General features: G+C 40.5%; 1 protein-coding gene, 1 long non-coding RNA gene and 1 pseudogene across 4 annotated transcripts; all 3 read left to right on the top strand.

The window, feature by feature from the left end:
- Positions 1-22423: 22423 nt before the first annotated feature.
- Positions 22424-24419, top strand: LOC143121013 (uncharacterized; annotated as a pseudogene).
- Positions 24420-32747: 8328 nt separating this feature from the next.
- On the top strand, positions 32748-96228 carry LOC143121445 (uncharacterized). 3 transcript variants are annotated; one of them, XM_076281804.1, is made up of 5 exons: positions 32770-33116; positions 77092-77323; positions 77432-77541; positions 94499-94640; positions 95005-95135. In XM_076281804.1, exons 1-5 carry the CDS (start codon positions 32949-32951, stop codon positions 95019-95021), a joined length of 669 nt encoding a protein of 222 aa, XP_076137919.1. In that variant the 5' UTR covers positions 32770-32948; the 3' UTR covers positions 95022-95135. The 3 variants fall into 3 exon arrangements, with proteins under 3 accessions (XP_076137918.1, XP_076137917.1, XP_076137919.1); XM_076281803.1 differs by having other exon boundaries at positions 32748-32880; positions 94499-96228; XM_076281802.1 differs by having other exon boundaries at positions 32756-33116; positions 94499-96228.
- LOC143121444 (uncharacterized) lies at positions 56393-57579 on the top strand. Its single transcript, XR_012986478.1, has 2 exons — positions 56393-56731; positions 57227-57579. It is a non-coding gene; the product is annotated as an uncharacterized LOC143121444 (long non-coding RNA).
- Positions 96229-125004: the final 28776 nt, after the last annotated feature.

The following is a 125004-nucleotide window of genomic DNA, read 5'->3' as shown; positions in this document are numbered from 1 at the left end:
TCCTGATGCATGGACCGGTGCATGGTCTGCTCTTGGACCACCATATTCAGTTTATTAACTTGCTGTGAATTATTACACAAAATGTTCATTAAATGTACGAAGAAGTATTTCTAGGTTAATGATTGATATGGCTCGTACAGTATGAAGGCTACAGTAGCCTAGCTAATGTTACCAACCTCCCTGCAAAACTCACCACACAACTTCGTAGGTTTGATAGGTCTTGTCCCTCATGCTAGCCCTTACAAAACCCACAAGCTGACCCTCGACACACAACAGTCAATAATGTGACCCGATTTAAAGTGGTTTTCACCCCTTTGGACACTCTTGATTTCGTTCCTGAAACAGTGAAATATTCACGGGGGCATGGACGGTTTGCTAACCATTTTACTGCAGTGTCTAGCCGGTGGTAGCATTCAGCTTGTGCTACCAGCTAGCTAGCTAGTTCAAAGGTTTAAGTACTTAATGGGGTTATACAGGGCTTTTTATGCCTCGACTAAGTTGATGTTTCATATAAACAACAATTCATATTCATAGAAACAACAAGGTCACTAAGGCTACATTTATACATGGCCGGCTATTTTCATAAACAAACATTTCACCCTCTCCGTTTTCAAAAATAACATCATGCACACCTGTCAGTTTTCAGAGAAGTTTCCCCGTGTATATATGCCGTCAAGAGCATGCCAAACCTGTCGGTGGCAGTGTAAGGAGAAGCTCAATCCCACGTTAGCCAATCAGAATCCCGAAATTAGCAACAACAGAAACAAATCACTTCCTATTTCTCTTTTGAATGATATTTGCCAATGCAAACAGGCCTAAAGCGTTTGCACAAACGTAAAAATGTGTACCACCTTAATAGCATTCATAATCAGTAGCCAAACAAACTGTAAACATAGGGCACTCACATGACGTTAAGCATTTTCTGGCGCGTAATGTGACGTTTGAGAACTGTCGTGGAAAAACTAGTCCACTTTCGAATCCACTAGCAATTTATCACTTGACTATTACTAATTAGCACTCTGGGACAAGGCGTCCGAAGGAGACAGAATAGACAGGAGATCTCTGAAGACTGCTGAATCTTTATTCACCGTATTGCAGTGATAATCCAGTCTAAACAATGTTCAGAACAGGTGTCAAGCAATAGGGTGAGGTGAGATGTCATCAGATGGCGGCCCCCGATGAGATCTACCATCAAAATGGCTGCGGCCTATCTTTTATACTCCTTAACCTTGAAGTTGGGCCTTCTCGCCCCCTCGAAAGATACCTGTTGGCCTATCAGCATCCACCAAGGTTACGGATATTGGTGGGACCCCTTGTCATATCATGCATAAAAATTATATGCAAAACTGTCTGATTCTGTTTTTTTCCAGTTACCATTACCTCATCCTCTCGCTCTTTACCGTCTAGGCCCAGTGTCACTGTGCACTCATTCACCCCACTCTTTGACACCTGGTCTGGTCTGCTTAAGATGTGTACAGGCCTTGAAGTCTCATAATAATTGCAGTAATATCAAAGATTATAAAAAACATACATGCATCCTTTAAGTCATAGAAATCCACCACATATTCCCTCCTTTGAGGCTAAATTAGCCTCACTCTACAGCAAGCATACTTGACATGTCATGACCTAATATATTGTCAAGACCTGGTTATCCAGACATGCGTGAGCATTTACTATGGAACCTTGTATATGGTTAGCACCCTTCCTAAGTGATGAGTATACAATTTTCATTATCATATGTGTAATTGCAAAAAAATGTATATATATATAAAAATGTAATTGTAATATATCATTACCTAATCTATTAAAATGATGACTATGCACTAGTACTCTCAGATATGTGTAATATTGCTAAATGATCGACCTGGACGCCCAGACCGGGTGACAAAAAGACCAATTTTTATTATGAACAATGGCTAGGACCCGAGACGGATTTGTCCCCAAAGCCAATCCGTTTTCTCCTCACATATTCGTAAGTAAGTATATATATATATATATTTTGATTATATATTGATTTAGGTTGACTATTTTCCTTACATGTCCCACCCCCCCCTGTTCTCCCGTAGCATCGCCCCCCTTAGATATCTCCCAGATATCACACACTCATGCCCTTTCCGGGCTGGGTGGACGTCACCGGTCGCAAGTGTACGCCACACTTATGGAGCCGGGCCGTCAGCCCCCTGCCTTAGGTTGCCCCTGCTGACCAAAATGGGGTCTTACCCGTCCTTGGGCACTGCCTGAGCCACAAACTCCGCCACGCCTTTTGGCGGGCCGGGGCTAGCATACGGCAGGCTGGGGTGAGAGCATGTATTATAAATTTCAAGCAAGCAGTACTATCCAACTCTTCTGGATGGCCTTGCAGGTGAGGGCTAATCCTCCACAATTCTAAGTTTCATCTACGCATAATAAGTATTCATTAGCCATACATCACATCCATCTTACCTTTCCCTTATCCCTTTATGCTCTTTTTAGGCGACTATTCGTATCAGGTCACAGCCCATGATTTCTATCCTTTTCTCTGTCACCTGGGCGTGCAGGTACATGTCTTGTGAGTTACCTATCAGTAATTGTGTGTGTGTGTGTACAGACAAAGCATCTATGTATTCTTGTGTATAGGTGTGGGCGCCTCGCATGCCCCACCCTATTCTTGCCAAACCGGTGGATGGACGACTAAATAAGTCTGGAGCCCCTCCAACATTATTCGATTCTCCTGTCCACGTGTGTTCGGGTACATTGCTTCATATTCATTTTCCATGACCATCAATTGTTTGGCCACAGTCTTGGAGCAGATCTTCCCGCAGCATTGGGTAAAACAGCAGAACAGCCCTATCACCAAGGCAGCTCCAAGCAGTATCTTCCCAACAAACGCTACAATTTGTGCCCCTAGTGACCCAAAAGTGTCTTTCAGCCACTGAGTTACTGGTCTAAAAAATTCTGACACATCACCCAAGCCAAACGTCATTCCTTTTCCAGAAATTTCATGGGCTTCTCTGTTCAAGTCCTTAAGTCTGTTCATTGCGTTTGTGAAATCCTCCATATCTTCATCTGCTCCAGGGATGTATGTGCAACATGACTCTGTCCCTACGACAGCACACACTCCCCCTTCTTTGGCCACTAACCAGTCCAGTACCATCCTATTCTCTATTACCATCCTAGTGGTTTTATTTAGCCTACGGTCCACTGCAAGAAACGCATCCGAAGTGGCATTCATAAATCGCAGATGGTTGTAGTGGATTGCGTTAATCCACTCACCGCTGCTCCATAAAATGGGATGGCAGCTGCCTCAAATCCCGCAACCACTTCGTCCCTTACTTTGAACTCCTTTGGAATGTTCTTTGGCTGTCCAAATACGTCCAAGTATATTTCTCCAGAGGTGACTGCTCTTCGGTTCCTCTTTGGACCACCACGGCTCTCCGTTTGCTCTCGTGAGTCTAGGGTCATGTTGGTCAATGTGGAGTTACGTTGCTTCCAGGGGATGATGTGAGTTGTCTGGGCCAGCATAACTCGGGCACACTTTCCAGTCCAGTATTTTGGAAGAGTATTTCGCACTCCCCACTTCTTTCCACAGGCCCACCACGCGTCCGCCAGGGGAATGTCTTGTGGGTATCGAGAAAACATCTTTGTTGTTGCATTGTCTGGGGGCTCAACGGTCCATTTCTGTCCACTTTTGTCCATTAACCTGAACGTAAAATCTGTTGGTTGACGAACCCATCTCGAAGTACAGTTTCCTTCAAATACTCCTACCTCTTCCATCTTTATCTGTGCATCCTGATGTCGATATCTCACTGCAGTTTTTATAGCGTGTGCCATAAACTGTGCTATCATACTGGTGCCTGTGTTCACTTCCTGTGAATTGAGCTTAAAATCCTTTAGATCTGTTCTTATTTTCAGTTCCGCTGGGCTCTCAAAGCATTCAAATTGCGCATCCTCAGGCACCTTGTAGTATGGGTGGGTTATCGGTACTGTTGCGATTCCCACCCCTGGGTAAGCCTCTGTACATCTCTGTTTATTATTCTTCACTGGATTACTGTCATCTCGGTTGTATTGGGTTTCCTCATCACTCCATGTTGCTGTCTCATTCAATTTTCGTCCTCTCCGGCTCCCCATTATCATAAGGCAATGAAACGGGGAGAAATGGTCCTGTAAAAACGTTTTTCCTGACTTCATGTCGGCTGCAACTTCTTCGCATGTTCCAGCCATGGGCAATACAGTCAGTTTTGGTTTAATTGTTGAGCACACATAGCAATTTCCTTCTGGGTGTACAGTCTTTGCAGTGTACTCGGCCCACTTCATCCAAGAATTGTCTTCCCAGTCTTTTAATATTCCTGTTGACCTTTTGTTCCTTCTTTTGATCCAACTTTTATTGGTGTGGCCTCCGCTACCCTCCCCCAGTGCCTGGAGAGGTATTGTTTCATTGTTTACTGGCATGGCTGTGCTATTTACCTCTGTAATTGTGCAACCCTTCAGGTTGATTTATTGTCCCATCCATTTTTTCTATATACACGGCATCAACCAAATCTTCCATATACAGGATATCGCTTGATGTCTTTTTGTACAATGTCTTATTTGACAAGAAGGTTGGTGTCTTCACCCCATCAGTCGTCGTCTTCGCTTTCCGAACGCTGGGGGAACCAGTCCCTAGTTTCTTCTTGTTTTTTCCACTGTGCGTCAAGGAAGCTATACCTGTAGTGGGGGTCATCTGCAGAACATTTCGGGTCTGCTGGTCCCTCCAGGCTGTTGTTAGGGAACGGTGGCCTCTGGTAACTGGGTGAAAATTGAGAGGATGGCTTGTAGTTTGCGTAGTTGATGGCAGTGTCCTCTGTTGTGACTGGCCTACTTGTGGGAAGGTCGAAGGAGTACCATGTGTCCCAGTTGATTGTGTCCCCTTGCTGGTGCGTGGGCGGCGGCAATACTGCTTCCCCTTCTTCCTCTTCTGGTCCTGATACTTCTTCTTCTGTTGATTCCGCCTTCTCTTCGGCATGGTCTCTATCGTTGTAAGGGGTTGTGGGGATGACTGTAGAGCCGGCTGTATGGACGGCTGGGGGACTGTCTGCAGTTGGGGCTGGTATGGTCTCGGGTATCTGGGGTTCGGGAGTGGCCTCAGGGTTAGGTGAATGTACCCGCCTCCTCCTGTTTGGACCCGGTTCGACCCCATCATCAGCAGTACCTGCAGAAACAGGTAGGGGAGAGAAAACACCACGCACCCTAGGCATATCACGCTTAAGGCCAGTATCAGGAGTCGGCCATATCCTCCTTGCCGTATCCCCACTTGTACTTGGCTCTCCCCTGGATTCCCCACCACCATCATTCTCCCTGGGGGAGTCTGGCGGAGGTCCCCGCAGTCCTTGATCTCCTTCATCATCGCCTGGCTCCGTTGTTCTCCTCTGTGACACCGCCCTGTAACAAGAGTTAAGGTGATACCACAACTGTGATCCTTCAACTCTTACCGCTCTGGGGGTGGTCTGGGTCACTCTGTAGGGTCCCTCTGCCCTGGGGTCAAGGCATGACCTCTTGAACACCTTCAAGTACACCCAGTCTCCCACCTGAATGGGTCCTTCTTCGGTTCTCCTTTCCAGCCTCTTTTCCCTTCTCTTCTGCTCTTTGAAAATTGTCCTGTGAACTTGAGACAGTTGTTTAATATAGCTGTTCACTTCCTGCTCCAAAATTTCTAACGAGGGTCTCCGATCGTCACTGATTCGTGGAATTGGCATTGCTCTCCCTGTCACCATTTCATGTGGTGTTAGGTGCGTGGTGCGATTCTTTTCACACCTCATTTTCATCAGTGCAATCGGCAACGCATCTACCCAATTTAGATTTGGTGACCTTGGATCCACGTTCGAGCTCTGGCAGATCTTTAAAACCTTATTTTTAAGCGTAGCGTTAAATCTTTCCACTAGCCCTTGGGACTCCGGGTGGTAAACGCATCCGAATCTGGTCCTGATACGTAGGGCATTCGCAATTTTTCCCCACGTGTTAGCCGTAAATGCTTTGCCATTGTCACTGCTGATTATTTCTGGAATCCCGAACCTGGGGATCACTTCTCTTGCTAAAAAACGAATCACAGTCTTTTCATCCTGTCCCCTGCTTGGGCAGGCTTCCACCCATCTTGAGTATCGACATACTATCACTAGAACATGTTTGTATGAATTGACTGTTTTTCCCATGTCGATGTAATCCATTACCAGATGTTTGAATGGACCTTCTGGGAGTGGAATGTGTCCCAGGGGTCTTGGCCCTATGCCTGTTATTATGCATTTCCTTGAGTTGCTTATTGCACAAATGTGACAATTCCTCAACACATAAGCAATGCGATCCTGAAGCGATGGTGCCCAGAATCCTCTGTCAAGAATCTGCTGCTTCACTTCCCCCCTTGCACTGTGAGAAACACAATGTGCCTGATCTATTAGGAGATCGAGGAGCCGATTCGGGGCCACCATCCTTCCATCATGATTCCTCCAAACCCCATCAGTTCCCTTTGTAGCCCCCCTCTGTTCCCACAACACTTTCTCAGTATCAAGGGCAATATTCTGTGCCTCTTTTATGTCATCCAGTCGGAGTTGGGGGTCGATTATGACAACTCTGACTCTCCTGCCATCTGGTAGATCTGCTATAGCTGGAGCCTGTATGGCCACTGACTCTGAGTCTGTCAGGAGTTGGTCAATCAAACCTGTTGGGTACCTGGCCTCACAAGGTTTGTCCCAGCATTTAGGGCAGCCTGCCCTTTGACATAATGCACAACAGGGGGGATCCTGATTATGTATATGTTCCTCATCATACCATTTAGAGCACCATGTGCACTCATTATAATGGTATGGGCACCTTGTGGGGCATGGCATAGTACATGGCACGCCATCCGAGGTTGACCTGTTGAACAGCACTGTATGTGGTTCATTCTCCTGAGGGGGTTTTGGGATTGCATTAAGTCTTCTTGCCTCTAAGGCAGCTTCCTTTGCTACCTCATCTGCCTTAGCATTACCTACGGTAATGTGGTCCTGCCCCTTACAGTGTGCTTTGCATTTGCATATGGCTAGCTGTTTTGGTCGCATCATAGCAGCCAGCAATAGTTGGATTTGTTCCAAATGTTGGATAGGGCTTCCATCCGATTTCTTGAAACCTCTTTGTTTCCATTGCGCGCCATGCACATGGCAAACATTGTGGGCGTATGCACTGTCTGTGTGTATGGTTGCGTCCTGTCCCTCAGCTAATGAACATGCTGCTGTCAGTGCCTTAAGCTCAGCTAGTTGGGCTGAGCATGGTTGTGTGCATGGTTCACACATGATTGTGACAAAAGTGTCATGATTCACCATTTGCACTACACTGAAACCTGCGTGTGTTTTATTGTCATAGTTATGGCTAGAGCCGTCCACAAAGAACGTAATTCCCTCTTCAAGTGGTTCACTCTCTAGATCTTCCCTGAGTTTAGAGAATGACACTGAGTTTGAGACGCAATCATGCGGTTCACCCTCATAGTCAAGAGGGACAAGGTCCGCCGGGTTCCCTGCTGTGTCACATGCCTGTATGTCAACGTCGGGGCAAAGAGATAAATTGTAGTACCTGAGCTGTCTCTGGGGTGTTAAGCAGAACTTCCCTTGTTCAACTAACTGGGCTATTGCATGACTGGTGTGTATGATCACTGACCATCCCATAGTAATGCTGGAGGCCTTGACATATGCTGAATACACTGCCTCAAGTCCCTGAAAGCATGGTGGATAACCCTGAGCCACTGCATCCAGTTTAGAGCTATAGTATGCAATTGCTTGTTTGCTTCTCCCATGACACTGTGTCTGTGCTAAGATAGCTGTCATGTATGCATCCTTTCCCTCCTCTTTCTTCACTGACACATACAAGTGGAATGGTTTTCCATAGACCGGCATTGCGAGAGCAGGTGCTCGCTGCAGTTCTCCTTTGATGCGCTCAAATGCTTCATTTCCATCCATTGTCCAGGTGAGGCGGTTTCTCAGATTGCTGGTCCCTGCATTCATGATCATAGCTCGTAGTGGGGCTATCTTCTGTTCATAGCATTCTACCCAGTCACTGCTGAATCCTATTAGGCCAATGAACGACATCATCTGTTTTACCGTGTTTGGTCTTGGTGCCTTTGTGATGGCCTCAATATGTTCTGGGGCAATTCCCTTATGTCCATGCGAGATCAGGCGACCTAAATAGATCACCTTGGGCTGGGCGAATTGCAGTTTTTTTCTTGACACTTTGTACCCCCCTTCGGCCAGAACGGTTAACACGTGGACTGTGTCCTTTTCACAAGTTTCTCTGTTCGGGGCACATATCAAAACGTCATCGAAATATTGCAGGATCGTGCTCTGACACGTGGTATGTTTCAGGTCCTCCCTTAGCGCTTGGTTGAAGGCCACGGGACTCAACTTTAGCCCCTGGGGTAAACGATTGTATTGATACGTTTTTCCCAAATATTGGAATGCAAAAAGTTCCTTGCTCGCTGGCGCCACTCTAATGGAGAAGTAAGCTTGCGTTAAATCTATGACGGAAAACGTGGTAGCATCAGATGGGATGTTTGTCAGTAGCACGTTAGCATGTGGTATGTCTGCCGGATAGTCCTCAATGCACGCATTCACCGGCCTGAGATCTTGGATCATTCTCCATCTCACTCCATCTCCCTTTCGTATAGGGAAAATAGGCGTGTTGCACCTTGCACTTGGGACTTCTTCTAGGACTCCTGCTTTCAGAAGATCTTCAATCGTTCCCTTAATTCCTTCAACTGCCTCTGCTGAGAGTGGGTATTGTGGCTGGAATGGCAACGTTACTCCTGGTTTCAATTTTACTTCCACAGGGCTTGCTGACTTAACCAGTCCTATGTCTCCATCCCCTTGGGACCACACCGCAGATGGTACTTGTGCTAATATCCTGTCCATGCGCTCCTCATCTGTTTCCGTTGCCTCCTGCAGCATCATCGTTTTCCAGGCTGCTTGTTTTGGTTCCGCAAGCCTCTCTTCTGCTTCACGATCCATGCATTGTGTCACATATCTTTCCCCGTCTGGGTCAGACCTGCTGAAGGGCACATGATTATTTCTGTCCCAGCATCGGTACCCTATTCCTACCATTAGGCCATGCATGCAATAGGGATTGCCATATGGACAGTCTTCGACATACGGTATATTTAGGGCTTCTTCCAGGGCTGTTTCAGGACCTTGGCCTCTTTTCTGCTCCTCGTCAATCCTTTCTGGGTTTACGTCTGAGACGTGTGTCGTCAGCGGTGCATTAGGCTCTTTAAATCGCCATGACAGATGCTGCATGTATGTGTCCCAGTCCATATCGTTGCTGTCAAAAGGTTTGTGTCGCGTTTTGTCCCAGCATCGTTGTCCTGTTCCTGGGAACAGCTTGTATAAACAGAATGCATTTCCATAGGGGCATCCTTTGGCATAAGGTATGTCCCTCTGTTCCTGGAGTCCTGCATCCATGAGCTCGATTATTTGTGGGACGCCCCATACGGTGATTGGGTTGCTTAGCGTTATTCTGTACATTGGACCGTCTTCTGGGTCAGTGGCTATTTGGACCCAATCATTTGTTGTCCCCTTCCATTTGGCACATCGAGCCTTGAGCATCACTGGGCCCATCTCTCTTGCTCTGTGTCCTTCTGCCACTTTTAACGTGATGTGGGGCATTGTTCCAGGCATGTCAAAGTGTATTTCCATATTCCCTCTTTCCATGAACTTCACGTCAGCGGCCACTCCTTCTTTAGCCACTATTACTGCGTGTATGTCTAGCGGAATGTGTTTCCAGCCTCCCACTTCTCTGTTCCACTTTTCCTCTCTTTCTACATTTGGTGTCTGGTCAAACTTAATTGTGCAGTGAAAAGGACATCTTGGTGCTCGTAGATGGCCATGGAGGTCTTTGTATGTCTGGAACATGTGAAGAAATTGACAATAAAGCTGACTTTGACTTTGACTTTGACTTTGAAAGGTTGCTTATTTGGTCTGCAAGTTTGTTGTATAGCTCTTGTTCCAGGTCTGGTTCCAACTGACCGATCCAGTAAACTTTCTGGATGTTGCTTTGTGGAGGGCTATGTATCATCATAGCCATCTGGGTTGCTAACCCCGTTATCTGCACTCCTGACGGGGAGCATTCAATTTGGAGTTTTAGATTGCACAACGCGTCCCGCCCCAGCAGGTTGACAGGCGTGTGTTCCGCTATTAACACTGGAATTCTAATTTCCTTGTCTTCTATTTGAATCAATACTGGGGCTGTCATTGGAATAAGCTGCGTTTTTCCCGAGAAACCCACCGTCTTCATAAATTTTCCTGAAGACCTGGGGAGGTGTTGGGCATCTTTTGGGTGAAGACAAGTGTACGTTGCTCCCGTGTCCACTAAACATTTAACCTCTCTGCCCTGTATTAGAACCTGCAGCATCGGTTCTGCGTCAGCTCCCCTCGTTAGGGCGGGGAACTGACCCTCCCCTGGGTTTTCCGGGCCTCGTCAATAGAAGGCTCCCCTATAGGGGGAGACCGGGCCAGACTGAGTCTGCCCCTGTGACGGGCCTCCCCCATAATGGGTCGCCTGGTTGCCAAACTGGGCTTGGCCTTGTGGCGGGGCTCCTCCATATTGAGGTGTTTGACCTCCCTGTGGCATCTGTCCTTGTGCTTGGGGTGCTGGTCCCCCTTGGCCATTAGGCCGAGTCGGGCAGTCCCTGGAAATGTGTCCCATTCCTCCACACACCCAACATTGGAAGCCCCCTGGTCCTTGATTTTGTTGAGTACGTTGTTGTCCTCTTCCATAGCCTCCTCTTCCTGGCCCAAATCCCCCTCGGCGGGGCCCACCTCGGCCTCTGTTCTGTGGGTACCATTGTTGTCTCTGTTGTTGTATAGGCCCATACCGTCCCCTTAGAATTACAAGGTTCTATCTGCACTCTGAGTAGTTTTGAGATATTGAGGTTTAAAGTTTTTGCATTCTAAATAACAAAACTGCTATATGGTATAGGTTTATTTAATCCATTAAAGTTACATACACCCTAAATGTGTTCTAAATGTGAAATATTAAAATCTTTGAAAAATCGGAAGTGGGGCTTTTTGGAACAGGTCAAATGTAAATAGAACCTTGTAATTCTAAAAACTCACAGTCGCCTTGGAATTATAAGGTTCTATCTTACAAAACATGAAAGGAAACAATGTTTTTTTTTGTAACACTACAGCTGTTGCTTATAAAAAGCTTAACAATGTTAAGGGATGCAAGTTATAGTCTAGTGCAGATGTACATTTTAGAGACCTTTGATTTAGATAGTGCTGCAGGCCAGTAGAAAGGAAGGATAACTTAAATGAAAGTACAAAATTACTGTTTCTTCTGATGGTTTATTCAGCGATCAATTAAAATGTAGACATTAACTTATACGGCAATAGACAATACATTACAATTAAGAAGTACCTCAGGAAAGGATAATACAATATAGAAATGTAAATACAAAGACAAATTGTTACCTTTTTGATATCATAAATCAATCAAATACATCAATTTAATCAACAATACAATATATTAATATATCTCAGAGTATGAACAATAAGCTTAATTGTAACTCATGTTGGCAAACTGGTCTTATCTCATTTCATCATCAATCATCATCATCAATGACATCAATTCAATCAACAATACAATATATTAATGTACCTCGGAGTATGAACAATAATTGTACCTTGCGGGTATTTGCTTTCCATGCCGATGGATTTGAATGTTTTTTTCTTGTTTTTTTTTTCTGCACCACTGTAGCCCCCTGCATCACCACTGTAGCCCCCTGGTCCTCCACTGTAGCCCCCTGCATCACCACTGTAGCCCCCTGCTCCTCCACTGTAGCCCCCTGCATCACAACTGTAGCCCCCTGGTCCTCCACTGTAGCCCCCTGCATCACCACTGTAGCCCCCTGCTCCTCCACTGTAGCCCCCTGCATCACCACTGTAGCCCCCTGCTCCTCCACTGTAGCCCCCTGCATCACCACTGTAGCCCCCTGCTCCTCCACTGTAGCCCCCTGCATCACCACTGTAGCCCCCTGCTCCTCCACTGTAGCCCCCTGCATCACCACTGTAGCCCCCTGCTCCTCCACTGTAGTCCTCTCCTCTTTCGTTGTGACCTGTGGCCGAAGGCCCACTGCACTTCCAGCTGGCTCGACCTCATCACTGGCCTGAAGGAAAATAATGCATATTTCCCCATATTATATATTTGTGTGCAATTAAAATAAAAATATAAAATACAATCTAAAATTCAATATCTAACATATTCTTTTATCAGCTCACTATCTTTTATTATCTTGTATTGCAAAACTGTTGTTACACTAATGCTTGGCTTTCTGTCCGTGTCCATTTTTTTCTTCCTCCTCATCACTTCATTCATCATGTTATATTCTCTACTGTGCATTTCCTTCTCTGCTCCTCAGTACTAACATTACACTTGCCTCTGTGATTTTATTGGATGCCCTCTTTCTTTTTCTTCCTCTCCTCCTGGTACGTTATGTTCCTGATGTTTTCTAGTTTTAGACACACCATTTGGCACCATTAAAACAGACAACAAAGCAGTGGCCTTAATGACTGGCTAAACAGATTAGGTTATTAAAATACCATTATTAAAATAGCATTAATGTTATGCTACTCAAGTAATTGTCTACAATGATATTTATTCAAAAACAATCCTATGCTTGCCTCCGTGTCTAGATTGACATTGGAAAGCTACAATTAGCTAGCGTTAGCTAGCCAGCTTACTTGGCTACCACAATGAAAATAAACCCTTCAATGGAACTTAAAAAAATAAAGAGGGAAGATGTTTATTCAAAATCATAATTTCACCAAGTATTGCTTGCCTCGAAATGTTGACAAACTATAGGCTACTAAATTAACTTCAGCCCACTTACTATCATTAGCTAGCATGATAACTAAGTTGGCTAGAGTTAGCTAGCATTAGCTAGCAAGCTTACTTGGCTACCACAAAGAAAACAAACACTTTAATGGAACTTAAAACAATAAAAGAGGGAATAATGTTTCTTCAACAACATAATTCCACCAAGTTTTGCTTGCCTCCAAATGTTGACAAAAGATAGGCTACTAAATTAACTTCAGTCCACTTGCTTTCATTCGCTAGCATGATAACTAAGTTGGCTAGAGTTAGCTAGTGTTAGCAAGTAAGCTTACTTGGCTACCCCAACGAAAACAAACTCTTTAACTAGCTAGATATAAAACGATTTTTAGAAAGAGAACTTACCTGCCCTCTGTAAGGGGATCGTTGGTAATAGTGCCAATGAAGTCTTGCACTCGTAGATTTCGGGTAAATCTTGACTTTGACATTTTCAAGTGGGCTACCACTGACAGTTGCACAACACTCACTGCTGAATCAGGCGGGAATAGCAACAACATAACATCGCAGAACGTGATTGGTCCTCTTGTATGCATTCCAAGTGATGATTGGAGCACAGATGGAACCTTATAACACCAAGTTTGAGTTTGACTGCGCAAATAGAACCTTTTTATTTTGTAGATAAAACAACCAAAAGTGCAAAAAAAGTTTTAAAACACCTTGGATAATGTTAACAAGTTATAATAGATTAGGAATATGTAAATAACTCAATTTTGACAAAAATGTCAGATAGAACCTTGTAATTCTAAGGGGACGATACATCACTGGTTGAAATGTCATTGGTGGCATTTGTTGTGGCTGTATCATTCCCTGTTGTTGTATCACTGGTGCAGTTACAGGCTGCTGTACCATTGGTGTGGTCACAAGCTGCTGTACCACTGGTGTTGCCTGGTCTGTGGCCGGCATCATTGGGGCTTGGGTAGCGGCCTTTTTTGCGCTTTTTGTCTCTTGGAACTGCATTTGAGTGAGTTTTCGCAATACCTCCTTTTCTTGTTGTTCCTTTTTATCTTCTCCTTGCCTGTGGAGTGTTACGTAGTGTGCCACTGCTAGTCTGAACTCATCTTTAGTCATGCAACCCAGGCGCCAGTCATTTTCTAACTGTGCCTTTACTGGTCTCGGCAGGGCGTCCATAACGGCCTGTCTGAATTGTATTGTGGAGGCATATGATGCCTCTGGTCGTTGTTCCATCCTGGCTGTCCAGTCTTGGGCCGCCCTCTCCACAAAAGCTGCGGGATTGTCATCATCTTTAAGCTTCTCTACGTAGACGGCCGTGGGGCTGTACTGGTTTGGGTAGGCCGCCCTCAAGGCCTTCCATATTCGGGGTCGATAGCTATCAAAGTCCTTTGCATCCAGGCTGCTGTCTGCCATCAGATACCCTAATTTCTCCCTCTCTAACACCGCTTCCGTCTCAGATTTTCCCAGTAACAAACTGAGCACATATTTTATGTCCCCTACTGCCAAGGTTCGTCCTTGTGTCTGGTTTTCTATCGTTGAAATCCATCTACCTCCTCCCTCGTGTAACACTGGGAGCCTTGCCAAGAGACCGCTCACGTCCGAGTGAGTCCACGGCTGGTAGTATGATCTTTTCTCTTTTATTATTATTGGTGCCATGACATGTGTTTCTTCATCTGAATCTTCATGGGCCTCTTTTTGCATTCTCTCTCGTTCCTTTCTAATCCGTTCTTTTTTCTTTTTTTCTTCTTTTTCTATCTTCTCCAGCTCTCTTTTGTTTTCTTTCAAACTCTTTTTTACTTCTCCTTCAATCTCATTTAGCCCTTTTTTAATTCCTCTCCGGATTTCCTCCAGGCCTTTCTCGACGCCTTTCTTTACTCTGCTTATCCCCAAGATTCCTGTGGTGATCATACTGGGTGGGATCATTACTGAGAGCATCGTCATTCCTTTTCCACTGCATTCCTTCTTTCGGCCCTGGTGGGATCGTACTCCTTTTGTACCTTTAAACTGTTTTTTGCACCCTCCACAGATTGCCCCCCGTTCCAGTAGTTTTGGTTCTGTTTTCTGTGTTTGGTCCTGTTTCATTGTTTGCCCTTGCTCCTGATTTATTTCTGCGATGTAATGGGCTCCGTCATGCTCTATATCCAGATCGTCCTCCTCCTCACTAGGCCCTTCGCTGTCGTTTGTGTCCCACTCCGATTCGGACTCTTCTATGCGGAATTTTACTAAGCACTCCTCTTCTTGGCTTTCGCCTCTCCTCTTTTGGATGCACTTATACAGTTTTTCCATGGTTTTATCTGTTCCCCTTCTCAGCTCTTCCATTTGGGGTCTACCAGTTGTTTTTTCAAGTGGCCGGTCTTCCTCTCTTTCTTCCCTCCTTGTCCACCTCAGCTGTTCCTCCTTTTCTTGTTCCAGGAGCTCTGCCATGGCCCTTTCTGTTGCACGCTTCTCTTTGAGGCTTATCTCCTCTATGACTCCCTCTAGTTTCTCCCTTTGTTCTTGCATGAACTTCCAGAAGTTGACCTTATATTCCTGGTGCTGTTCAGATTCCCACACACTCACTCTTCCTTCTATACACCTCATAGCCTCCTCCATTGCTCCCAATGTTCTAGATATCAATTCGTCTTTTTCAGTTCCATTGTCTTCAATCTCTGTCAGGTTATCTATTAATCTTTTTGCTTCAAACGCTTTCTTCTTACTCCAGAGCTCAAGTTTTATTTCAGCTTCTCTTTGAGCAACCTGCTCTTTCTCCATCATTCTCTGATGCTCCTGGATCATCCTTCTGTTTTGTTGGTGATCTCTTATTTCTATCCCTATGTTTTTATCCTGTTCCTGTCCTTTGAGAGTACTGCTGTGGGTTAACCCTTCTCTCCAATCATGCTGCAGCCTTTCCAGAGCACACCTATGGTTTGTTGCCACCTCGTCTTCACTTTGAAGTGCTTCTTCCCACCTTTTGGCCACTTCTGTTTCGGTCCTCTGTATCCTTCCCGAACTCCTTTGGTCTATATCCGTTTCCCTCACTGCCCCTCCGGTCTCTTCACCCCTCGGGGCAAGCTCAGGGGCCCCAGGGCTGAAGAGGGGCGCTGTTGGTCTTGGTGATGCTCCTGACGGGGAGTCCTGTTGCCTCTCCATTATTTTCTTTATTTCTTCCCACACCTCCATGCGATCTCCTCCCATTGTGACTTCTCTCAACACTAGGGCCGCTTGGATTGCAGGGCCCGGTGATCCTTCTTTCTATTGGCCCATTTCCTTTGTATTTTCTTTCTGTTATGGTATCTCGGGACACAGTCTGTCCCTTTCTGCATATGGAGGTGGGCGTAGTTCCTCCAAAGGCAGGGCTCTTGGATCTGGAGCCTGGTTCGGGGATGCTTGCCTTTGTTGACTTGTCTTCATTTTTCCCTCTTCTTGCTTTTTCTTTATGGTTGTTGTTAGGGGCGACACCCTATCCCGGTCACCCTTCTCCTTCCTTTTCTGCTCGGCTATTTTCATGAAAGCTTCCAAGGTCAATAGTTCTTCTTCTCTTTTCTTTTGTCTTGCGGGCCTCTTGTCATGATTTTTATGGTTCAGGACCTTCTCCTGCATTTGGGCTATTGTGCTTAAATCAAATGTTCCATTGTATGCCCAGGGGGTGTGGTGCATCCGTGTCCTTTCTTCCCATTTCTTGCTGACCTCCTTGATTCTATCTCTGGCATTCCTGTTCTCTTTCAAGACTTCCTCCAATGGTGTCATCTTCTCCCGTTGCCATTATTCACAGCCCTTCTCACTCCTGTGGGTTTAGTCTTTTGAATAGTTGTGGTCTTTCAAGTGAATGTTCTGAACCTCCTCGTGGATATATAACAGATCCTCTTCCGAGTCGTCGTCTTCCCGGTGCACCTGGCGTTGGTTTTGGTCTTCTATATTACTAGATTGTTCCCACTCCAGGTACCAACCCAGTTCCCAGTCTCAGAGGTGTGCCTCTTGTTCGTCGAAGCTAGGTATGATGCACACTGGCTGGTTATCTTCTGGTGTATATGGGCGTAGGTCACCGACTGTGTATAGTATGGCGTCCCTCAAGTCTCCCCAAGTTTCACAGTGAGCTGGAAGCAGCACTCTTTGTCCTGGAACCAATGCCCCCTATTTGTCTGTGGTGCTTACGCCCTCCTTTTGGGTGTTCGGTGATTTTAACCACCCACTCTTCCTCTGACTTTTCACTATTATGTGCGTCTCCAGCTATTGCTCAGGTTTGTGGCCACTCCTGATTCTCCTGCAAATGCGTGCCAGGGTCTATGTCACCAAGTGTATAAATTACTACTTCAACAAGGCCCCACCACTCTCTACAGTATGTTGGGAATTGCAACCTCTTGCCTTGGAATTCCACGTGTTGTCCAGTGTCAAAGTTTATATAATACCCCTCTTCTCTATGCTGGGTAATGTTTATGGTCCAGATCACTTCATGTCCTCCTTGTGCCATATATCCCTGTAGTTTGCTTGTTGCTTGTTAGATAAGTTGTTTGGCTTTTTTCTGATTCCGTGTGTTAATATTGGAAACGGTTATAGGCCACTGCTATCTTAATTACTATGTGGTTGTTCCCTTTCTCTTCCCTGTGTTATGAATAGTCCTAACCTATCTACTTCCAATGTGATGTACCCTACTCTGACTGTTGTCTCAACCCTGTGTTAGTAGCTTGATCCTCTGTTCTCTGGTGATGTTTGTTATTTTTCTAATTTACAATTAACAGAAACAATTTTGTTCTTACTTCTTATTTCACTTAATCCAAGTTTTAGCTGTTCCTGTGTGTGTGAGAATGCTGCTCTGGCCTACCTGTGTGTGTAAGACTCCTTATCTCTTGTCTCTTCTGGGCAGTCAGCCAGGTCTGGGCAGTGAGCCAAGATCTGGGCAGCAAGCCCAGATCTGGGCGTTGAGCCAAGGTCTTCTGCTGAGTCTGGCCCCCACCTGTGGGCTTAATGTCTGTGGCAAATATTACTTCATACAATTATTTCTCTTTCTTTATTTTATTTACTTATTTCAGTTTTACACAAGTTATCAACTTCTAACAGGTTACTCTCTAGTTCTTCATTATTGTGGGTGCATTGCTCTATTGAGGTGTATACATAAATCTTCTAACAGTGTTCTTACTATTTTCTTATTGATGTGAATATATTGCTCTACTAACGTGTATACATGAATCTTCTAACAGTGTTATAACTATATTTCTTTATTGTTGTGAGTATATTGTTCTACAAAAGTGTATACATTTTGCCATGTGCATCACAACCTTCTGATTTTGTTTTATATGTGACAACATTTATTATAGCAAGGCACACTGTAAGATTTTATAGTGATGTTTCTTCTAAGTTTTAACCTAGTGTGAGCCTTCCACGTTTCCTTACAGGGGGAGAATTTCTTACAAACCTATGTCTCCCAATCACTTCCCACTGTGAGCTCCGATTCGTCTTCCAAAACCTCTGTACTCTGCTCTGCCTCCTTACCTTCTTCTCTGCCTCCTTACCTTCTTCTCTGTCCTTCTCTGGGTGTAAGGAGGACTTAGAGGGGCTGTAGGGGAAAAGGCCTTCCTCATTACTCAGAGGCTCAGGCGTCTCTGTTGAGAGGCATGTGAATACTTTTATCAAAGCATTTATGTCCAACGTATGTATCCTGTGCAAATCCTTGATCAGTATCCCAATTTCTATTTGTAATGATCCACTTTTATTCCGATCTCCTTCAACTGACCCTCTCTCTGTCCCTCGGCGATCTCCTCAATCACAAGTGTAGGTCTGTGTGCTCCCGGCACCTATTGTAGGCCCATGATTACACACACTCAGTATTTTCACATAACAAATAAACATTTTAAAACTTTGTTCTGAGGGGTGCTATCTGTCTGATTATCACTGGCTCGGATTTTGTGCCCAAGTGATATTCAGCTCATGCTATTCTATTCTAAAATGTTTCTATCTGTCTGCATATCGCTGGCTCATGTGTTTGTCCAGCGATATCAGCTCATGTCATTCTATTTCTAAATTGTTTCTATCTCTCTGACATCGTTGGCTCATCTGTTTGTCCAGCGATATCAGCTCATGTCATTCTATTTCTAAAATGTTTCTATCTCTCTGACATCGTTGGCTCATCTGTTTGTCCAGCGATATCAGCTCATTTCAGTCTATTTCTAAAATGTTTCTATCTGTCTGCATATCACTGGCTAATATTTTGTCCAGTGATAGCAGCTCATTCCAGTCTATTCTAAAGTGTTTCTATTTGTCTGATATTTTCACTATTTTTTGTATATTATGTGTTATATATTGTTCCTTTTCCCACTCTAGCCAACTTAACTACTGCCAGGTTAATTTATGGCCTAGTTGCCTCTTTTCCTCCCTCTACTCTGCAGCGCAGAGGGAGTAGTATCACACGCACAAAGCAGAAGAAAAAAAGAAAAACACACACACACCACCAAAAAAAAAAAAAAAACTTACAGTTTAGCTGTGCTATCTGCTCCCTTCAACCTTAAACGGGATTCAGAATAACCCTATTCTGACTTCTCTACCATATAGAGGAATACCATAAGGAATACCATAACATTATAAACACAAAAACCCTTACAGATCAGTCGCACTGTCTGTTCGCTTTGACCTTCAAAGATTTCAGAATAACCCTATTCTGATTTTTTTCTATCGCATAGAGGAATACCATAACATTATAAACACAAAAACCTTACAGATCAGTCGCACTGTCTGTTCTCTTTGACCTTCAAAGATTTCAGAATAACCCTATTCTGATGTTTTATTTTTTCTTCTATCGCATAGAGGAATACCATATATCATAAATCACAAAAAATACCTTACAGATCAGTCGCACTGTCTGTTCCCTTTGACCTTCAAAGGTTTCAGAATAACCCTATTCTGACTTCTCTATCGCATAGAGGAATACCATATATCATAAATCACAAAAAATACCTTACAGATCAGTCGCACTGTCTGTTCCCTTTGACCTTCAAAGGCTTCAGAATACTCTCATTATTCTGACTTCTCTATCGCATAAAGAAAAATACCATATTATCATAAAACGCATGCGCTTTTAAAGATAAGCAGTGTAACTCAATCTCCCTTCTATGTCTCCACTATTCTTTTGAGGATTCAGTAAACAACTCAGTCCCAGGCTACCCACAAGTTAACAACAGCCTGGCTCTCCCTAAAAATAATAAGCAAAAATGCTCACCTTTGTTTTTTGGGCCCTGGATAGCCGGCTGTTGAAAACTGCTTCACCCGGGGCAAAACTGCTTTCCTGATGAATCCTGTGTCAATTCTCGGTTGGAACCTCCAGATCTGTCGTGGAAAAACTAGTCCACTTTCGAATCCACTAGCAATTTATCACTTGACTATTACTAATTAGCACTCTGGGACAAGGCGTCCGAAGGAGACAGAATAGACAGGAGATCTCTGAAGACTGCTGAATCTTTATTCACCGTATTGCAGTGATAATCCAGTCTAAACAATGTTCAGAACAGGTGTCAAGCAATAGGGTGAGGTGAGATGTCATCAGATGGCGGCCCCCGATGAGATCTACCATCAAAATGGCTGCGGCCTATCTTTTATACTCCTTAACCTTGAAGTTGGGCCTTCTCGCCCCCTCGAAAGATACCTGTTGGCCTATCAGCATCCACCAAGGTTACGGATATTGGTGGGACCCCTTGTCATATCATGCATAAAAATTATATGCAAAACTGTCTGATTCTGTTTTTTTCCAGTTACCATTACCTCATCCTCTCGCTCTTTACCATCTAGGCCCAGTGTCACTGTGCACTCATTCACCCCACTCTTTGACACCTGGTCTGGTCTGCTTAAGATGTGTACAGGCCTTGAAGTCTCATAATAATTGCAGTAATATCAAAAATTATAAAAAACATACATGCATCCTTTAAGTCATAGAAATCCACCACAGAACCTAAAACCCCGTTTCTCCCAGTTGACATGACAACACATAACCGGCGTTATCATAAATCTCCACTTTGGCCGGAGTTTTTAGAAATAATCGTTTTCTGTGATAAAAACGGGGTTTTCGTGTAAATGAGAGGCCAAACCGCAGGGAAATATCTGCGTCTTCCCTTCGTGTAAACGGGGCCTAAAACATAATATATTTCATACCTGTGTTGCAGCATGTAGGCTAATGTTAGCAGCATTATAATGACATTCTAATGTCTGAAAGGCTAATGATTAGCCTCGGCTACCTGAAAAGTTAAGTGTTCAAACTAGCATTTCCAGTGTTCTATTTGATGGTGTATTGGCCCTGACTAAGTTCGTGTGATATATAAACCACAATCCTTGTTGATACAAGTACCAATGTTCGTCTAGAAAGTTTTTATTCACATTAAAAATTTTGCCATAGGCAGTAAAAGACTTTCTTTCATCTTTGTCAATAATTTTCGCTGATAAAGTTTCAAACTATGACCTTAACGGCCTTTCCACCAATCAGAGGCATCACTGTGGGATTGTTCAGGATTGTGGGTAATGAAGTACTTATCCAAGACATCGCGAATAAAATAGATTTATTTCAAAACAAGGTTAGTGCCCCGTGAACTTTTGGCGTCTATATATGCATACACAATCGCTTAGTACAGCCGTAGCTGGTTTTGAGTCTACCATGTGCAGTTTTTATGGCTTATACCCGATTTGTCATTGGAGAAATTGCATTGAATTCTTACTTCCGGAAACTCCTGTGGGCGGGACTGTGATGCTCTATTACTGACGTCAAAATAAGGAAATTTGCATAGAACCACCCTGGCGCCACCCCTCACCTCTCAACCCCCACATAGCCCCACCCACTCGATTAGTTGAAGATCCGCCATTAGTTTGCTGGTTTAACAAGCACGGACACCGAGCGCAATGGCTACAAGCAAGAGCAAGTCACACATGAAGTGTTGTGTTGTTGGCTGCACAGAACAACACAAATCCTTGCACTTTCTCCCAGCCAAAGAGAACAGAAGAACCGAGTGGCTCCATTTAATTTTCGATGGCCATGTTCCAGCAACAGTCGGCAAAAATCTTGTGTGTGCGAACCACTTCAAGGCAGACTGCTTTGAAAACCTAGGACAGTACACTGAGGGATTAGCCATCAAACTTCGTTTGACAGAGGGATCTGTACCTACTGTCCGTGGCAAGTCACAAGATGAGAGACATGTAAGTACTTTCAAATAATGACTTTTGTGTTTCTATCGCAGTTACGCATGAACTAACGTTAGGTTGTTCGTGTTTTGTCATTTAGCACAAGCTAACGCAAACATTACGGCTAACGTTAGCCCTGCATCTGCGTGAGCATTTTCTCCATTCCAAATTCCAAATGCAGCACACAGCCGATCGAGTCATATTTGACAATCTTAGTCAATAATATCTGAGTAATGATTGTTAAAATGTTGTCTAGACGCTACCAACAGCTAAAAGCCCTTAGTATAAGCTAATGTTAGCTTGTAGCCTCACTTTATAACGTTATTCAGTGTTTGCACATTTCCATTTCCCCTATTCACCTTATTCCGCGCGCCAACAAGGGGGCGCCATATAGTTCTAGATTGTCTTCGAACTTCCGGTTGAGCAAATCTGTCCAGTTCTGTCCGTTGCGTTACATTGCCACATCAGCTACTTTTTTAAGATGTCCAGCATTACGTGTTCAGTGCGGGGCTGTCACAACAATTGGGTTAAAAGACGCGCATCCCTACAACAGTACTGTGTGGTCCACGGGAAAACTAGAGCAGAATGTTGTGGGGCAGCTTTTAATCTGTACCCCCCGCCATCCAGCGACAAGGACCGGCGTATGTGGCTGAAGGCGCTAAACTTGAAGAAACCTCCGAAAAAGCTCTACGTCTGTTCTTTTCATTTTGTGGACGGCAAACCATCAGACCAACACCCATACCCCGAGAAATGGTTGGGATATGTTACTCCTCCGACGAAAAAGGCTCGTCGTATACTTGTGAGGCTCCCAGGTAAGATACAATTTTGCTAGCACTAACAGCTATCATTATCGCTAGCGTCTAATGTGTATGATCAACATAATCACATCAGTACCTTTTTTCAAAACTATGTACAGTTATGCCGTCTAACTTTTTTGTTTGGCGAGGGCTTGTTAAGACCTATGTCTCGAAACTTCCTGGTTAAACCGAGCTGAAACCATATCAGCATGTTCGCAAACAGCGATAGCAAATGCTATCGTCTGTTAGCAGTATGTTAGTGATTGCTACGAGATTTAGTGATGCAAGTTCCTAGTTACATTTCCTCCCTGTTAGTCCCGACGACACACGAAATTACGAAATTGCACAGCGCATTGATGTGGGCAGACTGACAGTTTCTCCTGTTGCTTGTTTTTAGCCTTTGGAATGCTGCAATGGGGAAAATATGCAGAATAAAACTCTCACTTATTCAGATATGTAGACCTCATAGGCTACACCCCTAACTATGCCTTGATTTGACCTCCATAAATGAACAGCATTACAACATGGGATCAGGTCAAGGATTTATAATTTGATGTCCAGGACTGGTTATATTGGAAGGCAGCACAATGATTAACCTTATCTTTGAGTACTTACTGATGCTGTGTTATTTCTACAGAAACACCCTCAACCAGTTCTGCAAGCCAGGAGACTGATGGGATAACTGAGATGACTGATAGGATGACACACTGTGATGCTTCTACACAGTGGGAATATCTACACATGGAAGATCACACTTATGCTGTCAGTGACCCACTCCATTGTCCTCACCTCCACGACCAGACAACACCGTGTCCTGAACAAAATCTGGTACACACCGAACTTCTCCAGAATGATCGGCTGTCTCTACTGTACACTGGGTTGTCACTGGATGCATTTGAGGCTTTGGCCGACGATCTGACAGCTGGATGCAGCATCTCTCAGTTACACCCCAAAGATCAACTGTTGATGACCCTGATGAAGCTCCGGCTGAACTTATTACAGGACGACATCGCAGAGAGGTTCAGAGTGTCTCAGACTATGGTCGGTAGGATAATCTCTCAGTGGCTGGACATTATGGAGGAGAAGATGAGGTGCTATGTTCCATGGCTGCCCAGGGAGACAATCCACAGTGCTTCAAGGAACATTATCCATTAACTACATGCATCATCGACTGTTCTGAGACCCCTCTTCAGAAGGCTCACAATCTGGACTCAAGAGGCGAGTCTTACAGTCATTACTATGGACAAAATACAATCAAGTTCCTCATAGCTATTGCACCATGTGGTTTGATAATATTCATCTCTCCAGCATATGGTGGGAGATCCAGTGACAAGTTCATCACAGCCAACTCAGGGTTTCTGGAGTATCTGCTTCCAGGTGATGAGGTGATGGCTGACAGGTTTTGTTATCCAAGATCTTCTGTCTGAACGTAAAGTCAAGCTGGTCCTGCCAGCTTTCACCAAAAGAGGCCTGCCTTTGTCTGAAGAAGACACTACCAACACGAGGCGCATAGCTAACGTCCGAGTGCACGTTGAGAGGGTCATACGCCGTCTGAAGAACTACAGAATAGTCTCCGAAACTGTGCCCATTAACATCACCCCGAAATTTCACAAGATTCTGAGAGTCTGTGCAGGTCTATGTAATCTTCGTGGGGACATTATACAAGAAAATGAGGAATAAGATGTTCAATGTTTGTAATGTATAGACGTTTAAGTTCAATCAGTTCTAATGGTTAAAATGTTGTTTCTGTTTTTTTCTATTGTTCATTTTTACAAATCTATACAAAACTTAAATTTAGATTTAGTGTTCAAGTACAATGGTGTTTTATTGTTCATTTTTACAAATCTATACAAAACTTGAACATATTAAGTTATAAGGTACAAAGACAATGTTGTTTCTGTTGTCCATTTTTACAACTATACAATTTTCAAACAATTGTAAGCATCCACCATAACTTTGTCTGCTCTTTCTACTAGTGTTTTTAGGAGTTTTTCCATGTTTACAACTCTATACAAAACTTGAACTGATACTTGTATATTGTAATACACAAACATGATGTCTTTGTCAGACGGGGTCAATAAACTAGACACATTTTCAGCATTTGTTATTTTATTGCATGTTTGATAGACTACATAAATATTACATTAAAACAACAGGCATTAATAATTACAAGCAGTTTTATGTAGTTGATAAGTAAGCATAAATTAATGTGACTAATTGCGTAACTGCATATAACGCTCACAGAGCAACAGGCGACCTTCACTGTACTGGTCCGAAACAAAAGGAAGCATGTCTCGGAAATAGAATTCCCTTAGTCTAGCCACATTCTTTGCACAAAAAGCCTCATCAAAGGGGATGTGAAGCATCACCTGCTTTGAATGAGACCAAATCAATAATGTGCACGCCTTTAATTTTGTACAGAACAAGCCAATTTGCATGTAGAAGCCGCGGGGGCCATTAGGCTGTAACTTAGGAACACCCTCTACAATCTTAACGTCATATTTCTGATTTTTCATTAATTCATCCAGTGTTTCGTTAGCTTTTAGGAAAGGACATTTAATTTCAAGCAGCTCCCCTGAACTCAGAACCCCACCCTGACAGCCAGGGCTCTCCAGGACACAAAACTGTGCCATGGCGTGTTACCCTATAGCCACTGTCTTCAAGCCATTTCAGGGCCAACACCTCACCTTCCACACCATGTCTGGTAGCAGCATTCCCATGAAACCGCGGGAAGACATGTAGCTGTAAGAATACTTGGGGGCTGCTTCTGACCGGCACCTTCTTGGCAGAGCTAGCTGTTATTCTCAGTCTGCGAGAGTCGTGCCAGAGGTGAGACGCACTCTGCTCCTGAGTCTGCAGCTCCAGTCTTCCCGAGTCTATTGCCACAAAAGCCTCATAGAAAGCAGAGCAGCGAGGGCAGATGTTGGCACCATCATGCTCTGTGTGGGTTGCTGCTGGAGGCTCCTGAAGGTTCATGGCAGGTGCTTCAGCATTTACACACTTGTGTAACAGACTTGACATGGGCAGCTTTAGATGTTTCAGTCCATTACAAAGAGCCTCTTGGGTGAGGAAAAGAGGGGTGGGAGGCAGAGGTAGATGGTGAGGCCCTACATCACGTGTTTGGAAAGCATCACTGGCCCTATGATGGGTAAAGGAGATGTCTGTCAGCAGCTTTGGTGTGATGTTCCTTTGGGTCCCGCTATTCCATCGCCGTTGCTCATCAGTGCTGGCAACTCCTGTCAGGCCATTGGACACTGCATTTTCCACCTAAAAACATGAATTTGTAATTACAATGCATAGTTATAAATACCTAGCTATAACTATACCCAAATTATTTTACCTTTAACTGGTTATCAATATTATTCATGACCTTACCTTGTTCCGAGCAAGACTGGACGTTTCAGGGTTGTCAACTTTCATTTTTTTCAGTATGGGATTAGAAGTAAGCATACCAACATTTCTATGATGTCCAGTTTGTTTGGTTATGCTGTTCATCCCAGATAAAAAGTGACAAATAGATAGATAGATACTTTATTGATCCCAAAGGGGAAATTCAAGACTGCTAATGCTAGAAAATATATTAATTCCATACCACATTCTATGAATATTGACAACCCATGCTGGACCCTCCATTGGGAGTGAACAGCTAACCTACCTTTTAGATGTAGTCAGAGGCTGTACTACATACACATATATTGTTCATATGCCAAGTAAAATAAATACTTACCAGAATTCAATGTAAGGTATGCTTCTCCATACCAAATAAAAGGTTACTTAAAGGAACCGTATGTAAGAAATGTATTTCAATTAATCATAAAATAGCCCTGATATGTCACTAGATATTAAGAAATCATGTTCATTTCAAATACTTATATCACTGACAACAGTAGTCCGGCCAGGATATTGTCATTTAAAAAGTGAAGTTGCAGCCCTCAACTGATGTTGATGTTGTGTTTTGTCATGTTATGTCATGTTTTGGCCTGATGCGCCACCCTCCACCTAACTAGTAATCACAAAGTCAGTAGTGTTTCGGCATCCGAGTTGGCAACCTCGAGTCAGGGGGGAGGGGATACACCGCTCTACAGTAATTTGAAAGTGATTGCAGTACCAGTCTTGGCCACAATCTTACATATGGTTCCTTTAACTGTAGTCCTTACTTACCTTAATTCTTGTAACCATGACGGGATTAGACTACTTACAAATGGTCACCAGTTCAGCAACTGTTTGTCCAAAGACAAAATATGTTAATATCATCAAATACAATCAACAAACTATGTACATTGACGGACAGAAATCCATTGGATGGGCGTACCAGCTACCATAACATGTACAAGAAAGTACTGTGATAACTCTGAGTAAAATGCGAGAAATTCGGTCTGACCAACATAGCATAGCATTATATAATATACAATACAAACAATTGTTATCCTCGTTAAGGGGAAAGAAATACCGGAGAATCGCAATGATTTAAACTTTCTGCAGCAGCAGCGCCGCGCACATCTTTGCATAACGCTAACGTTACCTTAGATTCAGATTTCATTAGCCTAGTTACAGTTCTTGCAAGTTTACAGTTTCACGTCTTCTCTACTAAGTCGTCAAAATACAACTGATAATGCAATCAAATAGATGTCGGAGACATTAAATCATGCTCGCTAAAAGATACTTACCTTCCACAAAATTGCTGTTGCGTGGCTACAAGACCTCCCCATGCCAGCTATACAGGTGCACCCGGTTGTCTTCACGGCTCCATCGGTCCTGGTTAACACCCATGCACTGTGGCTTGGTGTGCTTGCTTGACTGGGGTTGACTGCAGCTTTCAAAAATATGACATTGTGTTCCTTCATCTCGCAATGCACAACACGACCGACCTTCCCACTATACTGATAAGCCTCTGTGCTCTTGAAGTTTTTCATGGCCGCCCCATCGACGCCCATCGATACTACGACATAATCAAAAATATCTCCATATGACACTTGAGGCCACCGCCGCATGTCATCTACCCAATCTGTGGAGATAATTAGCCTCGGGTGGCGAAGTACAATCCCTCCATCCGACCTCTTGATGCTGTTTTTTGTCTCTTCCCACGTTAGCCTCTCCATCCTAATTCGGCGGGTTTTTCAACTTAGCTATTAGCAGTAGCTAGCAGACCGGAAGTTTAAAGACAATGCAGAAGAAAAGAACGTTTAAAATGGGCGGGGCTGCATAAGGTGAATAGCTCTATTTCATTTAAGCTGCAAGGGTTTGTCACAATTTGTAGTCGTTTTGTCCTTACTGATGAGGAGTTAGATATGGTCATGTTATCTACAATGAAGGTGGCCAGTAAGGTCTTAGTCTAGGCTAATGTTTGCTGTTGTAAATAAAGAGAGATATAGTACTGACAGTGCAAGAAGTTGTAGCCTCAGTTTTTAGCTCAAAGTAAACGTGCATATTATGTGCATGCCATTATTTTCATGTTTGGTTTTCTCTTTACTGCGCAAGACTCTACCTGGCTGCTCTGCATTACAATGAGGATGCTGCACGAGACCAGGCCACCTTATCCTCTGGGGACCCTCTCTACAGGATGCATTTCCCAAAGTACAGGAAGGGAGAGTGCAGGGTGAAACCCATCAAAACCGAGACAACATTCCGTAAATTACATAATTGTTTATTTATCAACAATAAAAGATCTGTTCATTTTGCATGCTATTGCACTATGGTGTCTTTTACAATGAACAAAACAATAAATAAATGTACAATGAAATACTCTACAAACTATGTAGCCTACATAGTTACGAAGTGTGAAATATTGCACAGGGTATGTGGAAGACTTGATGGGCTTCATCATGGGCGAGGTCTTTGTGGACCAAGAAGCATACAGGGAGGAACTCCTGAAAATAAGCATTCCTCCGGACCTGTCCTCAGAGTTTGAGCACCCAGAGAAGGAGGAGGTGATCGCCAACTATGTGTCTCGCTTCAATCCAGGGGAGGCAGTTTGAAGCCCACGTATTGTCCTTGGCTGTCAGGAAACTCCCGACAAACACGCAGGACCACACATGACGGGATGACGACCCTTATTCTGCATCCAAAGAATCCCCAACACCAACTGACAAAGATCCTGTAGGCAAGCTATCTGTAACGACTAAAAAAAAAAAAACATTGCAGTAGTTAGCAGGTTACACAATCTGTCAGTTCTGTCAAAAGTGCAAAGTGCAATTGTCATATTGCATATGTCATGTTTTATTTCTGTTTTGTGTAATAAATATATTGTAATGTCTTAAATGTGTCACGAGTGTATGTTTGATACCTGCTGAATTTGCAGACAATAGCCATACATAAAAAGAAAGAAAACAACATGTGTTGGTGTGTAAGGCCATTAGTGACCTATGAACATCAGTAAGACTAACATCTGCTTTTGCTGATAAAAACGGTAGCCTGTCACTTCTCATAAACACTGGGAAAAACGAATAAGTAGCTTAATAAATAACACATAGCCTACTGCTATTTCCCGTAGCCGTAAGGCCCCATGGTCAGCTCTGTACTGTATATGTTCAGTGCATTCTGAAGAGAATAAACATTCAGGCACACCGGGTATAAACCCGTCTGCTGCAGACGTCGTGTGATCTATAAGAGTTGAGTGCTATGCTAGCACAGTCCCTAGCATTATTCGTAAATGAGTGGGTAATATGGAAGCATACTCGCTAGCTAATTTGTAAATAAGTTAGTAACATGGTAACATATTTGCAGGCCTTTCTGTAGCTTAGAAAAGTTACCTGTGTAATCTCCTGGCAGCACGCCTCAGTTGGCATTGCCCAACAATTTCCACAAGCACACCTATATAATAATTAAAATAATAATAATAAAAGCTAATCGACTGCAGTGAATCTAGTAAAGTTTCAAATACAAGCAAATGTTAAATATTGTAAAAAGACTGGCTTTGTCACGAAAAAGTACATTACGTTTACTTCGTAACAGGCTGAACAGGGTAAAGGCTAATAGCCAAGACTAATTTGGCACGTAGGAGAGATAGCAAATACATTGATTTAAAAAGTTAACAAACCATTTAGAAACTGCTTGCAGCATTCGTGAAGGTGTTTCTGCAGGTGGCTCTTGATCTGGGTCCGACTCTGGGTCGAAAATGTTGGGCTAGAGTGCGCCTCTGTATTCCGTCATTTTCACCCAAGCAGTGGAGGTTTTCACGTGAAGAAAACGAACAACGTAAACATCTGATAGGTGGGGCGTGGCCAGCAGTAGCTTATTTGCATAAAAGTGACAGAGTCCTTAAACGGCTCATTCTGAAAGGGACTGAAGCTGGCAAGAATAGAGGCTGCAGAGATCATGTGAGATTGATTTTGTGCAAAAAACTTTATGAACATGTTTTGTATAGCCCATAGACCTATTCTAACTTGTTTAAAAAGAGGTATAATATGTCTCCTTTAAGATAAGTCGGACTTAAAGGAATTATCTAATGATCTAAAATGCACTTTAGATCAATTTACGGATGATTGGGAGTACATACGTTGAGTTGACATCAAAATCATGTCATTCGGATGTGTTTTGAGAAAGTTCGATTTTACCGTTTTTAGTCAAAACTCGTTAGCGTGGAAGTGAGAAGTAACACGCTCTGGAAATTCACAATTTCGTCGCCGTTTAAAAAAAAAAAAAACATAGTCCAGTCCATACAACTTTATTTCAATTTCAAAAGAAATACTTTTTTTTTTTTAAACGGCGACGAAATTGTGAATTTCCAGAGCGTGTTGGCAATCGACTCCTACGGACTTTCCCCTAAAGATGGCAGCAAAGATGGCAACATTTCCGGAAAGGTACTGGCTTGATGAAATTCATTCTGGACTCTCTATCCGACCACATAAAGACCTCGGGATACTTCGGTTTGGCTTTAGGGACCCTCTACTCACTACCACGTAAGTGTAATGTTGTTTGGAACTGTAGAAGAGGTGTTTTGATTTCATGAAATTTCTATGCTGATAAAAGATTTCAATCTATTATGCGGCTTCACCTTTTGACTTACCCATAGTAAAACTCTCCTGAACTCGGCTTACTGCCCTTTCTAGTACACAAAGCATCTTTTTCCCTAAAACCTACTCTTTGACTTTATACAATTTTTTAATGTGAAATGTTTCAAATCTATTATGCGGCTTGCCCTTTTGACCTACCCATGTCAAAACACATCTGGTGAACTCGGATCAAAGCTTTTTCCCAAAAACCCACTCTTTGATTTTATAAATATTTTTTAATGTAAAAAAATGCTTTAAATGCTTTAAATCTATTATGTGGCTTGACTTTTTGACCTACCCATGTCAAAACACATCTGCTGCACTCATCTAACTTCCCTACATAGTACACAAAGCTTCTTTTTTTCAAAAACTCACTCTGATTTTATATTATTTTTTAAAATTCAAAAATGCTATACGTTTTGCACACTTATTTGAATGGGAGTGTAGGCTACCGCAAGCTTTTGACATAGGATAGCCTACACTAGCCTACTGAAATGCTTTTAAAAAGCACCTGAAGAGGATCCTTTACCAGAGCCCGTTTACAGAGAGCCAGTTCACTCCCTATTAACTCCATTGTACCTGCAATCTGTTGCAGTCCCGCTAGGGGCGATCGCTAATAGTGATCTTTACAAAAAATATCTCTCTAATCAACGTAACATATTTAGCTGAAGTTAGCGATGCAGATGAAGTTTAGCCTAGGCTAGCTCTTGTGACGATATCATTTTACCCCCATGTTGATTGTGCACAAGACATTCATTCATTTTACTTATTCTACACACACACAACACTGTGGACATGGGGCTTGTAAGTGAGAGAGAGAGAGTGTGTGTGTGTGTGTCTTCTATAAATGGAGAGAGAATATCAATAACAAACAACGTCAAATTAATCAACAGCCTAATGACAATAAAACAGTACTATACAAACCATAACGCATAAGAAGCACTTAATGAACTAAGTGCATGTTGAACAGATATGCCTTTAGACCCCTCTTAAAAGGCCAAAAACTATCACAGGAACGGAGAGCACTGGGCAACTCATTCCACCAATATGGAACCACTGAGGAAAAGAGTCTTGAATTTGACCTAGCGTTTAAGACAGGGTTGTGCAAAATTCAAACTGCAGTTCTGCTTCCTGTTTGCTACCTCAATTGAGATGCAAGGGAAATTCAAGAATTGAATTGGAATTTGAGATCCAGTTTCAATTCAATTCTGGAATGTTGCACAACCCTGGTTTAAGAATAAAAGCAATTCTTCAGAAAAATTCAGGTGAAGTTTGTTTTAGGTCTTTGTTTAATTTCTTGGAAGGAACTGGTCTGATTAGAAGAAAATAATTTCTTTTTCTTTCTTTATTGCTCTTTCTTTATTTAATTTTTATTAGCTCACACTCCATTTCGGTAGGTGGCGGTAATGCTTCCAAAAGCTGTTTGCCAAGGAAACAAGAAGAAGAAGCAGAGAATGTCTAATAAGGGGAGAACTGCCACTCTTGGAAAACTTCCGGTTTCTGAACTGGTTGCAGTTCCTTCTGTGGTTCCACATGAGGGCGCTCGTCCTCGAGTGCAGAATGCATGGAGGTCTATGGAGCTGTACCCCTCAAAATCCACTTTTCTCGGGATATAATTTTTTTTCAAGTAATTTGAATATTGTATTCGAAAGGGGAGGCAAAGAAAATACACTTGGTGGAGTATTATATTTTTTATAGTCACTTAATTGTTCTAAAAAGCCTTTCAAACGTGTCAATGACGTCACTCATTAGCACAATGCTAGCGTGTTATGGGCAACAACGACCCAAACTGTAAGAAATCAAAAGGACATAAGTACTCGTTCATTCAACCTTTGACCTATAACCCATGTTGAAGTTATACAAACTACAATCAAATCTGAGATTTGTCAACGACAATCAGGTGAAAGAGACAAATTTAGCCGTCTAGCTCCATTGACTCCCATTCATTCTGCACTCATGGCGATCGCCCCCAGTGGAAATACGGTGGAACTGCAACCAAAATTCGGTACAATGGGACTTAATACGGAGTGGCAAGGCTCTCCGTAGACGGGCTCTGGAAGAAGGTAGCGTCGCCCATCTCTATTATGTCTATGTGCGTCGCCTATGCAACTGGAAGAAGAAGAAGAAGAAGAAGAAGAACAGAAGTAAAAGTAGGCTGTTGTTGACTATTTACGACTAACGTTACAACATCCAAATCGAGTCGATAACATTTCGGAATATGTTGCACCTGTATTCCGGTATCAAATGCATTATGGAAATCGTTGTGACGACCACGTTAAGCGAGATGGAGAAAATAATCGAGCACTCGAATGGAATCCTACAGGCGCCAGAAACTGGAACGTGTAACGTTAGTGTTAAGGCGAAATCACCGAATAACCTTATTTTGGTAAGTGACACGGGACTTTTTCACGAGGCTCATAACATCACGGTGATTCGCCTGTCGCCTCAACATAGCCCAGGAGCCAAAGGCCAGAATCTTTACGGGAATACCCATTTAAGTTTGGGGGAAACTTAAATAGCGATTTGTCCATAAAAGCCAATGTCATAGCCATTTGGAAGAACAGCATCCTTTTTCATCAACAGTTATTTCTTGCAATTGGCTAGTAACTTATGCCACATAATTGTGACCAACTTAAAAGTGTTGGATTCAACTCCTCCCTTTTACTATTCCCACGAACATTGTGAAACAACATTCATGTGAGAATACTTGACCATAGATATATACACTTATGAGTATGTTATGGCATAAGCAGGGTGCGATTTGTGAAAAAAACAGGGGGGATGATTTTGAATAAGTTTGCACCCCCCCCCCCAAAAAAAAATGAACAAACGATTCATAGCCGAGTAATTTCATGGCTAATAATAGCCTATATTCATTTTGCCACCTTTGTAACATTTATCTTTAGCTTAGTTTTAGTTTACCATTGTGTATGACTTTAAACAGAGTGTGCTCTTTTGTTATAATGATCAGCTCCTCTAATGCAGGGAATTCACCTTGTTCTTGACCCATCTGAAATGACTCCTGAAATGACTCCTTCATCCATCCTAGCTGCCTCCATCCTTTCTGTATTTGTTGTGCAAAAAAACGTTGTATATAATGGCACTGAAGTCTTGAGTTAGTGAATTGGCTAACCGTGTTTGTTGGTAACCAAATAGCCTACACATTTTGTAGGCTAATCGCTGAATAGGCTAGGTGCATTCTAGAATCTCTCCTGCAGATTTGCGTTCAGTAATATTGCAAAAGTTGAAAAAATAAATGTGTTTATTGTAGCCTACATATATAAATAAATAGCCTACTATCATGCTGTCAATAAATGTGTTTATTGTAGCCTACAGATATAAACTAGAAAATGCAATTCCAGGGAATTACCATTGCATGTAAATGCAAAAAAGCTACTGTGTATAACATTTACTTACAGTATGATTATTCAGATTACATAGACATGTCCAGTATTCTTGAAAAACACTTACTTGATTAGATGTTAGCTTAGAGTATATGACAGTCAGTAAAAATAAATTGTTAATTCAATATTGATCAACATTCTTTGTTTTAATACAGCAGAATGATACTCAGAATACACTAATGAACACTTAACAACCAATGTAAGCTTGAAGTAAAAAAAAAAATCACAGTTGTGTGTGTGTATATACAGAATTTGATAATGCCAATCATATTATCCTAAGACGGATCTATTTATCAGTGGTAATTCTGAAATGGCAGCAAGAGCTAGAGGTCTCAGTTAATTGTAATAAATAGGTCACTTTTGATGGTGATATAGACTGAAGAACAAGATTCAGCCCTTCAGTTTTAGACAGAACTTAGGTTAGAATCTTAATTTCCACACAGCACAGCTCAGGTCTAAAAACAGAGGTCTAACAGCACAGCTAAGTTTCACAGATGTCACAGCACAGGTATGATTCAAATGTATGCATGCTTCATCATATAGTTTTCGGCATAGTCCTCCTGCAACAATATAATACTCAGAATGTCTCAGTGTAGATCTCAGATCTACGTCTATAGTTCAAAGGTATGTGCAGATATGTTGAGATATGTTTTTAGGAATTAATGTTAGTGTTAATGTCAGCGATGTATGGTTGGCAGGATGTGCACACAGACAGGCACACACGTAATGTAATACACGGTCATCACCACACTGGTCTGGTCTGGTCACTAAAAGACAAAAGCAAACAAGTTAGAGTTATACCAAAAACATGGAATGTGTACAATTGTTCAATACAACTTAGATATTTAAGTGAGGTTGTTGCACCATAAATCTGTAATGGTAGTTAAATATACTAGCCTATAGTATTTCACTGCAAACAAAGCAACATTTTGTGTTTTATTAATTTCTGTTTAAGGATAGTTGATAGCCAAACAGTTTAAAGTAGCCTAAACAGCTTAGAACATTTTGTAGGCAAAGGGTGTGTTGTTGCTGTTGATTATCATAAACTGAGTCTTAAGGATGGACCATTCTGATATTAACCCTTTACCCGCCAAAGTCGCAAAATTGCGACAAACAACGTCACTGATTAAAACAGACGATAGACGCGAGTACAGTGTAAAATCTCATTTGTACTCTTGACCACTAGTTGGCAGACACCCAGAGCTTCGATTCAAGCTCAACCTTTTTTTTTCAAAGTTTTCAGGAAGCATGTGAAAAACACGCGAGAAACACACGAAGAAGACGTGCATTTCCTCCATAACGCGGAAGCGATGCGGGCCATAGTTTTGCACAAATTGAAGCAGAAATACACCAAATGTTGAAAAAAAAATTAACGTGTGATGAAGTTTCGGGTCTTTTATTCATCTATTCTGATTCTAAAGGATAAAATCTGCATTTTGGAGGATATGATGGATCGTCTATTGGCAGTGATAGTCACGGAGCGTCTGTGAATGGAGGTGTGTCATTTGCGTCTTTCCGACAGTGTTCACTAAGCATACAATGCTTATTTCGACCCTCTGCCCAACATAGCTGTAGGTGCCAGTGGTAATAGTGATGATTGTGTCCGTAATGGACATGGTATTACACGCGATTACACACGAGAAACACATAAGACGACGTGCATTTCCTCCATAACGCGGAAGCGATGCGGGCCATAGTTTTGCACAAATTGAAGCAGAAATACACCAAATGTTGAAAAAAAAATTAACGTGTGATGAAGTTTCGGGTCTTTTATTCATCTATTCTGATTCTAAAGGATAAAATCTGCATTTTGGAGGATATGATGGATCGTCTATTGGCAGTGATAGTCACGGAGCGTCTGTGAATGGAGGTGCGTCATTTGCGTCTTTCCGACAGTGTTCACTAAGCATACAATGCTTATTTCGACCCTCTGCCCAACATAGCTGTAGGTGCCAGTGGTAATAGTGATGATAGTGTCCGTAATGGACATGGTATTACACGCGATTACACACGAGAAACACATAAGACGACGTGCATTTCCTCCATAACGCGGAAGCGATGCGGGCCATAGTTTTGCACAAATTGAAGCAGAAATACACCAAATGTTGAAAAAAAAATTAACGTGTGATGAAGTTTCGGGTCTTTTATTCATCTATTCTGATTCTAAAGGATAAAATCTGCATTTTGGAGGATATGATGGATCGTCTATTGGCAGTGATAGTCACGGAGCGTCTGTGAATGGAGGTGCGTCATTTGCGTCTTTCCGACAGTGTTCACTAAGCATACAATGCTTATTTCGACCCTCTGCCCAACATAGCTGTAGGTGCCAGTGGTAATAGTGATGATAGTGTCCGTAATGGACATGGTATTACACGCGATTACACACGAGAAACACATAAGAAGACGTGCATTTCCTCCATAACACGGAAGCAATGCAGGCCATAGTTTTGCACAAATTGAAGCAGAAATACACCAAATGTTGAAGAAAAAGTTAACATGTGATGAAGTCTTGGGTCTGTTATTTACCTAGTCTGATTCTGAAGGAGAATATCTGCCTTTTGGAGAATATGAGCGATCGTCTAGTCACGCTGCGTCTGTGAATGGAGGTGCGTCATTTGCGTCTTTCCGACAGTGTTCACTAAGCATACCACGCTTATGTCGACCCTCTGCCCAACGTAGCTGAAGGTGCCAGTGGTAAAGGTGATGATAGTGTCCGTAATGGACGTAGTAAAGACAGCAGGGGTAGTAAAAATAGGGCTCTGAAGAACTACAAAGTCACCCGCGATAGGAACTGATTTGACCAGGCTACTTTATTGTATAGTAGAATAAGGTTTGTGGTAATAGTAATAGTTTACTATTGTTGGTTTACATGTGACTGCTTTCCTGTTCAGGTGTTATGTGGGTGAAATGACAAAAAAGTAAGCAAAACTGCTCAAATATATGTTCAACATCCAGTATTTACTGAAATGTGCATAATTCGAGGTGGTTGTCATTCAGTGACGTCATAATATGCAAATTAGATGTGTAAATTTACCCCCTTCATAAACTTTTGTTCATACTCAATGATTTTCACATTTACAGTAGGACTTTATCTCTGACCACTTTCAAGCCATGGCCTTTTGAAATTTTGATGTAAAAATCGAATGATGTTTTTTTTTAAACCTGGCGCCTAAAAGGTTAAGCATCTTGATAAACAACTAGGCTACACTATATCTTACAGCGTGGTCTGTCCACATTTTTTCTACAGATTACAATGTAGGCCTACTTTAGGATGTAGCCTACAACAACTGGGAAGCTTTAATTTATAGGCCAGAATAATGCAGAAATGAGTAGCCTAGGCCAAGTAAACATACTCTGCAGCTATGTTGACAGCACAAACGTTATACCTCAACTTCTGTAGTGTGTTTTAACAATACTTTGGTCATATGGTCCGTTTCCAAACAGTAAGGTTTTCATCAGGTCCCTTTCCACAGGTTATCAAGAGCCAGATAGTATAACGTTATTAAAATGTTACTGGTTAGTGAGCAAATGTAACGTTAACGTCAGTGCTTAGCTGGGAGCGACGTTAGGTTTGAATGTTGTTAGCTAACGTTATCGAAACCTAACGTGGATTAACGTGGATTAGGTGGGTTTCATAACTTTCCTTACATAATAAATATCAACGGATAGGATAAGTGCTAACGTTAACTATTCCCCTAACGTTAGAACTAACGTTACCGAGTTTGGCTACTTGTGACCTATCATTTCATACATAGCCTATGCTACATAACATAATGTTTGACGACATAAATGAGTCAAACCAAAAATCGGACCACTTACCTTGTCTGTAGTTAGAGAAATGTGCCTCTGGAAGAGAGTTTTACGAGCAAGTAAAGTATCACGGCAGGCCAAAACGTTCAGAAGATTCACAGCTCCAGTGGTAGAAAGATTGATTGCAGCGGACCAGCTGTTGATTGCTTTCAGGTGCCGGTCACGTCATAATGCTAAAAGTTGCCGCCAAGGCGGTCAATGTTAACTCAATGGGAATTTATTGCTCTTTTATCGTAAATATCTCAAAAAGTATAAAGTTCACAAATGTAAAAAGTACATTGTACAATTGTCCGTTACAAGACCTTTGTAGGAGTGTTTCAATGACGTCAAACGGTTCAGTGGTTTTAGTGTTATTAAACGTCAAATTTGGTCGGAAGAAGAATAATAAAAGACGATAATAAGAAGAACAGTGATAATAGTCCATTGCATTTACATGCAATGCAATAAATAGCCTACTATCATGCTGTCAGTTAATTGGCTACAGTGCAGTGAAGAGTTTGGAGAGTGGCATCTTGGATTTTCAAAATGGCCGCCTTCAAATACTAATTTATCAATCTCACATCTCCAGGATTACCTAGAATTTAATTTATAGCAGTCAAATTGTCATGTTGTATGACAAGAAATCATGTCAAATATATTTAGATGATCATTGACCCATATTAGGGTTTTTGTTTGATATTTTACTGCCAAATAGCTGCCTTAATGTTATGTTTTTTTTTTGTTTTTTTTTTACCCACCACCACCCCCCCTCATTGGAGGACATCTTTGTTTTATTACAGTGCATGAAAATGCACTGTACTGTTCTTCCTAAGCATTTTCTTCTTCTTCTTCTTCTTCTAACGCAGTTAATGTAGCTTCAACCGTTTAACGTAGAAACTTCATTCAAACTATGTTACGTAGGTCTTACTTAGGACATGTGGGCTATGTATTTTTCATCTTTGTAACTTTTATACTTTTTTAAACTATTAATTAAAAACTACTCAAAATTTCCCCATAGACTTAACATGGGCTGATGACATCACAATAGAGCCGTTAAGCAATTAGAATCCTGTGGCAGGTGTTCGGGCCACCTGCATCAACTGCCAGTCTCAGGCTTTAAGCATACAAACTGGCCCTATTAAGACTACACATCCTGTTCAACTGCTTGCTCTGCCAAAAACTGTTTCAAAATAAAAGTCCTCACTACAATATTTCACTGTTAAACAATTTAACCCTTTAAACTACTGAACTTTTTAACTGTTCAGCCATTGTAACTGTTACTTATCATCAACTATGACTCCTACCCACTGTAGCTAGTTAGCATGGTTAGCATAGTTAGCCTGTTAGCATTGCTAACATTGTTATCATTATTAGCATTTTTAGAAAAACTGCTAAAAATGATTAGCTAAGTTAGCTAAGTAACATGGTTAACATAGTTAGCATGCTAGCATGTTTACATGCTAGTTAGCATAGTTAGCATAACTGTTAAAAATGATTAGCTAAGTTAGCTAAGTAATATGGTTAGCATAGTTAGCATGCTAGTTAGCATAGTTAGCATAACTTCTAAAAATGATTAGCTAAGTAGCTGAAGGTTCTCTGGAATAAGTTACCGTTGCTTACCACTTCGATGTTGATCACTCAATTGCGAAAATGCCTAAACTTTGGGTGCATAAACAGACACCTTTCTGTCTTCTCCTTCCCTAAGGACGCAGACATGTACGTACCGTCATATCAGCATCGTTTTTGATGTCTGGATTGCGTTTAAATAGGCTGTATAGCAGACGGCCATACACATAAACTAGGGCAGTGGTTTCTCAACCTTTTTTCAGTGATCTACCCCCTGTGAAATATTTTTTCAGCCAAGTAGCCTTCCCCCTAACCAGCGCAAAGCATTTTTAGTTGAGAAAAAAAAGATTTAAAACAGAGCACTGTGCCATCAGTGTCTAATTTATTAAACTTTGGAACTAATAAACACATACAAAATTCAAACATTTGGAACATTTAAAATTGTAATAATCCATGACTACATTTATTGCAAATGATTGTAGGCTATATTTTGCAAATTATTTGTATATTTTAAAATCTCACGTACCCCCATTTGAGAACCACTGTACTATAGTATTGCATATTATTGTTTAACAAGTAGGTCATATCACATAATAATCTGGACAGCCAGGGGTGCGTTTCCCAAAACCATAGTTTGCATTGCAACCAACAATGTAGCTAACTTAGTTAGCAACTATGGTTATGGGAAACGCGCCCCTGGTTAACAAGTTGCTAACTAGCACACCTAACCAGACGTCCGCTTTCTCAATTAGCCTTACCTCTGATGTTTGATAAAGTAGCGCCAATCGATGTATCCCACAGCGCCGCCACACGGCCATATCTTTAGGTTTACTACACACGCAAATTACAATGTAAATACAATAGGCCTACACCACTTATTTTTTCATTGGCATAAGGCTAAAAATATGATGAACATTTCTCTTTCAGATACCATATTATTGAACTAGTAGAAGAAAGAGGTAGCTTGTTAATATAAGGAGTGCCGACTTGTCCATCCGATCCAAACAAGTAAACCTGAGGAAAGGAGGGTATGGAGTGTGTGAGGCTAACTTTGAATGGTATGGTTTTATTTGAAATTCACATTTTCAACAAATCCCACAATTTAACACCTGCATACATAGCCACATTCTGCAGTCTACCCACAGGGAAAAGAATAGCACAATGTTGATAATGTATTTTACAGCAAAAAAGAAAGCGTCTTACAGACGATGCTGTTCCCACAATAATCAACTGCCCTAAACCCCCTCCATCAACTGCCAGTAGATGTGTCCTGCATTGAGTGGTAGTTAAGCATTTACAAAACTAAATACTGTTATTGTCTTTGAATTAACTAACATCCTGAATGGAGTGTAGGAAAGCAGGATCTCTTCGTTTGGTTGGATGAAGGTTGAAGTCATATGGCCAGCATTTACAGCACCTAAAACAGAATCAACACCACGCAAAGTAAAAAAAAAAGAAAAAACATCATGAATTACAATTATGTTCTTATGTTCTTGAAATTAAGTTACTACACCTGCACATTGCTTTGCTTAATATGATCCTTCCTACTATAAATGCTGTGATAACACAATAGGACTGAAGACTATGATACAGCTGGAGAGGCTGCCAAGTTAGGCAAATACTACGACTGACTTCTTTGAGGCCATGAACAGCCTTTTTATGTCTTAAATTCACAGTATAAATGTCTATTCAAATCCCCTACTCCAGTTTTAGCATCAGTCAAATTGTGATTACAGCACTTGATTACAAACACAAACACTTACTTCTCAGGCGCATCTCTGACCCCAATCCATGGCGTCGTCCTATAGGACCACAAAGCAGACATCAGATCCACCATCTTACGGAGAGCCTTCAGTGGATTGAGTCTTGGACCTTCAGGTTGCTAGAGAACAATACATATAGTGCAGCAATCATTCTCAGTGTGTTAACTAATGTTGAATAATAGATCTTTTTTTCCATACAGAGGGAAGTTTAAATCTAGTTACACAGTTTCATAGTGACAGGCTGTTGGTCGAAACATGTTGACCAATGCACTCAAAAAGGCTTTTCCTTGGAGTGCCTTTTGTAGAATTAGTTTCAACTTTATTTTGGTTGTGTTTCATGAAGTCTTCAGGTCTGATTGTTAGTAGCCTATATGAAATTATATTTGATATGTTTAACTTTGAAAGTCTGTAACTTGTATAGGGCAATTCCACGCAAAACTGTCACATCCATAATGCCAACTAAATACCATGGCATTGTGTTGGTGTTATGGATGTTACAGTTTTGCGTGGAATTGCCCTATACATTTGAATGGCCACAAGAGCGGACAGTTACAGAACACAGTCTATGTACATAGCATTGACTTATCCTCTGAATAACACAGGTTCAAGTTCATTCCTCCCTGTCATCGCGGGTTCATCCTCACCATCCATAGTGTCCTTCTACTCATCCAACAACTGGGGAGAGAATTAGCAAACATGACGTTCATTTTAGTGCTGCTTGATAAGGGTCTGTGCAAGACCATCCGAGAAAAACTACTCAGAACTGATGTAACGTTATTCAACACAATCGTTGAGCGCCACCCTGACTACACATTTGCCATCAGAGACAAACTTAATACAAAAATATGTAATGTGCAGGATCGGGGCAGAGATCAGTAGAGAAAATCGTCGCGTCATCGAGGACAGACAGAGAATATGGCGTAAAACTAAATGTTTCACTACGCTAGGCTGATAATAAAATTCAATGCACCAACAACTGTGTACATACCGGTACTCATTTTTTACTAGCAGCTAAACACATTTCAAAACTGCTAAATCAATGTCGCTTGCAGTAGATCTGATCCACAAGCTATAGTGATGCCGATTTAGGTAGAGCAAATATCAGTTTGTAAATTATCTTTGTAGCCTAACTACCAAATTAATCTGGTAATAATAATGTTATTACCTAAACTCCGCAGACATTTTACTACATAGATAACTCGTTACACAGACACAGACTAATCACAAATACCTTGCCACATTTCAAACTGCCACTTACCTCGAAATCAGACCACATCTTGCCACGACGATGTACCAAATCCAGTCACCCAGGCCAGCTCCAGTTGGTCACAGCAAGAGAGAGGCGCGAAAATGAAAAATCTTTGACGTTTTCATCAACGAGGTAGCGTCAGCGCATTCTGACCATGCCTTTTTAGGAGGCAGGAACTGTGTACAATGCCATTCCATTGTAGAAGCCTGTGCTGCTTTATCTTTGTATATTAAGGATCTTTGGTCACATGGTTAGCATAGTTAACATGCTAGCATGTTAGCATGCTAGTTAGCATATTTAGCATAACTGCTAAAAATGATTAGCTAAGTTAGCTAAGTCACATGGTTAGCATAGTTAGCATGCTAGTTAGCATAGTTAGCATAACTGCTAAAAATTATTAGCTAGGTTAGCTAAGTCACATGGTTAGCATAGTTAGCATTTTAACATTGTTAGCATGCTAGTTAGCATAGCATAGTAACTTGGTTAACATTATTATCTTTGTTAACATAGTTAGCATAACTGCTAGCAAACATTAGAGCCATTCCAACTGTCAGTTATCGTCAACTATCTACCTAAATAATTTAACCATTTAAACTATCCACCTATTTAACTGTTCAGTCATTCCAACTATATTAAACCTCATCTACTTAGCAACCAATATAGTTTGTTTTTATTCAGTATGATATTTTACATCATATTTTTGCATTTTCATGCACTGTATTTCCTTCAGGAAATGCTTTTCTAGTTATATTTTGTGTTTTATTTTAGTGTTTTCTTTTTATTTATTTTATATATTTTTTCCTATTGTAGCCCCCCCCCCCCCTTTTATTGTTTTTCATAAAAAAGATATAGCAGACATAACTTAAAACAAGAGAAAACTAAATCTCAATCTAAATGACCACTACCCCATCCTTACTCCTATTTACTAACTTTCCCCTTCCCTTACTCCTACTCATCCAAAGCACCAACAAACAGTTTACACACCCCTATCATCCTCACTGTCATCATCACTGTCACTGAAAAGTGTTATATTCTGAGAATCGTCATCATTCTGGCAGTCTGTTCCACACTGACATAGCTCAGTGCACGGTAGTCCATGTGATTTGCATGAACACTTGTGAGAAGCACAATCTTTTTTGCACTGACATCTTACCATCTCAATGATGGCTTCAGGTGCAGGCAGAGACTTTGTTGTGATTGGTCTCAGCTGGCTATCTCCATCTTTGAAATATCCATTCAGTAATGGGTCAAGGAACTCCTGGTGCGCAATATCTGCCTGTCCCCATACTCTGGCCTGAACATGGGCTCTCAGGACATGCTCCTTCAGAGCAGCAGATGTGGGTGGAAGCTTGTCACTCTGCCATGTGCTTGCAGAAAAGATACCATCTCAATTCTGGGATATTGTCAATCTGGATCCCCTTTGGTATGCAGCACATACAAACTTAGCCAAAGTAGACAGCTGATCCTCTGTCACTTCACTTTTTTGTGAAAGCATCTGTAGATCATTGAGGACACGATCATCTGCTTTCAAGTAGATGTTGAACCAAGTGGTCTTTCCTATTCCAGAAAAACGCCCGGTGTTGTCTGTCCTGTGAGTGCATGAAATGCAGACAAGACTTTGCACAATCTGCACCTAGAGCTGTCCAAATTTGTTCCACTTGCAGAATCCCAGATGTCATTGAAATACAAGTATCTTTCAACAGACTCTTATAGTTTGCTATGACAAGTAATAGAACATCAGTGTCAGGAGAGAAGAATATCAGCTTTGCATCAGAGGGGTTGCGATGTGATGCCAAAACTGCATGATGAATCAACAAGGTGTCTGCTTCTTCATGGTTGTTTCTTTCAAAGTGTCGTTGGATGTTGCTATTTGAGTGTCCTGCAGCAGAGGATATGATGAGCTTGGGGGAGTTATTACTGTATTCAATGGTCTTTGATGCCAGATACTCTGTGAGATCTGCTTTTGTCTGGTCATGGGAGAGTAAACGGCTCATCGGAATGCTCTTGATGTTTGTATCATCTCTAATTTGGTACTGGATAGGGTCATTTCCTCGTCTTCTTTTCTGCCTTGTGGTATGCTTCAAAGAATCAGCCTTGTATGTGTCAAATACCACAATAACCTCATCATAGTCTCTGGTTAGATACATTAGTCTGTCATAGAACCACTCACTTAGCTCTTTGACTGTGCCTACAGTTGCTGGCTTTGTCAACTTTTGAACAACCACCGAGTGGGATGAGCATTTTGAATAGAACCATGACAATCCTATGTCCTCACATGCAGGTTGTTGTTGCTTCTCATTATCTTGGTATTCCTTTGCCAGATTTTCTAAAAGATGTATCAGTTTAGATTTGTCTGAGCATTGAAGTACATCCCCACTGGGGGCAAAGAGAGCTCGTGGTGTTTGCGTGAACTCATAGTTGCCCACAGCCTGCTTTTGGTCAACATGTCTGTTAGACCTGGCAAGGACCAGTAGTCTCCCATAGAGATCTTTGGTCTCTCTCAGATCCACAGTTTTGTCTCTAACTTTTACAGAGGATTTAAGGTTGCCTGACATGAACATTTTGTTGTTTTGTTTCTTGACAGGTGACCAAGGGCTGCTGTCACCATTGATTCTGTCTTTGACATAGTCTTCATACAATTTCTGTCCAGTTGCATCAACACTCAAGATTTGTGTTACAAATTCTTGTGGGACATAGGCATGTGTGATCATGTTGTACAACCTGTCACCTTCAGCAGTAACTGGATTGCCATGAGTATGGCAGCCTTTATCTTGTTTATTGCCCGATGGTTTCTATTTATCTCACTAGGTCCTAGTCCAGGATGTTCGCTTTTGCCTGCTGTCCCAAGTCCAAACTGACTCTTAAACTCTCTTGCCAAGCATGACAATTCAGGTGTTGCTAGGAAAAACCTCTGTCTAGCATTGGCATTGTTGGAGATTCCAATCAGGCCACAGTGGAACTCCATCTCCTTGTTGAGATGTTCGCATGCATGGTCTGCACCGACTGACACAAAAGGAATGCCACTCCTTGTGACTGAGAGATTACCCTCTTGAAGTTCCTTCCAGGTCTTAGGGTGCTTAGCTTTGAGGTCATGCATGTCAGCAATGTATCTTGGCCACAGTCGCTTGTATCTGATTCTGTCAAATGCAAAGAAAAGCTTACTAAGTCCTTCTGCAGCTTGAAGATGGAGTGCAAGATCAGCAGTGCGAGGAGCTGCCACAAAGAAGAGGATTGTCTCCACTCGATGCAAGTAGTTCATGATGGATCTGAACATTGAATTTTTAGCTTTCTTTGCTTCCCACTCATTTAATGATTTCACAAATTCGGCATTAGTCAAAGCCTTAAGGAATGTACTGTTAGCCTGCATTGTGCACTCAACCTTGGTGGATTTGTCCTTCTCAGAGCAGGCTAATTCAACTTGCTCTGTTGCCTGCCAGCAAACATCTCTCAGCTGTGGGTTCTCCATAAAGAATTGCTCCAGAACCAATTCGTACAGAGCCACATATGAGTAGATATGGGCACGCAAAGAACGCTTATAGTGTGTACACTTGAGGATTTGCCTCGTTGTTGCTGTGCCAAAGACATCCGATTCTATCCAGGCATCATCTATACCTGAATTTTCTAGTCCCAAGTCCCAAGAGCTCTCAGAGCAGCCATTGTGGTGTGCAATTCCCCAAGCCTTGGAACAACGGAGTTCTTCAGATCAGGTCTGGAATCCAACAGCTGAACAACCTTCTCATAGAGGGCCATGTCAAAAGAGATAACAGTTGGATGTTCTTCACCAACTACCAGGCGACGTAGTTGGTTTGCCTGCATAATCACAGTCAGGAGGGTTGACCACTCATGTTAGTGACAGGTTGACTTTCAGATATTAATGAATCTGAAACATGGGATGTTACTTGTGCTCTCTTCTGACTTCAGCCTGGATACTGCAGAGGCAACTACCCAACCTAGGTGAGGCAGCCGATGGGTTCCAGAGATACCATCTTTATTGACTGAAAACTGCTTCACTGGTTTATTTTGCTTTGGTTTGGACTTATCGCAATGCAATATTTTTACATGGTATGGCGTGACTGACATACTGTTAGTGTCACTCATTGTCAGAGGAGGGGCAACTACTTCACCAGGAGCATCAGCTCTTTGGTATACTGCCACAACTGTTCCATGAGTGGTGCCCTTGCCATCAACTGTGTCCTCAGCAAAATCAGTGTTGTCAGCAGCAAAGCAGACAAATGTTCCCTTCTTTAGGAAAGGGGGTACATACATGCCGTGAAAGTGTTTTGTGTTTTCTACTACAGCATTGGCAAGAGCCGTTTCCAAAAGTAGGGTGCGGCCATATGACACACAATAGCCCTGCTTATTCAGAAGACCCATCAGTTTTTTACTTCGTGTATCATGGTGAACAGTCAGGGCTAGTCCTAAGACTTGTGGATTTTCTCTTGCCTGTTGCTGTCTGAATACCACTGAGTCTTGGCTTGGCTTGTACCTCACCTGTCTATTGGACCTAAATTCATAGAGGATGTTTTGGCTTATTGTGAGTGCCGTTCGGTCAACAAAATTGGTCCTTGTTTTAGTTTCCAATTCATGCACAGGCCCCACGATGATCCAACGGATCATACTGTACATATTGGAATATCATTAGTGTTACTTGATACTGGAATGACATTTGATGTTTTTTCTTGTTTGAAACCACCAATTACCTTGCGTATGATCTTTGCCGCTTTAAAGATTGTATTCATGTTGTCTTCATCATTACCATCACACGTAATAGCAGAATGAACCATATCTTCCTCGCATGCATCAAGAGCATACAAGACTGCAGGCTTCCTTCTGTTCTTCTGAAGAACTGATCTTATATTTGGTAATTCATTAAGGATCTTGTCCTTTAACCACTGTCTGGTGAAGGCCGGGAAGTGGTTTTCCAAGCCCTCTGTTCCGAGCATACTCAGATATGTGGTTTCAACGTCATCCATGGAGAGGAAGGCCTTGTTTTGAGTTAGCACATCAACAAGGTTGATCAACTCGATTAAACATGCAGTCTGCAGTGGTTTTACTTTAGATGAATGCTTTGATTCACTTTCTTCTCGCATTACATTGAACACATGTTTTCTCCAACAGGATTTATGATATCGAATATCAATTGCATGAGCATCTGTTGGTGAGACATGTGTTCAGTCTTGTCATGAACACTGGGTTTTGGGATTTATCTACAGCTGACTTGAGAGTTTGTCCAGCATTTTCAGTGTAGACTTTGAACAACTCCTCATCACCAACTTCTTGACAGAAGAAACATATTATTGTCCAGCGGCACGGTACATGACCTTGTGAATGGGAGAGACTGACTTGATGAACACAAGCATTATCCAGGCCCAGTGGATAATGCTTGTTCATAACGTTATCAGGCTAGCCTAATGTGTTTTGCATTTGTGGTGTCTTGATAGCAGCTGCCAAAAAAAAAAATGCTCATCTTAGTAGTGTGTGTGTCTAAATATGTGATGTGACAGAGAGAAAGAGCGCTATCAACAATGTTGTAGTCAGTGTTAACACATTGGTATGTTAGCACGTTAGCAGTGAGAAGTGTGTGTGTGTGTGTGTGTGAGAGTGAGAGAATGTGAGAAAGAGAGTCAAAGAGATAAATACAATACAATGTTCTTATCAGTGAAATCAGGCTGCTGTGTACTTCACCATCAAAATCCAATTGGCATGTTAGCACGTTAGCTGTGAGTGTGTGTGTGTGTGTGTAAGAGAGACAAAGAGATAAATAAAATACAATGTTATTTTATCAGTGAAATCAGGCTACTGTGTACTTCACCATCAAAATCCAATTGGCATGTTAGCACGTTAGCTGTGAGTGTGTGTGCGTGTGTGTGTGTGAGAGAGACAAAAAGATAAATAAAATACAATCTCCTTTTATAAGTGAAATCAGGCTACTGTGTACTTCACCATCAAAATCCAAGTTAACAAAGCTAAACCTTTGTCTTTAACCTTCAAAATATGTTATGTGTGGTGTGACAGAGAGAGAGCGCTAACACATTGGCATCTTAGTACGTTAGCAGTAGAGCCCGACCGATTTATCGGCGGGCCGATATTAGGCATTTTCCAAACTATCGGTATCGGCATTTATAATGGCCGATAAATTAATATTTTAAAAATAAAATAAAAACGGACTAAACACCCTTCAACCATGTCATGAGTGTTGGCGTTGTATAGTTTGTCCACCAGAGGGCACTCTACACTGTCCCTGCTGGCAACACGTGTATAACGCGCCACACATCCTGCAACCTGCTGATCCAGCCAGAGTCGGGCAGAGAGAACCAGTTATCCGCGAGTGAGATCATGTTCAAGGTGATTTGGTCACGAGACATACATTGCTTGAATAACAATTAAAAGAACATCCCCATCAGTTTTCTTAACTCAAATAAGCATGACAAAATTCATGAAAACAATGTCCAGTTTTGCTGCTGTTAAATAAGTCGAGTGAAGCGGAATTAGCTAGTAATTACATTACGTTGTTACAGTGTAGTTGACTGTCTGTCCTTTTAACTTTTGACAATGTGACTGAAGATGTATTTCTTTAATAGCGTGACAGTTATAGCAGTGAAACGTATCATCTTTCTCCGGCCTGTTATTTTGAAAGCGCATGTTTTACAATTTGCAGTATGACGTTATCCATTGCTAAATTATGGCTCATCATAGACTAGCTAACCACAAAGCTAGCTAATGCCATGAATATCAGTGGAAGACCGCTAACGTTAACATTAATGAGCTTGGAAACCACAACAAACTTATTCTGCCTAAATAAAGTATTATAACTAGTATATCTGTAGTTACAGTCCCTGCATTGTAAAATGTAAGTTAGACGTGCAAGGAGTGAATATTTAGACATAGAGAAAAGGTATCAAACGTAGCTTGTGCATAAAAGTTAGCTTTTCTTTTACACGTGTTTGAAATCCAATGACGCCAAGTGTGCGTTTCAGACTGTCGTTCAGCCGCATCATTAACGAGTTACATAATGGATTTAGATCACTAAATAGTAGGTTTTAGAAGGCAGGCAGCAACTGATGATTGAAAATGGTTTGATGTAGCTTGATGGAAATAATTTTAAAAGTGCAGGTAAAGGGATAAGCAAGCTGACATTGTAATTATAAGGTAGCTTATAAGGCAATAGGGACTAATTATTACACACGCACACTCAAACATTTTGGAGTGACCTTTATCTTGTTTAATGATAATACAAATGATGATGATAGTAATAATGTCATCATTTTTTGTAATTATTAAGTCTTAGTTCAAAGTTATATTTATGAAGCTTACCAAGTCTTTTAATACTGGTAACTTTGATTTGGTTGTTGTTATTGTGTTTTTGTTCAAAACACTAAGTTTCATATCTAAGTTTCATATCTATTTTTATACATTTTATTTATCAGAACTTTAATATATTTCGATGTTCCTCTGTTCCACTGTGACAATATTATTTAAAAATAAACAAGTTTGTTTTTAAAATGCATTATCATATAATTTTTGTCAATACTCATAAATAACTACAAATAACTAATGTTAGGGAAATCTGTTAATGTTTTGTTGCGCGTTTCTGAAAAAAAAAAATATCGGCCGATATATTGGAATATCGGATTTTTAAATCAACAAATATTTGTATCGGTATCGGCCTTCAAAATCCTTTATCGGTCGGGCTCTAGTTAGCAGTGAGTATGTGTGTGAGGGTGTGAGTGAGTGATGTGTGTGATGGTGTGAGTGTGAGAAAGAGAGACAAATAGATAAATACAATGCAAGGTTTTTGTATTGTGTTTTTTGTTATCGATTTTATCAATGAAATCAATCTACTGTGTACTTCACCACCAGAGGGGGGTGAATGCGGCACGGTCAATTATATTGAACTATAAACAAAACTAGAAAACGCAATTCCAGGGAATTACTAGTGCATGAAAATGCAAAACATATGGTGTGAAATATATTGTTAAAACAGATGATGTGCTAATTGGCAACCAACATGAAGAGGTTTAATATAGTTGGAATGACTAAACTAGGTAGATGAGGTTTAATATAGTTGGAATGACTGAACTAGGTAGATGAGGTTTAATATAGTTGGAATGACTGAACAGTTAAATAGGTGGATAGTTTAAAAGGTTAAATTATTTGCTAGGTAGACAAGGTTTAATATAGTTGGAATGACTGGACAGTTAAATAGGTGGATAGTTTAAATGGTTAAATTATTTGCTAGGTAGATGAGGTTTAATATAGTTGAAATGACTGAACTAGGTAGATGAGGTTTAATAGGCTATAGTTGGAATGACTGAACTAGGTAGATGAGGTTTAATACAGTTGGAATGACTAAACAGTTAAATAGGTGGATGGTTTAAAAGGTTCAATTATTTGCAGATAGATGAGGTTTAATATAGTTGGTATGACTGAATAGTTACATAGGTGGACAGTTTAAATGGTTAAATTATTTAATGGGGAATTATTGTAGTGAGGACTTTTATTTTGAAACAGTTGTGGACAGAGGAAACAGTTTAACATGATGTGTAGTCTTATAGAATGAGACTGTATGCTTTTAAAGCCTGAGAAACTGACAGTTGGCCACCTGGCAGAAGATTCTAATTGATGTGATGTCATAAAGGCCCAATGTTAAGTCAATGGGGAAATTTTGAATAGTTTTTAATTAATAGTTTAAAATGTATAAAAGTTACAAAGCACCCATGTCCTAAGTAAGACCTACGTAACATAGTTTGAATGAAGTTTCTACGTTAAACGGTTGAAGCTGCATTAAACGCGTTAGAAGAAGATTAATAACTAGAAAAGCATTTCCTGAAGGAAATACAGTGCATGAAAATGCAAAAAATATGATGTAAAATATCATACAGAGTAAAAACAAACTATATTGGTTGCTAGGTAGATGAGGTTTAATATAGTTGGAATGACTGAACAGTTAAAGGAACACGCCACCCAATGTCAGTAGTAATATATGTTCTTACCTTAATTGCTTTAAAATGAATTGCGCTGTCTGTCTGAAAAAGACGCGCTCGTGCAGTCAAAATGAATGGGAGTCTTCAGAACAGGCTTTCAGTCACCCTGACATAACAGTGTGTAAAGTAGCCTATAATGTGAATGACTTGTTATTTTATCAAGGATTTCTTTCTTTTTGCAAAAAATAAAGTACAATAGGCATTAATTAGTAGGCCAGGAGCATGTTGAAATTATGTGGCAAATTGCGTTTTTTATTACAATGATAAAATTGTAAAAGGACGTGACCGAAGCTGAGGCAAGCCAGGCAATAGGCCTATAGGCCCGACGGTAATTGTAAAGCAATTTACAAAAGATTCACTGAACAAAAATGCTGATGTGGTACATGAAAATGTAGCTAAAAATGTGGAGAATGCAATGCAATCAAGCATTTTGGACGATATATTGTCACAGTATAGGCAACAGGCCGATGTGCGTTTTATTTGGAGACTGTTTTGCGAGACAGAGACTGAGTTTGCTGCTGATATTCTGGGGATAGGCTACAACATAGCCAATGTACGACTTTAGCCTTTTAATATATTTGCTGCATTGGATCAGTCTTCCTAGAACAGGCAAGGGCTTTCTAAGCTCACGTCAGCAGCGCTGCATCACCCCCTACATTAAAACAACCAGCGGATGGTGGGCGGGTGCCGTTTCGAAGATTGGTCAAAAAACTTTGGTGTTGATGGATGGCTGATGGATGATAAGTTTTGCTATGCAGTTATGGTTGAAATAATAGCCCATCAGCGCATCTCTAGTGTGTGTGCCTCTCTCGCTCAGAGGGGAGGGAGAGGCTGAGGGTCGATCCAGTATGGATTCTAAACTCTGTGGTGGATAGGATCTACAATTAGGTGTTAACAATACTACTACGCTAGGTCGAAGTACTCCCAAGTGCTATTGCGCCACACATTGTAGTTCTCCGGTTTATTCGCTTGGAAAATCGCCACGTTTCATGTTGCGTGGCCGTAGCATTTCTATCAACTACTCGTGCAACTGTATTTAAGTCGGTAAAACGTGGATGTTTTTGATTACTTCTACGCTTAGTTGCCGTCAAAGCCCGCTAGCATAGCAACATGCTAACACAGTCCAGCCGCGCACCAGAGCGTTTGAGTGCACGTACGGACACGGGAGAGGTATGACTCAACTCGTGAAAGTTAAGGTAAGAACATATATTACTACTGACATTGGGTGGCGTGTTCCTTTAAATAGGTGGATAGTTTATATAGTTAAATGATTTGCTTAGTAGATAAGGTTTAATATAGTTGGAGTGATTGAACGGTTAAATAGGTGGATAATACTTAACTTAGTTAACTTAGCTAATGTTTTCATTTTTAGTAGTTATGCTAACTAGCATGTTAGCAATGCTAACATGCTAACTATGTTAACCATGTGACTTAGCTAACCTAGCTAATCATTTTTAGCAGTTTTGCTAACTATGTTAACTAGCATGCTAACATGCTAGCATGCTAACATGCTAGCATGCTAACATGCTAGCATGCTAACTATGCTAACCATGTTACTTAGCTAACTTAGTTTAAAAGTTAAATGTAGATAGTGTAATGGATGTTGATAGACAGAAAGTTGAATGGATGTTGATAGGCAGATTGTTTAATGGATGTTGATGGATAGTTTAATGGGTGGATGAGTGAATGGTTTGAAGAGGATGAATGGATAGAAAGTTGGATGAAATGTGTCTTATATCCTTGTAGAATGGGGAGACAGAGAGAGTTGGTCTAGTTCAGTAGAAAGCAGTTGATACAGGTGCAATCAGTTGAACTGATTCTTTGATGGGGCCTAGATGAGCAGCTGGAAGATAATACCAGGTGCAAATCAAGTTAATTAGTCCATTGTGATGTCATCAGCCCATGTTAAGTCTATGGGGACATTTTGAGCAGTTTTTAATTAATAGTTTAAAAAGTATAAAAGTTACAAAGATGAAAAATACAAAGCCCACATGTCATAAGTAAGACCTACGCAACGCAGTTTGAATGAAGTTTCTACGTTAAACGGTTGAAGCTGCATTAACTGCGTTAGAAGAAGAAAAATAATAAGAATAAGAAGAAGAAGAAGAAGAAGAAGAAGAAGCCTAGACAGAACAGTACAGTGCATTTTCATGCACTGTAATAAGCATAAGAATAAGAAGCCTAGGAAGAACAGTACAGTGCATTTTCATGCACTGTAACTAGAAAAGCATTTCCTGAAGGAAATACAGTGCATGAAAATGCAAAAATATGATGAGTTCATATGGTTAAATTATTTGCTTGGTAGATAAGGTTTACTATAGTTGGAATGACTGAACAGTTAAATAGGTTGATAATTGAAATGGTTAAATTATTTAGGCAGATAGTTGACGATAACTAACAATCGGAATGGCTCCAATGTTTGCTAGTAGTTATGCTAACTATGTTAAAGATAATAATGCTAACCAAGTAACTACGCTAACTAGCATGCTAACAATATTAAAATGTTAACTATGCTAACCAAATGACTTAGCTAACCTAGCTAATAATTTGTATTAGTTATGATAACTATGCTAATTAGCATGCTAACATGCTAATTATGTTAACCATATGACTTAGTTAACTTCGCTAATAATTTTTAACAGTAATGCTAACTAGCATGCTAACATGCTAGCATGCTAACATGCTAGCATGCTAACTATGCTAACCATGTGACTTAGCTAACTTAGCTAATCATTTTTAGCAGTTTTGCAAAAAATGCTAACTAGCATGCTAACATGCTAGCATGCTAACTATGCTAACCATGTGACTTAGCTAACTTAGCTAATCATTTTTAGCAGTTTTATAAAAAATGCTAACTAGCATGCTAACATGTTAGCATGCTAACTATGCTAACCATGTGACTTAGCTAACTTAGCTAATCATTTTTAGTAGTTTTATAAAAAATGCTAACTAGCATGCTAACATGTTAGCATATTAACTATGCCAACCATGTGACTTAGCTAACTTAGCTAATCATTTTTAGCAGTTTTGCAAAAAATGCTAACTAGCATGCTAACATGCTAGCATGCTAACTATGCTAACCATGTGACTTAGCTAACTTAGCTAATCATTTTTAGCAGTTTTGCTAAAAATGCTAACTAGCATGCTAACTAACATGCTAGCATGCTAACTATGCTAACCAAGTTACTTAGCTAACTTAGCTAACTAGCTACAGTGGGTAGGAGTCATAGTTGATGACAAGTAACAGTTACAATGGCTGAACAGTTAAAAAGTTCAGTAGTTTAAAGGGTTAAATTGTTTAACAGTGAAATATTGTAGTGAGGACTTTTATTTTGAAACAGTTTTTGGCAGAGGAAGCAGTTGAACAGGATGTGTAGTCTTAATAGGTCCAGTTTGTATGCTTAACCCTCTATACCCCGTAACGGCCGTCGACGGCCGTTCTGTATTCTCCTGTAACGGCCGCGGCCGGCCGCAATTCTTAAAGAGACATCTGCTACAGTATAACCTTCATACATGAAATAATACAGCGTTAGTGGGTACATAAACACCAGACTTTTATTTTGACACACTTAAATGGCTAGGTCGCTATTGACATTTCTCCGGTATTTTTGAGTTTAGCCTGTTGACTGACCGGCTGAGGACCTACGGTGCCTCTGGAGTTATGGCTTCTAACAAGCGTCCGCGTTAGATGAGATAGTATTGATGTGCATCCACCATGTTTTGATGTAAGTGACGATCATATTGATGTAAGAAAATGACAAAATAAAAACATGAAAGTGTAATATATTTAACGTTAGCATCCTCCCGTTTGTCATGACTGACATAGCTGCCTCTGGCATAAAACAAATCGTATGGCTGTCACTGTGAAAGTTTGAGTTTGAGTTTAGCTAGCACCAGCAAAATATAGGCATAATTCAGTGATGGGTCATGGCCTAATTAACAATAAAGTTTATGATAAACCCATGCCAGGTTTATTTGCAGTTATATCTTAACACATAACATTAACATTACCCCTTTCTGGCATGTACAGTAAAGCTAACATTATCAAATCCCACTTACAGTTATTGCAAACTAGGCTACTATTATGTATGTCTCTCTCAATGAGTTTTTATGTTGACTAATAACCAAAGCGGGAACCACCGTTGTGTTTTCTGCTTATGGATGTTAGGAAAATGTATTTGTATACAAGTAGGCCAATGTCTCGTCATCTTTGTGATTACAAAAAAGCCTGCTAATTTGCTACCTTCACTGATGTAACGTTAGTCTGAGACTCGTAATGTTAACGTTAGCACAGGATAGGTTGAAGGTTAGTGAACGAGTGCCACAGGTTCATTATCATCAACTGATCAAGTTTAGATAAATGATATAACATGATGTGCATGTAAAACAAAACGTAAATCCATGTCAGGTTTAACAGTCCCTGTTCTTGGTGACATGCTTATCAAATGAGTCACGATTTCATGCGCTATGCTTCTGGCCTACGTTAGTTCATATCCTCATCATTTTTTAGCTGTAGCCTAAGGCTTACTGTCCAGCTAAATCCCAAATAAGTGCAAGATATGCCAGTCTATTTCAATGAAATCAGTACTCATATAGTATCTTGTTTCCCAGCTTCTAATACAGAAATATGTGAACCATATTTATAACTTTTTGTTAGTGAAAGACTTTGAGACTGTAAGTGAGTAGGCCTATGGCCGTCTATGGGAAACATGAACATATAATTCTTAATGGATCATATATCATTTGAAAGAGCAATTTCTAATCTTTAAACTGAAAGAAACTTACAATTGACACTTTTCATTAGATTTTTAGTTATTCTTGGTTATTTGAAATGTTTCTCAAATTGCCATTTTCTCTTAGAATTCCCAGGAATCTGGGGCATTGTTGTAGAATTCCACTGGGGTATTCATAAATATCAGCTGATGTCATAGACGTTCACAGACGTTCGATAAAACTCACCGACGCCATATTGAGTACCTTGGTACCCACTGACAGTCTATGTATAGAACGCATTGGTTTGGGTACCAAGTCCGACTCCGAGCTCGCTCGTCAGCCGCTATACCTAAACAAAGATGCCTTCAATCTGTTGTGCTGTGGGATGTAGCAACAAAAAAGGGGACCAAACGTGTCATTTTATAGACTTCCCAAAGACGAGGATAGACGTCAACGATGGCTTGCAGGGATTAAAAGGGCAGAATGGACACCCACCGGTAGCAGTCGACTTTGCAGTGCACATTTTGTCTCTGGTGAGTAAGGATTTCATAACATAGCGAGCTAGCTACTGTCTATGGCTAGCTATCGCGAGCTAGCTATCGCGAGCTATGCTAACCTAGATATTTGTATACATATGTTATAACATGACAAATGTTAAGCATTAAGAAGGAATTAAGACACTGTGTCTAACAGAAGCACAAGGTTAGAGTAGTAGCTCACTGTGGGCTTTACAATGTAGCTTTCTCAAACTAATGACACAAGCAACTAGTGTTAGTGTCCAGGCAGGACAATCTGTTTTCATCATGACAGCCTTATGCTTGTAGCCACTGTTCTGCATCAACTTTATGTGGTGAATACCATTCATTTCAATGACATTGGATATTTTTCTAGTAAGATATATATAATAGTGACTACTGTTGCTGCTCTGAAACAGTTGGGCTTACTATTCATAACCTAAATTCTGCCTTGTATTACCTTGTTTATTCATTCTGTAATGTCAGTTGTGCTTCCCACCTTTGTCTTGACAGGTGGGAAAAGCTCAAACCCTCTGTGCCCCGACTTTGTTCCAACCATATTGTGCAGCTTCACCCAGCTGAAATTGAGTCGTCTCGGGGACTGGCGGCTGTGCGCATTCACATAGAAAGGGTAATAGGTCTTGTAAGGAATAAGTACACCATTCTGCAGGGAACCATACCCTTATCACTGTGTTACGCATCTCCAGATGGACTCTGTCCACTGGACAAGATGGTGAGAGTGTGTTGTGCCCTATGTAATTTTTGTGCCCCTGTTGTTCCATCAGAGTGATGGCCTGTACATCTATGACTTCTGTCAATTACATAGTATATGTTTCTATCTATTAAAGAAAGTTTTGAGAACAGAGGATTAACGTGTAGTCAATTTGTCATTTTACTTAAATACCCATGTTGGGACAGAAGAAATCACATGGTAAGACAAAATCACTATTTACAGATTGCATTTCAAGTGGTAAGGTCCCAATATATCATCACAATAAAATTAGACAACTTAAAATATAAAAAAAGTGCTTCATTTTTTCTGTATTTTCCTACATTCACAACATTTCCACACCTTAGGAATTCTAGTCAGCTGCAAGCAAGAAACATGAACCCTCTTTTGCACTGTTTAGATGCACAGATAACCACATTCTCTGAATCACCATCCGGTTCACCACAGTAGCATCCTGACTGGGGCTGTTGCTCTGAGCTTGAAGAAAACACTGTGCGGGGTACTGTGTAATACTTTCCAAGAAGTTCTGGCAGAATCTTTGTTTTAACAAATCGCTCTACTCTGCTGTATGTCTCGTTAAAAAAACACTTCATCAAACTGAATTCTTTGTATGAACATCTCAGTGGGACTCCAGACAACAAAGTCACAATACTGTACCCCTGCAATGCACATTTGGACTTGGACTTGTGACATGTACTTGTGATTCGGTTTTAGGGCTATGACGTTGTCCTTCGCCAATAGACAGAAATTGGTGTCAGTGTTGCAGCTATTCATAACAGAGTCTTTATTAAGTGTAAAGGGGCACCGATCCATGGCCAAGATGTGTTGATGATCAGGCCTGATGTCTGCACTTGAAGATCTGTGTGCCCTTGCATCGCTGTGATGTACTGTGTCCTTGCTGTGGGCTCATTCTTATTTCCCCATCTAGAAAAATACAAAGAATTGTTTAGACAGGCTTCTTATACTTCACTAAAAAACTACAGTATCCCACGTCACTTCCAAACTACTGTGTTAAGTCTTCTCTATGGAGAGCATCATTTATATGATTCACCTTTTAATTGTGTTCGCTATTGCTTATCCTAGCCATTAGGGGGAGTATTGCACAGGGTGTGGCACATCACATGGGTATTAGGCTCCTTAATCAATTAGGAAGAGGTGTGAAAGGAGGGGACCAGTCGTGAAACACCCACTACACCTACAGCATGCTGTCAGCGCATTGCACAGACACTGTATTTACTTAGGCTATATCATAGCACTTTAAGAAGAAATGTAAAAAGTGTGGTACTTAAATATGAATTAGTTGATGGCAAAATTGTTTGTATTAAAGCAATATAGCACCAATGATCGTGGGGTTGGTAATGGATATTCCCAAGGAGATGGTTCGGTCGTAACCAAAACTGGAGGCCGGTGGCCCAGGTAAAACGCAGTTGTGACTCGTGGGAATATCCATTGCCAACCCTATGATCAACCGTGGTGTATTGCTTCAAATGTCTTTGACAAATGAAATGAATACCAGCACTGTGAGAGTTCCTTTAGTTATGTGGTCTTTCCTTATGCATTTAAATATTTACCTCATAGCCTCTGTGGACAACTTACAGGACCTGGGATAGCAAATCCTTTTAATCAGGGACACAGCGCTGTCTGTCCTGCTTGCCTCATGGAACACTGATGCTGTTACTCTCCCAGCTCTCTGCTCAAACCAAAGCTTACTGCCTGCCTGTTGTCTAGTTGCCTCTTCAACTGATAAGCACTGAAATATTTTGTAACGGTTAATGTTATTTCAACACGATGCAGCTATTAATGTAAACATAAGAAAAAAGTGATTGACATAACTCACACAATATCAATTACTGTACACTACCTGGCTACCGATTCAACAATACGTACCTCTTGCTCAGTTAAATGAAGGTCATTGAAGACCCTCTCACTCTGCTAGTAACGTCCTTAGATCAGTGCCTATCAGAGCACTGTTGTAGAGGTTTGAAAGTGGCTCGGGCAAATTTAGCTGCAAAGTTTTCGGCATATACCTATCTGAATGACCCTCAATTACTGACAAAATAGCAGTCCCCTTGCTATTTTTGGCCTCCATGTCACACTCATAAAGCTTGTTGAATAGCTCCATATATTCGGCTTCTGTAGGAACTATGCTGGGTGATGGTATATTGATTACAGGCCTATGTGGCACAAAAATACTTGACAGTTCATTGTACTGCACCTTGCCGGTCTTACTTGGCGGGGCCCAGGCACAGGGCATGTCCGTGCAGGACACGTTGTCTTTTTGTTCAACGGCAACTAAGCGGGCATACATGAGGGCAGCTGCATGTGAACAAGCTTCACCCAGTCCCACCTTGCAGGTGCAGTGGGCCACACGAATGGTCCCATCCTCCTGGACCACGATCCATGGCTGTGTGGATGTTGTGTTGACAGCTTGAGAGTGATTCACCTGAAGTGAGGAAGTAAGATCAATTAGTTTAGCAAGAATTTGCAATGTTAAGACATCTGATTTGTTTTAACATCCACTAAACAGAATACTGGAAATCCTGGGTAAGGACATGCCATCCACTACACAACAGATTATTGCCAAGCCTATCCTTGCACTGTTTACTTTTGCACTATTGAACTTAGGCTACTCTACCATAGCACTTTACCATGGTCAGTATCACAGGATCAGTCCCTATCAGGCCTTGTAATCACTTCAGTAATCAAATCAAATCGGTTGTTTGAATTTCCACTGGGGAGTCTAAAGTCTATCTATCTATTTCTACTCTTGAGAGAGTTGACAAGCTGCACATTGCTTGGGGTAGCAGCGACACCTGTGCTTTTCTTCCCCAAAACATGAAAACGTCAACAACAACCATCCAAAACGTCATGTTTTGCATTAGGCTAAGCATGAATTAGGCGAAGTCTTCTAGTTTATGATATCATACTGTAGCTGTAGGATTGAGCGAGGCTCTGAAAGATGATACAACTCAATAGTGGAGTGCTCGCGTTGAAGTTGAAGTTACACTATTTTTTGTAAGACTTTTTTTTTTTTTTTTTTAAAGGTCGATGTGATAAACACGTTAACGTTGACAGCACTTTCAAGTAGTTTGCAGACCATGGTACTGATGCTTTAGCTTAGCCTCATTCTAGCTAACCTACAGTGACAAGCTAGCAGCTAAGAGTATCAGCTAGCCTACAGCTGAGGTAGATATCGGTGAGCAGCTGTTTACAAAGTTGATAAAAAAGAGTAGGCCTACTTACCCTTCCTTTGACGAGAAAGTGCTTCTTCTTGAAGAGACATATTTTCGGGTCAAGGACCCAGCCCGCAACAAAATACCTGTACGCCTCCGTGCTCTTAAAAGCTTTAAGCGATGCTCCGGTGTACGATGATGGATGATGTATGAGGTAAATGTAAATATCGTGGAAGTGGATGTCAGGCAGTGTGTTGGTGGACAAAACTGATTTAAAAAACTCTCCCGGTACTGTATACGGATCACACCCAATACACGCAATTTTCTCCTCGTATCTCCGATTTTCCTCGCTGTTTAGATGTGACAGACTCATGTTTAGGCGATAGTTAACGTCTGACAGCTGAGCTGACGGGGGAGGGGCATTGGAAGCCGCAAGTAGGTACTCAAAATGGCGCAGTTCTCACTGGGTACCTAGAGCGGATGACGTAACAATTAACAACGTGACGTGAGTGATAACTATGAATAGAGGGTTAAAGCCTGAGACTGGCAGTTGATGCAGCTGGCCCGAACACCTGCCATAGGATTCTAATTGCTTAACGGCTCTATTGTGATGTCATCAGCCCATGTTAAGTCTATGGGGAAATTTTGAACAGTTTTTAATTAATAGTTTAAAAAGTATAAAAGTTACAAAGCTGAAAAATACATAGCAGGCATGTCCTAAGTAAGACCTACGTAACATAGTTTGAATGAAGTTTCTACGTTAAACGGTTGAAGCTGCATTAAGTGCGTTAGAAGAAGAATAAGAATCAGAAGAAGCCTAGGAAGAACAGTACAGTGCATTTTCATGCACTGTAATAAGAAGAAATCGGATAACAGTAGATTGCATTTTCATGCACTCTAATAAGAATAAAATGCCTAGGAAGAACAGTACAGTGCATTTTCATGCACTGTAATAAGAAGAAGCCTTGGAATAACAGTATAGTGCATTTTCATGCACTATAATAAAAAGCCTAGGAAGAACAGTACAGTGCATTTTCATGCACTGTAATAAGAATAAAAAGCCTAGGAAGAACAGTACAGTGCATTTTCATGCACTGTAAATATTGAACATCGAGCAATATCTTACTGTATAAGCAGAGGATGCAAGTTAACAAAGCAAAACTTTTGTATTTTATGACCTTCAAAATATAGTATGTGTGTGGTGTGACAGAGAGAGCTACCACATTGGTATGTTAGCACGTAAGCAGTGAGTAGTGTGTGTGTGTGTGTGTGAGGGTGTGAGTGTGAGAGAGAGACAAAGAGATAAATACAATACAATGTTTTTTTGTATTGTGTTTTTTTATCGATTTTGTCAGGCTACTGTGTACTTCACCACCAGAGGGGGGTGAATGTGGCACACAGTCAACTATATTCAACTATAAGCGAAAATATCGAACATCGAGCAATATCTTGCTGTATAAGCAGTCTGAGTGAGCTCTGCCACCATAAGAACAGTCTTTATATGGACACAGAGGACACTGTTGGTGGAATTTTGAAAGATATCTTATTTTGTCATTGGATGAGCAACCCAGACAGGGTTCTGATTTGTCAATAAAGTGACTTGTGGGCCACACCCCTTCGATTCGGATGGGGAGATCTCAACAATTCCATAGAGCATCACAGTCCCGCCCCTCCTCCGAGAGAGCTTAGTTTCCAGAAGTAAATTTCCCATTCATTTCTCCCATTGACGTTTTGGAAAAATCCGTATCTAAAGAGTTTTAGAGCATGTCTTAGACTAATCAGCTACAGCGTAACTCATAAGCATACAACATATCATTTCGAGTGAAAAAACGAAGAGAAAGTCCAAAAAAAGTCAAAGGTACAAGACTGTGTACATATTTTTATTTCCGAGCGACGGAACTACTCATCCCATAAACCACCGCGCCTCACTGAAAAATATATAAGCAGCACGAACCAGCGCGAAATCATTTCCAACCGGCGACAGCACGCAAACCCTTTTCTCCAAACAATGATTTTTATATAGTTAATAGCAGTTATTTCAGGAGTAATCGTGTAAATAATAGTGTTTTGGTATTGAATGTTATATTTACCATCGTGTGTTTTTTATATCGTGTGTGTGAAACTGGCTAACGTTAACGTTAGCAACATTGTGCAGTGCTTCATATCTGACTGCCATCCTGATGCATGGACCGGTGCATGGTCTGCTCTTGGACCACCATATTCAGTTTATTAACTTCCTGTGAATTATTATGACCGCCGCTAGCGAAGCGGTCATATAGGGATTGTCAAAGTTTTTTTTTTTTTTTTTTCCCCGTCATCTACTTCCTGAATTTTTGGTCAACGATACCCGGGACACCGAACCACCGGGGCACATGAAATTTGGTGGGTATGTAGCCCCACTAGACTTTTACGGACACTCCCTCCCCGTGCTGGGCCCCCCGAACCGCAAAAAAAGCAGTTTTTCCTAAATAACTACCTGAACCGTGGCACTGAGGATGAAGAATCTTTTATGGTATGTTGGTCTCAAGGGCCCACATCAACCTGGCCCATAATCACTCATTTGTGATTCGCACCCCCCCGGTAAAAAATGAAAATGCAGTATTATTCTGCTTTAATCGCCCTTATCTTCAGTTAAGATGTTCAGAACTGCACCAAATTTTATGTGTATAATTGACCTGGCATTCTCTGGGGGTATGCCAAGTTTCATAGAATTTCATCCATGGGGGGGGTCCTAAAAAAATTAGGTTATGTGTACATTTAGTGACTGTATACTCATTGGCCTGTAGATGGTGGTGCACACACACACAGGCACCCACATACTATCGGTATTAGAACGGCCGATACATAATTACAAATTCAGTAGGATTAAAAGAAAGCCAAAATAAATATTCATCATCATCATCATGGCTGCATTTCCAGTATTGGCGATAAGTAGTCGTTTGTCCACTAGATGGCGCATCGTTGCAGTGAGACGTAATTTTGTTGGAAGTTAAAAGTGGGTTGGAAAAACAATGGACGCTTCCTACAAGGACTGTTTACCGCAGAGAACGTCTAATAAGGATAGAACAATGTTCACATGAAATGTAATTCCCATTTCTTCTTGAAGTCGAAATAAATCTGAGGATGTTTATCGGACATGCTTGGTTTTTACTGCAGGTACGTTAATCTTATAATATCAATAAGGAGCTAGGTAATGTTACCGTTAGCGTTGGTTGAGTGATGGAGGCCAATTTGATTGATTGCATTTGTAGAAAACTATAAATGCGGTTATACCAAGCAAATTGATAGCAGCACTGTAATTGTATCTTTCGACTGTCATTTGTTGCACGTGCTACAAAAATCATTCTGTGCAATGGACGATTTACCAACGTTACACCGGTCTGATACAGTTTTGCCTATACATGCGTGAGACTGAGACGCCTGTTTATTTTGTTTTAAGTGCGTGCAGGGTGTGAGAGGGGAATCGATGTGCTTTGATTCCAGCTTGGTAGTTGTAGTCTGTGAAATTAAAAAGCATGTGTGTGTGAAGTATCCAAACAATGACACCTTCATTTCATTTCATTATGGCTGCTTTAGCAACACACCTTAAGCTACTGTGTAGTGGGTCCCATTTAGAAGTGGCTACTTCATTCGCGCTTTCCTTGACTCATGGAGCTGTGTGAATTTTATTACAACTTTTCGCCACGATATGGCAGTTTAAGTCCGCTTGATACTGTAAGGCGTAAGCCATTGGTTTCCAAAGGAGATTTTATTTGTGTCGCCAGCATAGCCCATTGACAATTTATGTTGTAAATAGGCCTACCTTATAAGCCTACCTGTAGCTTAGGGAAGCTAACAGCTTTCTATTAGGATCTAGTTTGTTAGTTACAGTTTTGTCATAACTCCCTGATGCATTTTTGCATTTAGAATAGCCAGAGCGTGGATATCTCAATCGGAAAATTAAACAATATCGGGTGCCTATGGACTAGGCTGGGTGAACCCAGCCTGATCTGCCCGCTATTTATTTTTTGATTTCTTAAAAGATTGAGCTTGGTCTGGTGAAAGCCAGACTAGCCATGGACCTCAGTTACACAATGCAAGGGAACATGAATCAGCCTATATTTGCACGAACAATAACGGACAACAGCTCTTCAACTTTGGCCCGTTAAAATGTGTATAAACAGTCTAGCGACGCATTTCATCAAGGCCCATTTGGACAGTTATTTGCACCATTGGCTAGATGTAAAACAGCATTTCGTTTCAGACTACTGTTACTTAATGTGTGCATTAACAATAACGTTTCAGACTACTGTTACTTAATTTGTGCATTGACAATAAAGTATTACATGAACTAAAGATGACTCAAATCTTATGTAGAAGAAGAAACATTCACAAAAAATCCATCCATCCAAAAATGACCGTTGTTTTTGATAGCTGTTGAAAACGGCATGGAACTGACAGAGATGTTTTTGTTTATTTATAAATAAATAAATAAATAAATAAAATTATGCTGATACCTTTTGCTTTTCCCAAATACAATGTAGCCTACAGGTGTAAGTGACCTTTCATCAATCCAGTTGCAATGGATTGAACTGCCCTACTTGTGATTGTTTAGAGATTTTAAAGGTTTTATAACAATGCTACATCTTCTTTGGCTATTCTACAATCTATTCACCTTTTCAGCACCAGTAGGCTACTTTCAGTGCAGCCGCACACACACACTCAGGCATGCCAAACAAGCATACACAAAAGTTTCAAGAGTGGGGGATGGAGTAAAATATGGAGACAAATTGAAGTGTGATTTATTTTCGGAACGGATGTACAGGACTGAGCGGCGGTCATATTTAACATCTAGTTACACAAAATGTTCATTAAATGTACGAAGAAGTATTTCTAGGTTAATGATTGATGGTATGGCTCATACAGTATGAAGGCTACAGTAGCCTAGCTAATGTTAACTAGCATTACCAACCTCCCTGCAAAACTCACCACACAACTTCGTAGGTTTGATAGGTCTTGTCCCTCATGCTGGCCCTTACAAAACCCACAAGCTGACCCTCGACACACAACAGTCAATAATGTGACCTGATTTAAAGTGGTTTTCACCCCTTTGGACACTCTTGATTTCGTCCTTGAAACAGTGAAATATTCATGGGGGCATGGACGGTTTGCTAACCATTTTACTGCAGTGTCTAGCCGGTGGTAGCATCCAGCCTGTGCTATCAGCTAGCTAGCTAGTTCAAAGGTTTAAGTACTTAATGGGGGATATACAGGGCTTTTTATGCCTCGACTAAGTTGATGTTTCATATAACCCTCTATACCCCAGTGGAATTCTACAACAATGCCCCAGATTCCTGGGAATTCTAGGAGAAAAGGGCAATTTGAGAAACATTTCAAATAACCAAGAATAACTAAAAATCTAATGAAAAGTGTCAATTGTAAGTTTCTTTCAGTTTAAAGATTAGAAATGGCTCTTTCAAATGATATATGATCCATTAAGAATTATATATTCATGTTTCCCATAGACGGCCATAGGCCTACTCACTTAGAGTCTCAAAGTCTTTCACTAACAAAAAGTTATAAATAATGGTTCACATATTTCTGTATTAGAAGCTGGGAAACAAGATACTATATGAGTACTGATTTCATTGAAATAGACTGGCATATCTTGCACTTATTTGGGATTTAGCTAGACAGTTGAGCCTTACAGCTAAAAAATGATGAGGATATGAACTAACGTAGGCCAGAAGCATAGCGCATGAAACCGTGACTCGTTTGACTAAGCATGACACCAAGAACAGGGACTGTTAAACCTTTACGTTTTGTTTTACATGCACATCATGTTATATCATTTATCTAAACTTGATCAGTTAATGATAATGAACCTGTTGCACTCGTTCACTACCCTTCAACCTATCCTGTGCTAACATTACGAGTCTCAGACTAACGTTACCTCAGTGAGGGTAGAAAAATCAGGCTATTTTTTGTAATCACAAAGATGACGAGACATTGGCCTACTTGTATACAAATACATTTTCCTGACATCCATAAGCAGAAAACACAAGGGTGGTTCCCGCTTTGGTTATTATAGTCAACATAAAAACTCATTGAGAGAGAACAGATACATAAGTAGTAGTTTGCAATAACTATCTGTAAGTGGGATAACGATAATGTTAGCTTTACTGTAGGCTACATGCCAGAAAGGAGTAATGTTAATGTTAATGTGATGTGTTAAGATATAACTGCAAATAAACCTGGCATGGGTTTATCATAAACTTTAGTGTTAATTAGGCCATGACCCATGACTGAACTATGCCTAATATTTTGCTGGTGCTAGCTAAACTCAAACTGACTTTAACAGTGACAGCCATACAAATTTTTTTATGCCAGAGAGGCAGCTAAGTCATGACAAACGGGAGGATGCTAACGTTAAATATATTACACTTTCATGATTTTACTTTGTCATTTTCTTACATCAATATGATCGTCACTGGCATCAAAACATGGTGGATGCACATCAATACTATCTCATCTAATGAGAAAAGACGCGGACGCTTGTTAGAAGCCATAACTCCAGAGGCACCATAAGTCCTCAGCCGGTCAGTCAACACGCTAAACTCAAAATTACCGGAGAAATGTCAATAGCGACCTAGCCATTTAAGTGTGTCAAAATAAAAGTCTGATGTTTATGTATCCACTAACGCTGTATTATTTCATGTACGAAGGTTATACTGTAGCAGATGTCTCTTTAAGAATTGCGGCCGGCCGCGGCCGTTACAGGAGAATATAGAACGGCCATCGACGGCCGCTACGGGGTATAGAGGGATAAACAACAATTCATATTCATAGAAACAACAAGGTCACTAAAACATAATATATTTCATACCTGTGTTGCAACATGTAGGCTAATGTTAGCAGCATTATAATGACATTCTAATGTCTGAAAGGCTATCGATAATGATTAGCCTATCGGCTACCTGAAAAGTTAAGTGTTCAAACTAGCATTTCCAGTGTTCTATTTGATGGTGTATTGGCCCTGACTAAGTTTGTGTGATATATAAACCACAATCCTTGTTGATACAAGTATTAATGTTCGTCTAGAAAGTTTTTATTCACATTGAGAATTTCGCCATAGGCAGTAAAAGACTCCGCCATCTTTGTCAATAATTTTCGCTGATAAAGTTTCAAACTATGACCTTAACGGCCTTTCCACCAATCAGAGGCATCACTGTGGGATTGTTCAGGATTGTGGGTAATGAAGTACTTATCCAAGACATCGCGAATAAAATAGATTTATCTCAAAACAAGGTTAGTGCCCCGTGAACTTTTGGCGTCTATATGAGCATACACAATCGCTTAGTACAGCCATAGCTGGTTTTGAGTCTACCATGTGGAGTTAAGTTTTTATGGCTTATACCCGAATTGTCTAGCCTGGGTGTTCCCATGCTGCCTTGCGCACAATTTGATTCACGCTGCTAAGGCAGCCTGGAGACCATGGAGCAAATTTTCGCCTGAGATAGGGGACCAATCACAGAACAAGGGGGAAAGCAAGACGATGATGAGCTATGCAGACGCATTTGATAGACATCCGTGGCACCCAATAAACGGATCTGGGCATTTTTTTCAAATACGAGAAATACGTCTCATTGAGAAGTGGTGGCGCTAGCCAGGCTACGAATTGTCAATGGAGAAATTGCATTGAATTCTTACTTCCGGAAACTCCTGTGGGCGGGACTGTGATGCTCTATAGTCAGCACCATATTAACTATTGCCATGGAAAAGGTCCTTAAATCGAGGAAAAAAATAAATAAAGGGGTTTTCTGCCTTTGTAAGATGTGCCTTTTTATCAGGAACTATTAAGTATTCTTTTTTATAATAAACTGCTAAACCTTAACCCTCCAAAAACTGGACTGAAAACCATACACGGTAAAAGGAATGGAAGAGACTGTCGATTTCAATAGGAGAGCGGTGGCACACATATTTTCAGTTGGTATTCAGCAGTACTGTGCAGACTCGAAATTAGCATGGACATGGAAGTTGTACAGACTTAACGTGACGCATGAGGTACGTAGGCCTGTAAAGCCTTGTAGTGTTTATGTTGAAAATATCTTAAAGTATTTAAGCTTTTAAGTATGAGCTTAAAGTCTCACCTTTTAATCGAGCTATTGTATGTGTTCATAGCTATAACACAGAATATGCTGTGGCTGTACAAAAATCATCAACAATGGTCTAGATTGCTGGCACTCTAGGACAAAGCTCCCGAAAACAGCTTGGCATTCAATGAGTTAAGGACCCTTTGAACTATCTAAAAATTCTGTATAACAACTTGTCCTCAAAAAATTTTACCTCAGATATTCTTTAATTTCAACTTAGCAAGATATCAGCAAATTAGCCTATGGCGATTTTAGCGTAATAGTACATTGTTTTCAGGACCCAAAATTACTGCAGTAATGACTTCTGAAAATTGTAAACCAAAGATTTTCTGATTCTTCAGTCTGTAAGGATTCCAAAAATATATAGTTTTACAAATCCCCCAAAAAATTGAACTAACGAATTGGTCTGAACGTAGTGGCCTTAACTAATAGCTCATCTCGGCTTGTCCCCTGCACTCTGAAATCTGGTGCATGGATGCATTTCCACTGAATTATTTTTGGAATCTGTGGCCGGTTGCACAAAGCACCTTAAGTTAAGTTTTTCCCTTAAAATAAAAACGGTTGCACAAACACCCTTAAGTTTTCTCCTTAAGGGTTCCTTAACATTTTCCCTTAGTATTTAAGGGTTTGTCCTTATCTTGTAAGAAATCCCTTAAACTGTTGCACAAAAGACCTTAGTAGTCTAACTAAGGGGAAAACCCTAAGGGACATCTGACTCTACCTTAACCATATTATTAACTGAATTGATGCTAATAAATTAAATTTATTAACTACTTTTAACCATTCAAAATAAAACCTCTCTGTTAATATGCTTCCTCTGTCAAATAGATAGGCCTATCAGAAACATGCCGTATTGTTATTGTTTGGTTTACGTAGGCTAACGTTAACAATTCATGTGGATGTCTTGTTAGCCTATGAGCTTCGGTTCGGTTCGCTAGGCAAAACGTTGGTGCACTGATGACAGTCAGGATCATTTCTAACTTGCCAACTAGTATTGTTCAGTTGTATATGTATATAACATGTTTTACTTGCTACCTGGATAATTTCCGCTAATATTATTAAGGTAAGATGAATGATAAGATATAAGCACTGTTTCGGTAGGTTAACTAACGGCATCGCGGCAAAGGCAGTTAGCTAGGCTACAGCTGTTGAACAATCCCCGTGGAAACTATAGAATTTTCATGCCGGAAAATCCCTTTCAGTGCAGTAAATCCCTTGGCGTTTCTCCTTAACTAAGGAAACATTTTAAGGTATTCTGTGCAACACCCTTAAGTAAATCCCTTACCTGAGGGTCATACTTAAGGGAAAAAACTTAAGGTGCTTTGTGCAACCGGCCACTGATCCCTTATCATACCTGTTCATTCGTACTCGTCGCTTGACTTATCGTAATATGACTTATCATTGCCATGGTGGAGGGTTTCTCTGTGGCTGAGCAAATGTGAAAAATATGTGGTGTGTGCCTTACGGAAATAAATAATTTTTATTTAGCCCTAGGAGCCCTACTCTATTTTTGGCCATTCTCACTACCTTTAGTAAGCATTTATTCTGGTCATTGTAAGTGCCATTTACACATGCTATATATTTTCAGCACAGTCTAGGCCAGCGGTCCCCAACCACCGGGCCGCGGGATATTCCTAACCGGGCCGTAGCCTACCACATCAGTTTAAAAAAAAATGCATGCAAACCAAATAAACTCAATTTAATTCGCAATAATGTCACATTTTTACATGGCATAGGCCTATATGCAGTTGTTTGATTGCACGCATGTTTGCATTTTGCAAGGTCTATTTTCTTACGTCTGTCTGTCCCGCCTTCAACACTTTACATATTCCCTTCAGCGCTGCGCAGCCTCAGGTCAGCTCACTTCACTTGATCAGTTCTTGGCGAACGGTAGTGTCACACGAAGTTAGCTAAACTGATAGAATCTTTAGAGCATTTCTTTGGAAGGGGTAGGGGGGGAAAAAGACCCACTGACGATGGTAGTGAGCCAGATACCTCAAAGAAAAAGAAGGGGTCATTCAATAGTAAATATGACATATTTGTCATAATATAATATGAGTCATATTTAAAATATGGTTTCGCAGAGACCGGTGACTTGCATGCACCAAGTCCTTTATGTGTGGCGATAAGTTGTCAAACGAAGCAATGAAACCATCAAAGCTAATTCGATATCTAGAGTCCAAGCATTCTACACTTAAAGACAAACCCCTTGAGTTCTTTGAGCGTAAGAAACGCGAGCAAGAAGGACAAAAACTAGTCCTTAAAGCTACCACATCGGTGAACGTGGCTGCGCTAAAAGCCTCATACTTTTATGTCGGATTGCTAAATCTAAGAAGCTCTTTACTATTGCTGCAGAACTATTCCGGGCTTTGGATGGTTATGTGTCTGGAAAATTAGACTGGTCTTTTTGTATTGGCGTATGCACTGATGGGGCTGCAGCCATGACCGGACGGCTGTCCGGTTTCACTTAGAGACGTTGCACCTGACTGCGAGCCCACACACTGTGTCATTCATAGGGAAATGCTGGCTAGCCGAAAACTGTCGCCCGAGTTGAATGGGGTATTAAATGATGTAGTTAAAAAAATCAACCACATTAAAGCACACATACTCAACTCTCGCTTATTTGAGCAGCTCTGTGAAGAAATGGATGCAGAGCACAAACGCCTTCTCTTGCACACAGAGGTCAGATGGCTGTCAAGGGGCAGGTCACTGGCCAGAGTGTTTAAGTTGCGAGAGCCGCTGCAGAGATTCCTTACAGAAAAAAAGTCACCGTTAGCTGCACATTTTAGTGATGAGGCCTGGGTGTCAAAACTCGCTTACCTGTGTGACATATTCGGGTTGCTTAATGACCTCAACCTGTCACTCCAGGGGAGAATGACGACTGTCTTTAAACTTGCAGATAAAGTCGCTGCATTTAAAGCCAAGCTTGATTTATGGGGACGACGAGTGGACCGGGGTGTATTTGATATGTTCCAAACAGTAGTGGGGGTTTGGGAGAGACTGAGGCAGGGCCCTTTCTCTCGCAGCTGGTGCGCGATCACCTTGTTGCGCTTTTAAATGAGTTTGAGCGTTACTTCCCATCCTCCAAAGATCCACGGCAAACCAATGAGTGGAACCTTCTTGTTGCAGGGAAACAAGCACAGGGCTCCCACTGATTATATTCGTAATGCACGTTTAGTTCCCATGTTTTGTTCCCATATTTTGTTAAGCATGTTCACACTTGATAGATGTAGCTTCAAGTTGTTCAATTTTCATATTTCATAGTTCATATTGTTAAATTTTCACTTCAAGTTTCCACTTCAAGTTTTTCACATTTTTGAGAGTTTGTTACCTTCACTGTTCATACATAAAGGAGCTAGTTCTTTTCAAGTAATGCATGCACAACACATATGGAACATGGAAACCCCCCCACCCCACCCCCCGCCGGTCCGTGAAAAAAAAAATGGGAATCAAACCGGTCCATGGTACATAAAAGGCTGGGGACCCCTGATCTACATAATAATCTAAATATTTAAAGGAACCGTATGTAAGAAATCTATTTCAATAGACATTAAGAAATCATGTTCATTTCAAATACTTATATCACTGACAATAGCAGAACGGCCAGGATATTGTCATTTAAAAAGTGAAGTTGCAGCCCTCAACTGATGTTGATGTTGTGTTTTGTCATGTCATGTTGTGTTTTGGCCTGATGCGCCACCCTCCACTTATGTACTAATCACGAAGTCAGTAGTGTATAACCCCTTCTTAACGGATGTGCACAGGCACTAGTTACAATACATAAAACAATGGCGCAAACAAGGAGGATCCTGAGGTCTCAGCGGTTGAATGGCGAGTTGGCTGACAATTACTGAATACCACAGTAGGCTAATAATTAAAGACAATAAAAACAGTGCGGTGCCTCCACTGTAAAAATACAACACTTACCTTATAGTTCGTGTATAATGTATTCCTACAGAACAATGAATGGGTAATTACACTAGTGGTGAATGCAGTTACAAAAAGGAATTGTCAATACACCCGAAGTATAATGAAATATAACAATACTACATTTATTTAATAATAATAGCCACGTAAAGTGGCAACCCAAAAGCTGACAAAATGTCAGCGAGCGAACAATTCACTCAAGGGGAAAAGGGTAAAACCGAACGTTAAGGTTAACAGACGTTAGCTAGTATAGTATAGTATAGTATAGTGTATATATATACTCTTTTGATCCCGTGAGGGAAATTTGGTCTCGACATTTATCCCAATCCGTGAATTAGTAAAAACACACTGCACACCAGTATTTCCCACAGAATTGAATTCTATGTGAGGTGGTAGGTGACGTAGGTGACAAATTTGCGCAATGTGGTTATGATGCTAACGGATTTAATCCTGATTTAGCCAGTCATCTTCTATGCCAACAACAATCCTTGCAGGATTTTTAATGTTTTCTTTAAACGTGCATGCAGGTTTGTTGAGGGAAAGAGACACAAGGAGAGGCTGTGCAAAGGTGCACATAGCTCTACAATGAAAGGATTTCATCCCATTTAAGTAGTACAACATAGAAAATCATTGTGTGGTGGTCAGTGTTGATATTGTGGTGGGCCGCCACAAATAAGTCAATGTATGGGAAACACTGCACACAGTGAACACACAGTGAGGTGAAGCACACACTAATCCTGGCGCAGTGAGCTGCCTGCAACAACAGCGGCGCTCGGGGAGCAGTGAGGGGTTAGGTACCTTGCTCAAGGGCACTTCAGCCCCTACTGGTCGGGGTTCGAACCAGCAAGTCCGAAGCGCTAACCAGTAGGCCACGGCTGCCCCACAATGCTAATGGTTAGCCAACACAGTTAGCTTAAACAGTTACCGGTAGGGATGTCCGATATTGGCTTTTTTGCCGATATTGTCCAACTCTCAAATTTCGATTCCGATATCAGCCGATACCGATGTCGATATGTGGGTTATTTTTCCTCAAAACTAATTTAGGTAACATCACATATCTCCTGTTGTGGAATTAACACAACATGCTTAATGTTATTGTGATGCCCCACTGGATGCATTCTTGAATGCAACAAGGCTTTCCAAATGTTAACATTGTCTGTGCAAAATAAGAAAAATACTTCAACTTAATTTAGGGAAAAAGTGCCATGTTTATTTTTTATTTTTTAATTGTCTCAAACAACAGTTTGGATTACACTCTCCCTGAGATAATCTTGACAATGCCCACAACAAATAGGGCAAATTTGACTTCTTCACAAATGATAAAACATTGTACCTGAACAACTATGTGCAACATAGCAGAATGTAAAGCCAACTAAAATAACAGGCATAGTGTATGCCAGGCTACCCTTTTTCTGTGTTAAATGAGCCTGCATTTGTAGGATGCTTCATGAACTGTTTCTTTAACTAAAACTCAATCACCTTAATTGAATGAATGCACAAATATGAGTCAATTACAATGTGGCAAGCAACTATACTGCACAATTTTGAAAACATTTGTTTGAGCTACAAAAAATACTTCAGGCTTGAGGTGAAGTACATAACGGGCCATACACACAATCAGGCTTGGAATTTCACCATTTTAGTGGCAAGGCCACTTGGCCTTCAGTTGGGCATATTTGGTGGGGGGCACAAAGGCCACATGTCAGGGCACCAAGGCCAAAGTTAACTATACAGTAGTAGGCTATAAAAATAATCAAAGTTGTATTCACTGCAGTAGACCTGCATCACTGTATACAAAAACATAAAACATGACATATTACATATAACTGTAAATCATCTGATCATCTAATATTTTCAGATATCTAGGCTATATTTAACATTTATTTTATATTTGGCCTGTTATGAAATCATGTATTGAACAATTTAAGCACATCTCAGCTTTAAGAAACTCAAATAGCCTAGATGCATGCTTAGCATTTTGTGATCATTAAGGCTACTTTCACAAACTCTTATAGTCAGCTGTCCTCTGATTTACCGATATCTAGGCGACATTTGTAATATTTGTTTTGTATTTGGCCCATTATGAAATAATGTGGAACAATTTAAACACAGTGTAAAACTTAAATCCCAAATTTGGAGACATCCATGTTGAAATTTACTGTAAATTCAAAACGGGATTAGTCTGGAACGGCTAACTGTACAGGGGACTGATTTACACCTTTCTGTTCGGTAAGGTCTGCTGTTTATTCTGATATATGGTTTGTCATATGTTAAATGAAGGGTTCTGAAGTATTCCACCGAGATGAATGGGTAGGGAGATGGACGCAAAACCTTCAGTAGAATTTATGATTGAATGATATTATTTACTTTTCTCGCGAACCGTTCACCACAGCAATTAGCGGCTAACATCGTTTAAAAGCTGAGAGAGAAAAAGCTCTTTCATGTGATACTTGTGATGTCTGTGTGATGAGTAGGCTACTTCGCGAGTAGTTCAACTTAGAAGAATGGGTTAATTTGGACGCACTTTCTTGCGCTGTCACTTTCTCCACTGCGTAATTTGGCCATAGGCTAAATATATATCGCTATTAGTAGGACGCAAAGCAGAATATTTAAAGAAGGGGGCACCAAGGCCACCGTGGCCTGTAAACCTCTGATTTTCAAAGGGGCGTCACGGCCAACTCAAGGGGCTACGACGGCCATGGCCAATTCCAAACCACAGACATAATGTTGAAACAGAGCGAGCAAGTTTGTTACTTCAGCCATCCACGCTTGTTTGTATGCTTCAAGACGCAGCTTGATGAGGTCATCATCTGTGCGCCGGTAAACGCTTCAGGAGTGCATAGGCACTATTTGGGTGTAACGCAAGCATTATTTTATCGGTTTTAAGGCAAAAAAAATCCGATAACGATATTAACAGATATTACATTTTTATGCTAATATCGGGCCGATAATATCGGTGGGCCGATATTATCGGACATCTCTAGTTACCGGTATGAAAGACAATACAATACACAACTCAAATTAATCATATATAATAAAATAACCCCCAAGCGCTTGCCGTTGGAGCAACCTCGAGTCAGGGGGGAGGGGGAGGGGATACACCGCTTTACAGTAATTTGAAAGTGATTACAGTACCAGTTTTGGCCACAATCTTACATACAAGGAAGTTTATTGTCACATACTGTACATATTATTCCTATAAATATCTACTTATAGTGTGTTCTCTCTGCCATTGGTTTATTCACTGCAAGTACATCCGTGGTTGACAGGCTGGCTGTTCTAGTGCTCTTCGTACATACAGCTTCAAAGCTTAAACCACGGTGACATCTATTGGTCATAATGTGACACTACAGATACTTTTTGCTTGGTGTCGTGAAAAAATATATATATCAGTGTTATATTGATAAGAATATGGTTAAGGGAGTGTAAGAGGTCTCTAAGATTATTTTGTTAGGAGCTAGGAGACCAAGAGGAAAATCAAACTAGGGAAGTGAAGCGCCTATTTCCTTTCATGATGGGATATTTGGGCCAAACAATAAAGTAGTTTACTGTTTTGTGTCAGCATTCAAAATCTTATAAGATGGCATCATGTAAAAGAAGACAAATATATTTTATTTGACACCACAGCTCTGGTATGCATAAAAGTCAACACTAGAACTAGCTGGACAGGGAATTTCAGAATGGTTCAGCTTTTTTTTTATGAACTGTGCCACCCCTACTAAGTGACCCCAAACTTTTGTGTAGTGTATATATGAAGTATTTCCTATGTTTTTATGATGTGGGCCCATAGGGCAATAAGGTTGTTAATATATGAAATTTCCCAAGGGATATCACCATCCTAAATCTTAAAGAGCTACCCCAACGACAAAACCTGGTTCAAACCAAGGCTCCTGGACTAACATAGGTTGAAGTTGAAGAATTGTTGAAGTTGAAGTTACATTATAGAAGTAGGCCTACTTGCTTTTTAAGTAGCTATTCTAATGTACAAGATTTTCCCGTTTAACCCTTCAGCGGGGGAGTTTTTAAAAAAAAAAAAACTACTGTTGTTGCAAGAGTTTTTTTTTTTTTTTCGCAATGAACTTCGATAATTTGTTTGTTGCGTGTGTCTCCTAAAAAAGTGCTGCAATTTTACATCTCAGGTCATGTACTGTACTGTGTAGTGTGTACTGTGTTTTTGTTCAGTGGTTAAATGCTGTCTGTTTCTCATTAATTGTCTCCTGCTATAACATTTGGATTTTGTGCCATTCATTTCATATAAAGTTCATATTATCGCTTATCTTTCCTCACAGAAATGCAGTCTAGTTTTCGTGCTAAATTTGTAATTTTGGAATATTTGTGAATATACTGTATGGTCATATTGGTTTATTTGGATTGTTTCGTTGCATTCATCCAGATCTCCCATCTTTGTCTTTTCAGACTCAGCTGACTTCTATCTTGGAAGTGCTGGCAAAGGAAGCAGTGGACAAAATTTGTAGACTTGTAAGTGAAGGCCTGTGTTGCAGTCCGGTGGAGAGTGAGACCTTGAAGGAAAATGTTGAAAAAATGGGTCAAAGGCTTTGGATTGAATTCATAAAAAGTAACAGGCATGAAGCATATCAACAGAGTTCAGAGAGCTGCAGACAAATTCACTCCACTGGCCAACAAAGAAGTAAGACACATTTATAAAGTGTATGGACATGAACATTTTGTGCTGCTGTCAATAATGGATATATTCATCAGATAATGTGTTTATCCAAATTCTGTATTGTCATCACAGAAGAGGATGCCTTTGATTTACATGATTCAGATGTAGGAGGATGTTCTGCCATGGAAGAACCAGGTGCTGGAAAAAGTGCAGAAGAAAAAGATTGGATCAGGCATGAAGAGGTTAGTTGTCTGTAGGGCTGGGTATCGTTCAAAGATTTTCGATACGGTGCAAGTTTCGATACCTCTTATGATGGTCTGTGCAGTGGACCCAGCAAACAATTTTCAGTTCGGGGAACATTCCGTGGACACCCTCTGAAGGATGTGGTAACATTCACTGCTAACGTTCCCTCACGATCATTCAGGAAAGTTTCAAACTTTCGCCAACTTAATAAAAGCTTAACTCGTGTCATACTGTTCGCCAACAGCAACATCTATTTTATATCCACAAACGAGTTACTAGGAGTGCTGCTTGGGTGTTGAGATGTGTATTCCTCTGGTGCTCTTCAGCTTGGAGATCCAAAGTGTTTCCAACATAAACAGTAATTCTGAGGCACTCAAAAGGAATATAAATTAAAAAGCCTTTATTTTAAATTTGGCTATCCATTAAAAACATGCCAACATGTTTCGGCCTCTGTGGCCTTCTTCAGGGCAAATTCAAAATGGCAGTCCGTAGGCTGCATGCTCTATGTCTGCATGTGGTCACATGACCTAGAAGCACAGGTGTTCATCTGCACAGGTGTTACCTGGCAGAGTGCAATTACAAGTTACTTTAGTAAAGACAAAAATCACATTTACAATATTCTACCAATTTCCACATCAAGATACAGTTTAAAATATCAATATAAATGAACACGTATAGTAACAGGTTACATTATATAAAACAAGTTACACATACGGGTTACATTGTGAAAATATTTAATTTAATTTCATGTTACAGATACAGGTTACATTGTGGAAAAGATTTCATTTCATATTACAGATACAGGTTACTTTGTGAGAAAGATTTCATTTCATGATCTAATAAATATGTGCAGTTTCAGATGTTAAGTGATTTTGCACTTTCAACATTTCACTACTGTCCACATTGTCCACATCAAGATACACTTTACAATTTCAATATAGATACACATAACATAGCAAAACATTGACATGTGTATAGCCAGTTACAAAAAAAAAAAAACTAAGTTTAGACCAGGGTATTGGTTAGCTTTTAAAGTATAAATCCAAAAAGATTCTCTTTGCAAAAGTTTTTTTAGTCTATCCCCCCCTCTTGGTGATATTTTAACATGTTCTATCCCAAAGATTTTTAGAGTATCACTGCTTCCATGGTTCGCCTCTTTGTAATGTAGAGCCATAGGGTACTGTTGGTTGCTTGTTCTTATAGCATATTTGTGCTCTGCTAATCTCTCTTTTAGCTTACGCTTGGTTCTTCCAATATAAAAACAGCCACAGGGACATTCAAGTCTATAGACAACAAATGAGGTATTACAGTTAATAAATGAGTGTATACTGTATTCACGATTTGCTATCACATCTGTAAAAATACTGGTTCTGATCATATTGTTACAGTGATTACAGCTTCCACACTTATAGTTACCTCTTTTTTTGCCTAGCCAGGTGTTGTTCTCTATAGAAGACATATAGCTTTTCACGAGACTTTAAAGGCGATAGTGGGTACCTCCGGCAGTGCATCTCTCAAGAAAGTATCACTTTTTATTATGTCCCAATTCTTCTTGATTATTTGCTTTATTTTATTGGCTTGACTACTATACTGTGTAACAAAATAGACTTGGTTTGGCTCTTGTTGTCGCCTCTGTTTCTGAACCAACAGCTGTTCTCTGCTAATTTCTTTAACTCTACTGTAGGCTGTATCTAAGGTCTTGTGTTTATACCCTCTTTTCTTAAACCTTTGAATCATATCCTGAGCATTTCTATCAAAAACGTATTCAGAGTCACATATGCGTTTAATCCTTTGAAATTGGCCAAAAGGGATATTCTCTATTAACCAAGGTGGGTGGTAGCTTTCTGCTCTCAGTATGGTATTACGATCAGTGGGTTTTCTAAACATGGACGTGTGCAATTCTCCTGTGTCATCTTTTGATATCTCCAGATCTAGAAAATGGATCTTTGTTAATGAGAACTCTAGACTCAGCTTCAAATTAGGATTAGTGTTGTTAAGATATGCATGAAACTGTAACAGCTCTTGCTGTGACCCAGACCATACAAGGAGAACATCGTCAATATACCTACCCCACCACACAATCTTATTGACAAATTCATTTAGATTTGAATAGACAAATGTTTCCTCCCAAAGACCCATAAACAAATTGGAATAATTTGGTGCAAAGCAAGCTCCCATTGCTGTACCTTTTATCTGTTTAAAGACTTTATTTTGGAATAGGAAAACATTGTTAGTTAGAGTCCATTCTGTTAATTAGTGGGTTTGATCCAGCAAGACCACTATTGTTCTTCTTAAGTTTACTTATTAGTGGGTTTGATCCAGCAAGACCACTATTGTTCTTCTTAAGTTTTCTTATTATTATTATTAGTGGGTTTGATCCAGCAAGACCACAGCATGGCTGAAATTTGGCGCATGGCACAATTTGATGGGGGGTGGGAGGAGGGGGTAGGTTCATGTAGGTGGGCCCTATGACCCCAAAGTATGCCTTGACTGGGCCTCAGGTCAAAGAAGTTTGAGAAAGGCTGATGTAGACGACAAAGCAGCAAGGAGGCGTCGTGTGATCATTTAAACAAGTTTTATGACAAGGTCGATGAGGGTGGGAAAAATCGTACATTTCTGTGCAAACTTTGCCCGCACTTCAGTCACATTGTCTTTTAAGAAAATGCAGTCCATTTTTCGGTTTCAGCAGTCAACAACCTCAGAACTGACCCTTCAGGCCTCTCAGGAGGCCTGGCCTTCCAACCTAGTGACCACCATAGCAACCAGCATGATTGCCCTAGCAACCAGCATAGCAACCACTATATTTATGCGTTTTAGCTTATTGGATGTTGCGTTAATGCAGATAACTTTTGATCCGTGTGCCCGATTTTCATAAATGAGGTACCGTTGGAATCCTTGGATGAGGCCCAGTTCCATGCCCCTGATCAAACCCACTCTTGCAGTTCCTCGGAACCGCAATTCTAGTTTATTTATTATTCCTGTTCACCCACTTTTTGGCCGAACTACTGCTCCTAGACCGTTTGAGCTATCGACGCGGTTCTAGCTCCAAAAATTCAGGCCCGAACCGGTGTAACTTGCTTGTTAATTTCGTGTTGCTGGCCCTTGTCGTTTTCGCGGTATTCCCGTTTTTCTGCGTTTTTTGGCCCCATTGAAATGAATGGCGGAATGTTCAGAATTCAAATTTCGATTGTGACATCACAGCTCTAATTGTTTAAGCTTGCACCTGGAAGAGTTCTAAGCCACCTGGCAATGTCTAATGGGCTGGGCTGGGCTGTCTGTGTATAATGAAGGTGTGTGCATGTAACTTTTGACCCGTATGCCCGATTTTCATAAATGAGGTACCGTTGGAATCCTTGGATGAGGCCGGGTTCCATGCCCCTGATCAAACCCACTCTTGCAGTTCCTCGGAACCGCAATTCTAGTTATTAGTGGGTTTGATCCAGCAAGCCCACTATTGTTCTTCTTAAGTTTTCTTATTATTATTATTAGTGGGTTTGATCCAGCAAGACCACTATTGTTCTTCTTAAGTTTTCTTTATTTCTTTATTTATTATTCCCGTTCACCCACTTTTTGGCCGAACTACTGCTCCTAGACCGTTTGAGCTATCGACGCGGTTCGAACTCCAAAAATTCAGGCCCGAACCGGTGTAACTTGCTTGTTGATTTCGTGTCGCTGGCACTTGTCGTTTTCGCGGTATTCCCGTTTTTCGGCGTTTTTGGGCCCCATTGAAATGAATGGCGGAATGTTCAAGGATTCTAATTCGATTGTGACATCACAGCTCTAATTGCTTAAGCTTGCACCTGGAAGAGTTCTAAGCCACCTGGCAATGTCTAATGGGCTGGGCTGGGCTGTCTGTGTATAATGAAGGTGTGTGCATGTAACTTTTGACCCGTATGCCCGATTTTCATAAATGAGGTACCGTTGGAATCCTTGGATGAGGCCGGGTTCCATGCCCCTGATCAAACCCACTCTTGCAGTTCCTCGGAACCGCAATTCTAGTTATTAGTGGGTTTGATCCAGCAAGCCCACTATTGTTCTTCTTAAGTTTTCTTATTATTATTATTAGTGGGTTTGATCCAGCAAGACCACTATTGTTCTTCTTAAGTTTTCTTTATTTCTTTATTTATTATTCCCGTTCACCCACTTTTTGGCCGAACTACTGCTCCTAGACCGTTTGAGCTATCGACGCGGTTCGAACTCCAAAAATTCAGGCCCGAACCGGTGTAACTTGCTTGTTGATTTCGTGTCGCTGGCACTTGTCGTTTTCGCGGTATTCCCGTTTTTCGGCGTTTTTGGGCCCCATTGAAATGAATGGCGGAATGTTCAAGGATTCTAATTCGATTGTGACATCACAGCTCTAATTGCTTAAGCTTGCACCTGGAAGAGTTCTAAGCCACCTGGCAGAGCTCTAATGGGCTGGGCTGGGCTGTCTGTGTATATGAAGGTGTGTGCATGTAACTTTTGACCCGTATGTCCGATTTTCATAAATGAGGTACCGTTGGAATCCTTGGATGAGGCCGAGTTCCATGCCCCTGATCAAACCCACTCTTGCAGTTCCTCGGAACCGCAATTCTAGTTTTAAGATAAACTCTGCTGGGGGCATCTGTTCTGGTGGTCTCTTCTCCAAGTAATGTGACAATGCCTTTAATCCTTCTTTGTGATCAATGTTCGTATATAGTGACTCAACATCCATTGTCACTAGAAAGGCAGTACCAATGTTTTTTATTTCTTCTTGGATAAAGGAGGGCAAGTCTATTACAAATTGCTTAATATGAAAATCAACAAACTTGGATGCCGGTTCAGTAACTGACCCATTGTCACTTATGATTGGCCTTCCTGGTGGGTTTCTCCAAGTTCTTGTGAATTTTAGGAAGCATGTAAAAAGAAGCAATTCTGGGGTATTTACACTGTAAAAAATCATGTTCTTTTTTAGAAATCCAGTCTTCGCTTTTTGCATGTTTGAGCATCTCTTCTAGTTCACTCTTAATTTGTTCTATTGGATTAGATGGTAGTGGCTGATAGTACTCACAGTTATCCAGTTGACGCATGGCCTCAGTGATGTACTGGTCTCTGCCCCACACTACCACTGCTCCTCCTTTATCTGCTCTTTTGATGATGATTTCGTTGTTAGTTGACAGACATTTTAATGCTTCTTTTTCATCCTTTGAGAGGTTGTAATTCAGTTGAGTTTTTTTATCGGATGCAAAGAGTTTATTCACTTCATATGTAACTTTTGTAGAAAAAGTGTTCAGAGTCGAAAAAAATCCACAGGAGGAAGGCTTTCACTTGCAGAATGGTCATCATCACTACTTGGCAGTTGAAATGATACAGTTCTTTTCCTTTGTATCTGTGCATTTAGATTTCGTCCTTGCCTCCACGTGTAGACTTTCTCTCCCTTATAGTCTGATTGGTCTCTCTTGAACTTTGCTAGTTTCTCTTGTTTGATGTGTCGCTGTAGTTTGTCTAGTCCTTCTTTAATCTCTTTTTCAAAAGGGAGTTCCTGATCCTTATATTTTGTAGAAATCTCTTTTTTAATTAAAGTTATTTCTTTCTCTGTTGCATATTTCTGCTTTTTTGCTTCTTCAATCAGCAATAGCATAAGGTCTAAAGAACACTTATTCAAAATAGCTTCCCATTTGTTTTTAAACTCTGTGTCCCCAAAGCCAAACGATGGAAACTTCTTAATCCTCAATCCTCTTGGGATAATTTTCTCTCTCCAGTAGTCTGATAATGTAGTCATATGCATCTGTAATTTCAAATCTTTTTCTGAAAGTTTCTTTAGATCTAGAAATATTTTCTTTGCATCTGCAGTCTCTGTATCTATCTGGTCAAACAATGTCTCTGAAACAATGATATTCTCACCCTCTTCTTTGGAGTAGGAAAAAGATCCAGTTGCCATTTTTTCAGGGTGAAACATAAAACAGGTCCCAACGTTCACTGAACGGAGCTACTCCTGTTTAGGACGATCCCTCAAAGTCCTTCTACTTAGATCCACAAACGAGTTACTAGGAGTGCTGCTTGGGTGTTGAGATGTGTATTCCTCTGGTGCTCTTCAGCTTGGAGATCCAAAGTGTTTCCAACATAAACATATGTTTTCAAATAGCAGGGAATTCAAGCCAAACCGTTGCAACTCTGCCATCAATCATTATGTTAAGCCCGCCTAACGACTCTATACACGATTTGATTGGCCTGATAGAAGTTTAATTTTTTGAGCTCACAAGCCAATGGAGAGTTGCTAGACTAGCCCTGGCAGCAAATGTAATTTGCTGCCGCTAGGGTGCGTCTAGATTTCTAGGCTATACATTTAGAGGATGTCCTCGGAACGTCTTCTAAAGGTTTATTTTGTGTGACCTTCAGCAAACCTTTAGGGAACATTCCCCGAACTTCATGTTTGACTATAATGAGACAGAAAGTGTTAATGTAATCACTATTTGAGTAGGCATTCTTTCCATTGCATAAATTGCTGATTTAGAAAATAGATTTTAATTGCAACCATGATGATCCTGGGTTGGAAGCAAAGTGAGTAAAATCACCAAAGGAGAAAAAAATTGTGGGGGCAGTCGTGGCCTACTGGTTAGGGCTTTGGGCTTGGAACCGAAGGGTTGCCGGTTCGATCCCCGGCCAGTAAGAATGGCTGAAGTGCCTTTGAGCAAGGCACCTAACCCCTTACTGCTCCCCGAGTGCCGCTGTAGCAAGGCACTGCTCTGGGTTAGTGTGTGCTGCACCTCACTGTGTGTTCACTGTGTGCTGTGTGTTCACTAATTCACGGATGGGATAAATGCAGAGACCAAATTCCTTATATACACAAGTATACTTGGCCTAGAAACCTGATTTTCATTTTACATTTATAAAGTAGCCTAGTGACTGTTTTGTAAACTAGTTTACTTTGTTCCTTTCTTTGTGCTTTGAAATTGTGTTCCTGAACATTTCTAGCATGTGAAATAAGAGTTAGCTTTGATTCAATACTGGAGACAAGCCTGCTTAAATGTGCATGTCAAAGTCAAAGTCTGCTTTATTGTCAATTTCTTCACATGCCAAGACATACAAAGAGATCGAAATTACGTTTCTCACTATCCCACGGTGGAGACAAGACATATTCTACCCATTTAAGTCCACAGACAAACATAACATTCAAGTAAACAATAAAAAAGTAAATAAGAAAGCACATACAATGAAGAAATAAGAGCAGCAAAATTGGGTTGAAATTGTGCAATTGTGCATAGACAGTCAATATAATAGTGCAAAGTCAGGCCAATAAATGGCTGAGGTATTTCTGTTTGACCTAAGTAAGCAAGTGGCATAGTGGTGCAAGTTATGTAAGAGCAGCAGAAGTGTGTTGTGTTTTCAGGACAACAGGACAACAACAACAAGTGTGTGCAAGTGTACAAGTGGAGTAGTGCAAGGCAGCCATTGTGGGTCCAAAGTCCAGGATGTTATGTAGCTGAAGGTGGAGGGGGGAGAGAGGGGAGAGAGTTCAGCATCCTAACAGCCTGGTGTATGAAGCTGTTGGTGAGTCTGGTGGTGCGGGAGCGCAGGCTTCTGTACCTCTTCCCAGAGGGCAGTAGATCAAACAAATTGTGAGCGGGGTGACTTGCATCACTCACAATTGTGGTCGCCTTGCGGGTGAGGTGGGTGGTGTAAATGTCTTTCAGGGAGGGGAGTGAAGCACCAATGATCCTTCCAGCTGTGTTCACTATGCGCTGCAGGGCTTTCCTGTTGTATTCAGTGCAGCTTCCGCCCCACACAGCGATACAGCTGGAGAGGATGCTCTCAATGGTGCCTCGGTAGAATGTGGTCATGATGGCTGGTGGAGCACTTGCTCGCCTGAGTTTCCGCAGGAAGTAGAGGCGGCGCTGAGATTTCTTCGCCAGTAATGCAGTGTTGGTGGTCCAGGAGATCTTCACTGATGTGCACCCCCAAGAATTTGGTGCTGCTCACTCTCTCCACCACAGCACCGTCGATGGTCAGTGGCAGGTGTTGGGTGTGACCTCTCCGGAAGTCAACAACAATCTCCTTGGTCTTGCTGACGTTCAGCAGGAGGTTGTTGTCCCTGCACCACGTGTCAGAAGGTCGACCTCCAACCTGTATTGAGTCTCGTCGCCCTTGGGGATGAGACCCACCAGAGTTGTGTCGTCAGCAAATTTCACTATGTGATTGTTGCTGTAGGTTGCCGTGCAGTCATGCATCAGCAGGGTGAATAGCAGCGGACTGAGCACACAGCCTTGGGGGGTCCCCGTGCTCAGTGTGATGCTGCTTGAGATATTGTTGCCAATACTTGAGGCCTCTGACAGAGGAAGTCCAGTAGCCAGTTGCAGAGGTAGGTACTGAGTCCCAGTTTGTCGAGTTTGCAGATGAGTTGTTGTGGTATTATGGTGTTGAATGCAGAACTGAAGTCTATAAACAGCAATCTCACATATGAGTCTCTTTTTTCCAGGTGGGTGAGGGCTGGGTGGAGGGCAGAGCAGATTGCATCCTCTGTGGACCGTTTGGCTCGGTATGCAAACTGGAAGGGGTCCAGGGTGGGGGGGAGAATGGATTTGATGTGTGACATGACAAGCCGCTCAAAGCACTTCATCATGATGGGTGTCAGTGCCACGGGGCGGTAGTCATTGAAGCAGGATGGAGCAGTTTTCTTCGGCACAGGTATGATGGTGGCAGCTTTGAAACATGATGGGACGATGGCTTGCTTCAGGGAAGTGTTAAAGATGTCTGTGAAGACATCCTTAAGCTCCTCAGCGCAGTCCTTCAGCGCATGACCTGGGATGTTGTCTGGGCCTGTTGCCCTACGGGTGTTGATGGCAGCAAGTGTCCTCTTCACGCTGTCGGCAGAGAGGCACAGGGGCTGCTCGTGTGGAGGGGGAGGGGTCTTCTGTGGGCAAGTGCTGTTTTGTGCTTCAAAGCGAGCAAAGAAGCGGTTCAGATTGTTGAGCAGAGGGATGTTGCTCTCACAGCTCTGTGGCGCGGGCTTGTAGTCTGTGAGGGCCTGAATGCCCTGCCATAGGCTTTGTGCGTTCCTGCTGTCTTTGAAGTGGGTGGTTATCTTGTAAGTGTAATCCTTTTTTGCTTCCTTGATGCCACGGGACAGGTTGGCTCTCGCTGTTCTCTTGCCAGCTTCATCCCCAGCTCTGTAGGCTTTGTCTCTGGCCCTCAGCAGCCTGAGGACATCCCCTGTCAGCCATGGCTTCCAGTTAGCCCGAGTGATGATGTCTTTTGTGTGGGTCACATCATCGATGCACTTGGTGATGTAAGAGGTTACAGTGTGGGTATACTCCTCAATGTCTGTCTGGTTGTTGTAAGTGACTGCCTGCTTAAACATTTCCCAGTCTGGTGTGTCAAAGCAGTCTTGAAGAGCATCGGTGGCTCCCTCAGGCCACACTTTTACCTGCTTACGAACCGGTTTGTTTGCTTTTACTCTTTGTCTGTATGCGGGCATTAGCATAACAGTGATATGGTCAGAAAGTCCAATGTGGGGGAGGGGGGTGGCTTTGTATGCTCCTTTGTGTGTAGTGTATACCAGGTCCAGGATGTTGTCTCCTCTTGTTGGAAAATCAACATGCTGGTGTAGCTTTGGAAGAACAGTTTTGAGATCTGCATGGTTAAAATCTCCAGCGAAAATGGTGAAACCGTCTGGGTGTGCCGTCTGTTGTTCACTGACAGGCTGGTACAGTTCACTAAGAGCCGCGTTCCTATCGCTGTTAATGTTGGTAGGCGGGATGTATACTGCGACTAGAAGAATCGCAGTAATTTCCCTTGGCAGGTAAAAAGGACGGCACTTTATGATCATAAACTCCGCCAGTGGTGAGCAGTGTTTGCATACTACTACAGTGTCCCGGCACCATTCGTCACGGATGTAAACACAGATTCCTCCTCCTCGTGATTTTCCTCCCTTTACAATGACCCTGTCTGCTCGATAGCATGCTAGCTGCTCCAGTTGTACAGCAGAGTCCGGAATGTTGTCATTTAACCAAGTCTCAGTGAAGACGAGCACACAGCAGTTACTCACTGTCCGGTTCGTTGATCTCAGCAGTCGTATGTAATCCATTTTGTTGTCCAGTGATCGTACATTTGCCAGGAGAATGGATGGTATGGCTGGGCGAGTTGGGCTGGCCGCTAGCCTGGCCCGGATGCCTCCGCGCTTGCCCCTCTTCTGCTTCCTCGCACACCGCTTCCGATGCTTACTTTCCGGGGGAGGAGTAGCAGGCGAGTCCGGTGTTGCAGGCCGGAGTAGTCCGAGTTCCTTTAGCGTCTCTGTTGCAAAGTCCAGACCACTGCAAAACTTGCTTTTGCAGATATCGAGTAGAAACTGCCTGCTGTACTTGTAGTACGACGTAGTAAGACGAGACGAACACGTAAAACTTTCGGACAAACACTTTTTAAACGAACAAAACAGCATTCGGTTGGGACCGAGAGAGGTCGCTGCGTGTGCATGCGCCGCCATCTTTAATATTAATATCAAGTGCTAATGTTATTTCTTTTAGAGATAACCAAAGTCTCTAGCCTACATTTTCTACCGCAGTGGTTCTCAAAAAAATATACATATATTTAAAAAGTAGAATCCATGCAAAAATACTTTAAAAACAATTATTTAATAAATATTTCAGGAAAATATAAGTTCATAAAATGAATTTTATATTTCAGTAGGCTATTCAATATCATTATCCTAAAAACCCAGAGTTCCAAGGTTTAATAAATTAGACACTGATGGCACAGTGCTCTGTTTAAAGTCTTTTTTTCTCAACTTAAGAATGCTTTGCGCTGGTTAGGGGGTACTTGGCTGAAAAAATATTTCACAGGGGGTACATCACTGAAAAAAGGTTGAGAACCACTGTTCTACCGCAAAAAAATCATACACTCTGTTCGTGCTGATACACTAAGAAATGGTTAAAACATTAATATTTATCATGCATCAAGTTAGTTGTGTCGCGATATACCGGTTTTGTGATGATTAAAACATGAGAATATGAATATCGTGGAAATAATGCACCCACTGTATTATCGTGTAGAACAACAATGGCATTTTTAAATGAACGTGCTTGTTAGGCTGCTCTCTCGTGATGTCTTTCTCCTCCTCACTTGCTCCCTTCAAAGTCACACACTCAAACATGTCATAGCAACGACAAACTTTTGGTTTTGTAGGCTAACTTGAAAAGATGCCGGACCTGATGGAGAATGCAGTGGATTGAATAACCTTTATCACTTTATCAGTGCGCAGCCATGGGGCAGAAGACGCTTGGTGGCCGTCCACAAAGTTATAAACTTAACCTAATAGTCAGCTGCTGTAAGCTACAATCAGAATTTTTTTGTATACCCCTGTTGTCTCAATGATAATAACATCTCATTTCAGACTATATTTCGGAGTTTGCCGTTCATCAGCATTGTATTTTGTCATTTATAGTCTAGGCCTATTTTAAGTGATTGATTTATTTTATAATGATTGCTATTGATATCACGATAATATCGTTATTGTGATATATTTTGTCATGATAATCGTATTCTGAAATGTTGATCTCGTGACACCCCTACATCAAGTGCTTGACTTAAACCCTGTTTATTAATAATATCTATTTTTGAATGTTTGTTAAGTCCACCTTTATGCTGATGACCCTTTTTTTGTAATGTATTCCTCACTCAATTGCAGATTTTTAATGACAAGTTGAACTTTCACTTTGTTCTTTAAGATTCCATTTTGTTCTTATTTATGCTTCTCAATGCTAAGTTCAATGCTGTTTACTGGTGCTAGGAACATTGACGATAAGAGTATGCATTTGACCACCATTGAGTCTCTGAGTATAAATGTAGTGGCATCTGGCTGGAACTGATTTTTTACGAAATAAAATACATCCTCCATTAATCATATCATAGCCTATGTGTCTTTATTGGATAATTTTATATCCAAGCTATATACACTAATGATGGCCTTACACCATACAACTTTCCAGCGATTTCAGTCGGCAACTAAATTCCCAAAGTCGGAATGAAATCATGGGAGTTTTACTGCAGTTGCGGCGAGCTTACATTGTTTTAATGTAAGGTGCCTATCTTAGTGGTTTTAAGTCAGTCTGTATAGTCTTAGAGAGAGTCAGTTTTATTTGTATAGTGCATTTAACATGCATAGAGTGCAACCCAAAGCACTCCACACACAAGACATTGACACATAAGACAAAAGATGCCGGACGGAGCGGCGTAGTCGGATTTGGCATAGCCTCGTTGTTCAAAGCGATCTGATAGCTGGGCCGCTTTTTTGCTAAACTCTGAAGAGGAACTGCAATTTCATCGCACTCGCATGAATTGGCCGATAGGAATATTGCAGATTATAGCCTACTGTATGAGTAGGATGATGCCTATCAGATTGGAGCAGTGTATTCCTACTTAAAGATTTAGGCTACAATAGATAGTGGATTGCAGACTGTAATTTTCATCTTTAGATGGAGAGATCTAAGAAATTGATCGAATGAAGGTCAAATTCCATTGTGAAAGAAAGGTAGTCGGTGGTGGAATTGGCATAGGCTATGCCAAAAAGGCATTGAGTTCCTCAACTGTAATTCTGATTGGAATTATGTATGTATTTTTCTTCCCTTAAGCCCATAACTAAACGGGCATATGAGGGGGCAAATGCGCTACCCATCGCAGTTCCTTGAAGTTGGAGATAGAAATTTCCACTATATTTGAAAAAAATATTGGACAAAATAATCTCAACCAAGTTGGTTAAGAAGGCTGAGGACGGCAGGATGTCGGTGGGGCGTTTTCCTATTCAGGTTGAAACGGACAAAAAGCATTCACATGCGGTACACAAGTGTTAAATAATTTCCCACTTCAGTGCTGCCTCCCAAAATGGACTACGTCTTTGAAACAGGTCTGTTTTTTGATTGGCTTAGCTTCCTGTATGCTGTAATTTTTGGCACACTTTGCTCTTAGCTCTATAATCTTTGCTTGGCTGTCGATTTGAGGATGTCGGGCAAGAAAAGAAAGACATCAGACATCAGATGCTATAAGAAACAAAGTGTAAGTCATAATAAGATGTGCTTGTTGAAGCATAGAAATTCCAGAAATTTTGTTTTTTGGTACAAATTTAGTTGACAGTGCTATGTGTAGGCCTATAACCCAGGGATGGAAATTAGCACCTGCCACCAGCCAAATACGGGTGAATTTTTGCACTGCATGGTGGGTGAATTTTGTCAACTTACCAGCCACTGTGGCGGGTAAGATGGAGCTAGCATAGGCTACCCCAAACATACAATCGCATACGGTTGTTTTCATTGGCCCTGATGGTTAAAAATAAGAAAGTGTCTCATACGGATTATATAATGTGCAGTAACCTATATGGGTAAATCGTGCTGATAATAACTACCAGTGAGCCGCAGTTTCCCTGCAGCATGGTGCAGCGCTTCACTTTTTGACACAAAGTGCGTCCAAATTCACTTATTCTTCTCTGTTGAACTCCTCAAGACGTAGCCTACTCATCACGCAGATGTCACATGAAAGAGCCTTTTCTCAGCTTTTAAATGGTGTTATCTAGCTGCTATTTGCTGTGATAAACGGTTCGCGAGGAAAATAACTTTGAATTTTCAAGAGATTTAATCATTATTCTCTGCGCCCATCTCCACATCCATTCGTCTCGGTGGGATATCTCACAAACTCCTCACGCAACACATGACAAACCGTAAAACATATATCAGAATAAACAGCAGACCTTACCGAACACAAAGGTGTAATACATTCCCGTGTATGATTAGCCGTTTCAGAGTAATCCAGTTTTTAAATAAATTGTTGCAAACTTTAACATGGTCTCCAACATTGGTCTTTAAACATTTCTTAAAACTGAGCTGTGCGTACATTTCCTAGATATCTGTATCAGAATCATAGTTAAGAGTTTATCAATGTAACCTTAATTATTTATTTTCACAAAATGCTAAGCATGCATGCATTTCATTTTTTTTTTTAAACTGAGCTGTGCTTAAATTGGTCAATGCATTTCATAACAGACCAAATAGAAAATAAATGTTAAATATAGCCTAGATATCTGTAAATATTAAAATCAGATTATGTAAGCTACACCATAGCCTACAGTTAGATCAAGTTGGACAGCTCACTCACGCCAAATAATTGTCTTAAAGGAGCCACACTACTTTTTTGACACTGCCTTATGAATGCTGTTCTGTTGACCTTTAGTTTTGTTGCTACTGTGCATGGAGGACAGGCCAATTTTGACCTCTGTCCAACATTGGTGGTAGAAAAATTCAGCACATTTTAATTGTATCCCAATAATGCCGATAACCGGGGCCATTTAGGTTACTATAATCGTGATATAATCGTTTTGGGGAGGGGGGGGGGGAGGAGTGGGTAGTGTCCCCACCAAAGCTCAGACTAAACCTACGCATACATTGGGTCTGGAGAATTTTTTTTTAAGGTGAAAGTGTTTGGGGGGAAAAAGTTTAAAGCCAAGTTTCCCTTTAACTCATTGAGTGCCAAAAACTTAATATTACGTTTTTCCTTCCCATGCGTTGAGTGCCAAAAACGTAATATTACGTTTTTAGCTTTTTTTTAATTACGAAACTAGACACTCTAACACACCTTATATGTGATTTTGGGAACTCTGTAATGAATGGAAATGAAATATATGACGATCGAAACTTTTATCATAACTCGGTTGCCGCTTTGGGTCGAATCAGTGACACATGCACGTCAGCTCAAAACCAGGCCATTTTCGTGGGTCTATCACTAGGTGGCAGTCTCGCCAGGTCTCGCTAGGTCACTTCCCGGAAACTTTACAGGCAACACTTCATATTTCATGAAAGACATTATATCTTCATTTCTAGAAAAAAAACAGCGCTTTGATGTAAACTAGCCACTGTTTAGCTTGCGATTTCTCAGGAACAGAAGCGTGTAGAAATACACGGTTTGCACCCACTGAGAGCTTAACCCTTAGAACCCGATTGACGCAAAGTGCGTCAAAAAACACACCCTTTCTTCTCTGTTACATTGCTCCGGAACGGTTCATCGCAGCGATATGAAACCTTTATTGCACGACAGAGCAGAAGTGGGGCTTTCCAACGAGACTACACACTTGTCTGTACGTATGAAAATTAAAAAAAATCATGAAATTAAATCAAATTGCATCATATTTACAGTCTATACTTCTCTGCATTCACCTGCACACACATTACTCTAGTTTGAATTACTCGCGAACCCGTGATCGCATCGATATGGCAAGCATATCAGATGAAAGAGGGAGCACAGGGCTATCCATTGGTACCATGTTTATCGATCCTTCTGGCTTATAAAACCAGACGAAGTGACTGCAAAATAATAACGTCATGTACACAAACCAACGCTGCACACTCATTACTCTCATTTGAATTACTCGTGGACCCGTGATCGCATAGATATGCCACACATGTCAGATGAAAGAGGAGACTCAGAGCTATCATTTGATACCAAGTACATCCTTCTGGGTTATAAAACAGACGAAGTGACAGCAAAATAATAACTTCATATAGCTGGACTTACCCCACGTTTTTGTCTGTTCTTGTGGCAAAGCATGTTTATAATCCAATGCTATCATGTGTTTCTCTATGGCAAAGCATGTTCATATTCCGGTTTTGAGATCCTAGCAAATTCCTGCATGGCATCCAATTCAAGGCTCACATTGCATCCCAATTCAACAAATAAACACCTTTTTTGCCTTTACTTTGTTCATGGCAATGCAGTAAAGAGTTGAGAATTATTATGACTGCATACACACAGGCACGCAGGCTAACACGCAACCTCGGGTCGAGTCAGGTCAGATCAGTTCGTGTCACAGATATGGAGCGCAGAAAGGTCATTTTTCATCACTAAATAAAAAATGGCATTTATTTCCGTAAATCACACAGCAAATATTTCTGTAAATTGCTCAGCCCCAGAGTATCCCTCCAACATGGCAATTATATTGCCCGATTCAGGACAGTCTGCCCTACACACACATGAAATGCATGTAGAGCTGTGAGCTTGCTGTGGTGAGATACATGTCGAAATATAAGAATTTTTATAATACACTTTTTATATTTTAATTCTTTAAAAATAAAAATAAAATCAATGCTAGTATTAATACATGAAATGATGTTGAATGATCTGAAATGATCTGAATAGCCTAAACTCTCCTGAAAAAAACAATATATAATATATGTGTGTGGCACTTACAATGACCAGAATAAATCCTTATGAATAAAGGTAGTGAAAATGCCCTAAAAACAGCTTAGGGTTCTAAGGGTTAAAGTCTCACCTTTCAAACAAGCCATTGTATGTGTTCATAGCTATAACACAGAATATGCTGTGGCTGTACAAAAATCATCAACAATGGTCTAGATTGCTGGCACTCTAGGACAAAGATTCCGAAAACAGCTTGGCATTCAATGAGTTAAGGTGAAAATGTTTAAGGTGATTCCACGTGACTATACAACTCTATTTTGGTTATAGATGACACATGAAACAATCGCAGTCTTGTAAATATTGACCCTGCAAGATTCCTAGTCGTTGCAAAATCATAGTCTGTGACTATAACATCTGTGACTTGTGATGTGAGAGGGTCTGAGACTGTAATCTTTCAAAAATATTTTCCAAATCTTTTCAAAGTCTCATATGAGAAAAAAAGAGAAAAACAAATGATCGCTCCGACCAAGGCACTCCGTAAGATAAAAATGTCTTTAATACAAATTGGACATGTCCAAAATGCCATGTGTAGGCCATCTTTTCAAAGTCTTCTGGTGTAAGGGTACCATAATAATAAAACAGAGTTGCAACTAACTACAGCTTGGGTCTGGTTTCTTCAAATGTGGCACAGGATGGTATTTGCGATTATGAAAGAGTGAAATTTTAGTGGATGCATTGAAGATGAGTTGTATGCATTACAGTTTCAGACTAAATAAAACATTCACTAAAATGTACTGACCTCTACATTTTTCTTACATCTTTTACTAGGTAGAGCAACTGACTGAGGTTGTGATAAAGGAAGAAGGGTTTAAGGACAATCCAGAAGAGGCTGATACTGATAAAGCACATGAAAAACTGCTCTCCATCTTGTCACCAATCATATCCTCAGAGAGACCAAATGTAGTCACTGGTGAGCAAGCAAAGAAGACATCAAAGCAGCTGAAACCCTCAAAGAGCACAGGCACCACAATATCTTGTAAAGCAGGGAAACAGTGCTGCAAACACTGTGGGCAGAGTTTCACTAACTTGGTGTATCTTAGAGCACATGAAGCAGTGCATAAGATTGATCTGCCATTTTCATGCACGTGTTGTGGAAAAGGCTTCATGCAGAAGTGCAGTTTGAAAAAGCATCAGCTCATTCACACTGCAGACCAATTACAGTCTTGCAGTGTGTATAGCACAACATTTACAGAGAAATTATGTCTTAAAAAGCGTATGAAATCTCATTGTAATCAAAAAAGCTTATGCTGTAGTTTGTGCTCCAAATCCTTCAGCAGTTTGTACACCCTGAAGAAACACCAGGTGGTTCATACAGGAGAGAAGGCGTACTGCTGTGGCACCTGTGGCAAGGCCTTCAACAACGCTGGAAACCTGTCGCGTCACCTTCGCATACATACTGGCGAGAAGCCATTCTGCTGCCACACCTGTGGAAAGAGCTTCAATCAGTTGGACACTCTGAAGACCCATCAGCGTATACACACAGGAGAGAGACCACATAGCTGTAAGACATGTGGGAAAAAATTTGTCAAGAGGAGTGGGCTCAAAAGTCATATGCACATTCATTTGGGTAGTGAAGAGAGCTGTGTAGAGTCCTTAAAAGGGCATGTAAAAATGCATGCTGGGAGTATGCCCTGTGAATGCTCCATCTGTGGACAACAACTGAGTTCTGTTAGCGCTCTGTGGACACACCAGCAGCTTCATGACGGTGACAAACTGCACAACTGTGATGTCTGTGGAAAGAATTTTAAATCATCCCGCAAACTGAAAACCCACAAGAGGATCCACACAGGAGAGAAGCCTTTCAGCTGTGAGATATGTAGAAAGACATTCACTCAACAAAGCAGTCTGAAGACACACCAGAGTGTTCACACTGGGGAAAAACCTTTCAGCTGTGATGTGTGTGGGAAGAGCTTTGGTACTATGGGCAACCTTAACCGACACAAGCGCATTCATACAGGAGAGAAGCCATTCAGCTGCAGTATATGTGGGAAAAATTTTAATCAGGCAAACAGCCTAAAGGCTCACCTCCAGGTGCACACAATGGAGAAGCCATATATGTGTGATAAATGTGGAAAGAACTTTTCTTACCTGAGGAATCTTAAAGAACACAAATGTATCTATGAATGAGATATATATGTAATGTAGTCTCAGTACGTTGACCATTTTTATTTATTTATTTATGTGAAGTGGAAGTCTCCTATACTTTAAATGTGTATATTATACTAATGCATCAGTACTAAATATAAAGAAGGTTAAATTTCCGAAAGTTTTTTCTCCCTACTTACATTTGTTTGTTTGTTGTTTTGTTTCATTTTATGCAATGTTTTGTTTTAGTTTTGTATTTGTTTGTCTAGTTAAACTTATTCACCGTGTTATATGTGATACTGTTTGTCTTAGTCTTAATAATATTACCTGTGGTGGCCGATAAAGTTACGTGTCTGTAACGGTAATGTTAACGTTATTTGGATTGAAGAGCTAATAAAAGAGGTTGCTCATAAGTTCTGCGTTGATCGTGATCGACGAAGCACTGTTGCTCATCTGTCCATCATCATATAAAGCCCAATTTGATTGGTCCAAACAGCTCTGGTTTGGGTATAATTGCTCCAGAACAGAGAACTCCAGATTGAACTTCCCGACCTCACATGTTGTGGATGGGGCTAAGTTCGGCTGGCATCCAGGCTACCAATGAACTAGTAAAAGTAGTAAAAGTAAAAATTATTTTTATACTTATATATACAATATATAAGTAATATTTAAAATACAGTTTACACATACCAAAGTGCCGTACATATTGCAATTAAAAGACAATACATATATAACAATCATAAAAGGCAGGGAACGCCAGGGAGAAGAGGTGTGTTTTGAGCCTAGATTTAAAACTAGTGATGGGAGGGAGCATCTCTGATGGAAGGTGGCAGCTGATTCCATAGGTGTGGTGCAGCCACAGTAAAAGCTATCATGTGTGTGGAACATCCTGGAGACCCATGCTACAGGATCTAAGGGGCCTGGGAGCTCAGTGGTGGTGAATGAGATCTGCAATGTAGGATGGGGCCAGGCCATTTAGGGCTTTAAAAACCATCAATATAATCTTGTTGAATTCTTAATTAATTCTATGCTGGATGGGCAACCTGTGGAGAGAGGCTAGAACGGGGCTAATATGCTCCCACTTGATGGAGTCACAGGTAGAGTGAGTTACAGTAATCCAACCGTAAAAGTGTTTAGGCTATAAGATAAGGTTTATAAGATTTATTTTTTTTCTACCCTCAGTAAATGTCATGTTAGGCGAGTTTAAAGGTCTCATTCCCCAAGAAACCGTTTAATACTTGTTCCTTTTGAAATACTATAGCTCACTCCAAGTTGCATATGCATGCTGCATGTGAAAATGATCTTCTACCCCCATTGCCCGCATTAGCCAATGAAAGAAAATACACGGAAAAACAAGCAAATCAGAAAAAGCCCTTCTGTGTGACGCCGCAGTGAAAACAATAATTCATCAGCTAGTAGGAGCTAACAGCAAGTTGCTAACATGGCGGAACAAATTTGTGCCTGTGTTATTTGTGGCAATAACACATCAACATTGCATGTCTTGCCTTAGAAAGAAGAGTTGAGGAAGAAATGGTTGGAATTTATTGTTGGAACACCACCACCGAAGTATAGTGCAAAGTTAGTTCTGTGTTCCAATCATTTCGACCACACAGTGACTCACTGCCTACAATTAGAAAGTGGTTTTGCATAGATATTCTGAAAAACCTGGATCTGTACCGTCACGACGATCGACCAGCTCACAGGCTGTAATTACAAATAAACTTTTCCACCTAACGACTTTGTTACAGAATAGCATGTTCATATTCTTCACGTTAGCATGCATGAAAAGGGCACAAGCTAGGCTAGCCTATATGAAAGCTACACCAGGCACATAACTGAAGCGTTCCGTTCGCGACGTCGGAGCCCGTTTACTTATTAGACATTCTCTGGCGACGTGTAAAATCCTTCTTGTTTTTATGGCGGTTGGCAAACAACGTCTGGTTGCATTACTGCCACCTTCTGAAATGGAGTGTGGGTCTGAATAACATTTCCCTACACTTAAATTATCTTTATTAAACCAGTTCTTCTAAGAAAAGAAAAGAAAAACCCAAAACAAAAATCTCCAGAATTCCTTTGCAAAATATCTCTTACAATCAAAGGTATCTCTTCATCTTCTAGCTGACGGATTAACTGCTGTCTCATTATTATATCTAGTACATTCTTCAATAGCATGCTCTATGGTATCCTGTGTGTTACACACACTACACCTCCCATCAGCATGTTTTTTCATTAAAAATAATGCACTGTTTAACCCTGTGTGCCCAAATCTCCTTCTTAAAATGATGTTCTCCTCCTGTGTATTTCTGCAAGTACTTCTACTCACCCCCACTCGTTCTTGGATATTAGTTTCCTACCAGTCTGACCATTATCCCACAATACTTGCCACTTCTCCTTTATCTTTCCTTTAATGATTGATTTCACTTCAGCTTTACAATACTTAATGCTTAAATTTATAAACTCCATTTCTGTTGCCTTTTTTCATGTAAAATCCATTAGAAGAATGGTCTATTTTTTCAAACGTAGCCTACAGGCCACTCACACGCCAGGTGTAGCTACTGCCATTGATTAGGCCTATTGGAAGCTACTGTAATTGTTGCAGAAGACGCAACGCAAACGGAATGCTTCAGTTACGTGCCTGGTCTAGCTTAGCCCTACACTCATCTCATAAGAATCTGTATGACCACACTACCCAGAGATTTAGCTTGTTGAACGTATAATCTTCTAACCTAAGCGTTAAACCACAAATAATATTGGCAACAATATATTATGCTCAACTAAGTATGGGTATTGTTCTAGTCTAAACAGGGAAAACCAAATCCCCTATCACTAGAGCTCAGGTATTTACACTTCAGTCTAATTCAGCGTTTCTCAAACTGTGGGTCGCGAGTTTTTTCAAATTTTTTATCTGGGCCCAGGTAGCACCCGATGCGCAATGGACGCACTGTGTTATTCACAGGGAAGCGCTTGTGTCAAGGCAGCTTAGTTAGTCCCGACCTACATGAGATTTTGAACGTTGTTGTGAGAGTGGTGAATTTCATCAAAACCCGGCCCTTAAAAGCGCGTCTATTCTCCGCACATTGCGAAGAGATGGTAGCTGAACAAAAGGCTGTACTGTTTCACAGCGAGGCAAGGTGGCTTTCCCGAGGTAAAGTGCTGTCGCGCGTGTTTGAGCTCCGAGTCGCCTCTTCTTGGAAGAAGGGCGCATGTTTGAATCTGCAAGCACGTTCACTAATGAACATTCCTTGACGAAGCTGGCCTATCTTAGCGATATATTTGATATAGGCCTATCTTAGCGATACATTTGAGTTAAATGTCCAGTTACAAGGCAAAGACAAACACCTACCTCACCTAGCAAATAAGATTACTGCATTCACCAAAAAAACTTGAGTATGGGACAGGCGCCTCGATCGCGACAGTAGCCTATGCCTTTGAGATTTCTGAGCGAAATCGCTGAAACGTCTGATTGGGAGGCACTCTTGTGATCCCATGTATTAAACAGTAGGCCTACATCACATCCCTGCAAACTTTCAAAAATATTTCCCAACCAGCAGTGCTCAGTATGACTGGATTATAGATCCATTTAATGCAGCATGTTGGTATTTTATTGAATATATTGTACAATGCTGTAAAATGGCCTATGCTTCCTAATATGTTGCTGGAAAACAGAAATATGTGTGTTATGTATTTATTTATTATTATATCTGCAGCACCAGCTGATTTTAACTCTGTTGAAGAGGATATATTTAGAACTTGTCATTATTTCAATAAATTTAACAATTTTAAGCTTGACCTACCACTTTCTTAGAGTGATGAGGGATAGGTGGGGCTCGAGAATGCCCCCATGATCAAAGTGGGGAATGAAAAAAAAAGTTTGAGAACCACTGATCTAGTTTGTTAACTACCACAGTCACGAGTTGGGTCGCGATAGTCTATCATTTTTAAAAAGTGGGTCCTCAGAAAAAAAGTTTGAGAAACACTGGGCTACGCCATCTTTTCTTTGCCCATATTGTCAAGAAGGCAGTTGAGGAACATGAGGTATTGACAGATATTCCTATCAGAGCAAGGATGTGCACCTGAGGCTACTCAGCTACTAGAGAAAGAATTTCCTCCAAGTTGGCCTACCATAATTTACCAACTCTGCGCTGTAGCCCCTAACTGGCTATTTATATTTTTCTGTGAAATAAGCAAATGTATTTGTTCAACTTTATGAAGCAGAATTACGCACTAGGCTACTTGGAATATAAAACATTTGACAAAGGACAGATGTATGTTATAGTGACAAAATATTAACTTAGTGTTTTACGATGTCTTTGTCATGGGGAAGTTTTTTTCCCCATGCATTTATTCTAGGCTACTGTCAGTGACTGCCGTCAGAGAAGCGGGTTCTGTGTTTCGTTCATGTCAGTGACTGACGCGAGAGAAGCGGGGTCTGTGTTGCGTTGCGTTAATTTATTTTCAATTGGGCATGCCGTGCCGTGTCGTCCACAGCTCAGTTCTGACAAAGCCGAATTTACTCCTTTTGAAACAATGAGTGTGCACGTTTGTATGGTTATATTGCTTGACAGGGGGATCCCAAGCAGCTTTCAGCCATAAGGCTACTTTGAGAACATTTCCTAATTCACCCGACACTAATATTCAAAATGTTGAAAACTATTTCGGCATAGCCTATTAACTGACCACCCGATTCACGTTGACTGGGGGGCAGGGGGGCCATCAGACATTTGTGCCCAGTTAATCTGGCCATGCCCCCAACAAATCACACCTTCCCACCAGCTGTGACAGCTTAAAAGAAGTCAAGAGGACTCCTAACTCACAGACCTATTCACAAACCGGTTTTGTGGCATTTCGCCTGTTTTGAAATCCTATGCGGCTAGGAGTTTCCAATCGTGAGGAAGCAATTTTGCATTGTAGGCATAACTAACATGCAATAACGCCACTAACAACAACCAAAACTAGGCTACTCATTGTCAACATGTAAATTAAATGTAACATTATTGTGAATCAAATTAAAATGTTCTCTTTTGCAAACGTAGGCATAGGCATAGTAACAGATTAATTTAATAATGTTAAGATACTACTTCAATCCAGTATGTTTCATTAGGCTAATAGGGACTATGCCTACTTGTTTATTTTTTACGTAGCCTACAATGGCCAGTTCAGACAAAGCCGAAATTACTCATTTTGAAACATTTGTATGGTTATATTGCTTGACTTAAATCCCAGAGAGTAGGCTAGGCTACCACACCCCACAGTGACGGGCCTAGGCGGTCTTGCGCGTTCAGTGTGGGGTATAAACAAGCTGAGAATTTAGCGGTGTCACGTCTGCCTGTCACAGACATGGGGAGCTGAAGCTTGGGATACAGTTACTACAGTAACAGTATTTTATTTTACCTATGGAATATTTTTTTTTTTCACTTAAAGGCTTTGTTTGAATGCTGTTGGAACAAATAGTAGTTGATTATAAAGGCAACTTTCTGTTGCAATATTCTGTGTGTTCTGGACTGCAGGTAACTTGTTAAGCCAGTGGTTCTCAAACGTTTTCTTTCATTCCCCACTTTGATCAAGGAGGCATTGACTGATAGATAACGTGTTATCCCGAGGCCTTTGCAAGTCAGCATCTCCGACGCTAGTCTACCCTATTAAAAATATACGTTTTCGATGTCCCAAACGGAGAGCCATACTTTATTGTTTTAACGATCTCTATGCTACTCACCAAAATGTAGGCATGGGAACATGATGAAGTATCCAACTGTCGTGTGTTAAATTATTGTGATTACGAGCCAGTGGTTTTCAAACATTATGCGTGACTCAGACATATATGCAACAGACTCATATCGTCCTCGCATTCGCAAAATGAGGACATACAGACTGCTCAGATAACAAGAGTACCTCCAGTTATGCACGGTTTTAGTCAAGTCATTTAAATGTGCTGGTGAAACAGTTGTGTACTCTGGGCACAGTTCTGGGCACAGTTCTTCCAGAGCTTCGTGCCAAGTAATAAGCGTTGAGTCGAGATGTTTGTGTGAATGAAACGAAGCCATAGTGTGACATGCGTAAACCAATGGTGTAGAGATGACGCCACAGGGTTTTATTTAAGAGAGCCTACAGTACGTTTGTATGTAGGCAATTTATATTTACAATACTTAGGCCTACTAAAATAAATAGTATTTTATTTGTATTGGTTGTTTAGAGTAAAAAAAAATTCGGTCGGTCTTAACGCAAGTTTACAACCGGCAAGTCGGTCAGACTAAAAGGGGGGAAAAAATAATATTTGGGTCGGTTCTAAATTGACAGGGTCGGTCGGGTTACGGCAAACGAAAATATTTTTAAGGATAGCCTGGCAGTGTTTTTTTGCGCGTCTGCAGAAGTCAGCCAAATATGAATGTAATTCTGCGGCAAAGCAGATGTATTTGTTTATTGTACAGAAAAATAAAAATGACATGTCAAGCAGTCAATTGACTACATTGCAGTCAAGAAGTAGGGCAAATTAATTTACGAAACCAAAACGTGGGTCATAGTTGTCTAAGCCTCTATTGCGTAGCCTGTTAAAAACGTCGCCAGATAGTATTAAATCGGCAACAACATTGTTTTCTGCAGAAGCCTACCCAAGGCTACAGATTAATTCTGAACAGTTATTTCTCTACTGGCTCAATTATCACACCACTGTTTTGATTTGCGTAGCTGCGTTACCCACAACACTGACAATAATGTAGACAGCAAATTTCGATTTTCGTTACCACCGTGTTAAGTCAAGCCTTAAGACATACCCAAGTAGCCTAAATCGAGGTAATGTTTAATTATGCATGATTTATTTTGTTATTGATTATTGTTTATTATTTTGATTATTGTTATTTATTTTGTAGGCTGGGATTACTCTCGGCAAGTCTCCTGCTTTTTCAGTAGGGGCGGCAGGCAGAGCGATGTACAGTGGCAGAGCGACGTTGTTTTTGTAAGGATTATTATTAGGGCCCGAGCACCGAAGGGTGCAATTTGGTAGGTGTATGTAACTCCCAAAAACAAACAACTTTTGTATTAACATGCCATTAGCCACACCCACAGGAAGTGAGGTAATTGAGATTTTGTGCATTGTGGACATGATCAATTTTAACGTACTCATCCTAGACGGTTGATCCGATTCATGTCAAAGTTGGTATACATGACGCCGAGATGTTCCTGATTATAAATTGTGAAGCTTTTTTTTGATATGTTGTAATTTGACGAAATGGCGACATTATTAATTTTAATACCCTTCCACATAAACAATAAATGTGTCATTATTCACCATGCATGTCTTGAAATGTTTTAAATTTCACAGGTCATTGAATACCATGTTAATGATGGTATTCACATGCCCATAATGCATGTTTGGCATTGCGCCACCAACTGGCAACAGAAAGAATGACAATTACACTGATATCACACGATCAATTTGAACATACTCCTCCTAGACGGTTTGTCAGATTCATTTGAAATTTGGCAAACATTATGCCAAGATGTCGCTGATGTTAAATTGTGAAGGGATTTTTGAATGTTGTAATATATTTGATATGATTTTAATATCTCACCACATAAACAGGAAATGTGTCATAAATCACAGTGCATTGAATGCATGGTCTGAAACTTTTCAGGTTAATAGATATTATGATGATATCCAAACACCCAATGGGCCTGCCTGGCATAGCGCCACCACCTGGTCAAGCAGGAAATGTGCCAGAAATGGACAATGCCTTAAGTGATTGATCTGAAAGTTTACAAACATTTTGGATATCATTATTGTGATGATATTCACATGTGTAATTTTCATGCCTAACATAGCGCCACCATCTGGCCAACCAAAAAGTGTATCAGAAATGTTCTTTGCTTAAAATGAATGGTCTGAAATTTCTCAGGTTAATATATATTATGATTATGATGACACCCAATGGGCCTGCCTTGCATTACGCCCCCACCTGGCCAAGCGAGTAAATGTGGCAGAAAATCAAATACAAAAACAAATAGCACACGCATCAAATATGTAAATTTCACAAACGCACCACGCCGGTGCTTTGTTGGATTCCGACATGTCACGGGTTGCGGCCCGCAGGTGCTCGGGCCCGCCATTGCCGCTTGCGGCTATATTTAGGGCCCGAGCACCGACTGTGCGCGAGGCCGGGACGGCCTTGCGCACCGAGAGGTGTGAAGCCCTATTGTTTTTGAAAGGATTATTATTAGGGGTCCGAGCAGCGTAGCTGCAGGAACCCTATTGTTTCTGTACCGTTCATTTTTTGGCCAAAATTCTGTAAAAGTCATACTGCAGCCTAAACCGTAACTCCAAAACTCTTAAAATTTTCAGGTATGGTTACCAGTACCCCCCTCTACCCATAACCCAAAATTTGGGGTACTGCACCCAAAGGTGGCGCTATTGAAAAAAAAAGTTAATTATGCTTATTTCTCCTTACCAGATTCACCTAGACTCAAAATTCTTTCAGAATATTAATCTCTAAACTCAGATGCATCTTTTTGGCCCTGGTCTTATGGTCTACAAATGTTTACTTTTTCCACAATTTCATGGAAAAGCCAAACATTATAAAAAGTTTCACACTCTTCAAAAATAATCGAATCTTCACCAAAATTCTCACAGACAATGTTTAGACAAAGCCTCACAAAAGTTATCGCTCAGAATTTTGATATTTTGTTCCATTTCAGAGATATAGGCCAATAAAGTTAGACCACTTAGGCCTTTTTTCCTAGATCACCTATATTCCTATAAACCGTAAGTCCTAGAAACTTGACATTTTCAAGTATTGTTACCAGTACCCCCCACTACCCATAACCCAAATTTGGGGTACTGCACCCAAAGGTGGCGCTCTTGTCAAAAACGCTTATTTCTCCTTACCAGATTCACCTAGACTCAAAATTCTTTCATCATATTAATCTCTACATTCAGATGCATCTTTTTCACCCTGGTCTTATGCTCTAAAAATGTTTACTTTTGCCACAATTTCAGAGAAAAGCCAAACATCATAAAAAGTTTCACATGCTTCAAAAATTATCAAATCTTCACCAAAATTCTCACAGACAATGTTTAGACAAAGCCTCACAAAAGTTATCAAAATAATTTGGATACGTTGTTCCATTTCAGAGATATAGGCCAATAAATTTCGACCACTCAGCCCATTTCTCCTATATCACCTATATTCCTATATGAGTAATTTTTTTTTCTTGGATAACAACCATACAACCATCATTAGGTGGATACCATTAACAGTGCACATTTTCAGATATGTACTCTTTTTTATAAAGCCCTTAATTCTATTGTCAAATGTATGCTAGGAATTTTCTTGATGTTGTGTGTTTGCCAACACACATTTTCACCATTTGAATGTGACTGCTCTATGTGTATGATTGTCAGTGGCTGAGTGGGATAATGCCTAGTGCTGGTGTTTGTTAGGTTGAGAGTTCGAATCCTGCTAGAGCTTGAAGCTCAAGATGCACATGCTATTGGTTATTGAAGATTGACACCATTGAACAGCACCTGAATGACATCAGGCAATTAACATTCACACTCATTAGTTGCCAAGAATCAGAATGCCGACACACTCTATGACATATAGGGGAACTTCTTTGTTTACTATTTTTCCTTCATCATTAAGTCTATCATATTTATATTTCATCCATTACTGTTCTTCTCTATAAATGTCTAATTGCCCCAGAATATCCAAAAGTTTTCAGGTGTATTTTTTCAGGAAAGCCCTTCATTTTATTGTCAAATATATACTTGGAGTTTTTCTTGTGTGTTTACCAACACACATTTTCACCATGTGAATGTGACTACCCAATATATAGGATTGTCAGTGGCTCAGTGGGATAATGCCTAGTGCTGGTGTTTGTTAGGTTGAGGGTTCGAATCCCCGGTAGTGCTTTAGGCTCTAGCTCGAATACTATTGGTTATTGAAGATTCACACCATTGAACAGCACCTGAATGACATCAGGCAATCAACATTCACACTCATCAGTTGCCAAGAATCAGAATGCCGAGACACTCTATGACATTCAGGGGAACTTCTTTGTTTACTATTTTTCCTTCATCATTAAGTCTATCATATTTATATTTAATCTATTAGTGTTCATCTCAACAAATGTCTAATCGCCCCTTCATGCTTGGAGTTTTTCTTGTGTGTTTACCAATACACATTTTCACCATGTGAATGTGACTGGCCAACATGTAGGATTGACAGTGGCTCAGTGGGATAACGCCTTGTACTGGTGATCCTTAGCTTGAGAGTTCAAATCCCACTTGAAGCATTAGTGAGTTGTGGATGTTAGCATACTACAATAGAATGCTGTTGGGTTGTGGAGGATAACACACTATAACATTACAGCTACTTGTAAATATGGACTTGTAGTGCAAGGCAAGTATTACTGTATAATTATAAGCTGTAGCCTATAATTATTTGTTATTCTTATAATATTTGTCATTTCTTATACATATTTAGTCGGCTCTTCCACTTGACAGAACAACTCTATATCGGTTAAGGATGTCACGCATGAAACAATGCTGCAGAAACATGAAAATACGACTTTGAGTTTAGTAGGCTATAATTTTCAGTTCCTGTTTATCTATTGCACAATGGGTAATAATTTAAAGGAATCATGTTGCAGTCTTGTAAATAGTGACCCTGCAAGATCCCTAGTCATTGCAAAATCATAGTCTGTGACTTAAAACTCTACTACTTGTCTTTAGATGTGAGAGGGTCTGAGACTGTAGTCTTTCAAAAATCTTTTCCAAATCTTTGCAAATCTTTCCAAAGTTTACCCGCTGGGAAACCCTGTAGCTCCGGAGCAGGGGCTCAGACCAGGATAAATTGTTTGCTCGCCCTCAGTTCGCTCTTTTGTTCATCTCAACCCAGCACTCCAGTGTGTCCTGCTCTGTGTGCGTCTTTGAGTTAACGTAAGTCATCACTTTAATCACCCTCACTATGACTTTTGTGATGTTTATCAGTTTGTAGAGTAGCTCTGCCATCATGTGTAAAGTTAAGGTCTTTGTTTGTTGGTTTGGTGTGTTGGAGTCCCATGTGAGAGATGATTAGGTGATGTTGGTTGACTTGGGATGTCAAGTATTGTTTAGTTGTACCTTATATAGCCATATGATTTCAGTTTATTGTTCAAATGTCAATTGGTTTGTTTGTGAGTTGGGATCTGTACTGATTTACCCCATTTCACTGATTACTCCATTTTCTGTTTGTTTCCTCTTTGATGCAGCACACATACAAGTAAAGAACAAAAGAACAGATGAATTGAAACTCAAAGTTAACTTGTGTTGCACCGAAACCTGCCATCTCCGTGTCATCACTCCATACCATTGAGCCTTCTGAGTCACACCATTGAACAGCACCTGAATGACATCAGGCAATTAACATTCACACTCATTACACACTGCTGGTGTTTGTTAGGTTGAGAGTTCGAATCCTGCTAGAGCTTGAAGCTCAAGATGCACATGCTATTGGTTATTGAAGATTGACACCATTGAACAGCACCTGAATGACATCAGGCAATTAACATTCACACTCATTAGTTGCCAAGAATCAGAATGCCGACACACTCTATGACATATAGGGGAACTTCTTTGTTTACTATTTTTCCTTCATCATTAAGTCTATCATATTTATATTTCATCCATTTCTGTTCTTCTCTATAAATGTCTATTTGCCCCAGAATATCCAAAAGTTTTCAGGTGTACTCTTTCAGGAAAGCCCTTCATTTTATTGTCAAATGTGTACTTGGAGTTTTTCTTGTGTGTTTACCAACACACATTTTCACCATTTGAATGTGACTGCTGAATGTGTATGATTGTCAGTGGCAGAGTGGGATAATGCCTAGTGCTGGTGTTTGTTAGGATGAGAGTTCAAATCCTGCTAGAGCTTTAGGCTCAAGATGCACATGCTATTGGTTATTGAAGATTCACACTATTGAACAGCACCTGAATGACATCAGACAATTAACATTCACACTCATTAGTTGCCAAGAATCAGAATGCCAACACACTCTATGACATATAGGGGAACTTCTTTGTTTACTATTTTTCCTTCATCATTAAGTCTATCATATTTATACTTCATCCATTACTGTTCTTCTCTATAAATGTCTATTTGCCCCAGAATATCCAAAAGTTTTCAGGTGTATTTTTTCAGGAAAGCCCTTCATTTTATTGTCAAATATATACTTGGAGTTTTTCTTGTGTGTTTACCAACACACATTTTCACCATGTGAATGTGACTACCCAATATGTAGGATTGTCAGTGGCTCAGTGGGATAATGCCTAGTGCTGGTGTTTGTTAGGTTGAGGGTTCGAATCCCCGGTAGTGCTTTAGGCTCTAGCTCGAATACTATTGGTTATTGAAGATTCACACCATTGAACAGCACCTGAATGACATCAGGCAATCAACATTCACACTCATCAGTTGCCAAGAATCAGAATGCCGAGACACTCTATGACATTCAGGGGAACTTCTTTGTTTACTATTTTTCCTTCATCATTAAGTCTATCATATTTATATTTAATCTATTAGTGTTCATCTCTACAAATGTCTAATCGCCCCTCCATGCTTGGAGTTTTTCTTGTGTGTTTACCAATACACATTTTCACCATGTGAATGTGACTGGCCAACATGTAGGATTGACAGTGGCTCAGTGGGATAACGCCTTGTACTGGTGATCCTTAGGTTGAGAGTTCAAATCCCACTTGAAGCATTAGTGGGTTGTGGATGTTAGCATACTACAATAGAATGCTGTTGGGTTGTGGAGGATAACACACTATAACATTACAGCTACTTGTCAATATGGACTTGTAGTGCAAGGCAAGTATTACTGTATAATTATAAGCTGTAGCCTATAATTATTTGTTATTCTTATAATATTTGTCATTTCTTATACATATTTAGTCGGCTCTTCCACTTGACAGAACAACTCTATATCGGTTAAGGATGTCACGCATGAAACAATGCTGCAGAAACATGAAAATACGACTGAGTTTAGTAGGCTATAATTTTCAGTTCCTGTTTATCTATTGCACAATGGGTAATAATTTAAAGGAATCATGTTGCAGTCTTGTAAATAGTGACCCTGCAAGATCCCTAGTCATTGCAAAATCATAGTCTGTGACTTAAAACTCTACTACTTGTCTTTAGATGTGAGAGGGTCTGAGACTGTAGTCTTTCAAAAATCTTTTCCAAATCTTTGCAAATCTTTCCAACGTTTACCCGCTGGGAAACCCTGTAGCTCCGGAGCAGGGGCTCAGACCAGGATAAATTGTTTGCTCGCCCTCAGTTCGCTCTTTTGTTCATCTCAACCCAGCACTCCAGTGTGTCCTGCTCTGTGTGCGTCTTTGAGTTAACGTAAGTCATCACTTTAATCACCCTCACTATGACTTTTGTGATGTTTATCAGTTTGTAGAGTAGCTCTGCCATCATGTGTAAAGTTAAGGTCTTTGTTTGTTGGTTTGGTGTGTTGGAGTCCCATGTGAGAGATGATTAGGTGATGTTGGTTGACTTGGGATGTCAAGTATTGTTTAGTTGTACCTTATATAGCCTTATGATTTCAGTTTATTGTTCAAATGTCAATTGGTTTGTTTGTGAGTTGGGATCTGTACTGATTTACCCCATTTCACTGATTACTCCATTTTCTGTTTGTTTCCTCTTTGATGCAGCACACATACAAGTAAAGAACAAAAGAACAGATGAATTGAAACTCAAATAAAGTTAACTTGTGTTGCACCGAAACCTGCCATCTTCGTGTCATCACTCCATACCATTGAGCCTTCTGAGTCACACCATTGAACAGCACCTGAATGACATCAGGCAATTAACATTCACACTCATTACACACTGCTGGTGTTTGTTAGGTTGAGAGTTCGAATCCTGCTAGAGCTTGAAGCTCAAGATGCACATGCTATTGGTTATTGAAGATTCACACCATTGAACAGCACCTGAATGACATCAGGCAATTAACATTCACACTCATTAGTTGCCAAGAATCAGAATGCTGACACTCTATGGCATATAGGGGAACTTATTTGTTTACTATTTCCTTCATCATTAAGTCTATCGTATTTATATTTCATCCATTACTGTTCTTCTCTACAAATGTCTAATTGCCCCAGAATATCCAAAAGTTTTCAGGTGTACTCTTTCAGGAAAGCCCTTCATTTTATTGTCAAATGTATACTTGGAGTTTTTCTTGTGTGTTTACCAACACACATTTTCACCATTTGAATGTGACTGCTGAATGTGTATGATTGTCAGTGGCTCAGTGGGATAATGCCTTGTGCTGGTGTTTTTTAGGTTGAGAGTTCGAATCCTGCTAGAGCTTTGGGCTCAAGATGCACATGCTATTGGTTATTGAAGATTGACACCATTGAACAGCACCTGAATGGCATCAGGCAATTAACATTCACACTCATTAGTTGCCAAGAATCAGAATGCCGACACACTCTAAGACATATAGGGGAACTTCTTTGTTTACTATTTTTCCTTCATCATTAAGTCTATCGTATTTATATTTCATCCATTACTGTTCTTCTCTATAAATGTCTAATTGCCCCAAAATGTCCAAAAGTTTTCAGGTGTACTCTTTCAGGAAAGCCCTTCATTTTATTGTCAAATGTATACTTGGAGTTTTTCTTGTGTGTTTACCAACACACATTTTCACCATGTGAATGTGACTGCCTAATATGTCGGATTGTTAGTGGCTCAGAGGGATAATGCCTAGTGCTGGTGTTTGTTAGGTTGAGAGTTCGAATCCTGCTAGAGCTTTAGGCTCAAGATGCACATGCTATTGGTTATTGAAGAGTCACACCATTGAACAGCACCTGAATGACATCAGGCAATCAACATTCACACTCATTAGTTGCCAAGAATCAGAATGCTGACACACTCGAAGACATATAGGGGAACTTCTTTGTTTACTATTTTTCCTTCATCATTAAGTCTATCATATTTATATTTCATCCATTACTGTTCTTCTCTACAAATGTCTAATTGTCCCAGAATTTCCAAACGTTTTCAGGTGTTCTCTTTCAGGAAAGCCCTTCATTTTATTGTCAAATGTATACTTGGAGTTTTTCTTGTGTGTTTACCAATACACATTTTCAGCATGTGAATGTGACTGGCAAAGATGTAGGATTGACAGTGGCTTAGTGGGATAATGCCTTGTACTGGTTATCCTTATGTTGAGTGTTCAAATCCCACCTGAAGCATTAGTGTTAAAATACTGTTGGGTTGTGGAGGTTAGCATACTAGAATAGAATGCTGTTGGGTTGTGGAGGTTAGCACACTATAACATTACAGCATTACAGCTACTTGTCAATATGGACTTGTAGTGCAAGGCAAGTATAACTGTATAATTATACGCTGTTTATCTTATTGACTCCGACACAGAACCCACCACCACAAATACAATTCAATTCTGTGGGAAACACTGCCTTCCATTATCAAACCCTTCATCTTATCCACAACAAATAAATAGTCCTGTAGAATCAAGTATTGTTAGAATACTGTTGGGTTGTGGAGGTTAGCACACTATAATGTTACAGCACAGGGTAATCCTAATTTTATGCATCAAATTTATTCCAATCCAACTCAAAAGTTTTGAACGACACAAAGTGAAGGTTTTATCCAGATCAAAACTGTAAGGCCCGTCTTTTGCCCAAACCTTATGCATTTCTAAAGAATGCCTTTTTGCATTCAATTTACATGTGTGGATGCCTGTGTTTGATCTGTATTGTCTTAGCTGGCCATGGCCAAAGATCCCCAACACCCGCTCATGCATAAAGTGTGACCATTTGTTCCTTGTTCTGGCCCCACTACTGAGAGATAGCTCAGTCCTGGGCCTACTTGATATCTTTTGGTGAGATAGGCCAACCTCATTATCATACAGTATTGCTCTGTAAATATGTGTTGTGAATAATACATTCATGTTTGGTCTTGAATTAATACTTGTAATGTGGGCAACAGTCTGATTATGGTTTTGGTACAATTGAATGTATCTGTTCATAATTGTAGATTAAGAATTAAGCTGTAGCATAAAGTTATGATATCCACCTGGGCCACACCCATCCACCTCAGACAACAAAGGCTCTGATGAGTCGGGGGTGGCCCAAGTGAATGATAAAAGTGGAGGCTCTGGTCCTCCAGTGGCTCTTCTTCTCTTTCTTCTTCTCTCTCTTCTCTTCTCTTCTCTTCCTCTCTGCTCTGCTCTTCTGTCTTCTTTCCCATCTTGGGGCTCTTCCTCTCTCTCCCTCTTCATCTCCCTGTCTCTCCCCCTCTTCCCCTCTCTCTCTGTCTCCCTTTGTCTTTCACTCTCTCTCTTTCTCTCTCCCCCTCTCTCTATCTCTGGGTTTGTATTGTTTTATCTGGTGTATCAGTTATCTCTAACTTGTCAAGTTTACCTCTGTGAATTGGTTAAGTTTTCTTTGTTACCATTTGCTACTTTGTTACAGTAGACCATGTGAGTTTTCTTGTACATTCAACTGAAGTGATATTGGTTACATTTACCTTTAAGACTTAATGCCTATTAAATTGTTCATTTGCCTACCAATCGGATAACTTCAATTCTCGTAGTGTGCCATGCCATTCTCCTCCATAGCTGATAAACTAGTTACTTGGTAATGGATTGGTGATACAAATTATTAATCAAAATGGAGTCAGATTAACGAGTATGTAATAACATCATTGCCATTTAACTCTTCACCCTACTTGTCCACAACAAGCTCCTTTAAGTGATGATATAGCTCGACGTCTCTATGTTTCCGAGGCTATATATATATATATCATTTCTGAAAGCGTTCTTCTTACAGACCAAGAATAGATTATGTGATCTAATCCAATTTCAGGATCCTTGTTTCCCTTTGAACAACCCATTTTCAAGATTTGATCCAATCCGATAGCTGAAATCCGATAACCGAAATCCGATCACGTTTCTTTTGAACAATTGTGTCCAAACAATCAAAGCATATGTAAAACTAAAAAGCTATGCTATCATGTTCGTTTTGCTCGGACCCCGTAAATCACCGCTTGCGGTTATATTTATTGGGGGCCAAGCAGCGAAGCTGCGAAGGCACCCATTGTGTTTCTATGATTTCTTATTATTATTTAACATCTTTCTTCCCGAATGGGAGTCTATGGCAGCCCATAGAACCGTCTGGTAAAAAGTTGTGAAATTTGGCACACGGACTGGGGACAGTCCCATGTTTAATTTCACCAAGTTTCATGTCAGCACCTTGAGCACTCTAGCGCCACCAACAGGCCAAAGTTAGACATGCGTTCATGCACGTAACTTTTGACCCGTATGCCCGATTGTCAAAAATGAGGTATCATTGGAATCCTTGGACCAAGCCGAGTTCAACGCACCCTATGACGTCATTTTCCGCCATGATGGATTTTCCGCCATTTTGGATTTAATCAAAAACACTTAAAAGTTTTCACAGGTCACAAATTTTGTCCAATCGACACCAAACCTGACACACATGATCTTCAGACCAAGCCTCATAAAAGATACTCCTTTTCGTCTTCGGAACTAAAACCGTTCGCCCGTAACAGCCAATCGAAGTATGCGGCGAAGCCGCCAAACAGGAAGTAAGCTCATATCTCAGCAACCCATTGATCTATCATAACCAAACTTAGAACATGGACTCAGGACCCCATCAGGGGGACGCTCAAAAAATGTGGTGACCTTTGACCTCTAGGTGGCGCTGCAATCAGCAAAAATGCATTTTGGCCTGTAGCTGTTGATGTGTTTGGAATTAAAACGTACTAATGGTGTCTGGTAATACTGTTGGAGGTCCTTAGGCCGACCCAAGCCAAATTGTGATGTCATCATAATTGATTCGGACGCCATATTGGATTTAATCAAAAACACGTACAAGTTCTCGCAGGTCACTAATTTCAACGGATCCTCACCAAAATTGGCAGAGACCATCTTAAGACCATGCCTTATCAGTGCATCGCTTTTCGGAACGATTGACAGTAGCATTCAGCTGTAACAGCCAATCAAAACTTGCGGCGAAGCCGCCAAACAGGAAGTGAGCTCATATCTCAGCAACCCTGCCATGTATCATAACCAAACTTACTACATAGGTTCAGGACCCCATTAGGAGGACGCTCAAAAAATGTGTTGACCTTTGACCTGTAGGTGCTGCAATTAGCAATATTGCATTTTGATCTGTAGTTGCGATGTGTTTTATCAATCTTTTATTTTTGGATGTGAAACTGATGACAACATGTTCCATCCAGTTCATTCTAATGCGTGCGTGGTAGGGCGGGGCGGGACGGGCAGGGGTGATTAGGTGGGGGGGCTGGCTGGCGGAGGCGGTGGCAATACTCAGCCCTGTTTCAGCCCTACAAAATCAGTTATGTTTGATGTGACACTTGTTGAAAGTGTTGATCACGATGTCTGCTGAGTTCTATCTTGTCGCTGTGGCTACTCCGGCCTATTCTGCTTGGCCCCCTCATTGCTGCTTGCAGCTATATTTATTTAACATCTTTCTTCCCGAATGGGAGTCTATGGCAGCCCATAGAACCGTCTGGTAAAAAGTTGTGAAATTTGGCACACCGATTGGGGACAGTCCCATGTTTAATTTCACCAAGTTTCATGTCAGCCCCTTGAGCACTCTAGCGCCACCAACAGGCCAAAGTTGGACATGCGTTCACGCACGTAACTTTTGACCCGTATGCCCGATTGTCAAAAATGAGGTATCGTTGGAATCCTTGGACCAAGCCGAGTTCAACGCACCCTATGACGTCATTTTCCGCCATGATGGATTTTCCGCCATTTTGGATTTAATCAAAAACACTAAAAAGTTTTCACAGGTCACAAATTTTGTCCAATCGACACCAAATCTGACACACATGATCTTCAGACCAAGCCTCACAAAAGATACTCCTTTTCGTCTTCGGAACTAAAACCGTTCGCCCGTAACAGCCAATCAAAATTTGCGGCGAAGCCGCCAAACAGGAAGTGAGCTCATATCTCAGCAACCCATTGATCTATCATAACCAAACTTTGTACATGGACTCAGGACCCAATCAGGGGGACGCTCAAGAAATCTGGTGACGTTTGACCTCTAGGGGGCGCTGTAATTTAGAAACATGCCTTTTGGCCTGTAGCTGCTGTTGTGCTTAGAATTAAAACGCACTAGTGGTGTCTGGTAATACTGTTGGAGGTCCTTAGGCCGACCCAAGCCAACTTGTGATGTCATCATAATTGATTCGGCCGCCATATTGGATTTAATCAAAAACACGTAATTTGCTGCCGCTAGGGGCGCATCTAGATTTCTAGGCTAATGTTTGCTAGTAGTTATGCTAAGATTTTTAACTATGCTAACCATGCTACTTAGCTAACGTTTTCTAGCAGTTTAATGAATGTTGATATTCAAATAGTTTAATGGCTGTGTATAGGTATATATTTGACGGTAACTGAAAGTTGGAACGGCTCTAATGTTTGCTAGCAGTTATGCTAAGATTTTTAATTCTGCTAACCATGCTACTTAGCTAATGTTTTATAGCAGTGCTAACAATGCTAACATGCTAACCATGTTACTTAGCTAACTTAACTAACATTTTCTAGCAGTTTTGCTAAATATGCTAGCAATGTTAGCATGCTAACTATGTTAACCATATTACTTAGCTAACTTAGCTAATCATTTTTAGTAGTTATGCTAACTATGCTAACTAGCATGTTAATATGTTAGCATGCTAACTATGTTAACCATGTTACTTAGCTAACCTAGCTAATCATTTTTAGTAGTTATGCTAACTAGCATGGTAATATGTTAGCATGCTAACTTAGCTAACCTAGCTAATCATTTTTAGCAGTTTCACTAAAAATGCTAACTAGCATGCTAACATGCTAACCATGTGACTTAGCTAACCTAGCTAATCATTTTTAGCAGTTTTGTTAAAAATGTTAACAATGTTAGCAATGTTAACATGCTAACTTTGCTAACCATGCTAACTAGCTACAGTGGGTAGGAGTCATAGTTGATGAAAAGTGTTGACATAGTTGATGACAAGTTAAAAGTTGTTGATAGACAGCTAGTGAATGTATATAGTTTAAAAGTTTAAAAGTTGAATGTAGATAGTTTAAAAGTTGTTGATAGACAGCTAGTTTAATAGATAGATAGTTTAATGATAGTTTAAAAGTAGACTGTTTAAAAGTTGAATGTAAAAAGTTCAGTAGTTTAATGGGTTACATTGTTTAACAGTGGATTATTGTAGTGAGGACTTTTATTTTGAAACAGTTTTGGGCAGAGGAAACAGTTGAATAGGATGTGTAGTCTAAGGCCCTGTTCACACTAACCTGGGTAAATCTATAAACACATAAATAAGTAACCGTTTAGCCCTTCCATCCACATTAAAACGGCGAATTCCGACACTGAAGACGAAGCTTTTCAAAAACGATCGCTGAGGTGGATAAATGTGAAAACTCCAGGTTCGCACTGTAGTGTGTACAGGGTAAACGAAGGTTTTCAGAGAAGATGACGTTCGGTTGCCATGACACTGCCGCAAGCTTGTGCTCGAGATGAGACGCTCTTAATTAAATATGGCAGGTGAAATGGAAATTATGATCTCTCTGTACAATTTACTGATGTATCTTCAGTTACAGCTCGTCATACTGTTTAATACATATTCGTTACTCCAACGCAGAAGGCGAGCGCTGTACTTGTTGTGCTTAAGCGATGGGAGAAAAACGCAAAGACGCTGCAAACCTTACATGGAGCGGCGTTTCTGGATAAGACCCGGCAGAACAGCTAGCTGGTGGGACAATTTTGTTAGTCAGACAGTGCTGCCAGAGGAGTGGAAAGAAAACTTTAGGATGTTCAAACTTTGTAACGTAGGTCCTCAATAGCAACTCCACCTCCTTGTCGGTCCATACAAAAAAACTCGCCTTTGAACTTTTTGATTGCGCCATTGTAACGTTAACCAGCTGTTCAACTCTGCAACTTTTACCTAACGCTATCAGCTGATCGCGCGCCAGTAATCTAAACAGAGAGGCGTGGCGTGAGTGGCGTAACCATGACAACAACTGTTTATCAAAATAATTTCAGTGTGGAACGTGGAGGCAAAACATTCGGTAAACATTAGTGTGGACGGAAATCGTTTTCATGGCAAATGTGCTTTTTCATATTTACCCGAGTTAGTGTGGACAGGGTCTTAATTGACCCAGATTGTATGCTTAAAGCCTGAGGCTGCAGGTGGCCTGAACACCTGCCATAGGATTCTAATTGCTTAATGGCCGTATTATGATGTCATAATCGGCAATGTTAAGTCTATGGGGATTTTTTAAAAGTTTTTCTTTAATAGTTTAAAAAGTATAAAAGTTTCAAAGTTGAAAAGACATAGCAACCCGATCTGTTTGAAGACCTACGTTACAAAGTTTGAATGAAGTTTCTAAGTTAAACTGTTCAAGAGAAATTGCGTTCGGAAAAAGTGGTAAGCGGAATAATAACTAGAAATGCAATTCCAAGGAATTACCAGTGCATGAAAATGCTAAAGTTGTGATGTAAAATATCATGTATAGTTAAAACAGATAATACAGAGATGGTTACTATGGTGATGCTAGGATAGACATGGTGGTTGCATAGCTTAATAAAAGTTGATAGTTTAAAAGTAGACTGTTTAAAAGCTGAATGTAGATAGTTTAAAAGTTGTTGATAGACAGTAGATAGTTTAAAAGTTGTTGATAGACAGCTAGTTTAATAGATAGTTTAATGATAGTTTAAAAGTAGACCATTTACAAGTTGAAGGTAAATAGTTTAAAAGTTGTTGACAGACTGGAAGTTTAATGAATGTTGATATTCAAATAGTTTAATGGCTGTGTATAGGTAGATATTTGACCATAACTGAAAGTTGGAATGGCTCTAATGTTTGCTAGCAGTTATGCTAAGATTTTTAACTATGCTAACCATGCTACTTAGCTAATGTTTTATAGCAGTGCTAGCAATGCTAACCATGCTGCTTAGCTAACGTTTTCTAGCAGTTTTAATAAACATGCTAACTATGTTAGCAATGCTAACATGCTAACTATGTTAACCATGTGACCTAGCTAACCTAGCTAATCATTTTTAGTAGTTATGCTAACTATGCTAACTAACATGCTAACAATGCTAACATGCTAACTATGTTAACCATGTGACTTAGCTAACCTAGCTAATCATTTTTAGCAGTTTAAAACTGCAGTTTAAAACTGCATTTTCATGCACTATAAAAATACATTGTACAATTGTCTGTTACAAGACCTTTGTAGGAGTGTTTGAATGACGTCAAATGGTTCAGTGGTTTTAGTGTTATTAAACGTCAAATTTGGTCGGAAGAAGAATAATAAAAAACGATAAGAAGAACAGTGATAATAGTCCATTGCATTTACATGCAATAATAAATAGAAAGAAAAGAAGAAGGGGAATGTATAAATAATAATAATGATATAAAAGGTCTAAATATTAGTCAAAGCAAGAACATTGTGCAACAGCCATATCATCAATCATACCCTTGAATTGGTCTAGTGACACAAACATATCTAATTTCAATAACTCTTGCAATTTGTTCCATTTACTAGATGCAAAAAATGTAAAAGCTAATTTAGCAAATTCAGATTTAATTTGAGGAGTTTGAAGAGATATAAAACCCTGTGAGCGTGTATTGTGGCAGATTGATGTTATGTTCAGAAGAGAAGTTAGGTAAAAAAAAGGTAACTTTCCCAGTAATGCCTTATAAACAAAAAGGAGGCAGTGCATTTCCCTCCTATCATAGAGGGAAGACCATCCTACATTTTGGTATAATTTACAGTGATGAGTTTTAAATCCATCTCCAGTTATAAAATGTAGTGAACTGTGGTAAACTGCATCAAGTGATTTCAGAGTGGAAGGGGCTGCATGCATATACACAATAGCACCATTGTCTTGGACTGACATTATAGTTGCTTGAATAATGGTCATTATGCTCTCTAAAGAGAAGCAAGACCTAATCCTGTAAAGTGCACCTAATTGAATTGTTACCTTTTTTGTGAGATCCCCAGATATTTGTATTGAGAAACTTGCTCAATTTATGCCCCATTTAGAGAACAAATGTTATAGGCATCAAGGTCACACTTTCTCAATCTAGTAAAGATCATATATTTTGTTTTTGCTTCATTTAGAATCAGTTTAAGATCTTTCAAGGATTTCTGCACACAATCAAATGCACATTGAAGATATGACACTGCTTGCTCTACAGATGGTGCATAGGCATAAAGGATTGTCAGAGTGTGAATTACCCCACCATAATTGGGGGGTACTGCTCCTTCACTTCTTCTATGACCATCATGGTCCACTACCATATCAATCTCCACCGTGATTGCCAAGTGCAACATGTGTTGTGCAACTACAAGGTCTAAACATGCGACAAATTGATAAATCAGTAGGCTACAGAATATCTCATTGTTAGTATATATCCAAAAGAGAACTGTTTTGATGAACTCTCAAAAGTTAGAAGTTAAGTGCACTGAAATACCATTCTAATTACTAGTAAAAGTAATACATTTACAAGAAGCCTATTGCCTATTTCATGAAATATTGATTTGGTTTATTTTTAGATTTCATAAGACCTGGAGGTAAGATCCAACCCTCTAATATACTGTATAAACAGAAACCAATTTTCCATTATAGTCTATGGTAGTCAGTGAAGCCTGGATTTGAACCAACAATCCTTGGGGTCAGAACTCACTCCTCTAACCACTGTGCTACCACATTTCTTGTAGGCCTACATTACAAACTGACGGTTTTATGCGTTTTTTTTTTTACTCGGTAATGAACTGCAAGAACTGACCGTGTGAAAGGCCCAATTGATCTTTTTCCAAGTTTACACTGAATAAAGAGAGGTAAATAGGCCTATTATTTAGACAGAAGTAGCTATTGCACTGGTAAATAGATCACATAAATTCCCATTGAGAGACTGTATAGCCTACTGATAAGCTAGCTAGCAGGCAAACTAACTTAGCTAACGTTATATTATCACCATTTTTTCTTTTTTCTACCTGTAGGCTATAAGTTAACCCTTTGTTCACGGCCTGCTTAAACACAGCGCATAAGATTATCACTAATAAGGTCGAGATTTCACTCAAGCGTCTGATGTTCATAACTCTGTTCTAGAATCTTTGGTTTTAACACTTAAAGCCTCGGTTGCTAGGTAACTATAAACAAACTCAAAGATCGTAATTCTTGATTTCGCTTGCAAACTGACGGTTTCATGCGTTTACTAAACAAAGATTATGGAAATTAAACACCACTTTTCCATCAAAAAGCTTGTTGTAAAAGGCATAACTTGTTAGATTTAAGAACTAGGTTCGCTAGCTCTGTGTGTTATGAGTCCCATAGAACAACACTGCCATCTACTGGATTAGAAAGTGTCAGCAGTACGGTGTTCATTTTAGGACATCCTCAGACTCAGGTGTCAGACTCAGAAAAACATCGGTCATCTTCAGACAAAACTGATCAGCATCAGAAAAACCTCTGTCATCTTCAGACAAAACTGCCTCAGCGTAAGAAAAACCTCTGTCATCCTCAGATAAAACTGCTTCAAACCAAACGGCCTCAGAAAAAGGAGTCAGGTCTCAGAAAAAACGCTGTCAGAAAAAAGTCAGACGAAAAAGTCTCAAATGAAAAGTTATTGCGGGGAAAGAAGAAGACGACGGATACAGAACTGTGAGTTTAATATTATGCTTAATACATTTATTCTGTCACTGGCATGTTATAGGCTATTTGGTGCTTGGTTAGATGTAGAAATTATAAGTAAAGGTAGAAAGTGATCCAATGGTATACACATTGTAGGAAATCGATGTATGTACCTTAGCTAACCTCACGCAGTCCTACGAAAAACAAATGATTTTGCTGTAGCCTATGTAGTAGGCCTACGTAGCATACTCCGGTATGTGTCTTACAGCAGCTGCTGTTACTAGCGAAGTGAAGTTAGCTAAGTTACATACATCGATTTCCTACAATGTGTATACCATTGGATCACTATCTACCTTTACTTATAATTTCTACATCTAACCAAGCACCAAATATAACATGCCAGTGATCATGGGCGTAGGTTTGGTCTGAGCTTTGGTGGGGACACTACCCACCAACCCCCCCCCCCCCCCCCCCCGCCCGAAAAAACAAACAAAACAAAACTCAACTCTTTCACCAGCCACTTTAGATATATAAAATGATTAAAATGTGCTACTGTCCAACTACTATCCATGATTAAAATGTGCTACTGTTCAACTTGATCTAACTACACTGTGTAGCCTACATAATCTGATTTTATGTAGGCTACAGATATGTAGGCTATATTTAACATTTATTTTCTATTTGGTCTGTTATGAAATCAAGCCCATTTAAGCACAGCTCAGTTTTAAGAAACTTAAATACATGCATGCTTAGCATTTTGTGAAAAGAAATCATTATGGCTACATTGACAAACTCTTAACCGTGAGCTGCCTGTATATTCTCTGATTCTAATATTTACAGATATCTAGGCGATGTAAGCACAGCTCAGTTTTAAGAAATGCAGCCGAAAGACCATGTTGAATTTTGCTATAATTTATTTCAAAACCGGATTACTCTGGAACAGCTAACTATACATGCATTACACCTTTGTGTTCTTTAAGGTCTGCTGTTTATTCTGATATATGGTTTGTCATGTGTTGCGTGAAGAGTGTGTAGGCCTACGATATTCCACCGAGACGAATGGATGTGAAGATGGGCGCAGAGAATAATTATTAAATCTCTTGAAGTTATTTTTCTAGCACCGTTTAAAAGCTGAGAAAAGGCTCTTTCATGTGACACATGTGTGATGAGTAGCCTACTTCTCGAGGAGTTCAACAGAGAAGAATGTGTGAATTTGGACGCACTTCATGCTTGTAGTGAAGTAAAGTAAACTTCAAATCAGCGCGATTTACCCTTATAGGCTACTGCACATTACAAGATCTGTACGAGATGATCCGCCTTTTTTCTGAGATCTGACTCCACTTTTTCTGACAGCATTTTTTCTGAGACCTGACTCCACTTTTTCTGATAGCGTTTTTTCTGAGACCTGACTCCTTAGAGATGTTTTTCTGAGGCCGTTTGGTTTGAAGCAGTTTTATCTGAGGATGACAGAGGTTTTTCTTACGCTGAGGCAGTTTTGTCTGAAGATGACAGATGTTTTTCTGAGTCTGACACTTGAGTCTGAGAATGTCCTAAAATGAACACCGTACAGCAGGCTACTTGTGGATCTGGGTGGCTTCTCTGCCGCAAAGTTTGTCTCAAAAATACGTGATCCACAAATGCGAAAATGAAAACTGTGTGCTGGTGATCCACAAATGCAAAATTAGATTTCACAAAGGCAATTTTCAGTTTTACAAATGCCATTTCATTTACAAATACACATCTACAATTGTGAAAAACAATTTATATGATTTTTTTATTTGTGGATGTCAAAACACGAATGCAAGTCAAGAAATATTTGTGGATGTCGGCATCTACTGGATTGCGATTTCTGTGTGAAAGTAGGCCTATTTACGTGTGGATTTGTGTGACTTTCATGTGAAGAACGTCTCAAAAACACGTAACTTTGGAAAGCGAAGAATGCGTGTGCTGGTGATCCACAAATGCAGAATCACATTTCACAAATGAAATTTTCGGTTTTACAAATGGCATTTTATTTACAAATGCACATCTATATTTGTAAAAATCAATATACGAGTTACAAATATGATTTTTTTATTTGTAGATATCAAAACACACATGCAAATCAAGAAATATTTGTGGATCCCCCTCTGCGCATATACAAATATTATTGAGACAAATTTAGCTCCATATCTAGGTCACTTGATATGATTTTAGAAACACAACTGAGCCCTAGCACCAGGTCTTGTGAAGCTGTGTGCAAAAGTAGATCAATATAGAATGAAAAATGAGTAGGCCTACTTTAGACCATTATTTGCCAAGGTATGCTCATGCTTTTTGTAATGCCCTATATGGAAACTCCCCATAGGACTTTTGGTTACCCAAAATGCATACTGACAATAAAATAGGCCTATGCATTTCTGAGGTTTCTTGTAGACTATTTGGATTGTATGTCAGGTTCTGATATAGAATGACTACACAAAATGGAATAATTACACAAAAGTCTTTACACATTGTCCAATGTTTATAACAAGTGGCATTAACTGGTTCATAGAGTGTTGATTAGTGTACATGTTGTTATTGTGGATTATACAGTGTGATTTTTAAATGTTAACAGTTGTAGTTGGTGAATAAACTCTTTTGAGAGGTGGACAAACTCTAATAAGAGGTGGATAAACTATTTCTGAAATTTCAGAGGTGGGTAAACGGTGTTTACCTGCGTGTAGCCTTCCACTACATCCCTGTTCAAGACCCAATGCTGCATCTACTTATTGCTAAGGATATAAGCTACACTGCAGCTAGAAGTTAGGGAAGCACCAAAGGCGAGGAGAGGAGGAGGGCATTTTTGACTAAATTTAATTGAGACATACTACTACAGTGGGCATTACTTCAAATTGGCCAGCTTCACTCGAGATTCGCTCGTGACCTCACGCGGGATCACGCAACTTTAATTTGTATTTCTCCAGTGATGCTGAAACGATGCTGCAACAACCCAAACAACCAGCAGATGGCTCTTGTGAGCAGGGTGTCTCATAAAAAGAAATGGAGCCTGGAAAACATCACATTATATTACATTACATTTGGCTGACACATTTTTAGCCAAGGCGACTGACAACATGGTAAACAGTTTAAGTTTTAAAGCAATTCTCAACACTTTTAGGACAATTTAAAAAACGGTACAGTACAGTAAGAATAAGTGCATCAGTGAGTGCTGTTTTTAACAGTTACGTGTCAGTTCAAGACGGCTGGTGAGTGCTAGGATCAGCAAGACTTGTTGTAAGTGGTGCTATGAGAGGAGATGTTCTCTAAAGAGCTGGGTCTTCAGGAGTTTTTTGAAAATGGAGAGGGATGTCCCTGCCCTTGTAGGAACTGGCAGTGTGTTCCACCAACCAGTGGCGCAAAAAGTGGGTATGCGCATAGGGGCGCAGCACCATGGGGGCGCCAAAGCGATGGTAAAAAAAATAAAATAATATATATATATATATATATATATATATATATATATATATATATATATATATATATATTTGATTTGGTATTTTCTATATGTAGCTACTGCTGTGCGTTTCTAAATCATTTCAACATTTCCTCAATGTTATATAACATTTTAGAGGACTAACAGGCTAGAGTAGGCACCCTAGTGGGGGGCGCCGTGAGCGCTGAGCGAGCAGGTACCTACGAGTAGTGAGTTGCCGTCTATGGAAAAAGATGGATACAGCAAAAAAGCTTTCAGCGGCTAAAATAGAAAGAGGGAAACGGAGATGGCATGTCAAGGGATGCGACAGCAGTTAAATAAGTGGACGGTGAAAGGCAACAGGTAGGATTTAAAGTGATGATATCTGTGCTTGGAGGCTTGCAAATATTCATGTTAACAGACTAACTATCGTGTGTTAAGCATATGCCGATTCAGGGGTGCAGGAGATATTTTGAAAGTGAGGGGGACCAAATTGTGAACACAAACCCATAGTGAGATCAGATTTCCAGATATCGGATCGCCACCTCTGGCCCACTTTCGACCATCATATTTTAAACTTGCCAGAATATTAAGATAATACCATTGATTGTTTTCAAAATATTTTTTGATTAAAATTGTCAAAACTGTGAAATGAGCACAACGCCAGATCTGCCCTCTGACCAGCTTCTTGCTATGTGCAATTCTACTTTTATTTAATTTCTTTAGATTTATTTATTTTACACTACTTGGGCCAATGGTAGAATACTCTAAAAGCAACATGATGTTGATATTTTATGAAGCCATGAATGAATCATCATGCCTATGATCCAAACATAGACTACATGATCAAATAGCCTAGTTAGGCCTACAGTACCTAAATTGTCTGGTATAAACCAAATCAACTCTCCACTATGTGTCTGCAGTTAATATTTATGCAATGTTAGAACATGTTGGCTTAACAAGTTACCAGTCCGGAACACACAGAAAATTGCAACAGAAAGTTGCCTTTATAATCAACTACTATTTGTTCCAACAGCATTTAAACAAAGCATTTATAAAATTGAAAAAAAAATATAT

This window comes from Alosa pseudoharengus, unplaced genomic scaffold, assembly GCF_046254945.1.
Source record: "Alosa pseudoharengus isolate Yale_2024_CS ecotype anadromous, Long Island Sound unplaced genomic scaffold, YU_APseudo_1.1 YU_APseudo_1.1_scf_13, whole genome shotgun sequence".
In the NCBI taxonomy this organism is placed as follows: Eukaryota; Metazoa; Chordata; class Actinopteri; order Clupeiformes; family Clupeidae; genus Alosa; species Alosa pseudoharengus.
The sequence above is the reverse complement of the archived record's forward strand: the minus strand, read 5'-3'. Positions and strand labels throughout refer to the sequence as shown.

Excerpts from the sequence above, each read along its gene's own strand:
- LOC143121445 (XM_076281802.1), top strand. The coding sequence starts at position 32,949 with ATGTTGCACCTGTATTCCGGTATCAAATGCATTATGGAAATCGTTGTG. Across the intron at positions 33,117-77,091 it reads CACCGAATAACCTTATTTTG|ACTCAGCTGACTTCTATCTT; the intron begins GTAAGTGACACG and ends TTGTCTTTTCAG. Across the intron at positions 77,542-94,498 it reads ATTGGATCAGGCATGAAGAG|GTAGAGCAACTGACTGAGGT; the intron begins GTTAGTTGTCTG and ends ATCTTTTACTAG.